The sequence below is a fragment of the Sphaeramia orbicularis genome, chromosome 18 (genome assembly GCF_902148855.1).
Source record: "Sphaeramia orbicularis chromosome 18, fSphaOr1.1, whole genome shotgun sequence".
Taxonomy (NCBI): domain Eukaryota; kingdom Metazoa; phylum Chordata; class Actinopteri; order Kurtiformes; family Apogonidae; genus Sphaeramia; species Sphaeramia orbicularis.
This window is the reverse complement of record NC_043974.1, coordinates 21428753-21569720: the sequence shown is the minus strand read 5'-3', so window position 1 is coordinate 21569720 and position 140968 is coordinate 21428753. Positions and strand designations below refer to the sequence as shown.

At 37.7% G+C, this 140968-nt stretch overlaps 6 protein-coding genes across 14 annotated transcripts; 3 read left to right on the top strand and 3 right to left on the bottom strand.

Annotated features, from left to right (window-relative positions):
• Positions 1-8931: 8931 nt before the first annotated feature.
• On the bottom strand, positions 8932-12993 carry LOC115438568 (RNA-binding protein 4B-like). Of its 2 annotated transcripts, none has more exons than XM_030162257.1 (3): positions 11951-12359; positions 11195-11846; positions 8932-10842 (listed from the first exon to the last, which is right to left on the bottom strand). In XM_030162257.1, the coding sequence occupies exons 1-2, from the start codon at positions 12357-12359 to the stop codon at positions 11221-11223; spliced, it is 1035 nt and encodes a 344-aa protein (XP_030018117.1). In that variant the 3' UTR covers positions 8932-10842; positions 11195-11220. The 2 variants fall into 2 exon arrangements, with proteins under 2 accessions (XP_030018117.1, XP_030018116.1); XM_030162256.1 differs by lacking the exon at positions 8932-10842 and adding an exon at positions 12869-12993 and having other exon boundaries at positions 11221-11846; positions 11951-12369.
• A 969-nt stretch (positions 12994-13962) lies between these two features.
• tifa (TRAF interacting protein with forkhead associated domain) lies at positions 13963-15094 on the top strand. 2 transcript variants are annotated; one of them, XM_030161668.1, is made up of 2 exons: positions 13963-14111; positions 14231-15094. In XM_030161668.1, the coding sequence occupies exon 2, from the start codon at positions 14245-14247 to the stop codon at positions 14833-14835; it is 591 nt and encodes a 196-aa protein (XP_030017528.1). In that variant the 5' UTR covers positions 13963-14111; positions 14231-14244; the 3' UTR covers positions 14836-15094. The 2 variants fall into 2 exon arrangements, with proteins under 2 accessions (XP_030017528.1, XP_030017526.1); XM_030161666.1 differs by having other exon boundaries at positions 14212-15094.
• A 1575-nt stretch (positions 15095-16669) lies between these two features.
• Positions 16670-20859, bottom strand: LOC115438706 (RNA-binding protein 4B-like). 2 transcript variants are annotated; one of them, XM_030162484.1, is made up of 6 exons: positions 20795-20859; positions 19878-20304; positions 19165-19780; positions 17463-18865; positions 17171-17251; positions 16670-17060 (listed from the first exon to the last, which is right to left on the bottom strand). In XM_030162484.1, exons 2-3 carry the CDS (start codon positions 20284-20286, stop codon positions 19176-19178), a joined length of 1014 nt encoding a protein of 337 aa, XP_030018344.1. In that variant the 5' UTR covers positions 20287-20304; positions 20795-20859; the 3' UTR covers positions 16670-17060; positions 17171-17251; positions 17463-18865; positions 19165-19175. The 2 variants fall into 2 exon arrangements, with proteins under 2 accessions (XP_030018344.1, XP_030018345.1); XM_030162485.1 differs by having other exon boundaries at positions 17463-17544.
• Positions 20860-23824: 2965 nt separating this feature from the next.
• fxr2 (FMR1 autosomal homolog 2) lies at positions 23825-39524 on the bottom strand. 4 transcript variants are annotated; one of them, XM_030161635.1, is made up of 17 exons: positions 38804-39524; positions 36100-36152; positions 35046-35139; positions 34132-34203; positions 32206-32354; positions 31848-31941; positions 31300-31416; positions 30992-31162; positions 30815-30893; positions 30523-30680; positions 29984-30070; positions 27831-28050; positions 27545-27724; positions 27230-27424; positions 26970-27077; positions 26674-26762; positions 23825-26334 (listed from the first exon to the last, which is right to left on the bottom strand). In XM_030161635.1, exons 1-17 carry the CDS (start codon positions 38852-38854, stop codon positions 26224-26226), a joined length of 2028 nt encoding a protein of 675 aa, XP_030017495.1. In that variant the 5' UTR covers positions 38855-39524; the 3' UTR covers positions 23825-26223. The 4 variants fall into 4 exon arrangements, with proteins under 4 accessions (XP_030017495.1, XP_030017496.1, XP_030017497.1 ...); XM_030161636.1 differs by having other exon boundaries at positions 26979-27077; XM_030161637.1 differs by having other exon boundaries at positions 30571-30680.
• A 2262-nt stretch (positions 39525-41786) lies between these two features.
• haus4 (HAUS augmin-like complex, subunit 4) lies at positions 41787-45590 on the top strand. Its single transcript, XM_030161639.1, is given in 10 exon segments — positions 41787-42011; positions 42248-42387; positions 43147-43278; positions 43432-43572; positions 43813-43873; positions 43876-43908; positions 44024-44169; positions 44387-44517; positions 44691-44759; positions 44995-45590. Coding segments are annotated over 10 exon segments (1107 nt in total). The 5' UTR covers positions 41787-41944; the 3' UTR covers positions 45182-45590.
• Positions 45591-47539: 1949 nt separating this feature from the next.
• Positions 47540-139392, top strand: dock11 (dedicator of cytokinesis 11). 3 transcript variants are annotated; one of them, XM_030161634.1, is made up of 55 exons: positions 47540-47787; positions 56159-56275; positions 57147-57236; positions 59507-59589; positions 60211-60277; positions 62715-62810; positions 63063-63197; positions 64155-64338; positions 65303-65382; positions 68046-68129; positions 68291-68431; positions 72470-72739; positions 78299-78421; positions 78541-78623; positions 79818-79940; positions 80095-80171; positions 81898-82082; positions 82249-82314; positions 87088-87180; positions 89455-89578; positions 89748-89860; positions 91673-91756; positions 91843-91932; positions 93961-94082; positions 94166-94235; positions 94329-94454; positions 94810-94881; positions 95659-95805; positions 95995-96078; positions 96471-96582; positions 96985-97023; positions 97986-98167; positions 100413-100526; positions 101154-101229; positions 102859-102941; positions 106483-106603; positions 106904-106970; positions 108266-108313; positions 108509-108654; positions 111850-111965; positions 112922-113059; positions 115600-115782; positions 116116-116229; positions 116798-117013; positions 120077-120134; positions 121418-121524; positions 121615-121737; positions 124918-125031; positions 126690-126836; positions 127213-127423; positions 128974-129164; positions 129349-129449; positions 131299-131437; positions 132960-132976; positions 138056-138167. In XM_030161634.1, exons 1-54 carry the CDS (start codon positions 47683-47685, stop codon positions 132963-132965), a joined length of 6186 nt encoding a protein of 2061 aa, XP_030017494.1. In that variant the 5' UTR covers positions 47540-47682; the 3' UTR covers positions 132966-132976; positions 138056-138167. The 3 variants fall into 3 exon arrangements, with proteins under 3 accessions (XP_030017494.1, XP_030017492.1, XP_030017493.1); XM_030161632.1 differs by lacking the exon at positions 132960-132976 and having other exon boundaries at positions 47541-47787; positions 138056-139392; XM_030161633.1 differs by lacking the exons at positions 96985-97023; positions 132960-132976 and having other exon boundaries at positions 47541-47787; positions 138056-139392.
• Positions 139393-140968: the final 1576 nt, after the last annotated feature.

Genomic DNA, 140968 nt, shown 5'->3' with positions numbered 1-140968 from the left:
TTATGGTCTGGAAACATTTACGTCATCTGACAACCCACCACAAGATAAGCACCACAGGCAGCAGCTATTTTAAAAGTGTCATTGATGATGTGAAACTCACATAGTAAGGATGATCCTCACTTTAATGGTAGCTTCATTTCTTCACAGTCACAGTAAGTATTATCATTGAATTTGACATTTACTGTTAGTGTTGAAGTATTCTGTCGCTTTTTTGCTTATCAGAGGTACTAAAAAAAGGCACATACTAGTTTGAAACCTTCATTTTTCATCCCGTACTCCTCCAAAATCATCTATTTAAACTACTTCATATTCATACTTTGCTGAACTTCGACAGATATTTCATTAAATTTGCCTTATTGATCCTCTTTTTCTTTCTGAGAATTCATTTTTGTGTATATTTCTGTCAAGGTATTCTATTTTTTGTGTATTTTTTCCATTTGTTCCACTCAGATGATCTGGTTCAAAGCAGTTAAAGTATCGCTGTACTTCCTCCATGTACAATACATTTACTCACGGTCCGTTCTGTAGCAGAAATGAAAAAGGAAAGTCTAAAATGAGATCCAACACCTTCACTGTTTTTCTCAAAATTAAACATCTGACATTAGATGGTGTTTCTTTGGAGATTTACTTATGTGGATTCTCTATAACTGTCAATGCAACATAATAAATTTTGGCGGTAAGGTGTGTCTAATTAACCCATAAAGACCCAGCGTTTCTTTTTTGACTGTTCCAAAATGTATTTTCCTGTTGATTTAACCATTCTTAAGTGATTTATCACCATTTATTACAATTTTATCCTCTGTTGGTTGCATTCTTGTCAGTGAAAATCATATATTTTCCAATATTTAACCCTTTCGTGTATGAATTATGAGAGCCTTAATCAAGATTCTTTTTTTCCTGAGTGTTTTTCTTCCTCTAGGCATTAAAAAACAATACGATTAAAACATTTTGTGAACCTATTTTTCATGGAGTTGTAAAAATGTCCGCTCAGCTGGAAACCATACGTTTAATTTTTGAAGTAAAGAAACATATTTACTGATATACTGTTTGAAAAATATGAAAGAAAAACATTTTTAATGCAGCTAATCTGATGTTTTCTCACATTTTAACAGATAATATGCAAAAAAAAAAAAAAATTGTATTAAAAAAAAAAAAAAAACAAATTGTTAACCCTTTCATGCATAGTGGTCACTACAGTGGACAGTTACTCTACAGCTTTAATCTTCTATATTCATGGGTTTTGTTGTTTTAGTTCCATATCAACCAACACAGTGGACACTTATGCATCATCTCATAAACTGCAATTCATGCCATTATTGTAACTTTGCTGTTCTTGATTGGTTCTTGAGTGGAAATCAATTGTTAATATTTATTTTTTGCATATTATCTCCATGAAGTGAGTAATAACTAGTATTAGAATATGTTAAAATGTGAGAAAACATCAGATTAGCTGCATTAAACATGGTTTCATTTCACTGTTTTTATATCACTTTATGATATTGGGTTTTAAATACATGTTTCTTTGCTTCAAGAATAAAATTCATGGTGTAGCTGAATGGACATTTTTGTAACTCCATGAAAAGCAGGTTGATTTAAAAAAAAATTCAATCACATTGTTTTTTTTTCATGCCTAAAGTGGAATAAAAACACATAAAAAATCTTGATTAAGGTTCTCATAATTCATGCATGAAAGGGTTAATTACAGTCTAATAATAATAATAATAATAAAAAGCAACTGATTTCCACTCAAACATGTTACTGCAGATCAGGTTTATGAAGAACAGCAAAGTTACAGAAACGGTATGAACTACAGTGTATGGGATGATGCATGAGCATCCACTGTATCAGCTGATATGGAATTAAAACAACAAAACCCCTGAATATACAAGAGAACAGTTGTAGAATAACTGTCCACAGGAGTGACCACTATGCATGAAAGGGTTAATTTACTAATTGTGTAGATGTTCATAAAAGCTCCGAGTAAATTTAAAGGTTCTTAAATCAGAAACAGAGAAAACTGAAGAAAAAGGGATTTTTTTCAGCAAAATCTATCATTAACTGAACATAAACCATCCACTGTTATTGATCCGACTGCATGGGTTTTATTGGTGAATCAATGTTGTAGATGATGATGGTGTTTCCACGGTAACTACAGAGCCTCCGAATGTCCAAATGGATCATATCTGATGACCATGAAAAGATGACAAACTGGATTTTATTCCAGTCATTTACATGTATTGATAGGATTAGTGGATCAAAAGTTATTAAACATTTTAAATCAGTAGATGATTTGAGGTCTTTATGGGTTACGATTAAACATATTACTGTATTTTGATAATTTTCGGTGAAGATCGAGCAACTTCAGGTCATGACATACAGGACGGGGAAGCAAAATTTACAATGAACATTTAGTTGTTTTTTCTCAGCAGGCACTACGTCAATTGTTTTGAAACCAAACATATATTGATGTCATAATCATACCTAACACTATTATCCATACCTTTTCAGAAACTTTTGCCCATATGAGTAATCAGGAAAGTAAACGTCAAAGAGTGTGTGATTTGCTGAATGCACTCGTCACACCAAAGGAGATTTCAAAAATAGTTGGAGTGTCCATAAAGACTGTTTATAATGGAAAGAAGAGAATGACTATGAGCAAAACTATTAGGAGAAAGTCTGGAAGATACTATTAAAGAAGAATGGGAGAAGTTGTCACCCGAATATTTGAGGAACACTTGCGCAAGTTTCAGGAAGCGTGTGAAGGCAGTTATTGAGAAAGAAGGAGGACACATAGAATAAAAACATTTTCTATTATGTCAATTTTCTTGTGGCAAATAAATTCTCATGACTTTCAATAAACTAATTGGTCATACACTGTCTTTCAATCCCTGCCTCAAAATATTGTAAATTTTACTTCCCCACCCTGTAGGTTTAAATGAATGTAATTAAATAGACAAATTTTTATTTTTGGTGGAGGATGAAACAGGCAATTCACAAATTCCATAGTTTTATACTCAACAGATCTCAATTGTACATGAAATCTAATTTTTTTTTTGTTTTTTCATTATTCACTGTAGGTGAGTCTGATTCTAAAACAAAGGTAACAGCCACTGTGACTGTTTACCTTGCTATACTCACCATTTGTCTGGTTGTCAGAACCCTTATCAGAACCCCTCGGAAAGGTGAGTTCTTTTTCACATCTGTCAAGAAAATGTAATATTTCACTGTACAGTCCACATCATTTCTAATTAACAAACGACATTAAAAGGACCGTTTCCGGACACTGATGTGGTTTTATGTTTCAGCTCACACAGAAGAGAATCCACCACAGACTGAGGTAAATTCAGTTTCACAAGTGAAAAAATAGCCACGGAAAAAATGATTAGAGCACCCCTTGGTTTCTTCAATTTCTTGTTCATTTTAACACCTGGTACAACAAAAATAGCTCATAAGAGTTTAATTTAAGAGCTGATATCTAGCCATTTTCCATGTTCTCTTGTTCTTATATCAATATCTATGACATAGTACTGATAAAAACAGTTCTTTTAGGCATTCCATGTTTTCTTTTCTGTTTGTTTTAGTCACATGATACACACAGGAGTTAGTACTTGATTGCATAACTATTGTTTTTGATGACTTTTGATGGTCTAATCATTTTTTCCACGACTATATGCCTTTACTTCCACTTATCAGTTATTTGTTTGGTTTTTTTTCTGAGTAATTTCTTTAACACCAATCCTTATTCCTGTTGCTTTCAGAGTCTGGACACAGCTGATGACCTGAACTACGCTGCCGTTACTTTCCGTCCGAGAAACATCACGAGGGGGTCCCGATCACAGAGAAAAGTGGAGTTAAATGCTGTCTATTCTGCCGTCAGATAGATTCAGGACGGAACAGGAACTGCAGCTCTGACGGGGACTGTCGCTGTAATAGTCTACAGATGTGTTTCTGTGAGGAGATGACACTTTAATTTTTTGCTTTTTCTTATTTTGTCTTAATATTATTGTTGTTAGTGTTTGATAGAGGAGCCGATACAACTGCCTCTTATTCTTGGTGCATCTGAATTATTGAAGCAGAAATGGAACAGAAATAAATGATAGCTGATTCCATTTTGCTTTGAACAGAACTGATAACAGAACTTGGTATCATCCTCCATTACACACAGTCTGATGTCCAAAACAATTATTCAGGTGAACATAGATGTGACTAATATTAATGTACAGAGTAGATATTCTACTATAGTGTTGGCTTAAATGCATGTAAGGTGCTTGGATTTTTTTATATTTTACACCATTTTACTTTATATTTCCACTCCATTATATGTATCAGAAGCAAATACTGTACTCAGTGGCCACCCCACATAAAATTAGAGGTTTTTAAACATTATTTTTCAGCAAAAATGTACCCTGAAAATTAAAAAAAGTGACACCAAAACCTTTTGCCATACAGATTTGGAGGATTAATATTAAAATTCTGAATGCTGAAGCCAATCAGTTTTGCTTTTATTTTCTTATCCTAACATGATTGGATAATTTTTCCTGGGTTGCCAAGTGGCTTTTACGGAAATACAGACGTTCTCAGGACTTATAATGAACACGAAGCAGACGATTAACCATCTCCAGATAATAGTTTAGTTCTGTTACACTTCCATTTGGTCTCCATCATTTTATTTTACACAAAGACTCTAGTTTACACCATTTTTTCAGCCGTACAGCTACATGGTAAAGGCTTCTTTTGTTCTGCACATTTGTGGTCAGGAGGTTGGGTTCCTGTGAGGTACATTAAGGTTTCACTCTTGTGCACGTGTATCTCAATAGTAACTGATTTTTAGTGTTTGTGATAAACTGAAGGATTAAGTGTTCTTTTAAAGCAGTGGTTCCCAACCTTTTTTGGCTCATGACCCCATTTTAATATCACAAATTTTTCTGGTGACCCCACAAATTCAAAACAGACTTTTTTTTTTTTTTTTTGCTAAAATTAATTTGTTTTTGATCATGTAATAGTTTGCTATACTATGTTGCAAATAAATGTTAATTTTACATGACATTTAGTCTATAAAATGTATATTATTATGGGCGGAGGCAGAAAAGCCAGGTGTAGATTACTGCACAAACTGAGAATATTATTTTCCTTGGTCAGGATATGTACAGTCAGTCCGGCTTGGATTTACAAGGCTGACAATTAATACTGAACAAACAATAACTCAAACTATGAATTATGAAAGAGCTGCAGCATCTGAAACCGACCACAATGAACATTTGAAAAATAAACAGAACCACAGTGCTTCAGTTTCATCAGTTTCTTCAGTTTGTCATGTCTTTTATGGATTGGGATTGTCTCTGTCAACTCACTATAGATTTTTTATTTGTAAGTTTTTTTTGTTTTTTTTTTTAAATAAAAAAAATTATCAAAAAAAAAAAAAAAAAAAAAAAAACAGTGGATGAAAGAATTAAATAGGTCAGCACAACCTGTAAGCTCCCAAAAAATATATTTATTCACTACAGTAGTGACGTTTCCAGCCACAGCCCTTCATCAGATATGGGACAGACCATGACACACAGCTGTTTGTATAGAGGAATAATTTTAATAGGTGATGCAAATGATCTCATATTATCAGTAACTTTAAAGTAAGGATAAGTGTCTTTAAATACGTAATAATTCATACCAGTGCAGTAATCAAATTTCTTTAAACTGAATGATTGGTGTCAGAGAAATGTTTAATACCGGTTGATCCACTAATCCTATTAATACATGTAAATAATTGGTGTAAAATACAGTTTGTCATCTTTTCATGGTCATCAGATATGACCCATTTGGACGTTCAGAGGCTCCGTAGTGGAACATGGAAACACTATCATCTTCTACAACATAGGTGTCAAACACGCAGCCCAGGGGCCACATCTGGCCTGATAAAGGATCCAATCTGGCCTGTAGGATGAATTTGTGAAATACAAAAATTACACTGAAGTTATTAACAATTGAGGATGTCAAAATCATTTTAATTCAGATTCCACATACAGATCAGTTATATCTCAAGTGGGTCAGACCAGTAAAATACAATCATATTAAACCTATAAATAATGAAAACAGCAAATTTTCTCTTTGTTTTAGTGTAAAAAAGTAAAATTACTTGAAAATGTTTATATTAAACAGCTGTTATTTTACAAAAAATGTGAAAAACCTGAAATGTCTTAAGATCAGTAAATGCAATTTTACCAATACTCTGCCTGTTATTAAATGTTTTGTGCATTTGTAATTGTAATGTAAGTTGTAATGCACATGTGTAAAGGATAAACTAATAATCTGAGGCATAATATTGTTAAAATTACACTTGTTTTTCTTAAGACGTTTCCAGTTGTTCATGTTATTCAGATTTTTGTAGATGTAAACATTATCATAATTTAATTTGACTTTTTTCACTGTTATTATTTTACTGATCCAGCCCACTTGAGATCATATCGGGCTGAGTGTGGCCCCTGAACTAAAATGAGTTTGACACCCCTGTTCTACAACATTGATTCACCAGTAAAACCCATGGAGTTGGATCAATGACAGTGGATGGAGACACTGGGTTTATGTTTAGTTATTGATATATTTTGCTGAGTGAGGTTACTTTTCCCTTCAGTTTTCTCTCTTCTTGACATAACCCTCAATTTTAATCTGAGTTTTAATGAACATATTTACAATCTGCAAATTAAATACAGGAAAATGCTGGATTTTCACTGAAAAATACAAAATACACAGGATCATATCATAATAAATGATGATCAATCACTAAAGAAAATTTAAATAAAGAGGAAAAAGTGTTTTGGAACGACAAAAGTAACACCCTGGGTCTTTAAGGGTTAACTGTGGGCATGTAAAAATCTTGATTGCCTCTACTTGTTTTCCACCAAAGGGAGGCCTTTAGCACAGTATATTTAAAACCACATAAAACAAACGCCTTCAAGTGTTTTTTCATAAGTAGTTGTATGTAGTTTTAAATATCCAGCTAATTTTTCCATTTTGTATTCAACCAAGATCCAAAGAGTTCATAACAAGACAGAAGAAACCAGCAAGTCAGCCTTTTGTTTACACTCTTGTCACTTTTCTTTTTTTCACTTGTTCAGTAAACTTCACAACACAGAGCATTTTGAAGACTTTGATGTTCAAGTTCTGTAAGATCCCACTTCTTCTTCTGTCTATAGATTGGTTTGAGTGATGATATCCTGCATTGGACTGTAGTTCTGAAAAAGAACTGACTTTCCCATGGAACACTACAGAACTTGAGGATTACAAGGGAATGCCAGAAGTTGCTTTCCTACTATCAACCTAGTCACATGGCAGTGTTGTGCTCCCTCTTGTGGCCTTCATTGGTATCTGTATTTAAGCTGAACTGATTACAAATAGGACCAAGGATCCTTTAGTCCAGAGGTGTCAAACTCATTTTCTTCCGGGGGCCACATTCAGCCCAATTTAATCTGAAGTGGGCCGGACCAGTAAAATAATAGCATGATAGTCAATAAATAATGACAACCTCAAATTGTTTTAGTGCAAAAAAATGACATTCAATTATGCCAATATTTACATTTATAAACTACCCAAACAAAAAGGATGTGAATAAGCTGAAAAAAATGAAATTTGTTAAGAAATATAAGTACAATTTGATCAGTATTATGCCTCGACTTACCATTTATACATATGCATTACAAAGCCACAAAACATTTAGTACCAGGCAAAATATTGTTAAAATTGCACTTAATTCCAGGTTGTTCATATTTGTTCAGGTTATTCACATTTGATTGTTAAAGGATAGTTTGTTAATGTAAACATTTTCATAATTTAATGTTTTTTGCACTAAATCAAAGAGAAAAAAATGGTGTTGTCATTATTTATAGGTTATTATGATATTTTTTGAGTTTGATGCCCTAACTTGCACTTGGCAAATCATCCCGTGGGCTGGATTTGGACCCATTGGTGGGCCGGATTTGGCCCCCGGGCCGCATGTTTGACATCTGTGCTTTAGTCCAACAGCATATTTAAAGACATTAATTGACATTCATTTGAGGTCAAAGGCCATGGCACCAAATGAAGGCCCTTATGTGACCTCCTATCTGTTGCCAATAGTAATTATATAAATATCTTCAACTGTTTGGAAGTTATAGCACTTTGAAATGTGTGAAAATTTGAAAATTAAAAATCAGTATTTGTCCATTCTTTGATCAAACTTGGTAGACCTTGCCCCAAAGATGTTATACAACAAATATCAAGGAATTCTGACAGTTTTGGAGAACATTTTTGAAAAATTGTTTCCGGACAAGGGACAGACAGACGCCAACTGATAAAAATAGTCCATCGGACCTCTCGGGCCACTGGACTAAAAACTACTAGATTTGGTTGAGGTCATATGAAGGCATCTGTATGAAAAATGTTTTATTTTAAATTGTATTCATAGGGTATAGTTAGGTCAAACACTACATTTATATTAGATAGTACAGATCTCAACTCTCCGTACTATTTCACTATTGCAAAATGGTTAACAGGTGGGAGAAGGTTTAAAAAAAAAAAAAGTAAAAAAAAAAAAAATCAAACATAGTCCAGAATATTTAATAACATTTTATTCATGCGACTCAGGCTCAAAGTGGGAAATACAAATTCATGTCCATCAAAATTCATTTAAATTATATAGCATAGCAATTTCAAAATATTGTAACCTATTGAAACATACTATAATAGCTAATAAGACGACTCATAATTGCAAGACTAATATATATATATTTTTTCCTATGTTTGCAAAAGGTCCAATCAGTAAAATTAACCATAAAATGTAGCTGTCCTGTGTATTACTAACACACAAATCAATACCCGGAGAGCAAAATACGATCTTCAATCCAGCTTGGACTTAAGACCAGAGCTTCGCATTGTTTGTTCAGTAACTTTAAATTTTTTTAGCCATGTGCAGTAGAGTGCATCATTTCTATTTAACTTCTGCATCATGAATTATTACATCAGAAATCAACAGGCTCAGATAATTTGTGCACAAATCTCTCTTCACGGCAGAGGTTTTCACTTTGAAACTAGGTTAGTCTTTATTGTCTACATAAGGAACAGGGCCCTACATTTTACCCATCCCATAACAAGCAGGAGCAAGGGCGGAGAATTAACCTAGAAGCAAACAATAATTACACAGTCCATTACAGCATGTTTATGCTGACATTAACTGTGACTGTATTCTATTTAGTTGCCTCGGGAAGACGTTTCAATGAACTGGGATGCATCTTATTAACAGCAGAAAACCCACAGGTATGGGGAACACCATTAAAATGGCCACATCCCACTCAAGTGCATCAGGTTCAGGCCTTGTAATTGTTTTTGTTGGTTCAGTGGAACGGCCTCCCATGGTAAATAAATGGAACTAATACATAGTAGTAGCTGTTTCACCTGCTTTTATGAAGCAAAAGGTCTATTCCAAGGCCTTTAACCAATAAACTTCAGCAGACTGTATCCATTCATATCAATTAGATCAATTTCCTGCATCATGACCAGACATCATGGCATCATTCTTCAAAATACACTACATTAGGTAAATACTCATGCTTGAGGTAGACCCCTAAAACCCTACAGACCATGTAGCCATTTACTTTTATCATTGGCACAAAATACCTCTAAAACCTCAAGGAAAATGATGCACCCTAATGTACAGGTATCGTCTGTTTTTCCAAAAATACTGCTGGCTACTAAGTTACAAACTTGCAGCTGATTAGATACTTGTGTGTGCCAGCAATCGCAGCACTTTAGGACAATCCTATCTGTGAATTGTTGTAATGTTTAGTTTCAATCAAGTATACAAGTTACTATAAATTAAAACCTTAAATAACAGTTCAAAATGAGCAATAGGTTTTTATTATACATCATTTTTGCCCATTGACTTACCTGCTGATTCTGAAAGGGCTCCAGCAGCCATGGAAGTGACACCCCCCTCCCCCCCGATTCAGGGTAACAATGTGCTATGAGATCTCATCTGGTTGAGTACGGATGGATTTAATATACGAAAGTTTCCGTTTTGGCACTGGAGGAAGTCCCCTTAAGGATGAAACAAGGCTGAACGACATATTTCTTCCATTTTTGTGTCCAAGTCTTGTACACGTCATTTTATTAATATTAGCGAATAATTATAAATGATACAAGTTGTCAACCTGGAGATACTGACAGGGAAGTCGAATTAATACGGTTACATGGAGAAGGAATTTAAACGCTGGGTATGACTGTCAGAACAACATTACTGTAGTCTTTTTATTGAAAACAGCTACGACATTAAACAAGTACATGTCAACGCCTTGCGGTAACTGTCTTGAGTGAAGACCATTTCTACGTTTGTTTTAAGTCTTACGCATTAGCAGTTTCACAGCAACGCCACATGGAAGTTTGGTTTTCGAAAGAAACGTTTTACATGAATCTTGGAATCAAACGTGCAGATTAGATTTAATATCAAACATGACTCTGCTCTGTTTAACTTACAAGTATCGCCTAAAAACTGTGGGGTGAAATTATTTATATTTCTCATTACACAACACCAGACACTAGTTTTTCAAACCTAAAGGTACAAATTAAAAAAAACGCCTAAATTAGACGTTAAGTATTAAAAATACTACAGCACAAAGACAAACTAAAACATTCAGGGAAAAAAAATACGAGTGAAAAAACTGTCCAAATGATAAAAAAACAAAAACAGACGTAGGCGTCTGCAATTCAGTTCCTCCTGTGAGCATTGCAGGGGAACATAACGCGCTCCGCCGCAGACAGGAAGAGGATAGCGTCACGTGCATCAAGGGTGGCGAGTGGCGACGCAGTCGGACGACGATCCTGAAAAAAGAGCAAATGACACAAATGAACTGGCTGTGTCAATACAAAGTTCGATGTTCCATCTTTATTATCTGCATAGTGGTTTTTCCGAGTTCCGTAGTCCTGTGGTTCACCCACAGACCGAACAGCTTTTCCACACATTTTAAGCTAAGCTGTTTATTTCAGAGCACAAACGTGTTTGACCAGCGAAAGGAAAATTCGTCAATGAGCACCTCAAACGCATGCTTTGTCAAACTTTGATTTTCCAACAAGATCTAAAGCGTGCTTGCCACACAGGCTGCCTCTGCCTTGTCAGTGACGGAGGGCAATTTTAGACAAGATATGAACATCACTACCTCAGACCTACTCTCACCTTGACTTCACATGCCGGGGCTTTGCTTAATAAGCATATCGTGCAGGCGGTGGCGGAGGCAGCCGCTCTGTGTAGGGGTCCCTGGCGCGAGGAACTCCGTATGCAGGGACCCTGGAAACCGGAGAGAGACGGGAGCGCTCGTAGGAGTAGCCATTACTTGCAGGGGGCATTGGCGCGCTAGGTGCTCTTCTGAGAGGGCTACGATCTCGGGCGTAGTACGAAGACGGAGGAGGAGGAAGGGGGCGACGCTCATACGGGTCGAGCGACGAGGTCATGAGACGGTCTCGGACAACGGCTGAAGGAGGGGGAGGAGGGGCGCCAGGACGCTGGTCCTCATAGGAGGCCATGCCATACGGACGGGCCCTGTACTTCTCATAGTAATCTACGACGCCATACCTGTCCCTTTCACCATCATAGGGACGGTCTGGGTAAACAGCTCGTCTGGGGGGAGGGGGAGGCAGAGGGGGGGCAGGGTAACCTGGGGGTAAATGACTCAGGCGCCCTCTCAGGTAGCTGGGAGGGGGAGGCTCAGGCCTCTCTCCTGGATATCGTGGGGGCCAGTAGCCACCTCTGTCTGGGGGAGGAGGGGGGTAGTCATCCCGTTCCTCATGTCTAGGCCGACTCTTGGAAATCTGGACATGGATGCGTTTGCCTAGGTACAGAAGAAAGCACAGATTAAAAACAGGTTCAAGTTGGAGGTTATCTTACCTATATCCTTTTTTTTTTTTTTTTTTACATGCACTAGGCAGTGCTTACCTTGGAACTCAGTGTTGTCCAGTCCCTTGATCGCATCCATGGCCTCATCAGAATTAGACATATGTACAAAAGCAAAATTTTTGACAACAGCGCATTCTGAGACAGTTCCATACTCTTCAAAAAGGGCACGGAGCTCATCATCAGCTCCCTTTTCTACATTGGCCACATGTAGTTTCACTGATCCCTGGTTCTTCCCATGGCTGGCCTCTACGTTGATCGGTGTGCCGTGAAGCTTGTAGAGGTGCAGACTCTTGATGGCTTTGGTGGCCGCCTTACGGTCATCCATGTGCACAAAAGCGTAGTTTTTGATGATGGCACATTCAGTGACAGTACCATGCTCAGTGAAGAGCGCCTTGATTTCTTCCTGATCTGCCTCCCGAGGCAGATTCCCCACAAAAATCTTCACCATTGTTGGAAACCTGTTTGAAAGTTATTAAATCGGTTAAATTATACCAACGGAAGTAAACCAGCTTGCATAAAATTAATTAGCTATAGTAATATGGTATGTTTGCCGAGGTATTGCGTTCCGGTTTATAACAGTAGAACGGTTACCCGGCCCTTTGTCCTTGCAAAATGGCGGACTTACGCTTAAATAAGGCTAGGGAGCAAAATTAATAAATTTAATCAGCTACTACAGACGTGATGGTTTTAAACTAAGCATCGCATCGTTGTAACGTTGATGCATTCGTTGTAGGTATTAACACAAGCGTTATTTCGAGGTTTAGCTCCGGTTATCCCTCGGTAAGAAGCCGAGCTCAGGGTGAACAAAGCTAAGGCATGCGTCGTCAGCGTTAGCACTAACTCGCTGCGTAACGACTAAGGACACAAAACCTACAAACATAAACACGATATGATTCACAAATGTACATTAAGTCATTCGACGTATATCTAGGAAATCTACTGTACAATTATCGTTACCTTTATTTATCCGGCAGCCTCTGCAATAAATATATACGTTTTCTAGACCTTTCCTCCGGTCGACTTCCGGACTTTACTTTGAGATTCACTTCTTCGTGTGTTTTTTTTTTTTCATCTGCGTGAGAAGCACGACCGCCACCTAGTGTTCAGGGTGATACAGCAGATCTTAGACAAGTGTGTTTATATTGATTAAGATAAAACTGTATCTTAAACCATGTATGTATATAAACTAAATGTAAACCAATTTAGACAGTTTAACATCTGTTTGGAAACTGCAAATGAAAATAGATAATAAATAAATAAATAAATAAATAAATAAATAAATAAATAAATAAATAAATAAAACATTTTATTTATAGGCGCCTTTCAGGACACTCAAGGTCACCGCACAAAGTTGTTAAAAATAAATAAAACACAATTAAAATTATACATATACATACATAAAACACATAGGTTCATAAAGTGGCAGAAGTCTACTGGATCGAATATATTTTTTTGCTGCGTATTTGTTTATATATATATATTTTGTATGCCCTGAATCACCGTCCTACATGCTCCCAACGCACCTAATTTAACACATTTAATCACTAACATGATCATTTATGGCTGATTAACAGGTTTTATGGCAGTACATGTGCAGTTATAGTTAAGGGAAAGTGTCGACTTCACAGGTTAATGTGTATCAGTTTTATTTGAATTGTACTTAATTTATTATGGAGGAAGAAACATTGTTAGGGTAATAAATGTGAAACTACGTGCCGGGTTTTCATTTTCGCTTTTGTGTGGTGGCATAATGTGGGGATTTTCTGTAATGTGCTGCATTCACGTACTCATCGTTCCTTAGACTATGAGAGCTGTTTTTTATTTTGTTTTGTTTTTCTCCTTTCTTTCTTATTTTCTTTTTTATATATATATATCTTCTGGTCATAACTTGTTTTTTTTTTTTAACACAAACATTTTCAAACTTTTAAAATTCTTCCTCTTGGTTTCTCACCTAAAAAATGTAAAGTTTACATTTCCAAGTTTCCCTTGAATGCATCACTTTCAGTACTATATCCTGTGAGGATGACGAAATGATAGAGAAGAGAAAACAACAGTCTGCTGGACACCTCCCATGAGTCAGTTTGTCTTGTGTTTCAAAAGCAGCACCGTTAGTTTGCTTCCTCGTTTCCTGTGAGAAGGCTTCATTTGTCTTGGACAGAACATCTGCACTTCTTTAATTAGACATTAGATTAAATTCCAGGTAAGACACACACACCTCTAAAAGCAGGAGTTGACATGTATTTGTGAAATGACTTTACTATGAGTTGAATAATGACTGTTTTTTATTTGTCTTCTAACAGTCCAATCATCTCTGAACAGGAAAAGTTTCCAATATGAGTGAGCCTCAGACAATGGAGACAGAGGAGGACCTTCTGACTTGTCTCCAGGTTAAATTTTTCCACCCTCAGCAGCATGTCAAAGGTCTTTACAGCCTCCTCCGCCTGGGCCAGAGGACCAAACATTCAGCCGATGACCCTCTGAAGTTGGGTCGTGATGCCCAGTCCTGCACCTTCGCCCTGGTGGACCCAAGGGTGTCCCGTAAACAGTTGTCCCTTCAGGCTTTCCGTACACCCCAAAGCCCTGAAATGCTGTTCACCATCCAGAACCTGAGCCAGAAAGGACGCCTGACTGTGAACGGCTGTGGGCTGGGCTACCTGGAGAGGAAGGATCTCCCTGACAAAGCATTGATCCTGTTTGGAGAGTATGAGATTCTGATCATCCGGGAGTCTGGTGAGGCCAAAGGGAGCTTCGAGGTGGAGTTGGAGGTGCTGGCAGTGTCTCCGTCCAGGGAAATGTGCTTGTGTGTGCCTAGTATGACACCCATCATGGACACAGGCTTCTCTCCTATGAACACCTTTTCAAACGAAGCGAGTTCATGTGGCCCTTTGGAAACTGATGAGACTGTAATGTGTCAATCAGGATGAACAAGGACTGCTCCTCTGCTTTTTTTTTTACTTTCTAGCTGTTACATTTGCAAAGTTAAAAACATGATAGAATTTCCTATTTGTAATGTGAAATCAAACCATGCACTTATGTATCTGTACACAATGAAAAACTGCGATCTGCATGCTTTTGATCACCCTATTTTTACTGTAAATGCTGTTTGTTTCTACATATTTAAGTTTCATTTGTAATATCTTTATAGAAAAGTTGTTAAATAAAGTCCATCCATGTGAAAACCTCTTACATTTCACATGCTGCTTTCTTTGAGTCAGAGCCTTGGATCTCGTAACCATGCTAGGAACAGGTTTTTCTAGATTTAAAAGCAGTTCTCTATCTCGCTGAGCTCAGATGTCAGTGACAAAGAGGCTTTAAGTGTGTCAACATGCAATACTTCTCCTTTAGGTATGAAATTATGATTAAAACAAATGTGTAACAGCCAATAAAACAAACTAAAACGGAACATTTAAAAACTCGGGCACAAAAGCGGGGCACAGAATGTATAATAGGTAAGTTAAATTCACCATAAAACAACATGACTGTTACTGGATAAAAGCAAGACAAATACAATGGATATATAGTAAATAGTAAATAGGAGAAGTGCAAAGGTGTTTTATTTCTTGGACATAGATAAACAGATGTGATATTATCCCTGGTTCAGGTCCAGACCCAGAAGTTAAGGGCTGTTTTTCTATAGGAGACAAAGTCCAGTCTGGTTAAATTCCTTAACTTCTTACTATCAGTCTATGAGCAGGAAATCAATGATCTTTATCTACTTCACAAAGATGTGCACACAGTGTGAATAGACCAACAGATAAAGGTGTTCTTTGGGAATCAACAAGTAGGACACCAATAAAAATTTGAAACGTTTTATAGATCTAGGAAACTGACTTATGACTTCTCGAAAGTCAGGCTAAGGGGGGGGGTTACTTAAAGGAACAGAGAAAAATTTACTTTGGGTGTTTCATCTTACATTACTCATTTTTTCTGTTATTAGCAGGTTATTTATGTCTGTGCACTCATCTATAAACCTCCAGGATACTGCAAATACTGGGATGTAACATAACTTAAAGCTGTGATTATTGTGGTTTTTTTCGATAATAAGTTCAATAAGCTCAGTAATAATTTATGATATCAGCTTTTATACCACAAAAATCACATCCAAAAAAAATAAATCAACAGGTGCTACAGAGCTTACATACACCTGGAAAACAGATTAAGTTTACATAAATATAAAGTAAGTTCTGCAGCGTTTTGTCATCCAGCGCGACAAAACCAAACATTCAGCTGTCATGCTGTGGTATAAACAAGGTGGTTTTCAACTGCTGTCATGAACACAGTGATATAAAAAAATGTAGCGTTAGCACCTCGTGCCTAATTGCTAACATGGGTGGGTCATGATCAGCTGCATTTTCTACACAAACTACAACTTTATACAGGAGGAACTGAAAATGTAAGACAGGCTAAAATAAACAACTGCTGAAGCTGAAATCCAAGAAGGAAATGGATAACACCGTCACTGTGAATGTTTGATTTAATGATTTGATGAGTAGAATATTAAGTACATCTGACTGTGATTACATTTATTCTGTTAGGCTGTGTTCGTGACATGTAGGATAATTTGAGCCTTATGTCACTTTATAGCATTATTTAGTCATTTTTTCCTTCCACCCAAGTTTTTACTTTTACTTTCCTTTTAAATCCACTGCTGGCGATAATGTGCTGTGGAACTGGTTACGCTTGCAAGCGAAGTGGAGATTCAACCAGATAAGATGTATCTGACATTTTGGATCATAAAAAACATGTGCTGAAGCAGTACAGAACTTGGCATCTGTTTATTTTACTTAGTGATACAGCGCCCAGGTCAGGGCAAAAAGTGAACCAAAGCAAACATACTGTATTTAAAAGTTATGTGTTAAGGGCTGCATGGTAGTGTCAAACACTCATTGCAGGTTCCAGAAACAAAAATTCCTTTGTCTAGGCGGAGGCCTTGGAGATGAAGAGGAGTCTCTTTCAAATGTATGGTCCTTTGTCAGTTTTTGATTCAGTAACTAAAATGTGACCTTGAGGATTGATCCAAATTCCTCTTCCTGTTCCACTCCTCCTACACTGGTGGCATCACGTACATGATAAAAAAGCCACATGTAGCTTTCCTGATGACTGAGCATTTACTGCAGATGACCGGACACTGAAGGAACAGATTCACTTCCTGTTAAAAAAAAACAAAAAAACAACAGTGACAGAAATATCAAAGATCACACAGAATAATTATGCATTTCACAAAAGAAAAAAATACTTCACACAATAGACTCGTCTCACCTTTAAACAGAAACAGTCCATCTGATCCCAACTTTCCACAATTTTTCCAGACCAGTAACAGCTACTGGTGCAGCAACAGGCCTGTAGACAAAGAATGAACAGCCCCTTTAGGTCAGCTACAGCTTTAAGCTTTTTAAGTGAGCAACATAAAATGATTTTTCATTTTCAAAACCTAAGTATGTTAGAAAAAGAATTTGCCTCTGAATGTTTTGGCAAGATTTAGCTCATTTAGTTCAGAAAATTCCAAGCATACAGCTTACAGTATATTGTGTGAAATGCCAACAGAACCTACCTCACCACTACAGGATGTTGGGCTTCTTCCAGGCATCACTTACTATGCATGAACTGGCATCGCCTGAATAGAGACTAAATACCTACAAAAAGCACAAATTCTAAGAATACCAATACTACATGCAATTTGTAGCAGAAATATGAAGGACATAATGAGCATTATGACAATGGAGGGTGAATTAATGTAGTGTGATCTCAACAGCACAGAAGGTAAGATTAGTCGCAAACGTCAGAAGCGAGTCATCGCAAAGTTTGGTTAATTATTAATGCTCTATGTGTTCTGGACTGAGTGCAAATCTGACAAGATCAACCCAACGTTAGTAAAGAGATGTCACTAAGGACAGATGCAGCTTCCTGTAAAGCGGGGGGAATGAACAGCTGTTAAACTTGCCTTTAAAAACACTACAGCTCCAGAATCAGATGTGGTCAATTTTTTTTCCTCTTCTCCTTCACATCTACTGAGTTCATTAGCTAGTCCAATCCTTTCTTAAACAGGAAAGCAACTATTCACACTAGGGAACTGAGGCTCAGAGATTATTTCTACTTTATAATAAAAGTTGGCAGTTTAGGTCAAGAAAGACGACAACGCGTCAATTTGCTTTGGAGTTTTTACTGGAAATAGACGTATTTCAGAGAACATCAGCCATCATGTATAAAGCCGCTAACCCAAGAATGTGGGGAAAAAAAAGCTTGTTCAGACTTGAGCGCTTGAATATTAAATACTTCTAGACGGGGAAAAAGTTATCTACCACATCATTATACTAAAAAGGCTCACTCAAACGAGGAAGAATTTGACAGTTAAAACGTCATTTTTGGTTTCACTCATTTATTTAAAAAAGCCCTCAAATGAAAAGCAACCTGTAAATAAAAATCATACATAATTCTGCTATGAACTCTATTCTCGCAAGAAAAGATAACACAAAGGAAAAAATGAAAAACCCATATTGGACATCTGATTTGTCATGCTTACATGTGTCGCAAAGAGATAACTGCAAACCCTGCCACACCAAGTATGATACTGAAGAACTTCCACACTTTATAACTTGCTTTGGTGGGCATTTTTGTGACTAACTAGCAGGTAAGTGTTTACAAAGACTGCATGTATTTGTATATAAATGACGTCCCTTATAAAATTATGTCACATTTTCCCAGATGTCATATCCATTTAGAAAGATTGCAATGAAAGAGTATAACTTTTTGGCCAACAGTATAACCACCTCGGCACCTAAGCCAACAAAACATTTTTAGAATTTAAACAGTAAGAGAAGCAGAGGACGGGGCTGTCCGCAATTCAGTATCTTCCAGTAAGTCTCAGGTGAACGCAACGCAATCCGCCATAGACAAGGGGCCGATGTATAGCGCCACGTGCATCAGCAGACGACGACGATCTTGTCATATTCTAACCTGAAAAGAGAGCACACCAAACATGTCAAGGAGCGTGTTGTATTCAAGAATCGCGCAAGGCTGATGTTTTTATGTTCAAGCAGCAAAATCTTAGGATTCCATTTGTAAAGTTTAAAGGCTGAATTAGATCTGAAAGAAATAAGAGCTTTGAATGATGATAATTTAATGCCTCATCCTATCTTTATTCATGGATTAGGCTCAAGTTTATTTTGGTTCTTCTTTATTTGAATATTTTGTATATGTTGCCTAATTTTTTATGTGATTCATTTAGTTATGGCATATCCAAACTCTGATCTCACCTTGAATGTGTCTAGTAGCCTGCATAGCGAGGTGGCGGTGGTGGAGGTGGCAACCTTTCTGAGAACGCATCCCTGTGCCGCGGAATAGCATATGCTGGAGTCTTGGACAGTGGGGAGAGCCGAGACCGCTCGTAGGAGTACCCATTACCCGCGGATGGAGGGGGTGGAGGTGGAGCCCGTCTGATGGGGCTTCGATCCCTGCCCATGTAAGATGGAGGAGGGGGAAGCGGGCGGCGCTCATATGGGTCAAGGGACCCCATTCCAAGACGTTGTGCCAGTGCAGAGGAGGGAGGCGGAGGAGGGGGGATCGCACTGGTCCGCCTGTCATCATAGCCTGCAGAGCTGTAAGGACGAGCTCTATATTTCTCATAGTAATCGACCATACCATAGCTGTCTCGCTCGCCATAGCCACGGTCAGGATACACTGCTCGTCTCGGGGGAGGGGGTGGCGGAGGTGGAGGTGGGTAAGCGGACATGCGGGCTCTGTAAGGAGGCTCAGGCCTTTCCCCTGGGTAACGTGGAGGGTAATAGCCTCTGCCTGGCGGAGGCGGATAGTCCCCCTCTTCAGGTCCCCCTCTCGGTCTGCTTTTTGATATCTGAACATGTATGCGCTTTCCTGAGAAAGAAAAAACATTGTCCCTCAAATCCCCAAAAAATGTGCAATTCCCCACAACCTCTAAACTTTCAATTCTTACAATATCACATTTACTTACCCTGAAATTCTGTGTTGTCCAGGCCCTCCAAAGCATCCATGGCCTCATCAGAATTGGGCATATGCACAAAGGCAAAGTTTTTCACAATGGCACACTCTGTGACAGTGCCATATTCTTCAAATAACTCCTGGAGCTCTTTGTCAAAGCCCTTTTCAACATTGGCTATATGAAGCTTTACAGGCCCTTGGTTTTTCCCTCTGCTGGGCTCCACATTGATGGGCCGTCCATTCAGCTCATACTGATGTAATTCTCGGATGGCTTTGGTGGCACTCTTGCGGTCATCCATGTGGACAAACGCATAGTTTTTGAACTTGGCACATTCTGTCACAGTGCCATAAGGGGTAAAGAGAGCTTCAATTTCCTCCTTCTCAGTCTCCTGAGAGAGATTTCCAATGAAAATCTTGACCATTGTAGGTGTAGTCTGCTTCTGTATGAGAGATGAAGAGATCAACAATGAGCAGATGCCTATAATAGGGATTAAACTGTAAAATGAAACTATAGCGCCATTATCTGGAAACCGAAAGCTAGTAATCGATGCGAATGTTAGCTTTGGGCTAAGAGGAGTAATCATTACCTCAACTGACTGTACATGGCATGCAAAACCGTCTTTAAAATGAACATTCTATGATCAGTCTGAAACGTCTAACAAAGATATAATTCGCAAATACGTAGCTTAAATCACTGAAAGAAGTTTCCGTGTTTCCACTTCCTGGACAAAGGCAGTCTCATTTAGTTTGAGGTATCGCTAGCAAGCTAACACTAGCTTACAGGTTTTAGCCATATTGCCTCGTGACGGCACCTAACAAAATTCCGCTCATTTTGTCGAAATAACATGGGGTTGCGTTTCAACACAAGTGGTAACTAAAATCAACGAAGACAAATGAAGGAGAAATTAAAACAAAAACAGAAATACTTACAGCGTATGAGTAGCGTCACACCGAAGTCAAAACTTAAAAGATAAGGTTCCCTGCAAATACCGGCTGACGACAGCAAACATATTTGAATGTGATTGGTAGACAGGCATGTCTGTTACAAGATTCTAGCTGTGATTGGTGAACGAGTGCGTTCGTCAAAAGTGAGGCTTATGATTGGATATTATTATGATGGAGGAATTCCCCCGTTTATACATTTTACAACAAAAACTTCTTTAGGTGTTTCTACAAACTCACAACACGTACATTTCTCACTCTTAAAATAGCTTGAGAGAAAATAAAATGTATATACTCACAAAAAAAAAAAAAAAAATCTTGTGTGGACGTGATCCAAATAACTTTTAATGAGGGATCAGTTACATTTTAGTGTCCTAGAAGGTGATTCTATACTGCTGACTTATATGGAGGGGGAAAGAACCACTACTGCTGATAAAAATGTTTATGACACAAAGTAAATGAAGAAAGAAGTAACATACATTGATTTTTCTATTCATAGAAAATACTTTGCATTTTGAGGAATTGTGGTTAAGTGTGTAAAATGTCTTCATTCATCATAGGCCTCTTCTGATTCATTTAAACCACTGATTCATACATTATTTAGGAAAAGTAATTGTTGTTTGTAGGCATGTATGGGTGAAAAAAGCTTTTGTTTTTAAATGCAACATGCAATTCCAGATCTGTGGATGGAATAAGAGTCGGTGCAAGTAGTTCTTAAAACAAACTATTTTGCCTGTGTACTCAGATTTTGTTGTTTGTTTATTTAAAGGATATACTAAGATGTGTTTGGATAAAAAAAAAAGACCATTATTTTACTATAAATACTTCTTCAGAGACTATTTTTAAAAAGCGTATATTGCATGATTAACCCATAAAGACCCAAACAGCCCCCGACAACCAAAATCATCTACTGGTCTAAAATGTTTTATAACTCTGATCCACTAATCCTATCAATCCATGTAAATAATTGCTGTAAAATACAGTTTGTCATCTTTTCATGGTCATCAGATATGACCCATTTGGATGTTCAGAGGCTCTGTAGTGAACATGGAAACACCGTTATCTCCTACAACACTGATTCACCAGTAAAACCTATGGAGTTGGATCAATGGCAGTGGATAGAGACGCTTGTTTTATGTTCAGTTAATATCTTCACTGAAAAAGTCACTTTTTCATCAGTTTTCTCTATTTCTGATGTAATAACCCTCAACTTTAATCTGAACTTTTATGAACATCCACATGATCAGTGAATTACATATAGGAAAATACCTGATTTTCACTGAAAAAATACAAAATTCAGAGGACCATACTGTAATAAATGGAGAGAAATCACTTAAGAAGGGTTAAATAGAGAGAAAAATTAATTTGGGAACTGACACAAACGTAGCACTGGGTCTTTGTGGGTTAAGATAACATACCCAAGTGTAAAATACTGCCTGCATTTCTATGAGAATTCACACATAAATTATGCACACGCAGCTTAGAAATGCTTCCAGTTTGATCTTTGCATCTTCCCCAAACACACCATGACAAACATTTGACACAAGAACTTGACAAATGGACTAAACCTTAAAAAAAATACATGCCCAATTCATGTAATATTCCTTTGTAAATAATCAGAGGTGAAGTGCGTTGAAATTATATGACTATATGATAAAAATATGAAAGTAAACATGACCATATATGAGTACATATCCTTTGCAGTTTTCATAGATTTACACCTTTTAAAAGACATTATAAGAGATAAGACTTTTCTACAGGAAGACATCAGCTCCAACAAATGTTATTGTGGTATATCTCCAGCAGAGGGAGCTACAGGTTAACAGAAATAGTCACAGAAGCCACAGGGACACTGCATTTTTTTTCACCACAGCATCAGCATCCTCCTAGTCCTGTTAATTATTTAAGGCATCAACAAGTTTTATCCAGTTGTACAATAACGCCAATGCATAATTGGAAACAAAGCGCTTAACAGGCAAATGGGATTCATGTGGAACTAAAAACACATCATTTGGAAATATTTGGTCCTCTTGAGAATAGGGCAGACTGAAAGCTTAAAATAAGCAAGTGAGCCACATAAAACTCACAACAGCAGATGTTCCCTTAGTTTAATTATTTAGTAGATGTACCTTTAAAAACAGCCTCAGACGAATCTGTTTGAGCTGGTGCTTTGCAAATAACAGGCTGAACATCTGAGAGTAACACGGTGAAGCCCAGCATAATTTATAGTTTAAGATCTGGCTTTGAAAGAAAATAAACAATCTGCAATAACCCTTTCTTTCTATGCTTTCAATGACAAAATTGCCCATTTGCCATTTCCGCCATACTTATATATTGTTAGGTGCAATTTTATAGTTGATACAAGCCTTGTATAGTTTGATTCATTTGCTCATTTTATCATTTATGTAAATGCCTAAAAAACATGTTTTCTACAAGGTTAAGGTCTCAGACTTCAGAGGCTGAAACCAGCAAATTACATTTTCTGAGAAATCACTGAAATAAATGATTTGACTGCTTCCCCCCCCTCCCAGATTACCATTGTTTTTGATCAGGTTGGTTTTGTAGCTACAAACAAATCACACTGCATCCTGCATCTGTGGCTCAACAAAGAAAAATAGCAACAACAGAAAGACAAAAATTAGGGAAGGCAGCAAACTGTGCCGATTCTTTTTGTTTGGTACGCTTGAATCTAGCATCGTATCACAAGGCCAGTGAGGAGAAGGAACACAAAATGCTTAAAATGACAATAATAGCTGCCCTTCACTGATGCTTCTATAAATTTAAAATTAGGATGACTTAAAATAACTTGAGACAAATCTAACACCACAGTGCCTGTTATATCACCCAATCGTTTCTGTTTCTCAAACACTAATTGCTGCAGTATATAGTGTCTTTATTATACTAATCCTACAAAAGCGTTATGATAATTTAATGATGAAAATATGTTTATTTTAAATGTAGCCTTTACCAATTTTTGTGGGGCGCAGATTAAAAAAAAAGACGTTTTTGGAAAAAATGTATACCAAACAATGAAAAGTCCTTTATTGCCATCAGAACATGGGTGAGAAAACCAGAGACAAAATCTGACAGTGAGGAGTCGACTGTACAACCAGCACCCACACAGACACACACACACAAACACACACACACTCGTAGTCTTTCAACAGGACATGAGGGATACAGATAGATAAGGGAATACAGTACTCACACAATGAGGTATAAAGGTAAACACAAACATACTAGGCAGGGCTTCATCCTCCATTCACACACATGCAACTGAACCAAGGTACAAATACTCAAGTGCTCTTTCATACTTTAAAAACACAACATACAGGTGAGCAGAAATGTAGAACAGCAGCATCTGGGTCATCTTCATTCAACCACACTCCCAGTCATCTGTCTCTCAAAACCTTTGGTCATGTGGACGCTTGTTTGTCATGCACTATGTTGCCCGTAGTTTAATACTTTGAGTGAAGGAATGGGCCCGTTCCTGACTTGTGTCCGATAGAAACTGGGATGTTCTGGGCAGATGAGCGAAGGGAGGGAAATTTTAGTCAAATAAAGTTTTTCTCTCGTCAAGGTTCTAAGTTAGTTGGACATTCAGTGTGTACATTAGCAGCAGTTCTAGTGAATGGAACAATGGCTTTGTAAGTCAGATTAATAACACCCTTTCCTCATGCACAGGACAGGCACCACCTACTACTCATTAACTAATGCCATGCAAGTTAGAAAAATAGACTGCAAACTCACAAGACAGAAAAATCAAAGTTCATCTCCAGAGAAGAGGTTGATTTCACTTCAATTTTTTATTTAATATTTTCTAAGATGTGGAAATAGCAACAAAAAAAACTTGAGAGCGGTAACCAAGACAACAGTAACAACATGAGCAGAGAGCCACTGAGGTTTCGAGTCCCTCTCTTACTCCATTTGTCGACCCAAACTGCCAGGTACAAGACAGCCACCTCGCTTGTTTAAAGTTGCAGTCCTCTACTTTGTGCCACACGGGCGACCACGCGTTTTCACACCTGGTGTGTATGCCTTGTGTGTGTACCTGTAAGTGTGGGCCTGTGTGTCATGTGCGTATGGCTCTCGTCTCATTTTAAGCTGTCCCATTCTCACAGTCCGCAGTCTCCAGGCCCTCCCCACCTAGCAGCACCTGTCCCAGAAAGGTGGTCGCCCTCGTGTGCATCCGGAGCTGCGCGCTGCAGTGGTTTATCAAGACACTCGTGTGGCTGGAAGCTAGCACCGCTGCCTCCTCCGACACAGAAAGAGGCACGGTATAGTTCTCTTTAACTCTAAATCTATAGTCCAAGTCTGCCTTCTGTCTGGTTTCAGCCTGTCCTGTTTACAAGGCTGTGCGGGTGCCACGGGTACCCTGGACCCTCCAAAACCCTATAACAGGCGAGAGGAGGAAGTGACGCATCAGCCACCTCTCAGGCCTGTTGATAAATAGAGATGCCTCACCATGTGACAGTCTCAGCGCTTCGTTATGCGTTGTCACCTCACCCCTCCCATTTTAGTTTTGTGGTTGCCAAATCTCACACACAAACACACACATACGCGCGCACGCACATACACGCACTGACCCCAAAGCGCCTTGAATTTCATGTTTGGCACCAGACCTCTTTTTCCTCACCTTGGCCAGCCACTCCCTCCTTTCCTGTATCCTCTCTGTTTAATCATCACTCCTTTACAGATCTGTTCTCTCCATAAAACGAAACCAAAAACCTGGAAGAACACCTCTCCCTCTTTTCTTCCTCTCGGGAAACAAAAGCAAACTTAATGGAGAAATTTGTGTTTTTTAATCTTTTTTTTTTTTTTTTTTTCAAATTCAAGGCACAATGTCTATCAATATTCCAATCCGACTCCACTCCCAGGTTCAGTGTGCGAACATCGCGTCACATAAGCTATTGGACTGTCTGCTCGTACGCCACTCCCTACAGTTTACATCTCTCTTGTCTGTAATTTAACACTGTTAAGAGACGTGTCTGTTTTGGTTGAGAGAGCGACCGCCAAGTCCAAACCAGTGATAAACAATGAACAAAATAAACATAACAAAAAAAGACACAAATAAAGACAACCGTTTCAAAAACAAAAAAAAGTCTTGTCCTGTTTCTCGTGTTTCAGTATTTCTTTTAAAAATCAAGTCATATCCACCAGCTCTTTTTTGGCAAGCTAGTTGTTTTTTTAAATAAGCACTAAGTACTGATAGATAGGATAGCATACACCGTTAACGTGTGGTTTTAAGTAGATGCGTTTGTCGTTTTTTTGTACTTTTTCACTCATAGTATGAATTCAGGTATTTTGTCAGGTACTTTTCACTCATCTGTTTAAGGTTTAAGTTAATGCAAGCAGGGACAGAGTTTGCCATGGAGTCTTGCTCTAGACTTGGGTTCGCGAGGGGCGGGGCCGTATCTTTACGAAACCCCGTTGACCAAGGTCAGGGTGTCGCTGGCCGAGCTCATGCCTTTGCTGGGGGAACGCTTGGAGGGCGTTCGCTCATCCTTCTTGGAGCTTGTCCCGTTTTCCTGAATCAAAGCAACAAAAATGAAAAGAGGTTTAACTAAGAGCTGAGCCATACGATTTTATAAGATATTTTATCTCATCTTTTCCATTGCTTTCATTTTGACATTTTGCTTTCTTATCATCTTGTTTTGAAATCTTACTTTGCATTTTTCTGTTTTCAATTCTTATCAAGTTTATTTTAACTATACCTTAATTTTGGCTTATTTTTTTAACACTTTCTGTTGTTACATTACTTACAGTCTCTCAAAACATTCTGTAAACTGTTGTTTTTAAAAGGTTAGATTAATATGTACTGTATAAAGATGTACATGTGAATATTTTATGACCCATTTTAGCCATACCTTGGGTTCCAGGCCAGCGTGGTTTTCCTTCTGAGGCAGATTCTGTCTGCTCTGGGACTCAGCACGGGATATGTAGTCAGCAACAGTCACTAGAAACATTGACATCTTGTTAGCTAAGACAACTGCTGGGAAGTACACTGTTGATATAAAATGTTATAGTATTACCCTTAGGCTATAAAAACAAAACTGTTTGACAGATTTCAGGTCTGAAGCAAACACCCGAGAGTCATCTTGATGAATAATACATTGTCCTGTTTAATGAGAAAAATGTTGACACGTAAAACACAACAACTCACCACTCTCACCTGGCTGTCTGTCACGGCTGGCTGAACCACCCTCTGGGCGGTTGCCACGGTTGCGGCGGCGGCGGCTTCGGTTGCGACGTTGAGGTCTAGCTTCTTCATCTAACAGTCAAATGAAAAACGTGGGTCAGTATCTCTGATAATACCAGAACACAGTCTCCTCCATCAACGAGTATTTTATTTTTTATTTTCGTTTCATACTTTAATCTATTTCCGGACTAGAAAAAACACAGACTACACTGTGAGATTCTCACCCAGTCCATTCTCGCTGGGGCCAGCCTGGCTGTCCGACTCAGCAGCGGCGTCCATCACACTTGGCTCCTGGTCATTGCGGCGGCGTCTAGAGCGTCTGCGGCGGTCTCCACCCATGCCTTCATTCATATCTGTGTCAGCAAGCTCTCCCTCACCTTCCAGCAGGGAGTACGGATTACTGTCTGGGTCCCTCAGCACTGAAAATGTCACAGAAAAAACAATTTAGCTATTAGCTTTAAGACATCCATTTGTACAAATACTTTAAAATTGGGAATCATTCCATGCATGTTGGAAAAGTGAACATGGGCTTTCATTACCTGAGCTGATTGAGTTGGAGGGCTTGGACCCTGGGCCTCCACGGCCTCGTCCGGAGTTGGAGCCCCGGCCCCTGCCGCCCCGCCTGGAGCCTCTGTCTTCTCCACCTATGCCACGTGGCCGCTGGTCTCGTTCATTAACATCTTCCGACTCAGAAGCATTAGACAGTTCAGAGTTTGTGCCTAAACCAAGCAGACAAGATAAACATATTTATGACAGATTTATCCTTGTCTGTATTACTCATGAACAGACAAGTACAGCTCAGCCATGGAAATTAGTTGTTTTTACCATATCCAGAGTACTGGCTGTTGGAGGCCCTGCGTCCTCTGCCTCGGCCTCCATAGGTGCGAGAGGTGTGGAGTGAGTTGCTGCTTTCGTCTGTCAAATAGCCTTTCTCCCGGTCACCACCTGGGCCTCCACTTCGGTTAGTAGGTGCACGGTATCCCACTCCAATCTGGCGAAGCTGTTCGTCAATCTGGAGACGCTCTAGGCGCAGCTGCTCCACTTCCTGAAGTCATGACAAGAGTAAAAGTAATGCATTTAAAAATAACCCCCTACTCACAACATGATGCCTTGGATGCAATACTTTGCCTAATGAGCTTTTAAAACACAATGAAGTGAAAATCCCCCTTACAAAAAAAGATTCATCTGCTATCATGTGAATTGTGTACATGTGTAGGGAATAAAACCACAATTCAATTGTAAGTACAGGTCCAGGCATGTTATCCTGCACTTCAGCTGGTGCAATAAAACACACTAATGCTGATGTATTGAGCTGGGAACAAGATGTGGTCTTAAAAGTCACACTTTCCCATCATTCTACCACTACGTGGCAGTAATGTGTAAAGTTGAGTGCTCAAGCTAATAGGAATGCGCTTTGGCAAGCCCACAGAACTGGCAAGACTGCATGTGGGTTGGTAAATATAAGCTGTTAGTGGACAAGTAAACAGTTGGCCAATAGCATCATTAATTCACTGTAGTCTTTCGTAAAGCACCGCTGCATTTAAAGTAAGAAAACCGCTTTGTGATTCAATAGGTTTAACAATTTCTCAATGTGCTTTGAGTAGATGTGAAACTACAGTGTATGTTATAAACACAGATACGTTCCCTTTCTGTTTAATCTCGTCAAACAGAGCCAGAGTTCCCAGATGGAACAGACACATCAGACCCATTTAGAGTGTATTCAGTGACCCTATTCTGGCAAGGCTAGTTGTTGAAAAGGGGAAGTAATGATGATGTCAAAGTGAGTCTTATAATTCCATTTCTGGGATAGTATGTTGTTTTTTTGAAGATCAAGGCTTCCCGTTCACATGACAAGCAGGCTGAACAACACTGACTACACACAGCGGCGCACTCCCTGAACTGCTCTTCAGTTCTTCTGAACTTCTATTATGGGACAATATAGAGCAAAACGGTCATAACTGCAAAATAAAACCCAACAGGGGAAAAAGAGGGTGGTTCTGCATCCAGCCTGTTGGGATTTATTTTGCATAATAATAAAGTTACAGAATATTATCTTGCTTATTACATGGTCATTCACTAAAGAATTTAAAAAATCTAAAAATCATTTCATGAATGTGAAAATAATTTTATTGCTTCTGTTAAAAATAGTTAGATTCCAAGAGTGGAAATGGATATAGAAGAGCAACAGACTTTTAATCAAAGGCCCATTCTATTGTACTTGTTACATGTGACAGTGAGTAACCTTGAATCTATAAGGCCTACAGCCAGAAAAAGAAAATAGTCACACATCAGTTTCTAATGTTTAATGACACCTAAGATCTTAACAGCTTTTAGGAGTGCCACAGCTTTCCTTCTGAACCATGTGGACAGATGAAGGTGGCGGTGCCTAATGGCAGCATCGCACTGAGAGCAGTTTCTTTGGTGGTTCAGTGGAGGGTTCTCACTTCACAGTGCGACAGCTGCCTCCACCAACGACAGCTGAACCTCAAGGGAGGCGGCAAATGGCGATGTGAAGGAAGTGAAGCAGTGCGGGGGTCTGATGTTATTTATGGAAGTCGAGGGTCCAGATAGCTGGTAATCTAAACTCCAGCATACCCTTCACCCCATCCCACAGAGAGGGGCTATTTATAAAAGCACATGAGGTAAGGGCAAAATGAGGTGCACTCAGCAGCTTTCCTCATGAGGAGGGAGACAGGTGACCAATATGAAATGACCCTACACACAGCCCCTCTAGCCCTACCCATTTCACACAAATTAACTGGGCTTCTAAGAAATGCATTTTCACATCATAAGAGTTTTAAAAGTAATTCTGAGAAAGAGGGAAAATGGAAACTCATAGATTAAATTTCAGACTGAAGAAAGCACCAAAATAAAGACAATTTCAACTGGCTACAAAACATGCAGGAACACATTTTAAAAGCACAGAAGTGGCAATGTTGGTGTGGCCCTCTAGCGGTCAACATGGAAGATGAACTAACCTGGAGATAGGACACGTGGTACTCCAGCAGAGCCTGAGCATTGCTAATGTTCTCTTTGGTTCCCACAAACACGAAGGGAACCATGCCCTGATGAAACAGACAGGGGAAGATCCAGAGTTACATGTCAGAGTTAACAGGTGATCATCACTGTACAGTTTACGCCCCTTGTGGGGGAGATATAACTTATCATGAAAAACTGCAGTCTCCAGAAGAAGTGAATTATAGCTTATAAGTCACACAAGGCTCAAACCACAAAAACAAGTCAATCCATCAGAAGCAATGGACAACATGAGTGCCCACACACAGCAATCTTAACTGACATAGGCTGTACAGTATGTACTGAAAGCAGTGAAAACATAACCACTAGTGACAGAGCAGGAGAGACAAAGCAGCACAATGGAACAGTGTCAAAGCAGACAGCACATGGGACATCACTGTGCTGCAGGTAAGAAGCTTTGCTTTTTGGAGGGCAGGGTGGGAAAACAAGGGGGTGGGGGGGTTTGTAGGCGACTGGGAGACCAGCCGAACGGACCATTCACCTCTTTGCTGCTGGCAGTGTCGTCTCTGCCAGCCCCCTGCCTGCCTACCTCCTCCCGGGGAAGTTTTTTGTCGTTGTCTCCCTCAATCCTGACACGAACCACACCCGACTTGTCCACAATCTCTTGGATGACTTTGCCGTTCTTGCCGATGACTTTGCCTGTGACAGGAAAAAACAATGTGTTACACAATGTCATAATAAGCCAGATGTGTGCTAACAAGGAGAAGATAATGGGGAAGAGAGATGCTGCTACCAACACTATAAGGCATAATAAGGTTATAATGACCACTCACCTACAAGGTTCCTGGGTACCTGAAAGTAGTCTTCTTTGAACTCAAGGTACTCTCTCGCCTGTTTCACTGCCTCTGGGGTCTAGAAGGCAACAGAAACATCAGGACAAATTGCACCACTATAAATGTATCCATATGGCATAAAACAAGCCGAAATGTAGGTGCATAATATCAGCATACCTCTCCGTAGATCCTGAAAGTGCAACTTTCCTCCTCTAGTTCAATAGCTGTGACACCAGGCACCTTCCTTGCCTGTTGAATGTTGGCACCATGGGAGCCGATGGCGAGGCCCATCAAGTCCTCCCTGACCCTCACCTCCTCCTGGTATGCTGACGCTAACTGCTTACTTGTCTAGAGATAGTAGCAGACCAGTGTTAATTTGTGTGTATTGTGCAAACTAAAATGTGAAGCTGATTCCAATTAGCACTTTCTTGGCAGCAAGAGCAGGCAAATGATGTTCATGTTGATGCGAGTGTGTGGATATGTACCTCCAAGTGTTTAGTGGCTTCTTCATTTCGGGACATTAACATAAGCTTGGTACGGATGCTGCGGAAATGCATGTCGCTCAGAAGAGCAGCACGCTTTACTGTGGTTTCGTTTGTTGACTGTGGAGATAATATAAAAGGGATGAAATTTAATGTCAAAGTTACAAAATGACACACCAGTTACTAGTGATAAAGAATTAAAGATAGGAAACTCTTTATTAATCCAACTGGAAACTTTTGTGCTGTGAGAACATGTTAATTCATAGTTTTGTCATGGCATTTGTTTTGTTTACAAAGAAGAATAAATCACATCCCAGATAAATAGGAACAAAAGCAATATGTAGGAGAAGGGGAAGGAAGGGACGGCAGCTGTATATTGTTGAAGTACTCAGTAAGGAGGAGATTCACACAAAACCACTGGCATAAGGATCATTTGAAAAGATCTGATATTATTGTAATTCTTTTCATTTACTCATCTATGGACATGTAACAAGAGCACCCAATATTCCAACAAACAAAATCCAGCTGAAGTCAGTATTTGGGCTACTAACCAGTACAATGAGTTCTTGTGTTTGGGCACTATAGAAGATGCAGTTGGCTCCGATAGCTTTCCTGAAGTCTTTGTGAATATTGTCATTTGCACAGCTGTCAATAAAAAAGAAAAACAAAAAAAAACAATCCACAGGAGAGTTAGTGTCGTTATTCATTTGGCAGCAATAAGCAACAAGAACAACACTGCTCATGGGGACAAGTTGTGCGGTAAGAAAGCAACTCACAAGGAAATGGGCCAAGATGTAGCCATTTATCTCAATTCACATCATCTGGAACATCACAAGGCTTGTATTTTAAGCTTAAGTGTTGACATAAATCCATCTACTGCATGCAACCTGACATTGTAAAGACACTCACATATCCCTCAGGTCTTCTGGTACAGGGATTGGGACCTTGTGGAAGGAGTTTCGAGAGGAAGGGCTGTTGGGATTGAGTGGCCTGATGCGCTCTGATGTGACAATCTCGTTGTATGTAGCGTCACACGCTGCGTATTCAATCACATAGAACTGAAACCAGCACAAAGAATAACAGAGATAGGTTAATATGCAAAGACATGTCCAGACCAATTAAACTAACCCATACAAAATAAAAACCTGCTGTCAAACTAAAAAACAACTGATGTCACTGATTGGAAGTAATACTAAACTAAAAGATCTTATCCATATGAATAAAGTTACATGCCTGTTCTAGTTCTTTTTGTATAATAGCAAACATGAACAGCTGACAGTGAAAAATTAGAAAAATACGAGTCAAAGAAACAGGCAAACTGTGAGAGAGTGAGGCATTGAGATGAACACTGCACACTCCATGCTCAAAGGACAGAATTAAAGCCATCAGTCAATGCTAGACATTCCTGCAGGCTCTTATCAGACTGTTCCAAATAACAGCACTACACCAGAAGCAACTCCCCTGGCACAGTAGCGCTGCAAAGCTGCCCTTTCCATATCCCACTGACCCACTATTCAACCTGCAGCTCATGCTGGTGAATGAGCGCCAGCACTGGTTCAAATGATGAAAAATTTTGAAAAATACCTCTAAATACGCCAGCTGTTCTTGTTAGATTAAGGCTCGTGCAAATCCATTTTGACACATCAAGTCAGTGTAGGGAAGAAGCAAAGGGTTGATGGGAAATATAATTTAAAGGTACAATGTCAGTTCACATCAGGATGTTCTGCCTCTTTGAGCTCATTTAACAGCAGTAGATCACCGTAGTTAGCTCAGTACTACTGTATATTCCCTTTACATGCAGCACACTGCAACACTCAGAACTCAATAACCAATCCTTAGCTATTACTGAGTATTAATCACTAAGGAACAGAGGATGCAAAGTAGGCCTGGAAATATGTAACAGCAACAGTCACTTCATCAATAGCACTAAGAAAATAGATGGATGAAATAGATGAAATGTTTCATAGTTACACGTAAATGCATTAAATAAAAGTGTCCTTTGAGTGACGTCCAAGCAACAAATCCTTTAACAGGTGCGTTGTTTGGTAACACCATCACTATACTGGTGAAAATAATATCTGACAGTGAAACATGAGTGACAAACCATTAATAAGAAACACACAGCTGTGGCATATATAACTTTACTGGAAGATATCAACAAGACTTGTAAGTTATAGCTAAGGCAGCTAGCTGTGGTAGCCTACATGACAGCTATGTGAATTATTGTTTGTCATGTAAGCATGTAAAATGGCAAAGACTATGAAGAACCAACTTTAACACCACCCAGAAAAAAAAAAAAAAAAGAGTAGCATGCCATCAGCCACTTTCCAGACCGAATGCCACTATAACCAATGATTAGACGCACACATCAACTCTGCACATACCGTGTTGCCTTCACGGTTCTGTGTGAGAGTGGAAAATGTCAGACTGAATCAACTTGACTTTTAAGTGGAACAATAACATAATTGATTGGTCTTCTGATATTTGCTCTACTTTATTTACTTGTGTCTGTATAAGTAAGATGGTTAACTTCAAAGACTAATGCGAACATAGCTAGATGTGTTAATTAGCATAATTTGTCTGTGCAAACTCCCTTTGAGCCCAATAATTGCAGAATATTTATACCCCAACAACTACTCTCAGAAACAAATGATCCCTTACACACACTTATGGTTCTATGTGATGCAAAAGGCTGTTGAGGTCAGGCAAATATAGATAATATGAATTATTTCTGGAATATCTTCTGCTTTAGAATGCACCCATGTAAAACAGTTACAGTTTAACCACTTGCCAACTTTTCAAGACAACGTTCTTGAGTTCCTAAAAACCACTCACCTCTCCCTTCATCATTCTGACCCGGGCCAGCCACCAGCCACATGGCTCCTGTTCATTGGCCCTAGAGTAAACCTGTGTGAGGGCACAAAGTGGCGGAATGTTTAGGAAGCAAATTAATGTCAAGCATTCAGAAAAGCAAAAGAAATACATGGTGTGTTATGAACTAATGCTGTACAATTAATCAAACTGCAATCCCATCTCATTATATGATCACAAAAAGCTACCATTTGAAGTTCCAGTGTCAGTATTGTGATAGTTGGTTTCATACTGTGTAAAATATGCATAAAAACAAAGTTGCACTTTTTTTTTTCCTTTTAGCTTTTGTATTTTATGCTAATTTAAGTTAATATGTTTTGACTGGTAAATTCACATTTGAAAATCAGTAACCTGTGTATTTTCCTTGGAAAAACAAACAAATCAACTCCAAGTGAAATATCTAAAATACCTTTTTCACAAAACAATGCAGTCTATTAGGTCTTATAGCTTTATGAACAAAATGCATGAGGTAAATTCAATGGGTTTGACAATAACTTTGCATGATGTTGAACAGCAAAGACTGATCTTTTTGTTGTAATCTGAGGTACAGTATACAAATATACCAAATGCCAGTTTCAGAGTAAACAATACTGTAATATCATGGCAATTAACGTGTTTATAAAATAATATTCCAATCAGTGAGTCCAAATCCCACTAGATATACTCATAAACTTAAACAATTTTTAGTGCAGTCAGTAGGTCAAATACTTATTCAAGTTTTAATGCATATATTTCAATGTAAGGTTTTTTTCATACTTAAGGCCACACTGAATTCATGAGAAATGAGTCAAAGACAATTCGAGCCACTACTGAACTATTGTTTTTAAAATCTAATACGTCTGAGCTGAGTCAGACGAGCAAAGATGCAAAGCTCTTACCTCCACCTCCTCCCCTTCACCAATTTCCTTGTGGTAGTCAGCTGGAGGAGGCAACCGTACATCGCTGAAGGGCAACTGTCTCTCTGGCTGCCAGCTTTAGTGAAACAAAACACAAACACTTATCAACTATCTCAGACAGCAATATTTAATATTGAAACGCATTTCAAATTGTCTAGACCATGGTTTTCATAGTAGGACTGAAATGACCATTATTACCCACACACTGTTGCGCAAGACATTAACAGAGATAATGAAAATAAAAACTAAAATGGTTCATTAGGCTTAATGAGGAAATCTAAAGAACTGTGTCTAGACAGTGACTGCTCATTATATCATTCTCTTTTACATTAAATGAAAAATTCTAAATAGTTTAACACAGTGCTGTAACGTTATGCCACACTTCCTGTCAAAGGTGACATTTATTGACTTACATTGCACACAAAAAAAAATGTAATTTACACGTGTTCTTTTTGCATTGATAATTAATTAAATGAGCCAAAATGAACTGCGATCTTGAAGTTCTTTATTTAAGAGTGTGATTACACATCAAAGAAGGGGTTTCGTTCATTCACTGTCTTTCACAACCGTCTATTCCAACACCTTCATGTGCTCAGGGAAAGTGAAGGGGAGGAGGGGTAGGAACCAACCCAAAAATGACACAGGCCACTAAACTGCCATCCCTCCCACCACGCATACCTCAGGCCACTATTTTTAGGGGCACCCTGCTCTACACGTTGAGCCAAGAAGATAAAGAGAGACCCATGGGATGGGTGGTGGGGGTATTGGAAAGCGACAGAAGGTGGGGCTAGGAGCAGAGGAAAGCATGCTATCAGAATGGCAGAGGGGGTCAGATCAGGAGGTAAAAAAACTGTTAGAGACATGTATGGACAGCTGTGTGCCAAACACAGGTGCTGAGGAGGACAATTTTGAATGCCTGAGTAAATCAGCAGCCTGGGGTAGTCACCTTTACTCTTACTACTGGCATTCAGGCTTTATTTCCCAATGTAAAGACTAAGCAGATATACACGAGAGGTTAACAGCAGAGCAAACTTACTTGTTTTCAAATACAATTGTGAGTGAGTCATCGTGGACATCTTTGATGTAACCCTAAAATAAAAGCAGACAAAGAATTTTAGTCCCATGAATCCACAAGGCAGCGTGACAGTGATGAGGTGAAGTTGGGTGTGTTTGATTTTGCATGTAAACAAAACAGCCAGCTTGTAAGTCATGCTAGATCAATACTGTGAGTGTTGCTGAAAAAAAGAGCATCTAGGACTATTTGGAAGCCAACACATCACATCACTGACACAATTGTCTGGCAGTGAATTTGGTGCTGGATGAAGTGACGAGGAACACTGACTCCTCTTGACAGCACCGACAGCCTGGAAATCTCTCTCACTCTCTTACACACACACAAACAGAATTAAAATGTGTGAGCTTTCTCTTTGTCAGTAGGTTAGAAGCCTATAATTTTACACTAAGCAAGTTTACAAAGTTGTATGTAGGAGAACCTGGTGTGAACATAGCTCAGCCTATATGGTTGAACTATGTGAACTATTAGAATTGAGATGACGCTTTAACGTGCTGCATGCCCATCATGACCATCCACAAATCAGAAGGTCCCATAAATTTTAACCAACCCCCCAGTCCTGTGCAATAACAAGACAGAAGGGAAGTAGTAGGCGTGACCTGCCTCTATGTGACACTACCATATATGGGACAGAGAGATGGGGCAGTTTCTCCTCTTATAAGCCTGGGGGGTGGAAACACCTGCTGGGAAGATGCTGCCTTTGAGAAGGAAGAAGATGATCAGAGGTTTATGGGAAGTGTGTGGAAATTTTGTACACGTTAGGGTCCTGGGCTGTTCCAAATGTTCAATCAATCACTGCTGTTGTTGGAAAGCTCTTACTGATGGTCATTTTTTTTTTATTCCTGTGCCAGCTGTTACCGTGTGCCATTCTACACAATGGCAGTGGCATTAGACCCAGCCGATGGAAACAGGTTTGACCAAGAAGTGTTCATCCTCCCATTTGCAAGGTGACATTGGGAGACAGGTGTATGTGCTTGTTTGTCAGGTTAAGTACTGCTTCCACTGAACACTACAAGGTCAAAGGGCAGGTTAGCCCACTCTCTGGCATGACTAGCAAAAAAACTTAGGCGCAGACAGGTGTCAGAAGCAGCTTTGTAATGATGTTACTTCATCCTGAGGCCAGCGGCCATATCCAAGCTCATGTGGTGAGCCAGCTCTTCCAGACAAGACGACTAAGTTTACAACCTCCCTTTAAGTGAAAATGTATTTTTATCTGTCAAGTTCTGTTCATTTCTTGCCCATATGAGAAGATATTGATCTGAAATGTTTTTCTTGTAAATACTCAACCACAAATAAATTTTCAGTTAGGCTTTTATTGGTTTGCCTGGTATGTGCTTGATGCTGAAAAAGTACCGTTTTCCTCACAAGTTTAATACATTTGATCCAAATTAAGTTAGATTAAAAAGTGAATAAGCATATTCAAAGGACTGTCCACAACTTCACCCCCACCTCCCGTCATGAAAATCATATCTCAGTTGGGTTATAACATTTACAATGTCACCAACACACGGCCACCTCATCCTCAAAATGAGAGGTGTGAGATAACGGCCGTACCAGAGATGAGTGGAAAGTGTTCATTCATGCCAGAGCCAAACTGTCACCCTGTAAAACAGAACGACAGGTGAGGCAGCATAAGGAGAGTAAATATAGGCTCATCTCTAAACCACCATGTGCTTTGAGCCTGGAGTCATTTGGCCTGCTAACGGCGGCAGCACAGAGAAGAACACATGTAAAGCGAATTTGTTTTAATTGTGAGAAATCAAAAGTAAGGCAAGTCATAAGGTTTACATCTCTAGACGGCCACATACATTTATCTCAGTAATACTCATGTCATCTCAGGTTAGGAGTGCTGCATTTCTATCAGTGTTATAGATCAAATTTGATGTCAAACCTAAAAGATTTTGAGCCTAAAACAATTTGGGATTAAACAACGCCCAAATCTCTATGAGTGACTGCCAATAACACTATGTTGTACTAGTGAAATGAGCAGTATTTAAAGAAACTAACTCACCCAGTCTCTAAAATGTTTGAAAACACGCTGTGAAACAGTAACAACAAAGTCTGAAGCCATGTATGTGGATGTGAAACTAAATAATTGAATTGAGGGAGAATTGAAACAGAAACTGTCACTCTTGCTCTTCCCTCTCAGGGCAATTAACAGATGCTACATTCAGTAGAGCTAAAACGTGGTCCAAACAGTCATGGAATACGTGAGCTTTGACATAGCATCTCCTCATACTTGTATGCATAAACAGCATAACAGCTGTCTGATTAGCAGATCGCTTCTGTGTAAAATGCTTTCAGTCCACACTCCAAGACAAAGCACTGTGTTAGGAGATATCATGTGCAGGGTGCAAGCTTTAGATATTTGTCTCCAATGGCATAAGCACTAATCACATGGGCATCTACGAAAAATGACCAAATATACGCCATAAACGATGATGACAAGTGTACCTAGCTTAAGAGCTAGCTGGAGCTAGCTACCCACCCCACAATGGCCATCCCTAATGGAACGCCAAACCATCCCTGTTTGTCAGCAATGGATCCAAGTTAGCATTAAAGAAGTAAGGGCTAGCTATCCGAGCTCAGAAGAACGAAGCCACATTGTTTTACCTGAAACAAAACTTTTAACTGGGACAACTAGAAACTACGACTGTTACCAGGTTACCTTGTAGAAGGCCCCATTCGAGCCGCGAACTTCCACGGCCAGTCCGTCCATACTTGTCGGTAGATCCCCACGGCTGAGCTTGTCTGTAGCCGCTACGACTCCCTGTGAGTCCGGTAACGTTACCACCCCCAGCTTCGCCGGCCCGTCGCCGCTATCCGGCCGCTTGTGGATTTCCAGTGTTTCGGGTGGAGGGAGAGGGGCAGAGGTGAAGGGGTTGGGGAGATGGGTGTGATGGTGTCAACTAATGCAACGCAGACGCTGTCTCCAGCAGCCGCCAGTTGGGTAGATCCGTTGTCTGTTTTTGTCTCAACGTGGGGTTTGGTGCTCACCAACAGAAAGGCACCGCCACTGGTAATGGTGAAGTCTCGACGTGCGCGAGGAGGTAAAGCGAGCTAATGATGCTACGACAGAGAGATGCTAGCTGATGGATAATTAGCTGGGAGGCTAGCTTTCAACACCTTGATCCCGTCAGTTTTCAGGGATGCTAACTGGCTAGCAGATTGATAGCTTGGCTGCGTTTGTTGGTTATGCCAGTGGCGCAGTCGTTACGTTGAATAATTTCACAGAAGTCGTCACCGGGGGTCGTTTCTTCAGTCTGTGGTGCAATTTTCAGTGGCGTTTCTCTCCAAAAAAAAGCGTTAGTGATGCACTACCGCCCGGCGACTCCTTACTCCAACTACCCGTCCCCTCAAACACGCCGATAGAGTGAATCAGTGAGCGACTGAATGACCTCGAACACCCCACCCCTTCGTGACAAAAACCCGCCTACTACAAGATTTTGGCTTTTAATTGGTCGAAGTTATCGGCAATCAACACTAGCTTTCGTTAATTGGTAAATCAAATAAGGGTTGGTCTATTGGCATGACCAATAAAACAAGAGACTCCTATCCTAACACAACCCATTGGTGTGATTCCGCGTCAATTATAATGTTACTCAAATTGACTGGCTACCATATCCAATTTTGCCCACTCATTGATGAGTGAGGACCACCGGCCATTGTGTAAACACCTCTCTGCTGAAGTTACTATGTTATGTACAAGCACAAGTTATGACACATTTTGGGAGCATCCATCTTTAGATTGTTAAGCTGAGAAATCAAAACAAAAACATGGATCAAGGTTTTCCTTTACTCTTGTTTTTTCTAGTTTTTCCTTTCAAAGTGGCACCTGCACACCATTCTGTAGTATAATAATACATAATAATACATAAGATGAGTGTATGATGGACAGCAGCACTAAGATGCCCACATATGGGCAAGATCTATTGCAAGGAAACAGCTGAGAGAGGCGCAGGAGGTCAGAGGTGATGGGGGAATGCCACACTGCAGAAATACCCACAGATTCAGTGTGAACAGGGTGGAACATGAGGGACACAGCCTTCTAATTTAATTGTCTCATACTGAATTAATGTAGTCAATGAGGCAAATAAAAGGTTACCTAAAATTAGAGGATATGTTGAATGTCTGTGTTAGATTGTTAGTGTATTTCTGAAGTCTTGGCTTGAGCAGATGGACTGAGTTGACACAGTTTGGATCCGTTGTCAACAAGATTTTTTTCCTTCTAGACTTCAGCCTACAGCCGCAAAAAATAAAGCATGGGTTCTATCTCCAACTGAGACAAGACATCAGATAACAGTCTTGAATAGACACATGACATGACAGTAGTAGTGTGAGATGTCACCACAGGAACCAGCATCACCTGTCGGAAAGATGTCCAGTGGCAACATAACCCATCCTGTTATTCAGGGATCATAGCTGGAAGATTATGATTAAAACAGTAATACAGAAATTATGGTTTATCATGTACAGTGAAAAGGAAACAACTTAGATTCCAAGATCATTCAAGACTTGTTAAGAAGCATCTGTCATGTTCAAATGCCCCTCCTCAACTTCATATGAAGTCTAGGTCTGACTGAGAACTCTGTTTTTTGCAGAGAAGTAACACAAAGAAGTGCAATCCATAATGTGGAGATATTAGAACCTCTCTTTTAATTTCAACTATGGATTTGATTATGTATGAGACCCCAAGCAGAAGAGGGTTTTAGAAAAGGAGCAAAAAAGTAGATGACATTTACATGTGATCATACCCACTCTGGAGTTACTCTGCACGCTGGATTATTTATTTTTCACAAAGGTTCTAATACCACAAAAATAGTCTACTGAAATTGAAAAATGTGCATTCAGAGCCTTAAGTAAAAGTATTTAAGTATTATTAGCAAAATGTACTTAAATTATGAAAACTTAAAGTAGTCCTTAAGCAGTAAAATTTTCTCTTTCAGTACTTTAATATTATATAAGATGTAACATATTGATATGACTTCTATATGTTAAATTTTAAAGCTGGGGATGTTTAAAGTGCTCATGAGCTCAGAAAAGCAGCCATGTTTTCACCTTTGAGACAATGTATATTCCAACTAAACTAAGCATGTTTTCAAGAGTTAACTTGGCTCAAAAGGGAGGAGAATTTTTTAAACCCATGAAGAAACACTTGAAGTTTCAATTTATCTCAATATATGGCTTTCAATGGACAGGAAGGGGATGTACTTGTAATTAGTGCAGCAAAAAGTATAGTAGCCTATATCGGTTTCTACAATGTAGTTGATTTTTTTTTTTTTTTTTTTTTTTTTAGCACACTTAAGTACGGAACTTGAGTGAAACTGTAACAGTGGTGAAATATAAAGTTCTAGGTGTGAGACAGAGGAGTCAGTGACTACAACAAATTATTTGATCCAACACAATTACATTTACATATCAAACTACAGTCTGAAAGATTACTCTTTTAATAATTTCCCAAAAAGGAAGTGTAGCTAATTCTAACTGATAGCCTTCCTTAGAATTACATCGTATTAAAATTGTGTTTACATGCAAAATAACCATAATTAAGAAACCTTGGACATCCCATGAACATTTTTGGACATTTCATAAACAGCAATATCGCTGTATCTTATTCTGACGTCATTAAAAAATCGTCACAGATCACATGGATCTTTTAGCCAATTGGAACGCTTTCTGCAGACGCGCGCAACTTAAATCAGGAAGTGCAGTGTTTACTTCTTACGGCTTATCCGTCGAGTGACTGGAATCCTAAAAGCCTCAAAAGTATATAACAGATTTATTGTTAGGAAAGTAATTTCAGAGGAAAATGTCCAATGGTCCTGAATCAACAAATGTTTCGTCGCTCGGGAAGGGTGACAGTTTACATCACCAAGGTAAGATAATGAGTTTAAACGATACAAGTCTGACACCGCTCAGGTTAGTCCATTACATATCACTAATAAAAATAACCAAAATAAGAACCATGACCATAATCAGGATAACAATTTTTTTGCTTTTACATAAAAATACGCTGTGAAAGTAATTATGTGATAGCGCGATGTATTTCCGTTTTGTAGATTTTAGTTTGACTACTTGTCATTCACTGTACATATACTGGTTTCACACCCAGTTCTCGCCTCTTTCCCGCTGTGTGACATGACGGAGGAGGATCTGACCCAGAGCCCCCAGTTCTGTAAACTTCTGGCCACTCTAGCACAACATGTGGACCGAACTGGACTCACTGCTACGCTCAAAACCGAGCTGGACAAGGTATTGGCACACGCTGTCTTCACAGTGGTAGAACATAGCTTTTTTTATTTGCAAACACAAGCCTGATATAAGGTCACTGTATCCACAGATCAGAAAATTTAGGATCAACCAATATTCTGTGCAGGATATTTCCTACATGTTGATGGTTTAGTGAGCTTTTTGTTAATTTGTTTTTGTACTTTTTTAAATTGCCTTTCCTCTTACCAATTATTATAATGATAAACTACTTTCTGCAGTTTATTGTTGCCCAAATGATGTTTCATTCCTAATTGTTTGTCTGTTCTAATACTGTTTTCATGCCAAGAGAGGATTGAAATGTAGGATTTGTTTACTTTAACTTGCAATTTACTTACAGTCCTGCAGAAAAGCTGTAAGTTTATAGTGAGTAAGTTATGCAAGTGTGTATTGTTCTCTCAAAAAGTCCTTTTTAAAAATCTGATGTTTGCTAGTTAAGTTTTTGGTAACTTTACCTTCTGTTTAACTTCTGGAAGTTTGCTGCACATCTCTGTATTTCAATTCAGGTCATTTACAAGACTTCAGCTGAACAATATGGGTGTTCGAAACCTCTGACCAGTTGTGTATTTGCTACATTTTATTAAGTTATTAATATTAAAGTGTGCACTGGGAGTCTGTGTGACTTCTCGACCTCTAGTGGTAAGCAACAAGAATTATGGTAACCTGCAAATGACTTTTTTCCTCCTGCATAGGTCTTTGTTGAAGTTTGTGTACCTGTGAGCACATACAAATGCATTTTTCTAGGCTGAGCAGAAGCTGCAGAGTCAGAGGCGGCACTGGCTGCGTTCTGAAAGCCTCCACAGGGGACTGCAAGAGATGATCCAGGACCACTGTGTCAGGAAACACCATACCACTGTACCCCCTGAGCAGAATATGGTACAATTCACATGCTTGTGTATCTACAATTGCATAAACTGTATCATGTCACCAAAAAAAAAGCATTGAATGGAAGGTGTATTTTATTTTAGGTTGAACTGAAGCTTATAATGCAGCACTAATCCATTATTTGTTTTGTTTGTACGTGTGTAGTTTTATGAGACAATGGAGAAGTGTCTGCTGGTAGTTAAGTGCACCAGACTGCTGGATCCTAGCAGCACAACCAACCAAGACCAGCCATTTATCCTGGGTTTGAACCCTCAACAAGTGATGGAGCTAATGCCTTCTGAGAAAGTAAATCATAAGAATACACATTTTTTCCTTGGCATATATATATATATATATATATATATATATATATATATATATATATATATATATATATATATATATATATATATATATATATATATATATATATATAAAAAATACATAATTTATGCTCTGCAGCAAACCTGGCTCTATTTGCTATTTTGATTATTAATACAGGTTGTCTTTTTCTCACTATGCACATGCTGTAAATATTTTTGTCAGAATGTTCTTCGAATGAAGCAGAGTCTACCCAGAGAGCTGGAGAAACATCTGAAGAAAAGTGTTGGAGTCTCCTCTCCTACTACCAGCCTGAATGGGGTACAGTATTCAATATCTGCTGTGGGAACAAATAGCATTTTACATTCACCATCAGAACTTTAACATTACTTTACTGTGCATACTGACCAGGTTGTTGATTTGTAATCTCACCTAGAAAATGAGAGTGAGGGTCTAAAAAACACCAAGTTGTCTCACCTGTCTGCTCAGCTGGACAAAGAGAGGAAAAGGGCAGAAATTTTAAAAGAGACCTGCCAGGAAAACACAGTTCTCTTGCAAAGACAGACTCAACTCTACCTATCTGTAAGTCCATATTACAATGCCATGTAGTTTAAAGCAATCATCGTACTCCTCTGCTGCTTTTGAAATTACTGAATTTCTCTAGTAATTTAACTTCTTCAAATTTGCAAACACTTGCATTTTAACTTTCCAAAAGCAGTAGAGGAATACAAATATTGCTTTATCTAGAGAGTAGGTTTTCTTTTTTTTGTTCTGATGGGCTTGCTTTCACATTGTGCAGGAGCTGACAAAATGTATTCAGCTTCTCCAGTCTCTCATACTGGACCACAGACTGAAGATTCAGACCGATTTGGACAGGAAGAAGTTAGACTACTTTGAAGGCAAATGTGAATTGGTGTTGCAGAAAATCAAGTAAGTGAATTTTAATCCCATAAATATATTGAAGAATGATGGCAACTGCAGGCTGCTGCCATCATAAAAGCTTACAAAAAAAAATCTGAGCAACCAAAATCCTTACTTCACTTTCAGGGAAATTAAGAAGAAATGTAAATTGTAGTTTACTGATTGTTTTTCTTTTTTCAAAGGACTGAGATGGTGGGTATTCAGTTGGAAATGTACACACCGGATTCAATAGCTGCTCATAGAAAAATAAGGCAAGTGGCAAACGTTAAAGCTCTGGTTTATTTCAGAGTATTCTAATACTGTAAGTTTGCTTAGTCCAAGGGCAACACAGAGACAGTATCTGTTTTTAAGAGTTAGCTATGGATTGTAAATATCAAATATGACCTCTACTTCCTGGTTTTCATAAGTAACAGAAGCTGTACAAAACAATATTTTCTAAAAACTTAACATAAAAATTAACATAATGTTCTTAATGATCTATTGTAGAGAGATACTGGAGTCTGAGCTGAAAGCCTGTCAAGAGGAGAAACAGTCTGTGGAGTCAAAGCTGGCTTCTTTCGAGATCTTAGGAAAGGAGTTTGTGACCCTGGCGGAGGAGTACAGCAGACTACGGCGGGAGATAGAAACGAAAAACTGGGCCCTGAAGGAATTCACCCAGTACAAAACCAAGTGAAGATCATCTTTGGTGCTGGGACAATACGCAGCTGCTCCTTTCTCATTGTTTCATATTTCTCATCAAATATTTTTTAATTCCACAAATTCTGCTTTCTTAAAGAGTCAAGCCTCCTCTCTTTATCACCATGATAATTTGCACTGCATTTGTGTATGTTGCAACTGAAGACACACAAAAACTAAATAAATAGTGCATTTACTGACAGAGCTTGTCTGAATAGTTACATGTTATATATATTCTATACTAAGATGTGATCATAATGTACAGTATTCCAAGACAAGGCCAGATGCATGTATGAAATAAGAAGGGTACTATGTACTCAATACAGTGGTGTTTTGTTTTTGTTTGTTTTTTTACACAGGGTTGATCTATGGTTAATAGCAGCACTAATTTGGGAACATATAAAATAAGTCAGTGGAGAATCATAACATACACTAATGCAGTGGTTCCCAACCTTTTTTTGGCTCGAGACCCCATTTTAACATCCCAAATTTCGGATGACCCCAGACATTCAAAACAGAGACTTTTTTTTTGTTGTTGCTAAAACTAATTTGTTTTTGATCATGTAATAGTTTGCTATACTATGTTGCAAATAAACTTACATTTTAGATGACATTTAGTCTATATAATGTATATTATTATGACAGAGACAGAAAAGCCAGGTGTAGATTACTGCACAAAGTGAGAATTTGATTTTCCTTGGACAGGATATGTACAGTCAGTCCAGCTTGGATTTACAAGGCTGACAATTAATCCTGAACAAACAATAACTCAAACTATGAATTATGAAAGAGCTGCAGCATCTGAAACTGACTACAATGAACATTTGAAAGATAAACAGTACGACAGTGCTTCAGTTTCCGCTTCAGAGTTTGTCATGTCTTTTATGGATTGCGATGGTCTCTGTCAACTCACCATATATTTTTTATTTGTACGTTGTTTTTTTGTATCAATTACTAGAATTTCAGGTGACCCCACGTGGGGTCCCGACCCTGGGGTTGAAAAATACTGAACTAATGACAGAACTTAAGGGTGTAAAATATGTAGTAAGAGCTTTAGCTATGATGTTCAACATGTTCTATATGTTTTGTAAATGTTAATATGTGTCGGTCAGATGCATGGGAATAGTGAATTTGATCAAATCTAAGATATAATAAGATATACTTTATTGATGAAGACAATGTGCATCATCTGTTACAAAACAAATACATTAATCTATTACATTAAATGAGGATTAATGGATGAAGAGTAAAACTGCTTTTTATACAGGTCAGGTTTGGAAATAATTACTGGACCACTGTGACAGACTAGGAAATCTGACTTGAAATAGGGATAAAAAGTCTGGCAAAAACACACATGGCGTTTTGCATTTACAAAACGAAGAAATAAACTACCTAGATTAATGGTTGCACAAAATAAATGATCTTGAGAACAATTAACAGCATGTACGATTTTGAAAAATATAAAAGCAGTTAATTTGAAAGCAAAATGAAACTAGAAATTTTAGAAATAGCTCTGCTGATTCTTTTTGAGTAGGGCAATTTGGAAATAAATATTATATGGTAATATTCTTTTTTATGTACTTTTAGATTATTGGAGCATCCATCTTAATAGACTAGTTGGTCATAAATAAGCAGAATAATTATTTAATGTCAAATGAATGCAATATGACATTGTCATTTGAAGGAATGTTACAAGATTTCTATAGAAAATCACCGACGGTCAAACTTTGCAGTTTACAATTTATACCACAAGATGACAGTATAACGTAAAATTTGATATTCAGATATTCTATAAAATATTTAGAAGTAAATACTGCTCTTTAACACATCACATGATACATTTGAAGTTTAACACAGGTAGGTTTATGGCACAGGGTGTCTGAGAGTGATGAGGTTAAAAACTGAAGTGCAAATGTGATGGGACTGATTTTAGAAATAGCTCTGTTGATTCTTTTTGAGTAGGGCAATTTGGAAATAATATTATATGGTAATATTCTTTTTTATGTACTTTCAGATTATTCAGCCATCCATCTTGATAGACCAGTTGGTCATAAATAAGCAGAAAAAATATTTAATGTCAAGTGAATGCAATTTAGGACAAAGATTGTTTGTAAGAGGTGCCTCTCTGTACACTCTAAACTAGTCTGAAACACAAATCCGTCGCTCCTAATTTTATAACGACGTTTTCAAGTGAGAATAAATGACAAATGATAATAATGACTGAAATGAGGGTTAAATTACAGTGCGCAGTCCGTTATCACCCTCATCGTTGATCTTTGATTCACCAAATGTACTAGTTGCGGAAGTGCGTAGGAGTGAAGCATCTCACCACACTCTCCCCTCTCTGCTAGCCTCTCATCAGCAGCAGCAGCAGCACCGGCCCCGCCTCGCGACTCGAACCGCTGGCTGGTTCACCTCCCGCACAGCCCACATCTGGAGCCGCGGCATGCTCAGTCACACACCGGGACGCAGGACGTGGATGTTAACCCTAGGGGAACGATGTCTGAGGTGCGGAAATTCACCAAGAGGTTGAGCAAACCCGGGACGGCCGCGGAAGTCCGGCAGAGCGTGTCTGAGGCAGTGAGAACCACCGTGGACCTAGTGGTGAGGAGAGCTCCAGAATGCTGCTGAAGCTAACTAGCATAACCTAACTGCTAATTACCAGAAAAAGTACACCCAGTTTCCTGTCTAATGTCTTTATGTTGGAGTTTTTCTTCTTTTTTTCCACTGTGTCCCATTGAGTTCCATTGGTATGTCTGTGAATGTAAACAATTTTACAGTATTACATCCTGCTTTAATGTTAAAACACAGGTCATTATGAGGTGATTTCATGCTATGGATTTAAGCTCCATGTACCGAAAATTACCGGCATGATAAAATAGTGTGACATTGTGCAGAGGAACACATGGTTTTCCAGTCTCCTGCGGCTCCTTTTGTGTGCTGGCGGATGAGGAGCAGTGCCAGTAGGACAGCTGCAGCATGGCTTCCCTGTCCTTGCCTTGGAGCAGACTGTGCCTCTTTATTTTACTGCAAATGGCCACTTTGTGCAATGAAAAGCACTTCATGCATGTCTTCATAATTAATGGATAATAATAATGACGACTGTGAACACCAGGAGACTTGGATTATTGTGTTTTTTTTCTCTGCTGGTTTGATGGTGGTTTGGACCAGATTGCAGTTATAAGGGATTAGTAGGTGCAGTGGCTGGAGATGAATAGCATTTAACATGGTGCTGATATAGCATTTGTGTGTGTGTGTGTGTGTGTGTGTGTGTGTGTGGAATAACTTCCATGTCAGGATGTCAAAAGCTAGGTAATTGACTTACAATGTCATGTCAGCACAGTCTAACTCAATCCCTCTATGTTGTAACTAAAGCCATTTGTACCTCTGATAAGCTATTTCTCATTATAACAAAGTGCAGTTTCAGTTTAAAACATAGCACTCTCATGTTTGGCTGATGAACAGTATGAGAGGAACTTATTGACTTCAGTCTTATGATGATCATCTTCAGGACTGTGACGCACTAGGAGTTACTAGCGTAACAATCTTGTGATAAGGTTCAATTCTTGTGCAACAGAGGTGTAAGTGTTTGTCTTTGTAGCCACGTGGAGTATGTTTTGGACATCTTTTGGTGGAGTGTTTTTTTTTTTTCTTTTTTTTGGTGGCTCTTTCTATGGAGTAAAATGTTGGTGTGGAAACTGAGAACAAATGCTGTTTTGTGGAGGTTGTGTGGCCTGCGTTCCACTCTCATGGGGATTCCCTCAGGCATGTGGTGACCATGCTTCCTCTGGGACTGCGTTTGTCGTTTGTGTGCTCGATCTTGTCCTCTTCATCTGTGTGAAGTCAGTCTTATTTCCACTTCTTCCTTCCCTGTGCTGTTAGATAATGTGGTGAACAAATAGTGCCTTCATATTTCCAAGAAGAAATTGTCAAATCAATAATTTCTTACATAAATAAAACAGCGCAAAGCAGAAGATGCCCCTCCCTTCATCAGCAGCCCATGGGTCAAGTGGTCTTACATGCTTAATGAAAATTCATGTCAGCTGACGTGTCTTTAAAAAAAATAAAGGTTTTGTCTGCATATGATATGTGTGGTTGTTTTCACATAAAGACTGTGGGAGAGGCAGCAGACAATAAGCGAGCGCATGGACTTTTTCCTAAAGGGATATTTATTCGACTCTAAATAGGTCAAATGTGAGAAATCCAGTGGTTTCAGCACATCATGTAGCCAAGACCTATTTCCTTTGTTAATACAGGTTGGCAAGTATTTTTGTCAGGCTTTAAGTTTATCTCTGTGCTAAAGCCTTAATAAACTACAGCATATCCTGAAAAAACTGCCACACCAAATTCGTCATTATCTTTTCCCCTGAAATCAATTCTTTACCTCAGGGGTTTCCAAATTGTTCTTGTCCAGAGGTCAAAATGTAGAACAGAACCTGACCTGACATAGATTTATATAGTTATAACAACACTCATTTGTCATAGTCAGTAATTCATTGCTTTATCATTATTTAAATAGCTGTTCATTATTTTAAAAAGCTGTATGTAAACACACCAAAAAGCTTCACAGTTTAATTTGAGTGAATCACTTATGTCATAAGAAGGACTGAATGATATGTAAGATGTTGTGATTGTGATATGAATCTTTTTTTTTGGAAATGGTAATTCTGCTAGAGATATGCTGGTTAACCAATTTGGATGATTTATCAGCCCTGATGAAAGGGAAATGCAGCGATTGAGGGAAATCATAGCTCAAAAATTGCTCTGACCTTGAGTTCTTTTGGTTAGTTTTCTGTTCAGTTTTAAATTGACAGCTGATGTTCGCTGGACCAGATTTGTTTTATTTAGAGATTTGATGTTATTGTTTCTAAGAAATTGAAAAAAAGTTAGTTTCAGTGTTTTTAGTGTTTTGGGGAATGACATCTTTCCTTGCTTGTTATTTTGTCAGCCTTTAGTGAATTGCATTTCACGGAAAAAAATTTTTAATGAAGTGCCTTTTTTTTTTTTTTACTGGGGTCTGATCAAACAAGCATGTTCTCTTATACAGGGTTTTCTATATTTTTCCATGGGCTTGGGTGCTTTTCTTGTGGGGTCTTGTGGTTATGGGATTTGGTATTATTTGGTCAAAATACATTCAATAATAGAACACTGTCAGCCCTTATTATTATCTGTGTGCAAGTATTTGGATTAGATTGACAGTAACCAGGAAGCTTAAGAACTAAAGCTGCTGGATAAGTCCACAGGGGACAAACTGAGACCATCAGATTTTGGAAAAGTCCATTAGTTTTGGTGCTTTTCACAGTAAATTTAATTGAATTTGGTTTAGGTGGTGCCCTAAATGGTTTGGATTTTGTACTAAAGTAGCCTGGCCAGCCATCCATCTTTCTCAATGAGAAATCCGTCTGAAACTGCGGGGCTTGAATCCAAACATGAAGGCGGGACAAACAGGCACTGAGTAAACCAATCACAGATAAGACGGACGTGACACTTAAGAATACAGGGTGTAATCTGTAATTCAATCCTTATTTTTGAATCAAGTAAACAACCGACAACAGTTGTAAAGAGATTTGTGGACTTGGAATTGACTTTGACTCGCGACCAAAAGAAGTTGCATTGCAAAACACCCGCCCCCCCCAGACTTCTGATTGGTCGGTATAGAATAGACTGTGCATATTTCACAGCGACTGGCCCAATTCCAGACTGTTTTCTCAGTGCTGAATACGCTGAGAAAACCAGGCCAGGCTAGTATTAAAGCCTGTGGTTTGCATGTTTTGTTTGCCACTTCGATCTTACTCTGATTACTCTGATTTCAATTCATTTTCAGCCCTAGATGCACAACCAGCCAGGCTCCTCCTCTCTGAAGACATGTGTATCTGTGCTGCTCATATACACACAGAGTGAAGCACTTAGTGGGGTCAGCTGTAGGACAGTGAAGCTATAATAGACTGTATGTGATTCCATGTTAGCATATGCATACTCAGCTCATCTATTGTGTGGAAAGTGTGAGCTTCATAGCCAGCATGATGAAATCCACCTGGTCCTTGTTGGAGTCCTGAGTGTCTTACGTACATCTGCTGAAATGTAATGGGACACACATCTGGAAATGCACCCACACTGCCATCATCATCATCATCATCATCATCAGCATGTTTCCTCCAGAGACACATTGAGAGTTTTGCTTTGTTCTGAGTTTTTGATGTTTGAGTATGCTTTAGCCAGGTTGAGAGTAAGGGTATGTATTGGCAAGAATCTAGTGATATGATACAAATCACCATACTATGATCACGACACAATATATCACAATATACCATGATACTGTCAAAAAGGCAATTTTTTGTTTCTTTCTTTTTTAAAATGATTATTTCCTTGATGAATTACACCAGAAATATGCACAAACACTAAACACATCTTTATTTGATCAGAACAGGATCTAATGTTATATCACAAAATTTTCCTCTGTTAAAACTTAAATTATGTTTTACAGACATTACATTTTAAGATCCTGTTCAAATATTCATATTCTATTAGTTCATAACTAACATCATAACATAATTTTGGTGCAATCCCAACAAAAGAACTAACATTATTTAATAAAAGAATCCTACTACATAATGCATGTTCTGTGTCCGATCGATCGATGTTGCAGCACAGGAGGGCGTTTGTACGGATTTTCCTCAGCCTTCAAAGGCCTGATCGCTGCCAAACTCACCAAATGAACAGAAACATTACCTGACTATCTACTAGGCACAATTTTATGTCTGTATTCAAATGTTGTGAGGTATGCTGGGTGATTTTAGCCTCTCTCTACTTTGAATTCTTCATCCCTGCCGCCATTTTCCATTTTTGGAAGTGGTTATGCTGCCGTTCATGAAATTTCTACTGTTAGCAGATGATGCTACAATGTGAAGGCTGCAGTTCACTACCGCTGTGTGAATTTAATCATGCTTGACAGGTCAAACAAATACATGCTCTTCCCTTCATGCCTCACATGTTGGCTCAAATTATTACCTGCACAATGCATGATTAAATGGTAGTTTACAAATGGATAGTGGTGGCGGACAAGTTCTACTTATCATGCTAGCGTACAATGGCACCATGGGTACAATGCCGCTAGTGTTAAATAATAATAAATAAAATCTAAAAAAAAAACCAAAAATGAACCTCCACAATATCTGCATTTTAATAAATACCTAAAAATATCGATAAAGTACTTTTCACTATTGATACAGTATTGTGAAATGAAATATCGCAATATATTGCAGAACCGATATTTTCTAACACCCGTAGCTGAGAGCTATGTGGAGACTATGTGGAGCTAAGCTGAGATGCTTGGGGACATTTCAACACAAGTAAAGTGGGAATGTCTGTTGATAGTTTGCCTCATACAGTTCCACAATTGTGCTAGGTTACATCCTTAGAGTCTGTCTTTCTTTTGCTCACTGCTTCTGTTTCTCAATCTCTGAAGCTGTGGCTTGACAGCTGCCTGCCTGTGATTCTTCAGCTTCTTCCCTCTCCTCTAAAAGCAGAACTCTTGTTTCCGTCTGTCTTCGCTGTCTTCGCCCTCCCTCTCCGTGTAACATGATCAGCGTTGCAGTGAAGCCTCTGTGCGCCGCAGAACGGTTGCCTCTAACTTGTAGCGTTGCGGTTCAGCTTGTTGCCCATGACAGGAAGCAGAGCGGCTGCACAGCTTAGCGTAATGCCTTCAGCAGACTTATAGGTGTTGTGTTTTTCTGCTGCTTAGTACTGACGCTAGACAACACAAAAGGAGCTGCCGTCTGCTCATTCGCCACATTTCACTTCAGTCAGAGCATCATCTATGACTATGGGCTCAGTGGTTTTTATTGGAGTCAGTGGTTAAAAAGTAAGATGTCGGATTCATGTGGACAGCCAAACACGTCGGCGGAAAAATTTGCAGAGAACATGTGTGTGTGTGCTAACTTATTTTCAGTCCACAATCAGTGGTTAGAGAACATGGAAAGGAAGAACTGTCTTTGCTTTAATGGTTTGTGTTACCATTCAAAGCCACATAACAGTATTTTACATTCTACAGGTCCCAAAAATATCAAAGTGCAAGAAAATATGTAAGGGGATATTTTTTTCCATTTGATGCAACAGTGCGGCAACAGAATATTTCATTCAAAAAGAGCTTGAACAAGTTGGCATCTAATATGAGTCAAGGTTGGAACTTTGAAATAAACTTACTGGTAATTTCCAGTGTGGTTGGTTGATTCTGAAATCTACTGCCGCCCCCCCCCGTTTTTTTTTTTTTTTTTTTTTTTTAACCAGTTACCATTTAACACTACCTCTAGGCTATGATTTCTTCATTTCCTGAATTTATAAGGTAGTGAGTAACAAGGATCTGTTGCCTGACCTTCTTCACATGATGTAGTTTTTTAAAACAAATCACAACTTAGACCGTCTACAATAATTCTACATGGATACGTTGTTCTTTGTCAATCTTTTTTTTGAGGAATTAATCACAAAAACATCCATTATTACAATTTGTCCACATTTTGAAAATGAAATGCAGAGTAAACCAATGAAAAGTAGCTACATCAGGAGAATGCAAACATAACAAACACACATTTTTACAACCCCCATCCCAGGACATATGACTTATCACACCAAGGGATGCCACATAAATTCTAACTATATTCAGGCTGAGTTATCAGCACAGTTTGTACAGGTGCTTGAAATTCTTGAAAATGCTTGAATTTTAGTTTAAGGGCTTGAAAGTGCTTGCAATTTTAACCAAAGCTTCTTACATAGAGGTGATACATTTCGAAAAATAAAACTTTATGCCAAAAAAGAAAATTAATGGGTGGTTTCAGATAGAATCCAGGTACATTTTTATCTTAATCTTTGTCTCAGTGCAAGTGTGTCAGAAGGACACCAAGTAGCTTACCTTTTTTTAGATAAAGCTTTGTGTTCTCCTTTAATATCTAAACTTTTTGCTATTATGAAACAAAATTTGATGTTTATAGCATAATACAATGTACATCATTGTGATGAACAGTGAAAAAAAATCATGAGTATGTATTCCTGTAGATATGTACATTTAATGTGCTGTGCTGGAAAAAATAAAAAATGACCCTTAAAAGTGCTTGAATTTGACCTTGAAAAATGTGTATGAACCCTGTATCAGTATATTGTAGAAGGGGATGCTAAGTCTGATTAAACTGGTGCAATTTATTTAACAATAAGAACCAGCTTCTCTCCAGATGAGAGTTTAACTATTTCCTCCAGCCATAATTTAACTGAAGGAACTTCAGATTTTTTCCAGAACAACAAAATAAGTCTTTTTGCTACGATAAGTGCATAAGACAGCAGTTGACGGTGGTGTTTGTTAAGTTGCGAAAACTGATTAGAGACTCAGAGTGCAACCAAAAGTGGATCATGTTTCACCTCGATATGCAACATATCTGGTAAAGTTTTCAATATGTTAGTCCAGAATGGAATTAATTTAGGACACAGAACGTACTATGGAGACGGTGAATGCGTGATTCTTTGGAAAGTATGGTCATAGATTGGAGGAGATACCAGAGAGCTGAAGGAAATAAGAAGCAGTCGAACTCCTGTGTGGGTGTATTGCTGGCTTTCCCACTCTGCCCACTTCAACAGCACTTCAGCTGGAAAATAGCGCCACACTGAGTGGAAATATGACAAGGTGGAACAACACTCGCACATTCAAATTCTTCCAGCTGTCAGAGTGTTCAGCTCTTCCTGCTTGCTGTCCATGTTCAACAGCCCCTCAGTGGCGGTGACTCACCGATGTGGCACAGAAGCTGATCAAATCCATACAGTCTGATTTCCTTTTGCCAAATGGCTTGGTGTCGCTCAGCCAAGGCTTATTGGCTAAGCTATTCACCACCATCTTCACTGCTTAGCTTGAGCTTAAAATGGCACTTTCTTGGAATTAATTCTGAATCTTTCCAAGTGGTTTAGGTTTATACTTGTGATCACATCCTGACCTAGATGTGAAAGGCTGGGTTTAGCCTCTAGGCCTCTTTGAGACATTGTGGGGAGGCTCACGTATTTCATATCATGCACTTCTCTATGAAACTCAAAACAGGAAGTTAGGATGTTTAGCTCAAAATATCTAGGGGCGCGTGATTTTTTTTGTTCATTATGACATATTTCTCTGTAATGTACAGCACATTTCGTTCAAGTTAAAGTTATCTTTTATCTGTTTTGCTGCTGCTTTGTTACACAATCTCTGCCCAACTAGTATGGCCTCAGATCCTCAAAAGATCTTAAAAAGGTTATAAATGTCTCATAAAGTCTTATTTTTTATATGTGAGAGGTCTTAAACTATGACAGTTTGAGATTAAGACATGTTCAAATACATTTTCAAATCTACCTGTATTATGATGAGGAAAATTGGATCCCAGGTGAAATATAATAGGAATTGTTTTCTGTTGCACGTAATAGTTTTAGGCAACTTTCTAGATGTGCTGAATATTTAAGAATGTTTTGAGAAAGTGGGAATAAAAGCAGTGGCACGTGATCATTTGGGTAAAAACTGGTTGTAAATGCGACATCTGTTAATGTGTGTGTTCCACTCTGAATATGGTGTTAACTCTTTGTTTAGGTCTTAAAAGGTCTTACATTTGTTTTTAAATACCATTGCCTACCCTCATACATATTTTCATTTCCTTTGCTTTTGTTTCTTGTTGTCATGTTTGCTTTTATTCCACCACCCTCAACTCTCTTACCAACTGTTTCCCAGTGCAGTGACGCAGTGACATTCTTGTGAACTTTGTGGTGGCCTCTCTGATCTCTTGCGGCTCTGCATTTTGCATGGGCGGTGACTGTTGTGGCGTGAGCCCTTGTCAACTGACTTCGAACAGCGGGGGTTCTATACATGGAGTTCACCACGAAAAGGATAAAATAATCAGAATATGGCATGAAACACTTGCAGATTGTTTATATAAAACAGTATATTTTAGTGACATGTCCTTTGTCCCCGTTTCAGGAGCAGCCAAAGATCATCGAGCCACTGGACTACGAAGCTGTGGTGTTTCAGAGAAAAGCCCAGATCCACAGCGACCCCCACCGAGACCTGCTGCTCTGCCCTGCTGACGATGTCTCGGTGAGTCCCTCTACGAGCCCCTCTGAGGTCATAGGCCTGGCATTGAGGCGGTGAACACATAGTTCTAGTTCCCAAGCTCCTGTTTATTCATTAGTTCCAAAGTTTCCAACTGAAGTTATAATTGGAACGAAATGCAAGACTGAAAAATATTTGCATCCGCACATCTATCATAGCTCTCATAAAGCTACAAGTTGTTCAGTCTGACATTCCTAAAAGCATGAGATCAAACTCTTCTGATGTTACTTGTATGCAAAGGAGTGTTTTCTATATGTAGAACAGCTTTGTTTGTTTTCACTTGTTATATTTTTCAGCACAAACTCTCCTTATTTTGACAGCAATCTTTGCAAGATCCAAATTCTTTTCTTTCAGTTACAGTTTGTGTTTTGTCGACTCAATTCAAAACCTCATACCCAGGACACCAAAGTGTAAGGAGAAAGCAACATCAGCAAAGTTTTGTCTTGCCAAGAGTCAAATGGGAACAAAAAGGTGTAAAATATCACTGTAAAGAACGATTTCCCATCGTTAATCACTGTTCGTGTCCAACACAGCAGGCTTAATTATTCACGGGTCAGTCAAACTGTCAAATGCAATCGTGCCAGGTACCTCAGCTCTGTATTTATTAGAGCTGCTTCAGACACATGTGGTTTTGTTTAGAGGTATGTCTCGCTAGATTTTTCTCTTTCCCATCGTGAGAGAATCTGTTGACACTCATCTGTTTCTTGTATCTCTTCTCTCTGAGTCCCTGCCTGTCTGCCTCTCTTTTTCACTTTCTCTTTTCTTGTTGTTTGTGGCTTCCTGCTAAGTAACTGTCACCCACAATATTTCATCTGTGCTGTTTTATTGTTTGTTTTTTGTGTTTATGCTCATGCAGGAGTCACAGATATCCAGGCAGAGGAGGACTGTTGTTCCCTCGGTTCCCCAGAATGCCGAGCGAGAGGCCAGGAGTCTGTTTGCCAAAGAGGTACTATAGTTTAACACTCAACACTTAACTTAAATAAATCATTATCTTAGAATACATGTTAAAGCATGTTATGGTATGAAGCTTATTTTTTAGTAATTAAAGCTGTATTGGAGCCCACACCTTAAAAAAAGATTTAAAATTATCAAATAAAAATGCCTCCTTGATTTTTCTATCAGAACAGGGTTATTACAGAACCAAAAGTAAAATCACTGTGGAAAAAATAATGTATAAATTGACATAAAGAACATGAAAAGAAGTACGGCAACATGTATGTTAAAGAAGTTATGTATCTCATGTATTTCCTATTAAAAAATCAGATCGTTTGGTCACTTTGGTGCAGAAGGGGGTGTCAAATTGTGAACCACTCTTCATTTCTCAACACCACATGGATAATAAAACATCCAGTTTCTCTTAAACATGTTTGTTGATCACACTGTTGATTTGTCATTTCCTGAACTACAGTCACTGATTATGAGGCACAGAAATGAAGACCATTCAACTGGAACATTTCCGTTTTATTGGGCGGTCAATTGATTCAGTACCACATTTCAACACAAATTTTTTTGTCTTTTGCTTGAATAGTCCTTTGCTTGGTACCCCTCCCTGCACTTACACACCTAGGAAACTGCTGAATGTTGTTTATGTATGCTGAACTTACGAATGGCAAATTTTATTTCCAGTCAAATGTGACAAAAGTGTGAAAGGTGATGTTATGGTTCAACGAGTTACCAATGTTTGCCTGTTAAACACAAACCGGTTATACCCATCATTAACATAGAAGTCAATATTCAAGCGAAACTGGAAATAGAAATTGGTGCACTACTTGTGTGCAGCTGCAAAATGGAGGGAGGTTCACAAGCCTGAAAGACACATCTATGATCCATACCTTCTGAATCATGCATGTTACGTCATTTCCTGCTTTGCAGTTTTCTTGATATTTGGAAAAAACTGGAGTGTTCCTCTTTTTGGAATGCCCCAGGAATACAATGAACAATATACCAGATACAATGTGTACAAGGATGTAAAAGAATAAAATAAATTTAGGCAATATATAGGACCTTTAATGAATAATTTCTTTGTGAATTATATTTGACGAGTATGTGACTCAGGGGTTGTAGATGTGGGGGGGGGGGGGTAGCAGTCCGTGATTGTCAGAGCGTTGGAAAGTAATAGTGAACTCTCCGGGCCCACTCCACTGCTGTATGGGTCCCATGAATTTGTCATGTCCACCCCCCCTTCCATTTAACGACGAAGCCGCAGGCACCATTGTTCATACCGATATGTTGGGACTGTGGGAGTAAATGTGGCATTCCAATTTTTAACTTAATTTCCCGTCATGCAGCGTGGTACTGCATTTCTATGATTGTAAGGCAATTGTATTCAAAAACGATTAATATCTCCAAAAATATTAGTTCTATCAAGTTGCTGAGATATTTAATGTGTAGACGGGACTATTCCTCAACTGTCTGTACCAAATTGGCCAGTTAAAAATGTCTCAATTTGTCAGAATCATGCCGATACACACACACAGCCGCTCTGAGCCCTTCCAGTATTATGATATAGATATTATGATGTTTTTGTCTTTGTCAGCCAAAATAAAAAGGCTCTTCACAATACCTGATAAATTAAAACATAAGGAAATATATAGAAAACTAAAACTAGCCAATGGCTCAAAATAAAATGTAACTATGCATACACTGAAGTCAAAAACAAATGAAAGGTCTTGAACTACTAACTCAGACTTCATGACATTCACTGTGAAGCGTTCCCTTGAATCTCATAAAATGCACAGAACACACTGGCAGGTAGTAAACACATACTGCACTGGTGATATATTACCAATGAAAAAAATATTTTTTTTGTCCGGTTATGGATGTGCTCTGCAGCTCAGCCAGGCTTTTAACGTGTGTTGCTCAGCCAGCTCTTATGACTGTGGTGAAATAGCGTGGAAGTAGTTGTCATCAGAATTGCTAAGTCAGATCCTGGCTTACTCAGCATCTACTGAACAAAGATCCTTTCTGTGAATTAAACAAGAATTTCTGTTTGCAGTTTAACACTAAATAAAACTCTAACATGTACAATCAAAACCATCTTGAGTAGAAGTCCCATGAGGTGTAAGGGCATGTGTTTTTGTGCCGCTTCAGAACCAAGCACTGTGGGGGAAAAGGAGAAAAAAACCAGTTCATTCAGTCACTTTCTTGGCATTACTGACTTGTTATATTTCAGTGCATTTTCTGCTCCTAATCTGACTGTATTGACCTGTTTGGCAGTGCATCAAGATGTACAACACTGACTGGCATGTGATCAACTTTAAATATGAAGCTTACTCTGGGGACTTCCGTATGTTACCAAGGTAAGGAGGATCATAAAAAAACCAACTGTGGAAAAAAATTGGGTTTAAATATGTGGAACATTCAGAGCTCAGAGCAAATCAGCGTCATTGCTGCCAAATATGTAACACGTATAAGGAGTTTAATTCTGGTCACATGGGTGTAGTACAGCACGCCATACAACCAATCTGTGCCGCTGTGTATTAAAGCAGCTCATATGCTATTGGTGTAATAGAGGGAATGTCACTTGTAACCATATAGATTTGACTCTAAACAAAAACAGGTGCAACCCAGATGTCTTGAATTCATGCTCCTTATGATGAAACTTTCTGAGAAAATAATTTATATCACTATAACCTGGACTTGAACCATAAATCGGAGTGAAGAAGACACGCAACATTCTCCTCTGATTATCAAAGCACCCCTCAAACATAAATTTACAGGAAGGAAAATGTTGTAAATCACACCGACTAATGGGCCAAACGTGCCACAGCGTCATGTCAAGACATGTATAGATAAAGTTGTAATTTGCTGCAGAGACATACTTTACAGATACAACACACCCCACCACACGGAGAGTACAGTAACCGAGGGGGGCTGATTTATTGACAATCGTTGACCATCTCTCGCTTTTCTTTTCAAAGCAAAGGCCTGAAGACGGACAAGCTGCCAGCTCACGTGTTTGAGATCGATGAAGACGCCAAAGACGAGGTGAGTGGAGGGGCCGGAGCGCCGTTAGATCCCAGACATTGATCACTACGGGGGGGGATGAGTGCTCTGCTATTGACTCATGATGCCCTTTCTGTACAGATTGCATCATGCATGGCTTTTAGTGAATTGCAGCAAACCCTGTGTGCATATTGAAATGATCTCTGTAATCCTTTTAATTCACAGAGATATGACATATATAGCTCATTTGTCATGCCTTTTTATCTAGAGAATTAGACAAAGAGGACAGTCATGGTGATTGAGAAGTGGCTTGAGCTGGGAATTTTGCAGGAGAACTCTCTATCTGACTTATGACCCTGCAGAGACTGAGTGTGGGGCAGTGAAGCCAGAAGTCTTATAGGTCCTATAAATAGCCATCATCGATCCTCCTCCCCCTACCCTCGGGCCGGATGCGGATAAAGTTAGACAGAGAAAGGGTTTAATTGAAGGCAAATAAATGCTGCTGTGCTGCTGTGACAGAGCGGGCAGGGAGCAGATGGCTCTATTACATCCCCAAACAGCCCATGCTCCTGTTACATTACCTCTGCTTGAGATGGCTGGTTTGGCAGCAAAGTGTATGTTAACAAATGATTTAGCTTGGTTTCAAATCCTTTACATTAATGCTCATTTTTTTCCTACTGGGTTATAATGAGAAATCAATAATAATACAGACCAGGATATTACGCAATTCACTAGAAATCTAAGAGCAGTGCTATTTTTGATATGAGGTGGAGTGTGTATCCATAGTGGCCGGGGAGGAGAGGATACATGGAGGACAGTGCAAGATGAGAGAGGAGAGCATCTAGCCAATTAGATTACAGGACAGGGCTGAAGAGAAAAGGGAGTAGACGTGATGTAGTGCACACCCATAAACACACACACACACACACACACACCATATCCTTTCCTCTCAATGTCATGAAATGTTTCAGTACAGCGCGTTATGTTCCGAGCCTACATTAAGCTAATCATGCCTCCTTATGCTTTGAATTCCTCTGAGTGGCCAGATGCTGTTCTCTGAAGGATCTGTGTATCTGTAACAGAGGGATTACTAAGAAGCTGCTCCCTGGTGATGACTGTTTATGTTTTCGGCAGTGCTAATGAACTGTCCCATGATACTTATGAGAAGGAAACACCACACAGACAGGGTTAAGGTCAAATTATGGAGACTGTGATTATGAGAGACCAAGACTTTTTCTAAAATAAATGAATTAGTATGGAAAGTAATGGAAAGTATGGGACAATAATTGATGGGCAGCTTATGTTACTGTAATTTCATAACTAGTAAAGTTAATGTTTTTAGACTAATACAGCACTATAAACTGTTCAGTGTTGATTTAAAGGTACACTATGTAGGATTTCAGAGGATTTATTGCTGAAACATAAAATAATAGTTAATATGTTTTCAGTAATGTATAATCATAGGAACTGTTGTGTTTTCAGTACCTTAAAATGAGCCTCTCATATCCGGAGAGGCAGTGATTCACCAACACACAGTCTGCCATGTTTCTACAGTAGTTCACAGAATGGATTTCCTTTTCATTTTTGCCATTTTATTTCTGGTGACATCCATGCTAAGGTGCATTATTGTCACCTTCTATGTCTGAGCTTGGACTGAAGTAAATATCACTGTAACCCCAAAAGCCTAGAACAGAGTAACCATACACTAGCTTTAATGAGGAACTATTTTGTGGGAGGGGGAGCAGTTTATTCATTAGCCTGCAACATGCAACTTCACCTCAAGATGTAATTAAAGGACCCTTTAATATCATGTTCTGTCTTAACCCATAAAGACCCAGTGCTACTTTTGTGGCAGTTCTCACATAAATTTTTCTCTATATTTAACCTTTCTTAAGTAATTTATCAGCAATGACTGTAATATTATCCTCCTTATTTTGCATTTTGTCAGTGTAAATCGTGTTTCCTTATATTTAATTCACTGATCATATAGATGTTCATAAAAGCTCAGATTAAAGTCGAGGGTTATTATATCAGAAACAGAGAAAAACTGAAGAAAAAGTGACTTTTTCAACAAAGATATCAATAAATGAACATAAAAACAAGTGTCTCCATCCACTGTGATTTATCAAACTTTATGGGTTTTACTGGTGAATCAATGTTGTAGAAGATGACGGTGTTTCCACGTTCACTATGGAGCCTCTGAATGTCCAAATGGGTCATATCTGATGACCATGAAAAGATGACAAACTGCATTTTACACCAATTATTTACATGGATTGATAGGATTAGTGAAACAGGTACTAAACCGTTTAGATCAGTCGATGATATTTGTCGCCAGTGGCTGTTTGGGTCTTTATGGGTTAAAGCTCACTGCCTATCAAGAAGTTTATTATGTAAGAAGTATTAACCTGAATGAACTTGCATACAGTGTTAAAGCCTGCCTGGATCGATATTGAGTATTTGTGCTTGCGGATTTCAGGACACCTCATCACTGTGCTCCCAGAGGGGAGGCATCATGAAGCAGGGTTGGTTACAGAAAGCCAACATCAACAGCAGCCTGTCTGTCTCCATGAGGGTGAGTCACCACCAGACCTCCTGTTATTCACACAATAGAACAACAGCAACACATGTGCATCAGGACACACTCAGGAGAGCATTGTAGCTTGTGTTAAAATGATACAAGTCTTTTTCACCTACTGAGTTATTCTCTGTCACTATATAACACAATCACCACAACACTAGCTTTGTTTTCCTCTAATTCACTAATATGCTTTATTGTGTCAGATATGAATCTTCCTAACTTACTTGGTATTCCTGTGAAATGCAGGTGTTCAAAAGGAGGTACTTCTACCTGTCCCAGCTTCCTGATGGTTCCTATATCCTCAACTCCTACAAGGATGAGAAGAACTGCAAAGACACAAAAGGATCAATCTACTTGGACTCCTGCATAGACGTGGTTCAGGTATAGTTTTGTATTGCCAGAGCTCCAGACATTATTATTCTGAAATAAATTAAAACTCTTTTTTTTTTTTTTTTTTTTTTCTTGTTTTGTGTTTTTTGTAAGCAATCATAATGGTCTTAGGTGGTGATAAGATGAGGGTTCAACAACAGTGCATGTGCAGATAGTGTCATGGGGAAGTTGTTTTTGTGCAACATTTTGCTGAGTTCCAGATGAAGACATCAAACAAAAGCAAAAATAAAAATATTTCTTGGATAGATCTGTCTTTAAGCAACATATTCTTCATATCGGTGTATGATTTCCTCTGAGTCCTTCGAGTCCCGCGTTTGGCACAAGCTTTTGCCTTTGTTAAAGTCTGTGTGTTTCCTCCTGCTGCCACCCTCCTGCGGCTTTGGTAGATACACTGCATTCCACAGACTTGAGCAGCAAAGTCCATTTCTAACAGATTTGAGAGGACTGCTGCTGCTGCTGCTGCTGCTGCTGCTGGCTCATGGCACTGGCTGGTACCTCATTTGGGTTTGCACTGACGACGAGGCTGCCAGGAAGCGTTCAGTTTGATGAACAAAAACTCTGGTGATGAAGGGAAGGATCTGTTGGTTTAAAGGGAAAGCTTGCACAAATATGTTTGTCTGAATGATGTGCAGAACACATTGTGCACCTGAAAGACAGTATTTCTTACTTATATATCCTATATTAAGCATCCGTCTGTAGAAAGGTAATTATAGAGGTGTTTTTCCTCAAGTCTTTACATTTTTGGGGTCAGGAAAATTATATATGCACTTGAGAAGCCTGTGATTTAATCTAAAAGAGATTCTGTTGTGCTGCTCCACATGTGATGTTAATATTATACAGTCACACACTAATCCTTTGTTTGGGGAGATGATAAATGAAAAATAGCACAAAAAAAAAACAACAAAAAAAACTCTAAAAACTAAAATGTAATGATTCTTCCTTCCTTAGAGCCCTAAGATGCGACGTAATGGCTTTGAGCTGAAGATGCAAGACCGCTACAGCCACTTTCTGGCTGCAGATAGTGAAGCAGAGATGGAGGATTGGGTGGCCACGCTGAAACAGGCTCTGCAGAGCAGCACTGAGGCTGGACAGGACAGGAGGAATGGCACAGAATCTCTGGACGGGTCCCTGGGTAAGTTCATGTAAAACTGAAAACATACTCAGACGTACACACTGATTCTGTTTTACTCAGTTGTACAGCAAAATAAGCCATACAGTCATGGCTCATGTAGTGATAATAATAATAATAATAATAATAATAGCATGTTTGATTAATAATAACATGTTTAGACTTTAACTTAAAGCCTGCAGGAATAGTAGCTGTGGTTACAGTAATCTCTGTCAATGGCAGAGCAGTGTGTCCAAAGCTGAATTCTGGTCTGAGCCCTGTGTTATGACATTTTAATGGTTTCCATATTCCATTGATACATGGGCAATAAATAGGTTTAACACTATATCTATGTTTGCTGCCAGAACAGAGTTAGAAATGACAGGCTCTCATATCAGATATAAAGTCTTTTAAAAGATGTTCAGCAGGTTCAAGTAAATCAAAGCTCAAGAATTTGTAGAAAGATTTCAGCTGTTATAACATTTCCATTCTCCCAAATTCTCTAAGGTGGAGGCAGTCGTAGTGAGTTTTTATTCTCTTTCCATGCAAAACACAGCAAGAATGCCAGCAGTTTTAAGCAGTTTGCCAGCATCTTGAAACAAGTGAGGCTTTTTAATGGTACAGTATGTAATAATACGCTGTGCAGAATATTTTGCTGAAACTGAATAGGACCAGATTGGAGAGATTGGAAGGCTGTCCAGAAAGGCAAGGGCAGCTCGAGTTTACTCAGTCCATCACCCACCACCTGGGAGTCAGCAGAATAACGAAAGGCCTCTTTTTAATTTGGCCAGTAGACTGTAAGATATTAGCTTGTCCAAGTGGGGAAAAAAACCCCACAGACGGCCAAACAGGGAACAATTAGGTAACCATGAAATGAGCAGAGCTTTATTGGGCCTGATTTGAGATTGCATGATTTGTTTCCAGACAGGCTCTCATGTGCATCTCTAATACCTTTTATTCACATGTGATCGCTGGCTTGTTCAATCAGATGACGACACAACCAGTCAGGGTAAAGGTGAGAGCCTGTTGGAGAGCCTGGGGAGGAGCCTACACCCGGAACTGATGAAGGTACTGAAGGAATGAATGAACCGATTTTCTGAATTCAGTTTTAAACACACTAGACCTGCATAGTTTGAGGAAAACCTGTAACATGTAATTACATTGTCTTGTGTTGCAATGCAATGTAAGATTTTTATATTGAAGTCTATTTTAGCTACAGGTTTTACAATGTGAAAGATGACTGCTGTCATCTAATCGGATTCCAAAATAATTTCAGAGAACTTTGTTTGCTTTTTGCATTGTCCTCATTCTCTTCTCTGTCTGTAGACATTGCCCAAGATAACTTAGCCAAAACAGTTATATTCAGAACAATAAAATGTGAAATTAACATGTAAAATCAAGTAAAACAGCAATTAAGCATTAATATATAATATACAACAGAATATAAAACAGAAAACAAAAGGAAACCATTCATCATGATAATAATCATTGTTGGGAAAATTATATCAAGACCATTATCCTATCTCTAGCTGAATACATTTAAAGACATTCATGTCCAACTGAAGTATTTCGCAATCATAGTGAAAAAGTAAATCTTGATTAAGCCTATTAAACACCATTTATTTGCTCATACGGTCATAAAATTTGTAAACCATCTGCTACGATGATAAACTAAGTGTATGGATTTAAATCCTTGAAAAAGATGATGGTGTTTAAATTACAGTACATATATTTTGTCTTCATTCATAAGATATAGTTTACAAATGTCTACAGTAGAGGAAACATCTGAAAAAACAGCCCTTTTGTTTGACTGTGTATTTGAGTGAGTTTCCTAAGGCTGATACTGAACAACAGTGTCTATTCCTTCTACTCCTCAGAGACTACACTGCTTTAATATGTCTATAAACATGGAGCTGCACACAGACAACAAAGCCCTCTGTGCTCTTCTGCTGCTGTTTCACTCTGTTTGCTCTGGGCCACTCCAGCACAGTTTCTCCCTCTCTGTGAAAAAGATCACTTGAGTCTGTCTGCAGGCTGGACACAGTCAGAGCAGAAACAAAAGGGGAGGAGACGTAGGAAAGGAGATGGATTAGGGCTCTTACCGTGACCTGGGGGTTTCATTTATTTGTCTCCATTACATGCCCCTCTTTCTCCCTCTGTTGCGAGGCTTGTCTCTCCATCTCTTTCTTCTCTGTCTCTGTTTGCATTGGTTTAAAAGCAGAGAATACAGTAAAAGGGAATTGAGTCATCAGCTTATTTGAGCGTTGTTTTTTTTTTACTGGTTTTGCAATTTTTTTTTCACATTTTTTTTAGAAGTAGCCACAGTGTTATCATGCGGATCACATCAGATGAAAAAACAATAAAATAAGATATGTATTTGTATCAGGCTTCGTACAGGTGCTTGAAATCCTTGAAAATGCTTGAATATCAGTATGTTTTCAACGTCTGAAAAGTTCTTGAATTTTAGTTGAAGTGCTTGAAATAATTACTGTGTAGTACATTTTTAATATTAACTCTGCCAGGTTAGATGCCAAGCCAAAGCTACTCACAGAGAGGTGATACACTTTAAAAAATAAAACTTTATGTCAAAATAGAAAATTAGCGGGTGCTCTCAGGTCGACTCTAGATAAATTTTGATCTTAATCTTTGGCTCTGTGTGAGTGTGCCTGAAGAACACCAAGTGGCTTCCCTTTTTTTGGATAAACTTTATGTAATCCTTTAATTTCTAAACTTTTTGCTATTATGAAACAGAATTTTAGATGTTTATAGCATAATACAATGTAAAAAATAATCATGAGTATATCTACTTCTGTAGATATATATTTTACCACAGCAATAAGGTGCTGTAGTGGAAGCACCCTTAACCCATAAAGACCCAAACAGCCACGAATGACCAAAACCATCTACTGATCTAAAATGTTTATTAACTGTTGATCCACTAATCCGATCAGCACATGCAAATAATTGGTGTAAAATGCAGTTTGTCATCTTTTCATGGTCATCAGGTATGACCCATTTGGATGTTCAGAGGCTCCATAATGATTGTGGAAACACCGTTATCTTCTCCAACATTGATTCACCAGTAAAACCCATGGAGTTGGATCAATGACAGTGGATGGATAAACATGGTTTATGTTCAGTTAATGATATATTTTGCTGAGAAAGTTACTTTTTCTTCAGGTGTCTTTGTCTTTAATATAATATCCCTTAACTTAAATCAGAGCTTTTATGAATATCTACGTGGTCTGTACATTAAATATAATAATATAATAATAATAATAATAATAATAATAATAATAATAATACATTTTATTTGTATAGTGCTTTTCACAGAATTCAAAGACATTTTAAATATAGCAGATAAAAACAGAAACCAAACACATTAAAAACAGATACAAAGCAGGTGCAAAAGGCAGGTATATGAATATAAAACAATTAAATATTAAAATATAGGAAAATACCTGATGTTCACTGAAAAAACACAAAATACAGAGGATTATGTCCTAATAAATTGAGATAATTCATCCAAGAAAAGTTAAATATGGAGAACAAAATATTTTGGAACTGACACAAAAGTAACACTGGGTCTTCATGGGTTAAAAGTGCTTGAAAAGTACTTGAATTTTACCCTGAATAATGTGTGCAAACCCTGTTGTATATTTTAAGTGAACTCAGATATTTTAGAGTGATCAGGTTTCGATAACATTCTAATGACCTCTGTGTTCCTGCAGTATGCCAGAGAGACAGACCAGCTCAATAAGATCAACAGAAATGATGGCAGACAAAAGCTGTTCTCGCTGGATCCCGAGACACAGGTACAGAAGATGCATCTTTTAAAGCTTAGGTTTCTTATGATTTATTTATTTCAGTATCGATTGTGACTGTTGGAGTTCTCTTCCACTTTCTAACTGTTCCCTTGCCCTCTTTGCATTTATCCTCGCTCTTGCTGCCTCCTCCTTTCCTGTCTGATTTCCAGCGGCTGGACTTCTCAGGCATCGAGCCCGATGTGAAGCCATTCGAGGAACGTTTTGGTCGTCGAATAGTGGTCAGCTGCCACGATCTGACCTTCAGTCTGCAGGGCTGCGTTAGCGAGAAGGGTGACGGCGTCCTCACCAACGTATGTTTGTTCAAGCTCACTTAATTTTTTCATCAAATGAAAACAACAACAAGGATGTAAAAGAACATTTGAATACAGTAATGTGATGGACATAATCACTACCAACAACAACTTTTCTACTACACACAACAGGTACAATCTCAACCAAAAAAGTAGGTACTCAAGTATATAAGTACATAAAGTAAAGGTCTTGGGGAAAAAATTGCAGTTTTGGAAAAAGTCTGGAATTTTTATTTGGATAAAGAGCAAGCACAATGTAATATTTTGTAAGTCCTGCTTTTAGAGCCAAAACAGCTCTGACCTGAAGCATGGAGTCCATTAGACCTTTGAAGGTATGCTGTGGTATTTAGCACCAACACGTCAGCAGCAAATCCTTTAAATCTCCTAAGTTGTGACATTTGGTCTCTGCGGATCAGATTTATTTGTTCAACACATCCCCATGTTTAGACTGATATCAGGTTGTCCTTCCTTGGACTACCCCACAAGATGGTCTGACCTAATCATTTGGCCATCAACATTTGGCGCCTATTTTGCTGCTTCTAATGAATCAACTTTAAGGATTAATTGTTCACTTATTACCTCATACATACCACCGACTAAAAGGTGGCATTGCAGTCAACATTACAACCACCTCATCTGTTAATGGTGATATTAATATGGCTGATCAGTGTAACAACAGTGATTTCAATCAATATAAGAAAAACTTTCAATGTTTTCTAAGATAGTTTTCTTGAAATATTCAGACTAATTGAAAATCTTAATACTGTCAGTCATTGTAGCGATGAACAGCAAGTGCATTTTTTTTGCACATTTGGGGCAACATGGTGGTTAGAGAGTAGTGGTTGGATTCCTGGTGGAGTTTGCGTGTCTTCCACATGTCGTGCAGGTTTCCTCATGGTCCTCCAGTCCCCCCCCCCCCATCAGAAGCATGTATGCTAGGTTAATTCCCGTCCAGTGCCCTTGGCCATGATACTGGCTTAGATCTGGAGCTAGTCCCGAGACATTGTATAGTGGTGGTCCACTGCTAAAAGTCAAAGTCAGCTGTATTGTCAATTTTGCCATATTGCATATAGAAAACTGAAATTATAAAGCTATAAGGCCCCACAGTGCAAAATGAACAATAGAAAAAAATGCTAAAAAATAGCATAGAATATAACTATAAACAGAATATAACTTTAAACAGCAGGGGGTTGAGGAAACAATAAAGATGCAGCAGTGAAGTTACACAGATGAGGTATTGGTAATAGATGAGTTAATGCACTAGAATGGGTAGAACTCAGAGAATGAATTTCTGAACAGGGACAATAAGGGTGAATTTACTTTTCATGATACACAGCTTTTATTTTTACACCACAGAGCTTCCAACAGCTTCACTCTCTTTAGTTCTGCCCCAGATAATATACCTCCATAATTCATGTCGGCCCGTCTAGTAGGCCGAGAGGTGAAGAGGACAACACAACTAGATCATGTCGTGTGCTGTTTCATGTGAAATCAGTTTATAAGAGCTAAGCAATGCACAATTTCAACTACGGTCCTACATTGTACAGTGAGTTTAATAAATTCGGAAAGTTATGCAAGAAGTCAGTCTCACTGGTGAAATTATCTCAATGCAAGATAAATGAAATGCTCTTGGAAGCATGAGACAGCAGTTTAGAGTGTGTATGTGTGTGTGTGTCTTGCCTTTGTCAGAGTGCATCGTTTTAGCCATAAAACATTAAGTTAGACCTCCTCCTCCTGCTGCTGCTTGGTAGTGCATTAGAGGCACTGGTAGGAGATTTGAACATATTTGTGGCTTGGAAACAGCGTGCACTATTTTCCCTCCCCTTCTTCCACAGTCTCAGATTGGTTTTAATGTTTACTGCATAGACTAAGTCCCGGTGTGCAAACATTAAACATCTTGGCATAAAAGTGTGGGTTGTGCTCCTGTAATGCCGACATATTCTTCCAGGTGTAATTTGTTTTAGTAGACTGATGGTGCTGCTAGTGTTTATTACTTTGTGTTCTTGTTACAAATACAGAACTTACTAAAATATACAAGTGTACAAATGTAATTATTGCAGAAGTAAAAAGGCAAGCAGGTGTAAGTCCAATAGAACAAGGACTCAGTGTATTTGATGTGAGCAGTAACACTCAATAGATCAGATACAAAGGCAGAAAATATTAAAATATATTATACTCAAAAATGTAGAAATGCACCATGTGTACTCTGCAGGTACAAACAATCCTAGATGAAATATACTGAAATTGAGGATCAGGCCTATTGCCCTGGATAAAAATCACCTGGAATTTCAAACTCACCATCTGACCTGTCAATCCTTTCTGATTATCTTTGAGTCGCGTCTAGTTCCTTTGTCTAAGACAGGAGTTTTAAACTCATTTTAGTTCAGGGGCCACATTCAGCCCAATAGGATCTGACGAGGGCCGGACCGGTAAAATAATAATACTGAAATAAATACAATTATATTACATCTACAAAGTTTCCTTAAAAATGTGAATAATATGAAGATCCTGAAATGTCTTAAGAAAAATAATTGCAATTTTAACAATATTTAAGCTCAGTTTATCATTTACACATGTGCATTACAACTTACAGATCACAGTGGATCTACAAATACACAAAACATTTAGTAACAGGCAAAATATTGTTAAAATTCCACTTCTGTTAAGACAATTCAGGTTATTCATATTTTTGGGTCATTTGTAAATGTAAGTATTTTCATGTAATTTTACTTAAAGAGAAAAATTTGGAGTTGTCATTATTTATATGTTATTATGCTATTATTTTACTGGTCTGACCCACTTTAGACCACATTGGTCTGTCTGTGGAACCTGAGCTAAAAGGATTTTAACATCCTTGACTGTTAATATCTTCAGTCTAATTTTTGCATTTCACAAATCCATCCCTCGGGCCAGATTGGACCTTTTGGCAGGCTGTATGTTTGACACCTGTGGTCTAAAATATGACAAAATTATATCTGCATCACTGTTAGGAAAGAGCATGGCCATCAGTCTGCTTCAGTCTGGTTCTAAGGATCCACCAGAGCTGAATCCAAGACTCTCCACCAGCTCCACCAATGGTTTTAAGTACAAACCAGTACTAGACTTGCATGAGAACTTGCACTGATAAATCAAGACTGGGTCAGATCACCTGTTGACTACCTGTCTATGAGGTGATAGATTCTGGCAGATATTGCTGCTGTCAGGGGCCAGCTCAGATGTTTGCCACTAATATGTTATAGAATTTGAGAAAATGGAAATGTAACACTTGTTTATGTGATTAGTGGAATAAACCATGATACTGAGACTGTCTTTTCTGACACTGTTTTTATAAATTATTGCACCAAGTATTGCTCCTGAGTATCATAATACTCACACTCACTCCACCCTTTATTTGGTAGGTTTTCTGTTGTTTCCAGTTTCAACTGTATTATCATCACTATTTTCTTGTTTTATTTCTTTTATTTCAAATAAGCCCCTCACTTAAGTATATTCCAAAACGAAATCAACAAGTCAGGTGTGGTGTTTATAAGTTTCATTGAGCATGTATGTATTTAGCCTTTTTATTATATGTAACTTAAAGCTCAGTGATTTTCCGTATATGTGCTGTCATATATTTTCATTCAATTTATTTGTTTCGAACAGAAGAAAAAACAAAACATTTATGTGTACAAGGAACTAATAGCAGAGCAAATACATACATAAATAGAGGTGATCAAGACAATATAGCAATTAGCATGTACACTAGTAATAACAACATAAATTCAATACGTATTGCTTGAAAAGCAGTGGGAAGAAGAAAACTTATTAAATCCCACTCCCAGCTCTCATTTATAAAACAAAACATTACTTTTGCTTCCTTGATATAATTATATAATGGCATGAAGTCCAACAAATATGTATCCCAGTCCAACATACTGAAAGTAAAGGTCAGGGTTCAGTTCTCAACCAGTGAATGAAATAAAGCTACTTTAAAATGTCACTATTCTAACAGTATGGAACGTACAAAAAGCCCTTTATCATTTCTCTGTTGAACTCCAGGTGGAACCATTCTTCATCAGCCTCGCTCTCTTCGACGTATCCAAGAGCTGTAAGATCTCAGCGGACTTCCACGTGGACCTGAACCCGGCCTGTGTGAGAGAGATGCTCACCGACGCCTCGGGCCAGCTCTCTCCTTCATCCGACTCAGAGGGCGGAGGGGGAGCGAGGGAGGGAGGAGGAGGAGTCATGGTGAACGGAGACTCAGTGAAAGGAAACGGTTTGCCTGTTCTTCAGAGAGTGGCCGAGGCTCTGCTGCGCTTCCCTACACAGGTAGAAACATGTTTCACCTCAGATGGTTATCTGACAGAGGAAATGACTTACCCTGAATCAGAGACAATGAACAACAGCTAAATCACTCATGTTTCATTGGTGTGGTTTTAGATGTGAGTGTCACAGTATTACTTTATTATGTGCAGTACATGTTAGGAAATAGATATCATGTAACACTCAAAAACCTTAACAACCAGCAACCTAAAGTCGAAAATAATGTACTGCTCTACTTATCCTATTAGTACATTTAACCCATAAAGACCCAGTGCTACTTTTGTGGCTCTTCCCAAATGAATTAGTCTCTCTATTTAACCTTTCTTAAGTGATTTATCACTATTTATTGTAATATTTCCCTCTATGTTTTGCATTTTTCACTGTAAATAATGTATTTTCCTATATTAAATTTCCTATATTCAATTTAGATGTTCATGAAAACTCAGTAAATTCAAAGATTTTTATATCAAAACAGAGAAAACTGAAAAAAAAGTGATTTTTTACAATAAAATATATCATTAACCGAACCTAAAAACAAGTGTCTCCATCCACTGTCATTGATCCAACTCCATGGGTTTTACTGGTGAATCAAAGTTGTAGAAGATGACGGTGTTTCCACGTTCATTACGGAGCCTCTGAATGTCCAAATGGGTCATATCTGATTACCATGAAGAGATGACAAACTGTATTTTACATCAATTATTTGCATGCATCGATATTGATATTGTATTGAAAAAATTCTAGTAATATGCACTTTTTCAGCTTCTCTGCTGCGTCAGATATGACTCATTTGGATTCATTTGTGAATATGGAAAGAGTGTCATCTTCTGTAGCATTCACCAATAAAACCCATGTAGTTTGATACATGACAGTGGTTGTAGACACTTGTTTTAACGTTCAGTAAATAATATATTTTGCTGAATAAGTCACTTTTTCTTCAGTTTTTGTATAATATTCCTTGAATTTTGTCTGAGTTTTAATGAACATCTACATCAGGGGTGGCTAATGCTGGTCCTCCAGAGCCACTATCCTGCATGTTTTAGATGTCTCCCTCTTCCAGCACACCTGACAGAAGTTATCAGGCTTCTACAGAACCTGATGATAGGCTTATCATTTGAATCAGGTGTGTTGGAAGAGGGATACATCTAAAACATGCAGTAGAGTATTTCTCCAGGACCAGGGTTGGCCACCCCTAATCTACATTGTCAGTAAATTAAATATTAAAAAATACCCTAAAAAATAAAATACTAAATAATGAATTGAGGTAAATATCCTAGGAAAGGTTAAATGTAGAGAATAAATAGTTCCAGGTCTTTAAGGGTTAATAAATCCAAGCCTGTCTTCATTCATTCATTGTTTGTTTATATATAATCTGTGAAAATCCAGATGAATCTAAATTCTGTTTAAACTCTAGTGGATTTTAAAGTGGAAAAATTACCTTTGTTTAATTTTTTTTGATTGGTTTAATGTTGTTTAATTACAAAGAAAAAGTCACACCGTCTGTAGTTTGTTTGTCAGGCAGAGTGTTTGGAAAGCCTCTCATCCTGTCGGTTTTGGAGGTTTTGCTAGCGTGGGTTTGTTGATGTGAAACTGGTTCCATTCCTCTTCATTTTGTTGAGCTGCTCTGGTGATCATACTAATTAAGCCGCATGGAGAAGTAGCTCGAAATGAACATTAGTGGCTGCGGGTAGCTCTTCCTTTATTTCATTTTGGGCTTTCTAAGCATAAGGAACTGCTGGGTGCCTCCTGTCAATAACGTTCTCTTTGTAGCTGTTAGTTTTCAAGGGTTTAGAGTTATGTATATAGCTGCTTTAGACAGTGCTTTCTCTTCTAATGCATTTCAAGGTTAAGAAGTACTCCTGTCACATTCTTTTGATATATTTGACATTCATCAGCGAAAACATTTAACCATATTTTTTCATCTCCGAGAATCTAAAAGTGCTTGAGATTAACCCATAAAAGAAGGACAGTGAGTAGCAGACTACATCAATCCCAGCAGTTACACAAAATACTTATTTTAACCCATAAAGACCCAGTGCAACTTTTGTGGCAGTTCCCAAAGGACTTTTTCTCTATATTTAACCTTTATTAAGTGACTTATCACCATTTCTTCTAATATTATCCTCTGTATTTTGTGTTTTTTCAGTGAAAATCAAGTATTTTCCCATATTTAATTTACAGATCACGTAGATGTTCCTCAAAGCTCAGATTAAAGTTGATGGTTATAACATCAGAAACAGAGAAAACTGAAGAAAAAGTGACTTTTTCAGTAAAATATATCATTAACCGAACCTAAAAACAAGTGTCTCTATCCACTGTCATTGATCCAACTCCACGGATTTTACCAATGAATCAACGTTGTAGAAGATGACGGTGTTTCCACGTTCACAATGGAGCCTCTGAATGTCCAAAGGGGTCATATCTGATGACCATGAAGAGATGATAAATTACATTTTACACCAATTATTTACATGGATTGATAGGATTAGTGGATCAACAGGTATTTAACAGTTTACATCAGTAGATGCTTTTGGTCGTTGGTGGATGTTTGGGTCTTTATGGGTTAAAACATCAGCTTCAAACCCACTAAAAAACTTCAATGGGTTTACTTTATGAAGAGGCCATTCAGGCTGATCCTAAACAAAGATTTCCAAGTGATAAAAATGTGCAGTATGATAATTTGATGCTTCAAAGAAATGGAAAATGACAGCATTTCAGACTGAATCCAATACTCCTCAGTCATACGCTTTCTTAGCTTATGAAGCATGATTGGATGCAAACGTTTGTGCTGCCTTTCTAAAAAAATGTCCTTACACAGCTCGGTGAAGTGACACACTGCTGAATTGTCATTTCTATCTAGAACAAACCTATTTACTCCCTGACTACAGCTGGCTAGAATGGGAAAATGGATAAGTAATGCTCTGATATCCTCTGGATGACTAAATGACTAAATGGTGAATATGAGAAGACTAAATGGTAGGTAATTAGGGTGGCTAAATGTTAGAGTTCTTTACCAAAATACTTGCTAACAGTACATCCATTTCTTTCTTTTAATCAAAGTGCTGTGCTGTTCAATTTCATGCCATTGTAGTATTTCCAGATGGTGACTTTGTTTGCAGACAATCCTCGATCTACATCCAGATTTCTAAACTTTAAAAGGATCCACATGAAGGGATTTAAGAATCTGTGGTTTGCCAGATTAGTGATGTTTGATCTGTTCTTGGTGGTGTAAGTTTTGTGTTTTGTCACTTCTTTTTGCCTTGTTTAAGTCTAAAGTTTATTTAGGAAAGAATAATGCCCATGTTTGAGTGTTATTCTTGGCTCACCGTCTCAAGTCTTGTGTGTTCCCACTGGTGGTGTGTGATCAGCATACACAGTCTATTCCTCACCTCTGGGTTCTTGGCCCATTAATCTGATTAAGTCACTTAGCTAGACTGGTGCCTGCTCTAAATTGGAGGCTGCTAGGATATAAAATTCAAAAACACACAAACATGCATGCACACACACACACACGCACCAGGGATGGATAGAGGAGAATTAGCCTCAGTCGCTAGTGCAGAAATCATTGACTATGTTCCCAAAACTTTCCTCTTTTTGCTCTTTTTCAGTGTTCCCAACTAAGCAGTTGATATGGATATGAAGGATGAATATTGCACTAATGTTGTCATTTGCATATAGTAGTGCTCACATTAACATAAACTGACCCCAGGACATGCTTGAAATACTCATTTATATTTCATTCCTTCAGCCACATAGTTGAGAATGTTGTTGCAATATTTGCACACGTCTGCAAACCTACCAATATCTAAGTCTTTCATAATTTTTAAGACTAGCTGTACAGTCGCGGAAAAATTATTAGACCATTAAAAGTCATCAAAAACAATGGTTATGTAATCAAGTACTAACTCCTGTGTGTATCATGTGACTAAAACGGACAGAAAAGAAAACATGGAATGCCTAAAAGCACTGTTTTTGTCAGTACAATGCCATAGATATTGATGTGAGAACTTAAGTGATTTTAGTTATAATCAAGAAAACATGGTAGATGGCTAGATATCAGCTCTGAAATTAAACTCTTATGAGACATTTTTATTATCATTATATTTGTCCAAACAAATGTACCTTTAGTTGTACCAGGCATTAAAATGAACAAGAAACTGAAGAAAACAAGGAGTGATCTAATAATTTTTTCCGTGACTGCATTTCTCCTCTGACCATATGTGTGAGTGTTTTGTTTTGCACGTGCATCTCTGCTACACACTTTCAGACAGTTGACTATTAGATGTGTGTACAACACACAGAGCTGACCAACAAAAGTGAAGCGAAATTGCTAATGAGATGCATATTCTGTCCAACAAATGCTCCTAAAATTGGAATAGTATCTGCATATCCCACATGTCTTACTTGGAAACTGCTCCATTCAGAAAAAGGCCTATTTCTAGATATCCAAAATGAAACATGCTTTTTACGTGACAAGTATATTAGTGTGGTTATAAACCTAATGAAATTGAAGGTTGAAACCTGTAACACAATCTGGAAGCTGCAGACTTTAAGATGGAACTGAAGGTTTGTGTGTCTAATTTATAGACTCAACATTGTGTTCAAGCAGCCGACATCTGTGAAAGTACTACACACATATGCACACACTTACAAACACATGCATACAAGCAGCAGGCTTTACATCTATGATTAGTGCGCTATTATGGGTCTGTAGACCTACAGTTTAATTTAAGTGCATTGGGTGTGGTCCAAGGACAGAACCTCCACCTCTTCTTCTATCTCTTTACTACATCAGCAGCTTTTTCAAAAAGCCACAGTCTCTGGTCCAGGTTATTACATAATTCACTAATCTAATCTATTTGTCTGGAGTCAAATATTAATACTTTACTTTGTTTTCCAGCTACATGCTAGCAGAAGTGGTTTATGTTTTCGGAAAAAGAGCTCTGACACTGTTTACGCGTAATTGTTGAAAATAACAAATGTGCAAAATGTTGGAGGATGGAAATGGGTAGCAAATCATAATGTGAGTGATCCAAACCAAATGCTGCTGTTCGTGCCCGGGTTAGTAATATGAACATGAGTGAATGAAGACAGATGGGGAAGAATTGACAGCAGCTTGGTTTGCAGTGTTACCACGGGGTGAGTCTGTCTGACTGGCACATGGTTAGTCTCTTTTTGAGAGGGTGTGAAATTGAAGTCTGCAATTTAAAGCTGTATCAGCCTCGACAGTGTCCCTCAGGTTGTCAGTTTGTAGCATTAGCGTGGTTTTATATGAATCTTATTTTGTCCCTTAGAAATTGCTTGTGTTAACTGACACTACACGTTTAAGACAGACCCATCTCACCAGGTCAAAAATAGACGTTAGCCCCATGTGGTTTTCCTGTATAACTTTGACAGCAGCCACTTCCCCTGCCACTTGCCTTGTAGAGAAGCAGTGGAGAAAAATGAACTACTGGTACTAAATGATTTCCCATCTAGTAGTAGTTTTTATTTTTGTAATGAAAAGTGAATTGGTTGTACACTGTACACAACACTAAATGGCCTCCTCACTCTTGTTTCTTTCAGGGTATCTTCTCAGTAACTAACCCCCATGCTGATATTTTCCTTGTGGCGCGTGTGGAGAAAGTGTTACAGAACGGCATCACCCACTGTGCCGAGCCATACATCAAGACCTCAGACATCAGCAAGGTCCACTGCGCTTTTCTCTGTTACACAAACACATGGCCCAAACTAGCGTAGCGTTCCAGTTTAACCTTCTGTCTCTGCTTTTTGTCCATATTGATTTTGTCTTTTCTGTTTTTTCCCAGACTGCTCAGAAGGTGCTCAAAGCTGCCAAACAGACATGCCAGCGCCTGGGCCAATACAGGATGCCATTTGCCTGGGCTGCCAAGTAAGACAGGAATAATCTATGATTCAAACTATTACTCAGAATAAATCTGTTTGGATTTGTTTGTTGGAAAAATACTACACACAAAGGCACACTCATTATCAGATAATGGATTTGATTAGATTAATTTCAAATGATATATACAGGCGCATTAGAAATCAGGATAGTTTATTGGCATGAAAGTTTCAGGAGATAATGCCAAAGCATCACTATATAATGCTCTATATTAATAATAATAGATGCAATATGGATGAAAACTGTATACGTAATTATAAGCTCTGAAATTAACGAAAGGTTTCCAAAATGCAGAAATTGTTACCCGCTGCCTCTTTTTCCAGGTGAAAACTTTTCTTTTTCATTCAACAAGCTTTTCTATTTAGCCTTGACAAGTATTGTACAACTGTACAAAAATATGCCGTATGAATATTAGACTACAAATGCAATAAATAGTGATTTAAACAATATAAGAAAGACAGGGAAGGTAGAAGAAAGTAAAAAAAAAAAGCAGTCATCAAATCTGTCATTTATATTCTTGATATCCAGTAAAAAGTAGATTTTTCTTATGCAAATATTCAACATTAAATACAGGAAAGGGCAAAAGAGAACATTGCTTAATTTTTGATTGACATATTATCTGTGTTATTTAGTGATTGAGATGCACATACAGTGTAAGTGTCATTGATGTCATGTCCATACACTGCCCACCCAAAATAATTTAAAAAAACTCCACATGCAATAATTTATTGGACCGCCTTTAGCTTTGATTACAGGACACTTTCACCACGGCATAAAGGATGCCACACAGTATTTATGCAATGTCACAATAAAATGTCTCTACATTTTTTATGTCCATAGTGGATTAATGATTTGCCAAGATCTTGTATTGATTATTGGAGTCAGACCACTGTGTAAAGTCTCCAGCTGATGCCAAAGATTCTCATTAGGGTTCAGGTCTGGACTCTGTGGTGGCCAATTTATGTGTGAAAATGATGTCTCACAAGGCCGATGAGGCTGATAGATCCTTGCAGTGTCCAGTTTTTATGTTCTATAGCACATGAAAGAACTCATGTTAATCTTTGTAGCAATTATAAAAGGGATGGCTCACAATTATTTGCTTCATTAAATCCAATAAGTCAGTCTTGCGTATTCTAATCAGTGTAATATTAACTTATACAAACCCCTGTTGTGTCCTTTTAGGCAGGTGTTCAAAGACGCTCAGGGCAGCCTGGACATGGATGGGAAGTTCTCTCCTCTCTACCGTCAGGACAGCAGCAAAATCTCCACCGATGACATCCTCAAGCTGTTGGCCGACATCAGGAAGTGAGTCATCGCCACTCAAATGCGTTTCCATATTTATATCTCATAAAACTTTACATTGTCATACAACTTTCCAACTTGGAATTTACTTCTTAACATATCGTGTATAAAAAGGATGTGTTGAGATTAGACTGTAACTTCTGTTTGTCTATTGCAGGCCTGAGAAGAGCAAACTTCAGACCATCCCTGGACAGTTGAATGTCACTATTGAGTGTGTTCCACCTGACTTCTCAAGTAAGTCATGACAGAAACTCTCCTGTTATCTAAACATTTGTCCTTATGTAACAGGATGAAGTTAGGTGCCTACCTTAAAAGTAAAACACAGCTCAGTATATATACTGTACCAAAGACCTTTCATATATAAATACAGTACTTTAGACTGAGATGAGATATAATATTTACATTAAATGCCAGCTGTACTTAACATTGTCAGCATGCTGTAGTTAAATTCAGAATGTTTATATTATTATTATTATTATTATTATTTCAATGTGTAGTTTTTGAGTCATACTCTACTGTATTATGTATTGTGCATAAAGGGCTTCACCATGTTTACATTCAGCCCCTGTTCAACTCATCTCAAATGCAATACATCAAACACACCAGGATCAAACAGTAGAATAAATGCAAAGGCCAAAGGTGGCGTTCTTCCACAATGTATACGACAAAGTAATAAATGTATGCTGTGTTTTGGAGGCTTGCCTTGAACAAAGGCAGGCTAGTGACAAATGAAGTCTCAAAGGAAATGTACTGATAGGGAGTGAAAAGAGAAAACATTTTAAGTGTAATTGAATTTTACTGTGATCTGGAAGGAGGACAGTGAGTAGTAGACTGCATCAATCCCAGCAGCTACACAAAATGCTTATATTAACCCATAAAGACCCAGTGTTACTTTTGTGGCAGTTCCCAAATGATTTTTTCTCTGTATTTAACCTTTCATAAGTCATTTATCATCATTTATTATAGTACTGTTCTCTGTGTTTTGCATTGTTTCAGTTAAGATCATGTATTTTTCCATATCTAATTCACTGATCATGTACATGTTCATAAAAAGCGTACATTAAAGTTGAGTGTTATTATATCAGAAACAGAGAAAACTGAAGAAAAAGTGACTTTTTCAGTCAAACCTATCATTAACTGAACATATGCTAAGTGTCTCCATCCACTGTCATTGATCCAATTTCATGGGTTTTACTGGTGAATCAGTGAGCAGTTTATTCATTAGCCTGCAACATGCAACTTCACTTCAAGATGCAATTAAAGGACCCTTTAATATCATGTTCTTTCTTTACCCATAAAGACCCAGTGCTATTTCTGTAACAGTTCTCACATAAATTTTTCTCTATATTTTAACCTTTCTTAAGTAATTCATCACCAATGATTGTAATATTATCCTCCTTATTTTGCGTTTTGTCAGTGTAAATCATGCGTTTCCCTATATTTAATTCACTAATCACGTAGATGTTCATAAAAGCACAGATTAAAGTCGAGGGTTATTATATCAGAAACAGAGAAAACTGAAGAAAAAGTGACTTTTTCAGTCAAACCTATCATTAACTGAATATAAAAGCAAGTGTCTCCATCCACTATAATTTATCAAACTCCATGGGTTTTACTGGTGAATCAATGTTGTAGAATATGACTTTGTTTCCATGTTCACTATGGAGCTTCTGAACGTCAAAATGGGTCATATCTGATGACCTTGAAAAGATGACAAACTGCATTTTACACCAGTTGTTTACATGTATTGATAGGATTCGTGGATCAACAGGTACTAAACAGTTTATATCAGTCGAAGGTTTTGGTCATTGGTGGAGGTTTGGGCCTTTATGGGTTAAGATTAAAAGTGGGAATTTTTTAATGGTAATATTTATATATATTCAGTAATTTGACTACGTGGTGAAAAATTAAAACTCAGTACAAATGGATGTCTTCATTAGTTACGTTCTCTGTCCAACAGATACAGTCACGTCCTCTTACATTCCTGTCAAGCCCTTCGAGGACGCCTGTGAACGGGTTTCGGTGGAAATCGAAGAGTTTTTGCCAGAGGAGGCCAAGTACAACTACCCCTTCACCACATACAAGAACCAACTCTACATCTACCCCCTTCAGCTTAAATACGACAACCAGAAGACCTTCACTAAGGTGTGTGACTCTGACTGATGAATATGAAAACCCGCCAGCAAGAGTATGTGTGTGAGTGTGTAAGAGAGAATGACACACATTTGACTGATTGGACAAACTCACTCTCTCTGATTATTTTCTTGGCTGTGTGCACTGATTTACTGATGCAGTGTTTTCTCCATGCCAGGCTAGAAACATTGCAGTCTGTATCCAGTTCCGAGACTCAGATGAAGAAGGGACAATCCCTCTGAAGGTGAGTTATATTGTATATAGTTGTTAGTAACAGAATTATATCAATTGTATGTGATGTAGGAGCACTTTGTATCAGTCTGTGTTGTCTTTGTGTTTGACTTGAAGTTACATCAACAAACTATAAACCATGCAACATCTAATCCAATTTTATTTATAAAGCACTTTAAAGATAACCACAGTGGCCTCCAAAAAGGCCATTACAAGGAACTGGCTCAAAACTGATGCATCCCGTGAGGATCAGCGGCTATAGCTATCATAGAGGAAATCTACTCTATGGAAAGATTGACTTATTACCAACAGCTCAAGGAACATATTTTCATAAAATGCTGGAGAAAATGGCTGGACTATAAACAAAACACTGCATAATTACTGCTGTCTGTCATTTAAATATTTTGTGTTCAACCAGTGACCCCTAGTTTCTGTGTTATATTGTCTGTTGATAAAACAAATAAAAATAAAGTATAAAAAAAAACAAAGAACCACAGTGGACCAAAGTGCTGTACAGAAGCCTGAAAGCACAGTGAATAAAATTAATCAAACATTAAGAAACAATAAAATCAAATAAATAAAACAAGATCAAATATAACAACTTAAGCAAAATGTCAACATTGCAAGTGTGTCAAAAAGCCAAAGAGAACAGGTGGGTTTTAAGAAGAGACTTAAAACAGGCAATGAGGAGGCCTGCCTGATATGCAAAGGCAGATCGTTCCACAATCTGGGACCAGCAACAGCAAAGGTCTGATCTCCTCAGAGCTCACACTTTGTTCTCGGCACCACTGAGAGCAGCTGATCAACTGATCTCAGAGAGCGAGTCGGTGTGTAAGTGTGAAGGAGCTCAGAGAGGAACTATAGAGGAGGAACATAATCATTCATATCATACAGCATTTGTTTTAAATGAATCATGCTCACAAAACAACAAAAATAAGCACTGTATACTTTGAGTGCTGCAGAAACATTGTATTTGAAGGTAATTTGATTATCTAATTCAATGATACCACAGCTTTATTTATTTAGATTTTATCAAATCACACCAAAGAACCATGAGCCCATGCTTCAGTCAAATGACTTATTAAACAAATGTGATTACAACTGGAAAAAAGTAAAAGATATGTCAGTGTTTTCTATTATCTGAGGATTAAAACTGAGGACCCACCTCTAACTTCCAAACATAAAAAGGCAAAAGATGATTAACCCATAAAGACCTGAACATCCACCAATGACCAAAACCATCTGATATAAACTATTTAATACCTGTTGATCCACTAATCCTATCAATACATGTAAATAATTGGTGTAAAATGGAGTTTGTCATCTTCTCATGATCATCAGATATGACCCATTTAGATGTTCAGAGGCTCTATAGTGAACGTGGAAACACCGTCACCTTCTATAACATTGATTCAGTAGTAAAATCCATGGAGTTGGATCAATGACAGTGGATGGAGACACTTGGATTATGTTCAGTTAATGATATATTTTACTGAAAAAGTCACTTTTTCTCAAGTTGTTTCTGTTTTTGGTATGATAACCATCAAATGTAATCTCAACATGAAGATTAAAGTACATCATCACTGAAGTAAATATAGGAAAATACACAATTTTTACTGAGAAATTGCTAAACAGAGAGGATAATATTATGATAAATGGTGATGAATCATTTAAGAAGGATTAAATAGAGAGAAAAAATTATTTGGGAACTGCCACAAAAGTAGCAGTGGGTCTTTATGGGTTAAAACAGAGTTAAAGATGTAAACTGAGGCTGGCATAAGTCAAAAAGGACCGATAGTAGGGGAATGGAGCAGGAACTGATGCACATTTCTGAGAAAAATGATGATGCTCCTAGTTCATACCTTAAAGATGTCCTCAGAGAAATATGTCCACAGCAGCACATTCAAACATGATGAACTTCCCTATTTATTGCTTTTCACAAAGTGCAGTTGAGGGGCCAGAAAAGGAGAAAGGAAACGCTTTCAGAAGCTGGTTATTATAGCTGGCAGGAGGAGATAATGAATGGTCACTCTTTCTCTCCCTCCTCTCCTCTCTCTTTCTCTCTGGCCACACATGTTAAATATTTGTGGGTGGAAACAGTCATCAAAGCCTGGTGGATTGTTTTTCTTTTCACTTTTCCAGAGGAGAGGAAGGAGGAAGAGAGAAATTCTTTAACTTTGCCCGCCAAAATATTTACACTTGATGCTCTTGATTAAGATGGTCCAGACAGAGATAGGCATGCATTCATGAGTATTATAAGATAATCTCAAATGACGCTTGATGTACAGCCAGGCAGAAAGCTGTTTACAAGCGAAGAGCAGGAGGCAGAAGCCCACCTCTCAGGAGAGTTTATCAGAGCTAAGGAGGAAGCTTCGGGAGGTTCTGGGTTTTAAATTTTGCACCGAGGGGAAATTCTTTCCAAACTTTTGGGAACAGGAACGTGAAATTTCCCAGTGTCTGAACATACACTAATTACTCATCTGCCTAAACTGCTGTCTTTATTTTAATTTACTGCTTGCTCACCAGTCAAACCTCATCATTCATCAGCTCAGTTTTGGTTTATTAAAGAGCTAACCTGAAAAAAGTGTAGGAACCTGAAGCAAGTAGTACACTACAAACAAAAAGTTAAGGATATTTTAAATTTTGGGGCTGTTTTTTTTCATTTGGGATTCTTGCACAGCACGTCTTACTTTTTTGTGTGTGAATTTAATTGAAACACATTTTTTTAATGACCAGACATAGTTTTATTTACAAATGGCAAAAATGACAAAAAAAAGACCAAAAAAAAAAGAAATATCCTTAACTTTTTGTTTGTAGTGTAGCTCTACCTGTTGACACTAAAGCTGAAGTACATGCATGAACAGAACAGTCTCTCTGACTGATAAGATCCCAGTCAGTTCCTCCAGCAATGGTTTGGCCCCCATTGTGAGTTAGGTAATCGGGATTCCCATCAGACCTCCGTTTACTGCTGCTCAGAAGAATGAATGAGTTTTCTTTCTATGGTGGTACTCAAATCATACACCACCCTGCATCACCTTCCGTCTTACCGTACCTTGTGATCTGCAACAGCGAATCTTTGTTGAAATCTGTGTAATCTCCCCCGTTTCTCCGCCCCCATCCCCTGCTTTTTCCAAGCCTTAGCTGAGAATTTGAACCATGTCCTCTCTTTGAGCCTCTGTCGTCTCATCCTCCTGCAGAGGCACCAGCTGTTTTTCTGATTTTTGCTCCTATCAGTCTCAATTTCAGTCATATGGCTCCAGAACTCTGTCCTGCTTTTGGCCAGAGCTGCTCATTATTGTTCATTAGAGATGACTACAGTTGTTAGCATCCTAATTAGAGTCAACCCGGGATTCAGAACAGGTCAAAATCTTCTTCTTCTTCCCTTTTTTTGTCACCCCTCGTTAGAAATATCCTGATCTGGCCATGCCTGACCACTTTACACTTATTTTTTCCCACAGATCTTAATATAATTGTGCTGTTTTTTTTATATAGCAGCCTTGTATCTAGCCATAGAATATCATAGCGTTCATAAACAGGGGTTAAATGCCCTAGGAAGTCTCAAAACCAGACCTTGAGACATCATAAATATTTGACAGATCTTGAAAATGCGTTTCATTTTGTGTTGGGATATGCAATCCCAAACTCTTGTCTTGTTCTTTACCTTCGACAGTTGAAAGAAATGGTGCATAAAGGAGACAGGTATCTTGTCAAGATCCTCCTGGAGGCTAGGAAGAATTCCATAACAAAGAACTGGCTTGAGACTGATGCTCTGTCTTACAAACAATGTCTTTCAATCATAGATGATATACTTGTCATAGAACATCTTACATATAAACTGAAGTTGAAAGAAAAACTCTTTATAAAAAAACTTGGGAAAATGGCTGACATTCAGGGGAAAATATTTACATTTACATTTATGCATTTGGCAGATGCTTTTTTCCAAAGCGACTTACAGGGTAAAACCAAAAATTAAAAAAAAATAAATAAAACAATTAAATAAGTCAAAATATGTCTATTTAGGGACCTAAACACATTCTGACACAAACACAGGCTGTTCTTTTCATTTGTGTTTTTTCTGTTCTTTTGTGTCTTTTCTTGCTCCTCAACCCAAGGAGATTAGATTGTATTATCCTGATAAAAATGAGAAATAAATAAAAGTTGTTAAAAAAAAAAAAAGCATTTCATTTTAGTGTCTGGTTGAAGCGTGCTGCAGCTTGTGTAAGAAAACACTTAAATTAGTAATTTTTGGGAATTTGCAAACTGTAAAAAGCCACTACCAAATGCATAACACAGAATGTGAAGTACATTTTAAGTAGGATTCCTGCAGAAACACCAATAAACAATCCAGCCTTTAATCTACACTAAGTCAAGTTGTTGAAAAAGAAAATTAGCTGTTAGCTCATCACATGTGCAGTCAAAGTTCATTTCTCTGAATTTATTGTTTTTCTGCCAACATCATCCAACACAAGATGGTGCTGTAATTAAAATAACATAAACAGCACTGTGTAAAGCCTGAAAATGTGTATAATTTTTTATGATGAGGCCCCTCACGTCAAGACAGAGCTCATGCGTTTTGATAAAATTTTAGGTTCTGCATTGTACTTTCTCCATTCCTTGTTTAATTTGAGTGTCAAAGATACAAACTTTGAGATGAAAGGTTGCAAACTCACCCCATCTTTTCTCCAAATATTGCCCATAACCACAGATTGCTAAGATCTTACTCATTGTGGTGCCCCGTCATCAAAGGGACAGCGGTTCATGACTGATGTGCTTGTTATCCTTTCAGTGCATCTATGGCAAACCGGGGGATTCGCTCTTCACCGGCAGCACCTATGCAGCCGTCCTGCACCACAATCAGAGTCCAGAGTTCTACGATGAGGTGAGATGACATCCTCTTCATCTCATTTGTCTATTATTCAGTTCAGTTCAGTTTATTTTGAATATACAACAACAAAAAAACAGAAGTAATCCTACTTAGGCCTTAGACTGCAGGGAAAAACATGAAAAACCGTATACATATACATGAAAACAAAGTATGACTTAATTCGCACATTCAAAAAGGAGTGGGAGGAAGTATATAACTTATTTAATCCCACCCCTTCTCCACACAACAGTCTATCCTTTAGCTTCCTATCAGCATAATAAATGAAAAATCTAAATAGTTAACCTCACTTATCATCTTCACATACACATACATACACAAAAGTAAATAAATACATTCATATATCCTTAAAGGCAACACAAAATGAATACACAAAGTAAACAATAAGACAAAGTGAACAACAGCAATCAAAGAAAACATAACTACAAATCAACAAAAAAACAAAAAAAAACAGTAACCATCTGGTAAAACTCAAACACATTCTCCAGTTTTATACTGTGTATAAACCATCTCTTTAAACCTCTTTATATTGACTAATGTTTGGACATACTTTGAGTTCCACCTTCAATCTGTTCCATAATTCAGTTAAAAAATATAGTCATCAGCATATGTATATTTGTTTCTCTTGAATAATACACACTCATTGGCTTATTGTTGCTACATTATATGGACATGAAATTAAACAGTTAAACCAGAGCAACACTGAAGGAGCTCTGTTTACTATGTTATTTTTTTTTTCAGAGGCAGTCTCTGTGTTCAGTGCTTAAATTCCTCAGCCAGTACTGAGATAATCCCATAAATCTGTCTCCGCATAGAGCTGTGAACTCACACTAGTCTGGTAAAACAGTCACATACCCCAATGCACATACACTACATTCAATTAAAGAGTCACAGTCAGGATACAAGTGGAGATATATAGAGCAGAGGGTCCATATGGCCCTGATATCAAAGGGATTAGGATCTTAAGAGTCCCCCTGTGTACCCGAATGTACACACACACACACACACACACACACACACACACACACACACACACACACACACACACAGGCATGCTCACTGAGATTTACCTCACATGCTTCAGCTTCCAATCACCAAAGACACACCACTGTGATAATTAGCAACAGTATTAGTCTGTTTGTTTTGTTTATTATAGAGTGCCACGTCACTCAGCCTAGAGAGCAAAAACTGAATGACACACTGTTTTGTCATAAACCCTTGAGTTGTGATATATAGTCATGACATTCTTCAGCAGTTTGTACAATTTTTGGAATTCAGCTGTTATGTATGTGTCATTTCCTGAGACAGAATGAGCTTGTGCAAGTCACAGGAAAATGCATTTCTGTGCTCATGCCGCCCCCTTGTGGACAAAATGTTTTCAGCCGTGGCTTAGATGGCTGGAAAGTCGGTTGGGGAGTCGGCTTGTGACCAGTAGGTCGCCAGTTCAATTCCCTGGACTGGTGGAGAGTTGTTGGCTGATGTGCCCTTGAGCAAGGCACTTAACCTCCCCATTTGCTCCCCGGACGCCTGATATGGCAAGCCCACTGCTCCTAGTAGGCAGTGTGTGATGCACGTGTGCATGATCTAGTGATGGGTTAAAGGCAGAAGTCAAATTTCGGTGTGTTGCATGTTTGTGTGTGAACCTACTGACAAAAATAAAGGTTCTTCCTCTTCTTCTTCTTCTTCTTCTTCTTCTTCTTCTTCTTCAAAATGTTTCAGTAGAATGTGCAAACACAGCACAACTCCCCTCCCTAAACTCATGGGTGGGAATAAAATGGAATAAATGTTTTATTAGGACAGCAACCGACAGAGTAAAATAAATAAAAGTGGTCATGTAACTAAAACTATTTCCCTAAATTATGTGAATTCACACACAATTTATGAAACACAGAAGGAATCAGGCTGAGGTACAGAGTCCACTGATATCGCCAAGGTGGTAGTATGACCACAGCAGCAACAAACACAGAAACAGTTTCATTGCTTCTTGCTGCTGCGACTGTGTGGAATTCCAAAAAGGCCTGAGTGATGGTTTGGTTTTGGTTTGGTATGTAAACAAACAGACGGCTTGTGATAGAGTACACTTCGAAGTTGTTCACTGTGAGAAAAGTGATTTAGATGCGTTAGCATGGAAGGACTTATGGATTAAATCTGAAGAATAATTAGTGATGAAAGTCATACGCTGCTTTAATGAATTTAATGACCTAACTGTTCAGCATGAGTAGTGACATGATGCTGATAATTTAAGCCAATGATTTATTTCATTTGATGCAGGTAAAAATTGAACTGCCTGTTCACGTGCATGAGAAGCACCACATCCTCTTCACCTTTTATCATATTAGCTGCGAGTCCAGCACCAAGGCCAGCAGCAAGAAAAGGGAGGGAGTGGAGTCACTGGGTAAGTCTGCATTTAGAATTAATGAAACAAAACATAATTTTTATTAAAAAATAGTGTGATTCAAAGTAGTTGCTGATACTGTTTGCACTTTTCACACCTTTGTGTATTTGTGTTTGTTGAGGCTGTCCATAGTCAGACTGTACCATTGTTGTACTTTCTTGTGTTCTAGTTGGCTATTCCTGGATGCCGTTGCTGAAGGATGGGAGGATGCAGTCTGTAGATGTCCATCTGCCTGTCGCTGCCACCCTTCCTCCTGGATACCTCTGTCAGGACACCAGGAAGGTTTGTATACTCTCAACCTCCAAACGCGTAGAACCTAGAATTTTTGTCCTAGTTCCCAAAATGAATTTTTCTCTCCATTTAACCTTTTCTACGTGATTTATCACCATTTATTATAATATTATGTTCCACATTTTGCATTTTAAGTGAAAATCTCGGTGAATTTTCCTCAATTTAATTCATGATCATGTAGATGTTAATAAAAGCTCAGAGTAAATTCAAAGCTTATTATATCAAAACAGAAAAAAATGAGGTAAAGTGACTTATTCAGCAAAAACAAGGATCTTAAAAAATTCTCATTTGTCAAACTACATGGGTTTTATTGGGGATTTCATGTTGTAGAACAGTGTTTCTCAAATGGGGGTACATGTACCCTCAAGGGTACTTGGAAGAAGCCCAGGGAGTACTTAAAATTTTTTGGAAAAATACATTAAATAACTCATCATGTACCAAATGCAAAATAAATAATGATAATTAATATTGAATTATAAAACACAATAAATACATTCATATAATAAAATTGATGCTCCTCACCATATTTCATTTCAATATTTTTATTTCTCATACTATTATCGTCTGTCATCTTGTTTAAGCTTTGGTAACATTTTTAGAATATTTTCATTTTATATTATTCAAGGTGAGTTTATTTGAGTAATAAAGTAAATATTTTTGTTGATGAAAGGTTCATTTATTCATTTATGACAATTTAATTTATTTTTCTTATCAATGAAAGAGGGCACTTTTCAGTTTATATTTTGCACATAACATTTGCTTATAAAGATTTGTTATTTTTAGTATATTAAAGTTGTTTGTTTACAAAGTTTTAAAAATTAAAAGACACCTTTGGCACAGGAATACATTTTTCCTAATTTTTTTCAATCAAAAATGCTGAAGTGACAGTGTGGGGTACTGAGCTAAAAATATATTCCAGGGGATATTCCACTGTAAAAACTTTAAGAGCAACTGTTGTAGAAGATGACTGTTTCCACGTTCTCTACAGAGCCTCTGAACGCCCAAATGGGTCATATGTAATGACCATGAAAATCTGAGAAACAATATTTTATTTACCTGAATTATTTCAATGAATGGATACAAATAGTGGTTCTAAAAGTATTACACATTTTAGATTAGTAGATGCTGTTTAGGAATTACAGTTGACCCATGAAGACCCAAACATTCACTATTAACCAGAAGCATCTACTGATCTAAACTGTATAATACCTATTGATCCACTACTCCTATCAGTCCATGTAAATAACTGGTGAAAATGCAGTTTGTGATCTTTTCATGGTCATCAGATAAGACCCATTTGGACATTCAGAGGCTCTGTAGTTACCATGGAAACACTGTCATCTTCTACGACATTAATTTACCAGTAAAACCCATTGAGTTTGATAAATGACAGTGGATGGAGACACTGGGTTTATGTTCAGTTAATGAGAGACTGAACTGAAAAAGTCAGCTTTTCTGCAGTTTTCTCTTTTTTTATATAATAACCCTCAACTGTAATCGGAGCTTTTATGAACATTTACACAATCAGTGAATTGAAAACAGTACAATACCTGATTTATACTGATAAAATGCAAAATACAGAGGATAATAGAATAAATGGTAATAAATCACTGAAGAAAGGTTAGATATGACAAAATTTCATTTGGGAACTGACACAAAAATAATGTGGGACTTTATGGGTTAAACCAAGAAACAGGTCTTCTAAACCTTCTTAGACGCTAATATGCAGTTCTTTTAAAGTCTCTCTGCTGTTATTGATGTGAATCCAGATCATGTTATAAAATCCTGTTTGTCTGATTTCAGTCCCAACCAGATATCAAATGGGTGGAAAATGCAAAAACACTGTTCAAAGTGAGGACTCATGTAGCATCAACAATATATGCTCAGGTACAACACATTCTACTTCTACATACTTCTTGCTTGTTTGTATAAATAGCGTGAATGACATTAACGTTGCATTATTTCCTATGAAGGACCTGCATCTACACAAGTTTTTCCAGCACTGCCAGCTGATGAGGACAACATCAGAGGGCAACCCAGCAGAACTTATCAAATACCTGAAGGTGAGATGGCACACACAGCGGTTTGAAACCAGAGATCAGCTTACAGATATATATATGATTAACAGTAACACACTCTAAAAAACAACTCAGGATCTTGTAATGGTTGTGGCTGTGGTTTCATATCAGAGCTGAGAGGTTTAGAATTGCACTATCAGCCTTCATCGACTGTAAAGCCTGCAGTTCTCAAAGACATTTAGGATTTTAGATTGTATAAAGTTCTCGGAGGTGCTGTTTTAAACTTAAATGATGTGTTCAGACCAGTAGTTTGTGTTGAATATTTCGCCTATTTCTAATGCGCTGGTCTACAGTATTTCCACAGTGTAAGGGTTTGTTGTTACTGTTGCATTTTTAATGTTGATAAAACAATGACAACAAAGGGTTTAGAATTTGGAGCCATCTGTTATTGCTGCAACTGGGGGCATGTGCCATTTGTTTTATAAATTTGAGACTCTTTTGTGCCGAAACCCAAAGCAGTTCTGTCATTTAAAGGAGCTGATTTCACCTTTAATCAGCAGAAGTTTCAGTTAAATGTCCGGTATGTAATCTTAAATAGTGAGGTTGTGGATTGTACTTCTTTGCCCTCAGTTTAACATTTCCTATCGTAGCTGCTAAAAAGCAAAATTCCCTCTTGAGATAGTAGTTGATAGCAATCCTAACCATGTTAAAATGAAACAGCAGAAGAAGGGGTCATCGGTTTTAGCTGCTATAGAACCATGACAGTGCAACATTCATGACATGAGGTATGACAGCTCTTTCTAAGCTAATGAAAACACAGTGTTTCTTATTTTTGGCTTTTATACTTTAGTGAAAATATAATTATGCATATTGTATTCTGATAAGAGTAATTAGAGCCACCTAAATTTTAAGCACTGGACTGATCTATCAAGACAGCATTGACTATGGGAATGGTTAATATTGATCTAAAGCTACAGATACACTATTCTGTTTCTCTACTCTTGATTTTATTTTTATTCTTATTGCTTCTATCATGCATTTTGATCTTAAAACTATCAATTTTTTTTTATCCTTTGCACTGGAAATGAAGGAATGTTGTTAAGGAATGGAATTACATCTTTTTAACTTAATTTGTTGTATTAATTAATTGTATTTATTCTATTTATTTTACCTTAGAGAGGAAGGTGCATAGATTAGGTGTATTACATAACTGTGATTATGCTGACTCCAAAATCTTGTGACTGTGTTTTGTTTACTATATGTGTCCAAATGTGAGCGTGGCAATGTGTAGCACTTTTGTCCAAAACAAATTTCTGACACTATCAGCTGGCTTGAGTCAAGTTGAATAAGGCTGGTTTACGTAATTACATTAGTTTTTTTCCTGCTGTTCTATAAGGGTTTGTGAATCGTGGATCTGAACTATGTTTAGAAGTTTAGAACAATCCATGACCATTTGGGATGCAACAGTCTATAAAATTTTAGTAAAGCTGAATTCACTTTGTTTTACATTCATCACATGTGGCAAGCCTCAAGGTTCCATTTTAGTACCCTTTTTTTTTTTTTTACATTTCCCTCTGGGATTCCTAACTATCCTAAGCTGACATCATGTTATTTTACTTGACTCATTTTAAGATGTACAGTCTCAGAAAAAATTATTAAACCATCAAAAGTCATCAAAGACAATCAAGTATTAACTCCTGTGTGTATCATGTGACTAAAACAGACAAAAGAAAACATGGAATGCCTAAAAGCACTGTGTTTGTCAGTACAATGCCATAGATATTGATGTAAGAACATAAGCGATTTTGGTTATTATCAAGCAAACATGGAAAATGGCTAGATATCAGCTCTGAAATTAAACTCTTATGAGCTATTTTTGTTGTTATCATTATATGTGCCTTTAATGGTACAAGACATTAAAATGACCAAGCAACTGAAGAAAGCAATAATTTTTTTTCGTGACTGTACAATCATATTTTCCATCTTACTGTTGAAGATAAAAATATGTCACAGCTGTGTTGATCCGTATTGCACTTTCTTTATTTATATTTTGCTCCCTCTGTCCTCTCTCAGTGCCTGCACGCTATGGAGACACATATCATCGTGAACTTCCTGCCTACTATACTGATGCAGCTGTTTGAGGTGCTCACAGCAGCCACCAAAGAAGCCCATGATATTGCTGTTAACTCGCTGCGGTCAGTTGGTCACTTGTGTGAAATGATGTGTTTTATTACTGATGAAATGCTTATAGAGTATCTCTCCTGTCCTCCACTCGTAGTGTGATCATACATATAGTCTCCAGATGTCACGAGGAGGGGCTGGAACACTACCTGCGCTCTTTTGTTAAGGTATTAAACCGGCACAAATTATTTGATGAGACATGCGATTAATTTGTCACTTTCTGTTTAATTTGAATCTTCTGTTTGTATTTTTGTACTCAGTATGTGTTCGTTACCAACCATCCTGCATCAGGAAACTCAGCGACCACCCATGAGGTGTTGGCTACTGCAGTCACCGCCATCCTGAAGCAAACTGCTGATTTCAACACCAGCAATAAACTACTCAAAGTGTGTACTTGGCCTTTTTATCTACTCTATGTAGACAGACAAATCGATCAAGTAGTAGTACTGATAATGACCAGCAGGTAGCATACTCAGCTATTGGATGACTGTGTAGCCCATAAAGCATGCACATAGGCAGTTGAATAATTGAAGTTTATTGTGACTTTTATAGGTTAACAGGTTCAGAACTTGACCTAAAAAAAACTGAAAGCAGTTACTGTATTTTCCACTTCCTTGTACCTCGTACATGACACATTCTGTCTGCAAATTTTGTTCTTTTATTTTCCTTCCTTTTTTGTTACCTTGTGGAAAATACCATTGACAGTGTTATCCTCATCCTCCTTTTTTCTCTCTGCTCTAGTATTCATGGTTCTTCTTTGAAACTATGGCCAAATCAATGGCTCAGTACCTGCAAGAGGGCAACCGGATAAAGGTTGGTTTTATTATCTAGCACCATATAAAGAGTGTGCAGATTTAACCCTTTCATGCACAGTGGTCACTACAGTGGACAGTTATTCTACAGCTGTTCTCTTGTATATTCATGGATTTTGTTGTTTTACTTGCATATCAACCAACACAGTGGATACTTACGCACCATCCGATAATACACTGCAATTCATACCGTTACTGTAACTTTCCTGTTCTTGATAAACCTGATCCGCAGAAACATATTTCAGAGTAAATCAATTGTTAGTTGTCATTAGACTGTAATTAACAGTTTGTTTGTTTTTTTAAGTTGTTGCGTTTTGTTGTTTTTTGCATATTATTTGAGTGAGTAATAACTACTATTATAGTATGTTAAAATGTGAGAAAACATCAGATTAGCAACATTAAAAAAACATTTATTTCAGAGTTTTCACACAGTATGACAGTAAATGCATGTTTCTTTGCTTCAGAAATGAAACGCATGGTGTCCAGCTGAGTAGACATTTTTGTAACTCCATGAGAAATAGGTTCATAAAAAAAAAAAAAAAAATCAATCACATTGTTTTTTCATGCCTAAAGAGGAATAAAAACACTCAGGAAAAAAAATCTTGATTAAGGTTCTCATAATTCGTACATGAAAGGGTTAATTTGTTGTATTACTAAACAAAGGTCAAAATGGCTATTACTGCCATGTATCTCAAGCAAATTTCTACCACACTTTGACTTTAATGCCACTCAGTTTTTTGTATTTGTCATCATACATTTATCTGAAACGTATCTTCAGATGCCGCGGGCCCAGCGTTTCCCTGACAGTTTCCACCAGGCACTCCAGTCTTTGGTGTTGTCCATCATGCCCCACATCACTATCCGCCACATGGAGATCCCAGAGGAGGCTCGTTGTATCAACATAAGCCTGGCCAATTTCATCAAGGTCTGATTTTAGATACTTAATATAAAAGCAGCTCCATTTAACTAATACCTGTTTAATTAAGTCAAATCATACAATACTGAGAATCAATTTATTTGCTCTACACTGGTATAAACTAGGCAAAACAGTCTTTGGGTTTTGTTTATTTAACAGCATGTATCCTAATTTCTCTCCTCTCCTTTGTCATCTCAGCGGTGCTTGACCTTCATGAACCGGGGTTTTGGCTTTGGTCTGGTCAATCACTATATGTGTCATTTCAGTCTCAAGGATCCCAAGGTATATGCAGTGACTCAACAAGTGCACATTAATACTCAGGACAAAAGCTACACATTGTAATTTTGCTAAAATACATGGGAATTACTGAAACACTTCATGTGGGCACATAATATACAGTAAAAACATGCATATTTTAACTGACAAACAATTACTTAGGCACGGCTTGCTGCGATTCCTCAAGTTTATGTTGTGTAATGCATTTAATCTGAGTGTATCAGGTACCTCTCATGCTATCTCTGCTTGTGTTGGCACTACATTTGACTAGCAAATTAAACCAGCACAGCCACCCAACAGACAAACCCATTACCTGCTACTAAATAAATGTACTTAAGCAAGAAACAGTTGTCATAAAGTTGCCCATGTGTGACCCTGATGTATGTGTTTTGCTTCAGGTACTGACGGAAATGAAGTTTGATTTCCTGATGACTGTGTGTAACCATGAACACTTCATTCCTCTTAACTTGCCCATGGCTTTTGGGCGCACCAAGCTGCAGAGGGTACAAGGTGAGTGTCACGTAATATTCAAATGCCACATTCTGCTTTCCATTAAATGCATTATGCTTCCTACCACACAAGTAACCACTGACTAGCTTTCACATGACCTCAACCCCTTTCTCACCTGCATCCACCATAGTGATCCCCTCGATTAACCTGTTGTTTTTCACATCCATAACCATACTCAGGACTGTAAATAAGCACCAGGCCAATCAAGCCTATATCTAACCTGGACTGGCACATGTTTATCCAGCACTTGTTGACATTACTTATATTACACAGCCAAAATGTGAGAAGCAAACAACAATATGCTCTGGAAATGCCGCATGGATTGTTTTAAAGTTTTACTCCCAATTTCTTTATTTTTACTCCCGCCTTCCCTTCTGTTTTTTGTGTTTTGCTTGTGGTCAGATTTTATTCCGTATGCGACGGAGCTTTTTGGCCCTGTAGGTAGGTGACGCTCACCGCACCATACTGTGCATCAACGCCACCGTGTTTGCTGCCGTGTGCAAACACCTGCATATGACCTACTTGCACTGTCCTGCACTAACCCGCTTTCCTGTCAGCACCGTTTCTCATTGGATACCCGATCACTCTGACTCACACTCAGCCCACTGCAACTTCTAGTCTAATGCCATCATTAGTCTGCTGGGTGATACTGTACATCTGTATGCTGTAGGGGAGAGGAGCTTGGCTTTGTTGGAATCAACTGGCCCTCTTAATGCATAATTGAGTGATGCACCAGACAGAAACATCTTTCATAATGCTGGTTTTCTCTCTTGCGATATGTTTGTCTGTCGTCACTGCCTCTCTTACTCCTATCTCTTTTTTTGCTGTGGGTCTGCCTGTCTGTCTCTGATATTAGATAGGATAATTGCACATGGTTTCTCAATTCAAAGCTGCATTGAATGTCTTTATATTAACACAGCCTTACAACAAAATCTTGCGTCATTGTTTCTTGTGAAACAAACTTCTCATTGGCAACATTGTCATGAGCACGTATCTGATCCTGTTGATGAATTATTTATTGAAAAGTCCCTTTTGTTTCCTTTGAAGTGACAGTGTAATTGTCTGACTGTTATGTCATGTGATGTTGCTGAGTTTTTGCAACCTGTATGATCATCCAACTATCATTTAATAACTTTACCATAGGTTGCTTGTGTTTGTGGGAGCAAAATTCATCAAAATGTACATTGGTGATTTATATTTTTTTCGTTTTAAAGATCTTGTCTAAGAATTTCATGCTACTAGATGATGAAATTACAGCTTTCATAAGATCTGTTATCAAATTTAGTATTAGCAATTTTCTGGTCAGTACCTTTAGTCTAGCCTTGTCCCAATACCCATAGTGATGTCAGCATCAGTTTAAGTTACGCTAATGCATTGTCAATTCCTTTCTGGCCCAACCATAGAACAAAGCCTGGAGTTCAGTCTGACGGAGGAATATTGCCGCAACCATTTCCTTGTTGGTCTGTTGCTGAGAGAAGTGGCTGAGGCGTTGCAGCAAGGGCCTGAGGTCAGACAGCTGGCCGTGAGCGTTCTCAAAAATCTTCTTATAAAGCACGCCTTGGATGATCGCTACACAGCATTCAAGGTGAGGGATGGTGGGACTCCCCTGGATGATGGGAAAGAAAAGAGACAAGCTGAAATAAGAAAAACACACAGAAAAACAAATGATAGTGGTATGTGGACATTGAGTAACTATGGCAGACGAGTCAGAAATATAAAAAGAAACTCCATGGAAATTTGGTCAAAGATCAACAAGACATTTAATCTATTATTAGAACATCTTAATTCATTTGTTTTCAACACATTCCAGGTCTAATAATTGTTTTAATCTTAATGCAGCAGTTTACACAGTTTTATCTTGTTTCCCGACTTTCTGAAAGTTCTGTAGTATGAGACAATGAGTATGTCTGAGGTCTAATTTATTATCAGACGTGGTTCCATTTAGACCACATTAACTGAAAATGTGTACAGGAAGAAATGCGTGCTATGGCACAGACTGCCCATATCAATTCCAAGTTGTTCACTTTATATTTTTACCCAGTACAAAACTTGTCTGAATGTGCAAGAAACTTTTTTGCACATGCCATGTGTGGCTTACCATATGAGAATAATATTTACATAATTCTGCCTGTTGTGTCTGTGCTTCGGATGCATTTCCTAGGAAATAGAAAGTGTAGCAGTGTAGATATAACACACGCAAACAATATCTTCACTGACTGAATAGCATGAATAGGAGCATGAACATGCTCTTCAACTACAACTTCAGTGTTTCCACATTAAAAGTTAAATGTGTATTTTGCAGATTTTAGAGGCATGTATTTGCTGAAACTGATTATAATATTTATATATGTATATATGAACATGATATGTCAATAGATTCAGTAGAGATCAGAAAGTAAGTGAGTGTTTTAGACCTTGAAGTTGATGTGTTGAATGCAGCAAACTGTGCATCCTTAAGGATGTGAGCAGTCTTGACAACAGCCAGATTGATGATGGTGACAGCTGGGTCAGAGAAATGGGTAGACCAGTAGTTCCCAACCTTTTTTGGCTTGTGACCCCATTTTGACATCACAAATTTCTGGCGACCCCAGACATTCAAAACTTTGACATTTTTTTGCTAAAATTAATTTGTTTTTCATCATGTAACAGTTTGCTATGCTATGTTGCAAATAAACGTTAATTTTACATGACATTTAGTCTATATAATATATACTATTATGGACGGAGGTAGAAAAGCCAGGTGTAGATTACTGCACAAAGTGAGAATTTGATTTTCCTTGGTCAGGATATGTACAGTCAGCCCAGCTTGGATTTACAAGGCTACAAATTAATACTGAACAAACAATAACTCAAACTATGAATTATGAAAGAGCTGCAGCATCTTAAACCGACCACAATAAACATTTGAAAGATAAACAGTACCACAGTGCTTCAGTTTCAGCTTCAGACTTTGTCATGTCTTTTATGGATTGTGATTGTATTTTTTAGCAGCAATTGTTTTTTTTTTTTAATCAATTACTAGAAATATCAGACGACCCCGTTTGAATTCCAGGCAACCCCACGTGGGGTCGCAACCCCAAGGTTGAGAAACACTGGGGTTGACCATTTTGCAGCCTCCAAAGCATCAGTTTCAAAGACTAAATGTTCACTACGAATATATTCCACCCTCTGAAAGGTACCTTTGTAATGAAATAATCAACATTCTTACCACTTCACCAGTCAGTAGTCAGAATGTTATAGCTGATCAGTGTTTTCATTAAAGAATTGAAAATAACTGAGGGAGACAGTCCTCTTCTCCAGAGAGTATTATACATTTTACAGCCATGTTTCTACCGTCGCCTGGAATGTTGCCTTTCCATGTCCTTTTTATTGTTTTGTGGCCTCTGTAGATTCTCCTTACTCAGTTTGTCATTCTCTACAGCTTCATCTGTAGATGCCAATAAATCCTAAATGCTGCACCTTTACTCTTTAATGTGGCACTAGATACAAATTTGACAGATGTCACCCTCCTTAATTTAACGTTTGCTTTTACCCACAGCTAGATATCAGCGTCTGTTATGCAAATTAGCCAGTAATGCATTTCGAATGCAGGCGCCACTGATAACGTCTGCGGACAGATGGCTTTTGAGTCGCGTGTTTAGGGCAGAAAACCAGTATGTATCATTTTCATCTGTCCTCTGTTGTTACAGTAATGTTAGATTAGGGTGTGTTACATTATTGTCTGCCTCCTTAAAGTGACACGCATCATGTCACAGCATTGTTGACATCTGTTTCTGCTTGTCATCTGTTACGTTTTAATAAAAATCTTAAACAATCCTGTTATGTTCTAGAACCAGCAGGCCAGGATCTGTTTGCTCTACCTGCCACTGTTTGAGCTGCTCTACCAGAACTTAAAGCAGCTCTCTGCCCAGCCATATACCTCCAGCCCTGGACTCGGCCTTAATGTAAGTCCTTTTGCAACCCAGTACAGTCCTTTTGCCCTGAGTACAGATGGATCTTAAAGCATAGAAGTACACAGGTGTAGGTATAATCAAACCCATAGACTGGAAGATTTTATTTGATTTTTAAAGTATATTTAGCTTTTAGTTTACCTTGAAGTTACCCTTTCCTGTTTTTAATTGCTGTTGCTTGCGAGTGTACCATCAGGATTCTTACCTAATCTTGTTGTACTCTGTGAAAGGCTAATAAAGGAATCTAGGGGAACTCAGATCCCCGGCAAGACTAACCCCTCTTCTCCTTTCTCAGTTTGAACATCCTTTTTTACATCTTTGTGAAGGACATATGAAATGAGAGGAGTTGAAGCAACAGGAATTTCTCAAAATACAACATTCTCACTCTCAGTGCCATCATAATATGAGCTAAATGTAGTTTTTATTTAACATATAGATGTTTGATTGCTTATTTGTCCATCTTAAATAGCTACAACAACTTATTAACAAGGAAACATTTGTTGAGTCATGTCGCTGTTAGCCTTCAGTATGCTTAACTAAACCCTAAAACTGAACATACTTACAAAGTTTGCATATTTAAACCAGCCCACTTCCCCTTTTCTCCATCATGTGGTTTTCTAGGGCTCCAGAGATGACCTGATATCAACCGGTTCCACAGACAGCAGGAGAATCAGCACTGCAGTCGATAGAGACCATGGTGAGCTACAAAATGCAGACACTGTGCAGTACATATGGCATCTGACCGCTTCCTGTTTACAGATATCCATTATCATCACCTCAGGGGCCCCAGCTAGATAGCAATGTTTATTTTATACACAACATGGTCCATTAGAACCACTCTCTCTGAAAGGTGCAGCTGTGTGCCAGACGTGTGTCACTCACTGTTTATTTCCTCTTGGGATTCAGCACCACATACATTAAGCACTTCCCTTTGTTATTTTCTGATGCTGAAAGAAATATATGGATAAAATTCACTGTAGAATGTGATGAGATAGTTTAACTATAATTCTTTGATGAAAACATGAAAAATGATTTGATTCAAGTTAAGATACTTAAGTATTAATTGTCAAATTAACTTGGTTAATTAAAACTGAGAGTATCAATTGTATTCAGTTAATTTAACTTAATGTAACATATCTGAAGTAAGACTAACTTAAATTTCTGTTGCTAGTAATTCTTTAGACTCTAGTCAGCATTATTAAAACTATTTGGTTAGTTCACTTTAACCTGCAGGAGTTTGTGTAATGTGGGTTCTGCCTCCTCATGTATGATATTTGCATGTACGTATTAGGGTAACACAGGGATGATTGTCAACCCTAAAATCTACTTTACGCATGGTGTTAGAACTTCACAAAGCAAAAAGGGTATTAAATAAAACACAGCATGTAAATTTGTGCAACAAACATAATTGGGCAGAACCACTGTGTTACTGTATGATAGAACATGGTTTTTAAAGTATCCATCTGTCCGTCTATCTATCATCCATCCATGCATGCATCCATCCATCCATACATAACATATATAGATACTATGTGTGTTACCAGTATACTATTTGTACTTCATGTCTTACATTTGTTCCTGTAGACTGTCTTGTGTGTGTGGATGGGTTATTAACCCATAAAAACCCAGTGCTACTTATTTGGCAGTTATCAAATTAATTTTTCTTTCTGTTTAACCTTTCTTAAGGGATTTATCACAATATTGTCTTCACTATTTTTCTTTTTTTTTTCAGTGAAAATCAGGTATTATCCTATATTTAATTTTCTGATCATATACTTTAATCATCATGCTGAAATTACATTTGAGGGTTATCATACCAAAAACAGAGAGAACTTGAAGAAAAAATGACTTTTTCAATCAAATTTATCATTAACTGAACATAACCCAAGTGTGTCCATCCACTGTTTTTGATCCACCTCCATGGGTTTTACTGGTGAATCAATGTTATAAAAGATGACAGTGTTTCCACGTTTGCTATAGAGCCAAATTAGCCATATCTGATGACCATGAAAAGATGATAAACTGCATTCACATGTATTAATAGGATTGGTGGATCAGCAGGTATTAAACATTTTAGATCAGTAGATCCTTTTGACCACTAGTGGATATTTGGGTCTTTATGGGTTAATTTCCATTTACTGTTTTTGAGGAATTAATGATTTTAAGATTTGTCAGGTTCAAATTTGGGCCTAATTAAAATAATGTTTACATTGCATTTCCGGTTTTGTTTTATGTTTTACTGAAATGGTGATGACAATACTAATTCATGTGTCAGCACTAGCGCATCCGGTAGACATAAATAGTTTGCATCCTCTGTTTGCTACAGGTTTGCTACAGAACGGCCATGTGAGGAGAGAGGACTCCAGGGGCTCTCTGTTTTTGGATCCAGGAACCCCAGACAGCATTGAGGTGAGAACATGTCACATCAGCAGACCCACGATATTAACATGAATAATGTACATTAGTCTGAGCTCAGCCTCCTATATAGTTCCTTTGCAGCAGTTTGTCTATTTAGAGTATCCTCCTCTATGTGTGATTTTATCAAGTATTACAGATTTCTACAGTATATTGTAAATTTGTCCAAAAAAGCCAGAAAACTTAATTATAGTTTATCTAAGTCCTTGCTGTTTTAATTGTATCTTGCCTTGGTCCTTAGTGCTCTATTGTCAAATCAGATTTATTTATTTTATTACCTCTACCAAAGAGGTTATGTTTTGGCCGGCGTTGGTTTGTCTGTCTGTCTGTCTGTCTGTCCATCCGTGTGTAAGATAACTCAAAAAGTTATGGATGGATTTGGAGGAAAATTTCAGGAAATGTTGATACTGGCACAAGGAACAAATGATTAAATTTTGGTGGTGATGGAGGTGACACTGATCTGCCTGAGGTCTGCGCTCTCCGAGTGCTTTTCTAGTTATTATTTGTTTTTTTGTTTTTTTTCTTTCTGTATCTCTATTTTCATTACACTTCAAATGTCTTAATCTTTTTGTTTATTTTGTTTCAGATATTTGCAATAGTTCTGTTTCACCATTCCACCACGTCTTCTAATGTATTTCTGTATTGCTCTTCTGTAATATTTTCCCATTCTTGATATGTAAATTTGCTTTGTACCAAAAAAAAAAAAAGTATTCTCTTCTTGGATGTAGAAAGTACAGATCTTTGTGTTAAGTTTAGGAGTGAAAGGAAAAAGTTGTCAAAAATAAATACTCAAGTAAAGTACAGATTAGTGCTGTCAAACGATTAAAATGTTTAATCATTTTGCATGAGGACACCAACTCAAGAACGAAGGGAATATAAATGCACTTAGTGTTTTTGTCACAAGCTGGACACCGCGTTAGCCAAAGTGCTAGCAGAATTCCCAACTAAAGTATGCTTCACGTTAATGTGGTATTTTAAGCCAGAAGTGCTTTGGTGAAAAGAAAACTCCTTCCTGCAGAGTATGTCGGTCGGCTGTTCTGTCTTTTTGTACTCATATTTCCATCCAGAGGACCAACATGTTGTTTACTCTCTTCTGTCTTTATGGGTTGATTCTGTTGCCTGTCACTACTGGATCAACTGCCCATTTGAGCATGTGCGACCCTAACTCTACTTGGACAAACTGCCCGAAGTGCATTGTCAGAGACGTTCAGAGTCATTCTGTGCTGCAGATAGGTTAATTGCATTAAAATTTTTAATCAGATTAATCATGATGATGGATTAATCTGCGTAAACGCATTCATTTTGACAGCCCTAGTACAGATGCAAATTTTTTGTTCTTTTTACTTCCCATGTCTGGATCTATTTACATTGTTGGAACCTGCAACAGTTTCATTCACAGTCAGTGATTACATGCCATATGGACATTCACTGTACATTTTCTTTGAAGCAAGTTCTCACAAATTGTTGCTTTGCACAATCATCGTGTTCATCTTGAACAGATTCCCAGTGTTCTCAGTGTGACATGTCTGCTGCTTTTGAACACAGCATCAAGATAACAAACAGTGTACTGTTCCCACTGTGCGACTATGGCTCATTTATTCCACAGTATCTCAATTAATCATCATCAAACATATGCCAAAAACCACCACAGTGTCAATGTTGTCCTGTAGCATTTTGATCGGGCCCACCCACACTGATAGAAACCATATGTCATGTTCATAGGGGAATATGTTCATAGGTTTTCATTGGAACACATGCGACTTTGAACACAAGCATATTACTGACCCTTGGACTAAATCAGCTGTCTGGGTGCTGTGAAGGCAGACGGAAGCAGATTGTGTATCATCCGTATAAATACAGCCTGAACACTCCCAACACATTAGTCAAGGTTTATCTCAGGTTGGTCAACAGTCTCATAGTAAAACTTTATTACAGGTTCCTTGGCAGTGTGAAAAAGTAATTTAATTTTAGATTAATTTGTAGATAAGTGTAAGGACAAGAACGTGTTTTTAGACTCTTGGCCTCACTCTGTTTTGTAAAATTTGAAAGATGAATACATTATAATGTAAATATATTGACCCTACAAGCAAAGTGCTGTTTTGCAATAGAGCAGTGGTTCCCAACCTTTTTTGGCTCATGACCCCATTTTAACATCACACATTTCTGGTGACCCCAGACATTCAAAACAGAGTTTTTTTTTCGCTAAATTTAATTTGTTTTTAATCATGTAATAGTTTGCTGTACTATGTTGCAAATAAACATTAATTTTAGTTAAAATTTAGTCTATATAATGTATATTATTATGGACGGAGGCAGAAAAGCCAGGTGTAGATTACTGCACAAAGTGAGAATTTTATTTTCCTTGGTCAAATATGTACAGTCAGTCTAGTTTGGATTTACAAGGCTGACAATTAATACTGAACAAACAATAACTCAAACTATGAATTATGAAAGAGCTGCAGCATCTGAAACTGACCACAATGGACATTTGAAAGATAAACAGTACCACAGTGCTTCAGTTTCACACTCACAGTTTAACATGCCTTTAATGTATTGGGATTGTCCCTCTGAATTGCCATATATTTTTTGTTAGTAATTAAATTTTTATTTTTATCAATTACTAGAAATTTCAGGCGATCCCATTTGAATTCCAGGCGACCCCATGTGGGGTCCCGACCCCAAGGTTGAAAAACACTGCAATAGAGAATCATAGCTGCATAAGATTAAAAAAGTGAGAAGAAGAAGTTTTTATTATTATTATTGTGTTATTATTATTTTATTTTATATTTTGGGAAAAAGTAATAATAGTAGTGTTGACCTAATTCCTGTTTTCTCATGGAGCTGAAAGGAGCTCCATCCGGCAAGAAGTCAATTGTCATGTGTTTTCTTATTCTCAGTGTCCAAAATTCTCTTAATAGGAGTAATGATAAATAAAAGCTAAAGTCAGTGCTCCGTAAATGTAAATGTATGTGTTGTTCCTGACTATGAAAAGTCACAATCATTTTCAAATTGTATTACATTTTGATGTTAATTTGCAGCATTACACTGCATTCTCTCAACATTTTGACTTTATGCTCAACGTTTCATCTTCATTCTTAAAACGCTACAAAAAATACGGAAAAAAATCTTCCCCATTTTGTTGTTTTCCCTTAATGCGGTCCTAATTCATTCGACAACAACACATGTAATTAGGATGTCACTTACTGTAACAGTCGCATTAGCATGAGTGAATCTCAAGCTCCAGTGTTATGTTTTCTTCATGTTTTCTTGATTTCCTTGTACATTTTGTATAATGATAATAAAGTATCTTATCTTATCTTACATGATATTATATTATCTTATAGGATGTTTTTTGTGATGGGTAAATTAAGAGCTACATTTTCCCCTACATTGTTTTTTATCATTTTCTCACATCTACTTTAGAGTAAATATGACGTCAAGATTTAGACTAAAAAATGTGTTTGTTAAAAAGCCTAGTTCTTTTGTGTACAACTTTTTCTTTCTATCCAACATGTGTGATTTTGTGTGTTTTCAGCTGCAGAGACGTGGTTCAACCATGAGCAGCAGCCCCATGCCTCCCATCGGCAGACTGGGACATTACGAGATCAAGGGTCTTCTGCTTTCCTTCCTGCATGTTGTCAAGACCTTGTCAGAGGGTCAGTCATGATCCATACTCACACTGCACAGTCATGCTTCGATTCTCCGTTAGACAGGATGTTAGAGATAAGTATCCGTTTCATTATTTTGACAAGGAGTTGGTGCTGACACTTGGCTCGACTTTTAAACCTGAGAAATGGGACCATGAGACATGTACTGTGAATAATGTTTGGTTAATTTCACAATATGACTCCCTAAGAACAACATGAACTATTTGTTTTAAGTGCACCTTGATAATTATTGAAAAAGAGCAAATACGTGCACTGTGAATCATTGTACCTTTACTTGTTTGTCCACAGATACTTTGATGGCCTACTGGAACAAAGTCAACCCCCAAGACATCATGAACTTCCTAAATTTGCTAGAGTGAGTATGAATGAAAGACTATTATTCACCACTTTAAATGACAGTGTAAACCAGGGGTGTCAAACTCATTTTAGTTCAGGGGCCACATGAAGCCAAATTTGATCTGAAGTGGGCCGGGCCAGTGAAATACTAACAATAATATAAAAATAATGTCAACTCCAAATTTTCCTCTGTGTTTTAGAGCGAAAAAAGTAAAATTATGAGATGAAAATGTTTACATCTACCAATTATCCTTTAAAACAATGGAAATAACATGAACAAACTAAAATTCTTAAGAAAGTTAAGTGAAATTTTAACAATATTATGTCTGAGTTTATCATTTACACATGCAAATTACAACTTACAGATCACAGTGGATCTACAAATACTCAAAACATTGAATAACAGGCAGAATATTGGTAAACTTGCACTTCAGACATTTCAAAATGTTCATATTCGTTCAGGTTATTTGTGTTTTTGTGAAATGATAGTTTGTTTTAGTGTAAATTCAGTAAAATGACATAAAAATGTTTACATTTAGAAAGAGAAAAATTTGGATTTGTGAGTATTTATAGGTTATTATGATAGTATTTTACAGATCCGACCCACTTGAGATTAAATTGGTGTGGAACCTGAACTAAAATGATTAATATCTTCAGTGTAATTTTTGCGTTTGATAAATTCATCCCAGGGGCCGGACTGGACCCTTTGGCGGGCCGGATTTGGCCCCCGGGCCACATGTTTGAGACCTCTGGCGTAAACACAGTGTCAAAATATTAACTGTTATGTTTGGTTGAGCAATATGAAAATCAGCAATATTATATTACAGCCATAGTGCATTCTGCTAGCGGTCCATGCGATGATGACAAGGATGAGACATACGAAGTTTCAATTTCATGTCGGACACCGTGATAAAAGCACTCCCATCCCAAACTCCAACTCAGGATCCGTACCTGAACTTTAAGACGGTCTTTGCAGCTACATTACCAGCTCCTCTGCACTTATGATACTGCTATATACAAAGTGGAGGAGAAATGTTTCATGTCAGAAAAAGTAGAATGTAATGATTATGAAGAAGAGACTTTTAGGAATTGGTTTGATTCCGTTTTGTTATGATTTGTTCAACAGATGGACTGGAAGGTATCAAGACATAGTAAGGAATAGATGCAACCAGCAATTTCATGAAAATAGTGCATTTATAGTAACTAGGAGATATTTCTCAATCATCACACTGTGGCTGCAATATTTACTAACTTGAAACTAAAACAAAATGCACAACAGGCTCATGTTACAGTTTTTTCCACTTGTCTTTGCAGGACCTGCCTGGTCCAGTTTCGGTACGCAGGAAAGAGGAACATTAGCCGGTAAGTGTGGGATATCTACTGTGTGATCTAATCTGTCCTCTCTGACATATCAGAACATCTAAAATATGGAACCTGCTCAGCACTGCGGTTTTGATGAAGTTGGATTATTACTGAGATTGAATAACTTTGCCTCTTTTTCTCTCTTTCTGTCATCCAAACTTTTGTTTTTTGTGTGAATCTGTATGTATTATGTAGGAGTCATGAAGGGTGTGTGTCAAAGTTGTTCTCGTCGGACAGGAAGTCTCAGACTATGCCAGCAATGCGCTGCAACCGAGCCAGTCTAATGCAGACAAAGATTCATCAGTTCAGCACCATGGAAGCCTCCCTCACTCTAAATATAGGTAACTAAATGTCGCTCATAGATAAAATACATATACATGACAGTGACATATATTTTTGTCTTAGTTGTGGTCATGTCTAAGTGGTAAATGTTTTTTAATTTGGTTTAATATGATATCTCCTACAGATGCTCATAGAATTTACAAATATACAAGTAACTTTGTAGTAAATTAATTGAAATACAGATATGGTTCTAATGGTATATACTCAAAACACTGTGTTAATGATGTTTTGTTGCAGAGGATGATAGAATACATTCAGTATTAAATTAATAATCATGTGCTTTAAAACAGACTTAATTTCTTCAGGTCATTAAGGTTTTCATGGAAATTTCTGTGAATCAACTAATAAAAGTTAAACCTCTATGGCGCCACTAAATAATATGCTGTTTCCCATAAATTAGATTAGATTCTTAAGCACTAGCTCTTGAAATATTTAGTTTTTAATTAGTGTTATTCGGAAACATGCAAGAATATTTAGAAAATAAAGCCTTACTGGAAAAGACAAACAATAATTAACTGCCGCCATATTAACCCATAAAGAGCCAGTGCTACTTTTGTGGTAGCTCCCAAATGAATTTTTCTCTCTGTCTAAGTGATTTATCACCATTTATTATAAAATTATCCTCTATATTTTGCATGTTTCACTGTAAATCATGTATTTTCCTGTTTTTAATTTCTTATATTTAATTTAGATGTTCATGAAAACTCAAATTAAATTCAAAGGTTATTATATTTATAAAACAGATAAAACTGAAGAAAAAGTGACTTTTTCAGCAAAATATCTCAATAACAAAACATAAACCAAGGGTGTTCATCCACTGTCGTTGATCCAACTCCATGCATTTTATTGGTGAATCAGTGTTGTAGAAGATGACGATGTTTCCACGGTAACCACAGAGCCTCTGAACCTCCAAATGGGTCAAATCTGATGACCATGAAACGATAACAAACTGCATTTTACACCAGTTATTATTTGCATGTATTGATAGGATTACTGGATCATAAGATATTAAACCTTTTGTATCAGTAGATGCTATTGGTCACCAGTGCATGTTTGGGTCTTTATGGGTTAACTGGATGTTTTATGATGGAGTCTAAGAAGAAACTGAGAAAACGGTACCACCTCTGAACCAATTCTTCTGCAAGTAAACAGGTGTAATACTTATGTCTCAAACAAACTGTATTTCTGTGCTGCATTGGGTACCATTGACCATGACGGTTATATGAGCTGTTGAAGCAAACTTGATCTACGTAACTAGAAAAGTGTGTGACAAGGGTGTGGAGAAAGTCAAGGACAGATTGTTCAACATATATGAGCTGTACTGCTTAAAACAAACTTTAGAAGAGTCCTTTGACTTGGAAGACACGTTATCTCTGTAAATAAGAACAAAGTAGAAATAATGACGAGTGACAGTTACAGTTAAAAAGAGGGAGAATCATAGGAATCTTTACAGTGGAAAAAATGAAATATAAACTAAAACTGCAAGAAGCACAACTGGACAAAACAATGGGAAAAAATGACAATAACCAGAAGTCAAAATGGAAAATATTATGGACTTTAAAATTAAAATCAAAGTACAGGATTCCCCAAGCACTGTTTGATAAGTGAGACAGTGTTTTTTGATGATTTTTCATTAGTAAGGATCGATGTGAAAAAAAAAAAAAACACACAAACCTACTTTGCCTTATAATACTGAGTTTGTACATGATTTGGAAATTAACTAAAATGACACAACGCCAACACAATATGCTCATCTCAGAACCATTTGTGAGCGCAATTTAATGAAAATTCCAACATACCAAGATGATTTAACCATGCATGAAAGCCACACTGAAAACTAATAAAGTCTTGGTCTGAAATGAGCAGCTTTAAGTCTAAACACAGCAGCACTGACCGATTCAACAGCTCTGCACAAACAGGATTAAAGCCACTGCACCACTACATGCCTAAAGACTACATCCATTTGTTTTTTAAACCATAAAGACCCAAACATCCATGATCGTCCAGAACTATGTATGGATCTAAAATGTTTAATACCTTTTAATCCACTAATCTCATCAATCCTTGTTAAATAATTGGTTTAAAAAGCAGATCTTTTCATGGTCATCAGATATGATCCATTTGGACATTCAGAGGCTCCGTAGTTACCATGGAAATACCATTATCTTCTACAACATTGATTCACTAGTATAATCCATGGAGTTTGATAAATGACAGTAGATGGAAGCACTTTGTTTATGTTCAGTTAATGATAGAATTTGCAGAAGAAATCACTCAATCTTTTGTTTTCTCTGTTTCTGATATAATAACCTTTGAATTTACTCTGAGATTTCATAAACATCTACATGATCAGTAAATTAAATACAGAAAAATACCTGATTTTTACTGAAGAAATGTAAAATAAAGGGGATAATATTGCAATAAACTGATAAATCACCCCTTCTCATTCCGTTCCTTTGTATGTACTGTTACATTGCTGAAAAAATGATAAAAAAAATTAAAAAAAGATGTAGCAGGCTAAATGGATGATTTAACCTGCAACTGTAATTAAAAACGACAGGTTGAAGCGCCACTAACCTGTCTCTTCATGTCATCCCCCTCAGGGTGTTCAGGTAAATATGTCCCCAGGGTCTGAGCACCTTTTAAAGATTCCTGGTGGATCCATGGGATGAGATAGTGTCAGGGGTTCCAGTTTATAGGTTTAGGTCTACATATGGTTTTAGGATTTACGTTGCAAACATGTAAATTAATGACCATTTGCATTATATCATTTGTTTGCTTAAAAATGTTATTGAATATAATTGTGAAATGCTAAAATAGAACTTAAAAAAAAAACAAACGTGATAAATCACTTAAGAAAGGACAAATATAGAGAAAAATTCATTTGCGAACTGCCACAAAAGTAGCACTGGGTCATTGTGGGTTGAAGGGAAACATGTACATAATAAAGCTACAATAAGCTATAAATGTACCCAACAAGAAGCATGCTAATGATGGAAACGTTCATTATGGACAGTCATTTAACCTTAATCCACCCAATAACACTCAGTACACAATATTTTTTGATGGAACTTGGTAATCATCATCTTTTCCTACATTTGTAATGTTTTAATTATTTTGATGTGATTCCCCATTTCCAGCCTTTTATGATGTGTCTTATGTATATGTGTGGTCCTTGTCTTTGTGGGTTTCAGGGACTGGACCTACAGAAGCAGAAGTCCACCATCAGGCTCTGCTGGAGGGTAACATTTCCACTGAAGTCTGCCTGAGTGTACTGGATGTGCTCGCTCTCTTCACTCAGTGTTTTAAGGTCAGAATATAGATATCTTCAGATATATTTTAAGCACTAAAAAGTACTTGAACTTTTGTGTGGCAAAATTCTCTTATACATCTTTATTGTATTTTAAATTTGTATTAATGTGTAAATAGGAAATTCAAGGGACAATATGATGCTTATTTATGCTCAACATGACTACATTTACATGCATAACATATTGTGTTTACGCGCTTATTACAAAAAAAGACAAAACTCCTACTAAGCTAATTTCTTGACAAATGAAAATCAACTAATATTTCTGTTTGCATGTTGTCATGTCTAACCTGATTAAAAGTGAAAGTTTTTCACTGGGTGCAGATGTTCCACTGCAGCACAGCCTCTCTCATTGATTCTATCCAGCACTTTGAGATGAAAAATGCTTTTTGATATCAGTGCATGTCCAAAAACCTGCTGATATCCTCTTTCATGTTTGGAAGCAGATGTATTTTTTTTGCCAACCACAAATGTGGAGCATATATATCTATTAAAGAGACTCTTTGTCTCTTCTCCAGTTGATATACACCCCATGGATATGGTGGCAGATTATAGTGAAATTTTTTGCCAGGAAAATACAGCCTATTGAGGCTTTAACTGGGGAAGCATGGATGAAAGGCTGTTACTAATACAGCCTACAGGCGAAAACACTTCTTTATTGTTACTTCAAGTTACCACTCCCTGCTTTTGCAGCAGTTGCCAAATGTTGCACAAGCTTGTGGATCTTTGAATACCTGTCCTTTATGGTTACTTTCACAGGTAAATGAGGGCAAAAACAACAGAAACTAACTTTTTTTCCCCTTTTACGAGAAGAAATATTTGCAGCTCTATCATGCCATAACATTACACAGACTCCCCTCTCGCACTGAAAGTTTAGGGTCCTCCATGCAGTGAGTGAGGTGAAATACTACAGGTTAGTGTCTCACCTCCTAAAAAAAGTTTGTTTTTGTGGTCAGACCCAGCTGCTGGACAGTGACGGTCACAACCCTCTGATGAAAAAGGTGTTCGAAGTCTACCTGACGTTCCTTAAAGTCAGCCAGTCAGAAACTGCCATCAGACACGTGTTCGCTGCCCTCAGGGCTTTCATTAACAAGGTATTCCCACACACTCACACACATACGACAAGTTTTTCTCCAGAAGTTGAATCACTATGAATAAGTGACTGACAGATGAGATGTTTCATTACCTCCACCAAGGAGGTTATGTTTTTGCCAGGGTTTGTTTGTTTGTTTGTTTGTTTGTTTGTTTGTTTGTTTGTCTGTCCGTTAGTGTGCAACATAACTCAAAAAGTTATGGACAGATTTTGATGAAATTTTCAGGGTTTGTTGGAAATGGGATAAGGAAGAAATGATTAAATTTTGGTGGTGATCGGGGGTGGGGGGGCCCACGGGGGGGCCCATTTCCAACAAACCCTGAAAATTTCATCAAAATCTGTCCATAACTTTTTGAGTTATGTTGCACACTAACGGACAGACAAACAGACAGACAAACAAACAAACAAACCCTGGCAAAAACATAACCTCCTTGGCGTGGGGGGGGCCCACAGGGGGGGCCACTGATCAGCCTTGGCGGAGGTCTGCGCTCTCCGAGTGCTTCTAGTTAAATCAGTGTTTTTCAACCTTGGGGTTGGGATCCCATGTGGGGTTGCCTGGAATTCAAATGGGGTTGCCTGAAATTTCTAGTAGTTGATAAAAAAAAACGAACAAAAAGAAAACCTTACTAATAAAAATATATGGTGAGTTGAGAGAGGTAATCCCAATACATAAAAGACATGACAAACTGTAAAGCTGAAATTGAAGCACTGTGGTACTGTTTATCTTTCAAATGTTCATTGTGGTCGGTTTCAGATGCTGCAGCTCTTTCATAATTCATAGTTTGAGTTATTGTTTGTTCAGTATTAATTGTCAGCCTTGTAAATCCAAGCTGGACTGACTGTACATATCCTGACCAAGGAAAATAAAATTCTCACTTTGTGCAGTAATCGACACCTGGCTTTTCTGCGTCCGTCCATAATAATATACATTATATAGACTAAATGTCGTCTAAAATTTACGTTTATTTGAAACATAGTATGGCAAACTATGACATGATCAAAAACAAATTAATTTTAGCAAAAAAAAAAGTCTCCATTTTGATTGTCTGGGGTCGCCAGAAATTTGTGATGTTAAAGTGGGGTCATGAGACAAAAAAGGTTGGGAACCACTGCACTATAATTTGTTTTTTTGTGTGTTTTTCTTATTTCAAGTTCGACTGAAAATTATGTACTTAAATATTCATTCCCTGTTTCCTGCGTTTCTTGGTGTTGGCCTGGTTTCCATGTCAATACTTTGACTCTCGCAGGATTTCATACTTACACAGTATGTTTTACAAGTCAAAGCAAGTTCTGACAAGTCACAGTGGGGGTTTGCAGTGTAGTTCCCAGGTCCGGGCCCAGTGTCTGTTTACGTGACACATCAAACAACAGCAATGCCAGGGGAGTTTGTTCTGGCTTGATATTTTCAGTTATTGTAAGAGATTGGGTGACTGTCTTCTGCAAAGTCACAGAAAGTAAACAGTCTATCCAGTTGTTTTGATTGACAAGTGCAAAAAAAAATCACTCCTGATTGACTTTTTTGTCTACAAGTACTGATATTTATGGTAATAGTGCAATCGTGTTAGGGAAAAGTGTCCTTCCAGTCCCAGCTCTTGTTCTTCTGATTCAAATCATTCTTCACTGGAGTAATCTGACACCAAATACTACTTTAATGCTACTTGATTATTTATTTATTTATTTATTTATTTATTTATTTACTGTGGATGAATAAAGCTTGTTCAGGATTCCTGCTGGGTCTTAAAAAGTCTTAAAAGTCTTGAATTTAGAAATCTGCATTTAATACCTTAAAGAAGTCTTTAAAAGGTATTAAATTTGATTTGGTAGGTCTTAAGTTATGTTGCCATGAACTTGTTCACTGGATTGTGTTAAAATGTGTCAGGGAAAGTAACAGTCTATCCAGTTCCACCCTCCAATCTGACAATTTATATTGAAATTAAGATTCAATTATCGCTAACTTTGCAGCCCCCCATGAGAAATGATCACAGAAGCACAGAAGTGAAAAGTAGGCATGGAGAAGTGCAAATTAAATGATGCCTGGTTGGGGAAAAGATCATTCTCGACCTGGTTGACACGAGTTTTCCTAAATTCTAGCTGTTATGAATTTTTGCCAGTATGGTTGTGAAATAGGTTGTGAAATGGGCATTAAATTCTGTTCTAAGTAGTCTTAAAAAGACTTAAATTTAACTTGTAGAAACCTGTTGGAACCCTGTTGTTAGTCTCCTGCACTAAAGAAGACACTTAACAGCATGTGTTAGTCATGACAAATAAAAAATGTATTAACATAGCTAATTTTTTAATGTAATAATTCTTTTATATATTTAATAATGTGCTAGAATAGGGGGTTCCTTGTACAATTTACAGCATTAGTCCTCTGATAATCTCTTTCATATCCTAAGTAAAAAAATGTTACAACTCACATACTGTATGTTCAGCTAAATTGATACTGAATAGCATTAAGAACTGGAGGTGAATTGATTTTGGTGGTTCTGATGTTTAGCTTTTATATTTTCTAATCTCATCTGTGCACATTTGCCCCGTCAGTTCCCGTCGGTGCTGTTTAAGGGCCGTGTGACCTTGTGTGAGGCTCTGTGCTGCGAGGTGCTCAAATGCTGCGTTTCCAAGCTGGGATCTCTGAGGGCAGAGGCATCAGCCCTACTCTACCTACTGATGAGAAACAACTACGAGTACACCAAGAGGAAGACCTTCCTACGCACACACCTGCAGGTACGTGGGCGAGAATGTTAGTACAATAACAAAGAAACACATCAGCCTTTTTTAACAATGCAGTACTGTCTAACATGTTTGGTGGTCTGTAATGATGTTGTAGATCTCAGAATGTAGAGCTTTAGTCTTTTCCACATGTTCCTTTGGGTCCTTGAGTTGCTTTCATAAGTATGTGAAGAGGTTGTTTGCACAGTTGAAATAAAGAAACCCTGCTGAGTGTCTGGCCTTTCTGTTTATACAGCAGTAGAAGGCCATCCAGCTTCCCAATAGCTCCTACTGGACCCTTTCATCTTTGCCCTAATCTTTTCAGTTTTTTCTTTATTTTCCAACCAGATCATCATTGCGGTCAGCCAGCTCATCTCTGACGTGGCCCTGACTGGCAGTTCACGCTTCCAGGAGTCTCTGTCCATCATCAACAACTTTGCAAATAGTGATAAAGCCATGAAGGTACAGTAGAAATCGCCTGTCTGGTTATGTAAAAGCTTTCAAGTGTTGCTAATACAGGCAATATTCAGTGAAAATGAACAATCAATGATCAGGCAAGACAAGAAAAAAACTGTTTTTTTTTTTTTGTTTTGTTTATTTTACTACAATTTCCCAGTTTGGGATCAATAAAGTCTATCTATCTATCTATCTATCTATCTATCTATCTATCTATCTATCTATCTATCTGTCTATCTGTCTATCTGTCTGTCTGTCACTCACTCTCACTCTCTCTCTCTCTCTGATGTGCAAATGAAAACTGTTTAACCGTCATAATATAACAGAGTAAATCCGTCTATATAAGTCACTGCTGCAACATCCAAGACTCCCAACTCTAAAACTGCAGATACTTGTCTGTGATCCAGATATTTAACAGTGTTTATCCTCCATTGGGAACAACCAACAGCTCACATATCTAACCCTCGGCTCTCATCTGTGAGATGAAAGATGCAATGTCACAGCTGTTTGGACTTTGAATACGTGTCAGGTGAAGATGACAGAGTGTACCGCGTTTCTTGTTTATACTACGCAGTCCACAGCTTTCCCATCAGAAGTAAAAGGACTCACCAAGAGGATACGCACAGTGCTGATGGCCACGGCCCAGATGAGGGAACATGAGAAAGACCCAGAGATGCTGCTGGACCTCCAGTACAGTTTGGCCCGTTCCTATGCCAGCACTCCTGAACTGAGACGGACCTGGCTGGACAGCATGGCTCGAGCTCACCTCAAGAATGGAGACCTCTCAGAGGTATCATTAGATACGTTTACGTCATCATTGTACATCTCAGTTATTTTCCTCCCACATGTACAGATAGTCACAGGGGGCCGCCAAGGATTTGAGCCCAGTGAAAAAACATCTCACTTTGGGCCCCACCACTTAAAATATAACACTGTGCAGGTATGGATCAATATTCTGGTTTCAGTAGATATAATGGTTTAGTACAAGACTGATGAGAAAAGTGGAAGCCATCTTTGACATTTTAATAATATCTTTAATAGTAATGGTATTAGAATTGTTTTTAAATAGATATGCATATACAAATAAAATATAGTTTTACTTCTTTGATGGAAGTACATTTCACTTTGCCTTTTTCTCTTCTCCCATATTTTTCTTCCTCATCATCTGTATTGCTTTTAGTGGGGCTGTCCTTCAGTTCCTCCTCCACTTCCATATAAAAGTGTCACCCACACATGGTTCTTTCCCTGCAGAACAATGATAGACTGTATATCCCTAATAGTGCTCAAAATAGCATTATTACTAAAACTGTCCAGTATCCAATGAGTCATGTGGGTTGTTTTTTTTTTTTATCTATGGACCATCATGTGGAATCCAATAATAATGTGTTATTGTAAAATGAATAGTGTCGAATAGCCCATTTTCCTTGTGCAATTAGACACATTTTTCACATAAGAATCTTAGCTCCTCCTTCAGATATCAATGGGGCTGGTTCGATGTCAGGGGTCAGGGTATGAGGAGATAGTAGTGGGACAGTGAAGTCTGAGTTGATTTAGTTAGTACATATATGAGGGGCGGGGGGGGGCTGAAAAGTTCATAGCCTGACTAAGAAGGAGTTAATGCACAGCAATGAAACTTGGCATACATTAAATTCAACTTTTCCTGATACTAACTGCATGGTTTCCTTCCAGATAAACCCTCAATGGATAAATAATTTAGGACTTTGAAAAGTAGTACTACAGACATTTCTTGAAAATGCTTGCTTTTCACCCCTCCCTTGTTCTCCCTACCCCTCTTGAATCCAGCTTCCCAGTTTTGCACAGTTGATAAAAGCTGGAGCATCATCCCCTATAGCGACCATGTCAGCATGAATGTCCTTGGGGGCTAACCCCTTTTTCTGCAGACATTTGATAAGACCACAGTGCCACGGATGGTCCACGAAATGTCTCTGGTACTACTTTTCAAAGTCCTAAATTATTTATCCAGTGTGGGTTTATCTGGAAGGAAACCATGCAGTTAGTATCAGGAGAGGTTGAATTTAATGTATGCTAAGTTTCATTGCTGTGGAGCAACTCCTTCTTAGTCATTCTATGAACTTTTCAGCCCCCGCCTTGTACAAAGGTTCTGCCTACACTGATCAAATGTTGGATAAAATAACACAAAATTACACAATTTTTTGTTAGGAATGAAGTAAGCTTGATGAAATGGACAGAGTTTACTTTAATGTGAAATGCTGCTGCAAAATGGACTGTCTATCCTTGATATATATAGCAATTTTGTGTTTTGTGCAGTCAGAATTTAGTCTGATATGTGTAGGATTTTCCAGTTACTTATGGGATCTGACTTAAGAATTTAAGGTAGGTTGAAGGATGGGATAAGGAGGCGGGAGATTATAAATTAAACTTCATCCCACTCCTTTTTGAGTGTTGGACTTTCTTTTATATAATCCATTTGTAGTTTAGTTTTATTGCTAATTTGAAATAGATAAACAAACAAACAAAAAAAGTAAGCTAACCAGCACTAGAGCAGCCAAGCAGTTTCATTTGGACATAGTTCATGTGGACTTGGCCCAGTTTTGTTTACAACACCCACGGGCCACACCCCCCTGGTAAAAACTGTCACGTATTGAAGCCTGACTTTCCTTTTACCCGAGATCCTCTGGGATATCCACCTTGGAAATCTGGCACCTGGACCAAACCATATCTGAAATAAGGACGGGGGGAGAGGCTAACTGGATTTTATTCTTTTTTGCCAAAAACAAAACAAAACTAATCCAAAGAAACATGTTTAGTAGTACATAGTAAAGCAAACATTTCTTAATGATTATAGGTTAATAGTGTTTGTTAAAAAAATTGACTAATGCTTTATTTTCTAGGGCCCCTGTCAGTCATGGGCCCTTAGAATCATCACCACTTTTCTCTCCTTTACGGTGCTCAAGGATAGTCATGCTTTGTTTTGCACACTACTTCAGGAAATCTTTGCATTTCTTTTATATGGCTACATGAACTGTATCAAGTCATTTTTTTCATTTGGACATACAGGCGAGAGCTGCAGCTTTAACGCATGTACCACATAGTAAAAAAGGAGATCAGCTCTATGAAGCAACTGTAGAAAAAAGGCAGTAACAGCAGTAGAATAAAAAACAAATATCAGGTCAAGGTCAGCATTTTATTTTCCTGTTGCAGCAGCAAAAACCTCTTTTACTGGCTGCCATAAGATTATATACATTACATGAAAGCATTTATTTGTACTTTCTTTAATTACAGTGCGTGGTTAAAAATAAATGCTGGCTAATATAAGCTGATGCACCACTCTGAGTGTTCCTTCCTTTAACTGGACATTTTGTTTATTGTAAAGTGTCCTGTTCCTTTTCTCAATGAGGTCAAAGGTCACTGCTGACGTAGAGTTTGAGTCTGGGTGGTCCACTTGATAATCTGGATTTTTTTATCACTCTGCTTTGAATGGTTAAGGGAACTTGAATACAACTTGTAATAAAGAAATGACAGCACATATAAAAAGAGGTGAGTAACCTCCCTGGCAGCCGGGAGGCTTTATCACATGTTGTTTTTTTATCACACAGTTTTGATGAAGCTGCAAGTGTAGATAGAAAATGTGGCAAATGGATGTCAGCCACAGTGTTTACACTTGGATAGTTGCACATAATAAAATCCCCCTGTATAATCTCCTCCATGGTAATGCTTTGTAATGATGTATTTTTTAAATACATGGCTGGGTTGAGGTTTTTCTGCTTCAATTCATAATTACTCACACATTTTTCTTCATTTCACGTCTTGTATCAACATGTTCCATAGAAATCTTCAATGCATCTGCTAATGTCTGTTATTTCCTTCACAGGCGGCCATGTGTTATGTTCATGTAGCGGCACTGGTTGCAGAATACCTCCACAGAAAAAGTAAGCCCGTGCATAAACTCATACATACACTAACTGCTTTAAAAGTATGCAAATATGCCAATTTTTTGATAAAATAATTAAACTTTAGCCACTGAAAGATGAAAGTGAACCTTACAACTAGAAAAACAAGGACCAGAAGTTAAGCAAGTTCAGTTTCTTACAAGTAACAAATATACAGGTATTTAAGATGGACAGTAATATTCTTAAATTGAGAAAGTGGAGTTTTTCAATAAGGAAAACTGTCAGTAAATAAACACTGTTTTCATTCAACTGAAAGGAAGTATGCAGTATTTTTTTTACAATTTATACTGAGAAAGATCCAAAACACTTCCGTGTAGATATATAGACTTAATATTTCTGTTATACATGATGTATCAAAGTGTAAATAAAGCATACCCTTCCAACTCCCAGGAAAACACAGTAAGGTTAATAAAGATGCTAGTACAAACATATAGATATAACTAAAATACAAAAGAACACATCATATGTTTACACTCACAAAAAACAAACGGCAAGGTGTGTGCAGTATTAACACAAGCGTTTACTGGTCGCACAATTAAGCAGCATAACAACTGCAGGAGCTTGAATAAAAATATTTGTGCACATCAGACAGTCATCACATTCGTTATGTTGCAACCTAACTGACTACTGTGAGGGTGTAACTACAGAGGATGCACATAACCGTATGATGTGCGTGTGTATTTTGCAGAGTATTCCGTTCTCCCAGACATATTTGCCTGCATGAGAGATAACAGGCTTGACAGTTTGTTCACGCTGTCATTAGATACAACATGCAAACACTCTACAGACTCCTAATGCCAAAGGTGCAGAGTGACATGTAACAAAAACAAAGCCCTTCAGCGTTTTTATGGTCTTTTTTTATCTAATGCAAAACTTTTATTTATATCATTGTCTGAGGAAATGTGAGCTGGTGTTTGTCTCAAAGGAATGTCAACGGACAAAGGTAATGTGTGAGGTGTGGCAGTTGGCTGTATGCTTATGTTTATCTGAAAAAAAAAAAAAAAACGCTTTGTGTGGCATTTCAACCAGAAGCTGTAGGGCACGTACTGTCTCTGCTATGATTTATTATTGAACAGTCACCAGCCACCACCACAGAAAAAAATCTGTTTCCTTCTAATACATTGTTTTATGAGCATTTTGTTCTAAATGAGTATAACGTTAGAAAAAACATTATTTTTTTTGAGAACCAGCTGCTCAGACATCACACCTTTTTTCTCCATGTAAACCACTTATTGACCTCTTCTCTTCTGTTTGTTCATCAGAGTTATTCCCTAGTGGTCTTGCAGCGTTTAAGAGGATCACCTTGAATATTGAGGAGGAAGCAGCCATGAAGGAAGACACTGGAATGCAGGATGTTTATTACACAGAGGTGCGGTCGCTTGCACCCTGCACGGTAGCTGCTAATTAAAAATGTCCTCCAAGTGACAAAGTAATAGTCTTTTCCTGTCCTTGTTTTTAGGAGGTCTTGGTTGAACACCTTGAGGTCTGCGTCGATGCACTTTGGAAAGCAGAACGTTACGAGCTCATCACACACATCGCCAAACTAATCATTCCCATCTATGAAAAACGTCATGAGTACGAGGTACAGCAAGGGTAACACACCTACACTCACAGCTGACAGTGAAAGCAGCTGTTCGTCATAGAGTACTTTCATCTCATAATCCACTGACGCTCACAAAATAAACTTTTGTTAGTTGAATCAGGTTCAGCTATTTATTGTTTTTGTAATTTTTTTTTATACCAGATAATGAGAAAATACATTGATGTTATTTTTAAGTGATGATTTCAGTGACACTAAATCCAACAGATTTGTAGAATTATATGAAAAAAAAACAATAAAGTACAAACAAAAGTTGCCATTTACCAGCCATTTAACTGCAATTAACCACAATCTGCAGGTGGTGATAGGTATATATGCATGAGGAAATACAGTAAAAGTTCTAATCATAACAGAAGAGTTGGAATTTGTTTGTTCTTCACGCACACATTAGAACACAGGTGTCAAACATGCGACCCAGGGGCTAAAACTGGCCCGCCAAAGGTTCCAATCCGGCCCGTGGGATGAATTTGCAAAGTGTAAGTTAGGGCATCAAACTCAAAAAGAATATCATAATAATATATAAATAAAGACAACACCATTTTTTTCTCTTTGATTTAGTTCAAAAAACATTAATTATGAAAATGTGTACATTAACAAACTATCCTTTAACAATAAAATGTGAATAACCTGAAATGTCTGAAGTAATTTAAGTGCAATTTTAACAATATTCTGCCTGTTACTGAATAGTTTGTGCCTTTGTAGATCGGATCTGTAATGCATATGTATAAATGATAAAGTCGAGGCAGATTTTAATTACATTTCTTAACAAATTCCATTTTTTTCAAGTTATTCACATCCTTTTTGTTTGGATAGTTTGTAAATGTAAATATTGGCATAATTGAATGTTACTTTTTGCGCTAAAACAATTTGGAGTTATCATTATTTATTGGTTATCATGCTATTATTTTACTGGTCCAGCCCACTTCAGATTAAATTGGGCTGAATGTGGCCCCCAGAAGAAAATGAGTTTAACACCCCTGCATTAGAGGATCATAGATTGTTCATATTATTGTATTTCAATGACAGAAACGAAAGAAACTTAATAATCCAGTTTTGCATGCTGCGTTCAGGTACTCATGGTAAACCACTGTTCTTTATCAAGTAAGATAGGACTAAAGGGTGATGTACAGGGATTAAACACAAAACACAAATACTAGACTTGGCACATCTCAATTAAACAAAGTTTGTCACAATACATGATATGAATCATTATCTTTCAGCAGCAGTGGGAGCTTCATTTTTCATTCAGTGCAGTTCAGATTTTACAAGCTTGTTATGTTAACCATCATAGATTTATTATTGTTTTAGTCTTAATTAATTAAAGGAGGTTAAACCACATCACTTTGTCATACAGTAACATAATGTAAGGCTAATTCGTGTTCGTTGACTGGAAGCTCCAAAGACGAGTTCAGGATGCACTTGGTCTTAGTTTAAGAGTTTATTCTGATCACATGTGAAATATAAAAGCCAGCACTGGTCTTTCTGGACAAGGGCTCACGCAGGAACTCAAGTCGCAAAAAGCCCCGAATTCCGTGTGTGTTTTGACAGTTATCTTCTTGGGTGACTCCACCCTGAATAATGGGTTGGACTTCGCAATGTCATCTGACTCCATCTTCTGAGTGGACCTCACCTGTTGACATGACTTGCCAACCGTCAGTTCACGTCTTGTTGCTGGGGTGTGCTACACAAAGTGTCATGACTGTTGTTTTGGACATGTATCTATTGGAATGCGAGGTCCTACCTTCTGTAGCCACAACATCTTCAGTGAGCAGAACCAACCCTGAATCTTATCAGTACTGACGCCCATGAGTTTACTGGGAGACAAGCTTCATCAGCAGAGAAATATGTGATATTTTAGAGCAGTTCAGAGCAATACTGTAATTATTCTATAATTATTCTTCAATAACATGGTTCAATACTAAATATGTAAACCAGTGTGTCAGAGGCAGATCAGTGTCTCTTCATCACAAAATCATACAGTTATTTCACACCATGAAACCACGGCCAAGTAATTTTTCAACCACTCTGACTATTTCGACTGCATGCTTTCAGTTTCACCTTCTCACCTTCTGAGAATGTAGTTTGTCTTGTCATTAAAATCTCAATACTCTTTCTGTCTTTTTATTCATCAAAATATGAGAGTAGGTCGAGTGAAGAATGTATTTTATTCAGCTGATTATTTTCAGGTAATTGGGGCCTGTATCATGACAGTGAACTTAGACTCAGATACAGACTGTTGCCTCTCCATTTTAAGCATATGCTTTAAACGGCTACAGAAATCTTTCATTTAGCATCAAATATTGATTCCAGATCATAAAGTAGCAGCTGACTAATATATCAATTGTGAATATTTGTGTGATTGTATGAACAGAAGTGCTCTATATTGTCAGGTTGTCTTTTGCTCTTGTTTGTTTTTGTTTGTAGGTTCATGGATCAGCTAGCTAAAACATTTTCATTTTGCTCCATGTCAACTTGCTGTTTGTGTGTGTGTTGTACAGGGTGTCCCATAAGTCTCCATACATAGGAAAAATAAACGTTTCTTGACATAAACCATTTTTATTTATATAATATGCTCTATATGACTGCCATTTTGTCGGGAACACATTTCAATGTGTGTCCTCCACTGCTGAAGAACAGTTCTAAGAACATCTGGATTTATGTTTGTAATGGCATGTGATACTCGTCCCATGTTTTCTGTTAAATGCACTTGCAACCATACGACTGCTTGCTGAACCGGCCATCAGGATGATTTCAATTCGTTGCTCTTTATTCAAATGCATTCTTTGGGTTATCTGAAATATAAAGAAATACATGTTAGAACCATATATGTATGGAATGTATTATGTCTCCTATGTATGGAGACTTATGGGACACCCTGTATATTTACCTGTGATTAATGAAATACACACCATAAGACACCATTACTTTACTATTTATAGCTGTTTTTGGAGTAAAATGAATATCATTGTTTATTCTAGAGACTATCAAATATTGTAATTTGAAGCATGTTCTTGCCAAAAATGACAACTGCTTTCACAACTCATATAAATGCAAAGAAAACGGGTTCATGTTCCTTGTTTTAACCAGGGAACAATTCAGAAGTTGATAGACAAACTCACAAAAGTGCAAGTGAAACTCTGATTCTGTCTCTTATTTTTTCAGAAACTCAGCCGTCTGTACGACACTCTACACAGAGCCTACAATAAGATAATGGAGGTGATCCAGTCAGGTCGCAGGCTGCTTGGGACGTACTTCAGAGTGGCCTTCTATGGACAGGTGAGGTCAACAAGCAGCTTTTTGTTGTGTCTTATTATTGCTACAGCTGTTGTGTTGGATAGGACCAACTCCTGACCCACATAGTGATGTGCGACATACCAAAGCGCAGGGTGTGTTAAGAATTCAGGTTTGTGCATTAATGAATCATCATCCTATGAGACATTCAAGACATTTCTACAGATGAATGGACCCTATAATTAGAAATCTCCATTATGAGATCACATTGCAAAAAGGTAAAAGTGAAAAAGTATAAGTGAAATGCCACTTTTGCCCAAAGGCTTTTTGCAAAGGTGAGAAGAAAAGGAAGTGGTGAAGATAATGAAGAGTGAGGATCCCTGAGGTTTCAGCGGCACAAGGCTGGCTAAATATACGAGGTTAATTTGCAACAGCCTGTAGTCATTAGCATGTGATTTAATCAAGGTAACCAGAGTGGGTTATCAAGCTTAATGGCCCTGCACCACACACACATGCCCTCCTGACCTAAAGCTGGAGAAAGCTTTCACATGAGGCTGACCAATAGCTATTGTTGAGGTGTTACTATATTATTGTTATTACTCCAGGGCTGCATATAAGATTCAGCACATAACTTCAACAGCTCCTCATTGTACACTGTTACCTATAAAGTTGGAATCATTTTGTTTTCATATGCATTCCTCTTTTTTTTTCCTTTTTATACACATCAGTAATCATCTTAGACCTTTTGCAAAGATTATAGTCCCAGTTTATCCCACTTTATCTAACAAGAATATATTACACTGTTGTGATCATTTCATGTGCAGAGGTAAAATTGACTACTTCCATTCTATGTGTGCAGGTGTTGCTAACTGATGAAGCACTTTTTTTTTAATTCCAATTTTTATTCAGAAGTCTCATAAGACATTATACAAGACATCAATAGAACAAAGTACACTGTTCTTTTTTTTTGTAAAGATAAAAAGGGTATCAATAATGCTCACTGAAAGGAAGAAAAAGAAAGCAACAGAAAAAAAAATAAATAAAGTAAATAAGTAAAAAAAAAAAAATGGATAGTAATAATGATATTAACAAGTTTGTACACATAGCCAATCACACTTTTAGGGCATAAGACAAATAAAATGATACATAAATAGATATATATGTCTACACACTAAGTACTGTTTATAGTCATAGTACAAAGAGAAAAAAAAAAGTAAATAAGTAAGTAAAAAATGGATAATAACAATGACATTATCAAGTTTGTACACATAGCCAATCACACTTTTAGGACATAAGACAAAGAAAATTTTGCATAAATAGATATATGTGTATACACACAAAGTAGTATTTATAATCATAGTACAAATGGGAAAAAAAGGAAGGAGCCTAACAGTGCACATTTACATTTAGTATTTGGATGTTCAAGTATAAAGGGTAACTGTGAACATAAGAGTTGATGAAGCACTTTTGACACAGTTTTAAAAGAAAGTATAATATATGTAAGGGGGGGGGGGGCTTATGTTTTACTAATAATAAAAGACTCCAAGAGAAATACATACTGTTGTGCAAATAAGAAACTATTTAAGAAATCGAAGAGGTGCAGAATTCCTAGATAGCTGCTAAATAATCTCAAAAATAGCATCATAGTTTTACTTTAATTGTTTGTTTTTTTTGTGTGTTTCCCCTTCTTCTATTTTGCACAGGGTTTCTTTGAGGAGGAGGATGGCAAAGAATACATCTACAAAGAACCCAAACTCACCGGCCTGTCGGAAATCTCTCAGAGGCTGCTCACACTCTACGGGGAGAAGTTTGGGCCGGAAAATGTGAAGATAATTCAGGACTCAAACAAGGTGCAACTGATAAATCTTAGAAACATTGGAAGACATTTGGAATAAACAGGTTGTTGGATTAGTTGAAGTGCAGACGTGAACATAAGTATGTTGAGATGGGTGCGTCACCTTTGTGTTTATTTAGAAAAAGTTCAAGGTAATGTGAGAAGTGTTTGTTTTCCATGGAGCCACTAACATGTTGATTGATGCCCTTTTACTGTCTTGGTTTACTTTGTGATCTGTGAGTCTATTGTGTACTGTTTAAAGAGCAATTTTTTTTTTTACAACAGTTAAGATACTAGGGAGATACTAGACTCGTGTCCTTTTATTTTTATCATCTCACTGGAATCTGCTGCTTCACATCCATGTTTAATCCAAGATGACTCTTCTCTCACAGGTTAACCCCAAAGAACTGGATCCAAAGTTCGCCTACGTCCAGGTGACATTCGTGAAGCCGTACTTCGAGGAGAAAGAGGCGCCGGAGAAGAAGACCGACTTTGAAAAGTGCCATAACATCAACCGCTTTGTGTTTGAAACACCGTACACGCTGTCAGGCAAAAAACACGGCGGGGTGGAGGAACAGTGCAAGAGGAGGATTGTGCTGACAAGTACTGAGAATGCACTCATACAATACAAACACTTTCATGCCTTATATAAAAGTCTGAAAAGATCTGTATAAAAAGCCAACCATAATTTCATATCAGGGTTTTCTCTTGTTTTACACCTTCTCTTGTTAATAACAAGGTCTAATGTGCTATAAAAAGGTCCTTAATCACTCACTAAATGAAAGTAAGCTACAAAAACAGCAGGTCACAGCTGGATTGTAGGATCTGTCTAGCACAGGGATCTGCAAGCTTTACAATCAAAAGAGCCTTTTTTGACTAGAAAAATGCGGAAAAAATATGACCGGAGCCATAAAAAAATATTTATTCTCATCCACATTTTACCATGAGGGGGCTGTTCTTCTGTAGCTTATTTGTGATTAGTTTGTTATTTATACATTTTATATAATACATTTTTATTTGTATAGCGCTTTTCATGGAACTCAAAGACACTTTACATACAGCAGATAAAAACAGAAATCAAACACATTAAAAACAGATAAAAGCAGGTGCAGAAAGCAGATATATAAATATAAAACAGTTAAACATTATTTTGCTATTTAACTTTGTATTTCCACTACAATAATGCAATGTTTGGTGCATTTATAAAATTATGCAACTACAATAAAGAAAACCTTAAAGATTTGTACATTTTAGATAAAAAGCTCAACTTTTATGTATATGGGCTGAGTTTTAAACAACCAAACTCCTAACAAATGCAAACTGAGTATCTTGTATTAAATTTGGCAAGAAAATAATGTAGTGTGACATACATTTTGGTTTATATGCTGTCAAAAAATTGTTTAATTCTGTGTATAGCATGCACATTTTTGCAGGTGGACAATGTTAGAATTGATTTAGGCCTGTAACAATAGTAAAAAGTAATGGTTCATTCATTTAATTTCAAAATGCTCCTTATGTTTTTTGATAAGGGGAGACATAGAGAGAGGTGAAAGAGCCACATTTGGCCCAGGAGCCATAGGTTGTAGACCCCTGATCTAGTATCTCCTGCTCATCTCTTATGATTCACCCTCAAGCATCATGTCTCTTCACGTCCTAAGACCCAGCTGTGGGTTTTCTGTCCACATTTGTAGGAAAGAGTTTCGCAACTTTATACAAAAAAAAAAAAAAAAGAAAAGAAAACTGTCCACCACAAAGGGCATTCCATAAAATTTTAAAACTGCATCTGAAAAAACTGTTGCATCATGATGTTTCCAATATAGGCACTTATGTAATAAAAAACAAAAAAAGCTTGTACTTCGCTGACATTTCCCGGGTCTCAGGAGGTTAACTTAATTCCATCTAGTTTTCAGTGTGTAGTTGCTGCTGATACACACTATACTGGGGTATGTGTGAGGTGAGCTTTTCATACTCTACAGCAGAATAAACAACACATTTTCCTCCTTCCTGCTTTTTGACTGTTTTCATAGCATTCATCTGCCACCACATTTGATTTATTGCAAAAGATTGATGTGCTGAAAATGGCCTCTTAGAAAGTATGTCACATGAAGTTTGCTTGTAAGGTCTAAACAGTGAATCTGTCCTCTTATTTCCAGCTGCCAACACTTTCCCTTATGTGAAGAAGAGGGTAGAAGTGGTCGGTGAGAAACAGGTGGATCTTAAACCAGTAGATGTGGCCATAGATGAGATGAAGGCTCGAACAGCTGAGTTGACCAAGCTCTGTTCCAGCCAGGAGGTCGACATGATCCAACTGCAGCTAAAACTACAAGGCTGTGTCTCTGTACAGGTAAAGGTTTCCAGAACAAACAATGTACAAATGAATAACCACCTTTTGCAAAATAACTGCAAAAGCACTTATTGTGCAAAGGTCGGGTTGGATAACCCTTTCCTTAAGAAAGATTGTGTGGTATGTGCATATTGTTACCAGTAGATAAAAGAATGCCTAAGCCTTCAGTCACATTTTGCTGCAGGTGAATGCAGGTCCAATGGCCTATGCCAGAGCATTCCTGGATGACAGCAAATCCAGCCAGTCTGGCAACAAGAAAGTAAAAGATTTAAAGGACATTTTCAGGTAAGCTTTTTTTTTTATTCTATAGAAACACTTAAGTTAATTGTCATTTAAATTTTTGCAATTTCCTACTGTATGTACAGACAGTTTCCACATCCATAGGCCATGAAGGCTCACTGAATGGATGGAAGCAGTGCATGTCAGATATGAATAACTTGTCCTAACCTGTCCAGGCAGCCATGGGCAGCCATGGAGGTAGAGCAGGTTGTCCAATAATTGAAGAGTTGGCGCTTCAAATCCCACTCTGCGGGAGACACTTCACTGTCACTGGAGGCATGGTGGTGGTCAGAGGGGCCATTTGGTGCAAACTGGCAGCCACGCATCCGTCAGTCTGCCCCAGGGCAGCTGTGGCTACAAGCATAGTTTACCACCACCACAGTGAGAATGAGTGAGCGAATGAATAATGGATCAATAATGGAAAGCACTTTGGGTGCCTTGAAAAGCACTGTAGACATCTAATCCATTATTATTATTACTAGCAGCTGTGCTAAAACCTGGCACCTGTGCCTGCATTTGAAGTTAATGTTATCGTCCACTGTCTCTGAATAAAACATATGAATTATAAAATGAGTGTGAATATGGTCAGTCATATGCTGTCATTTACAGTTGCCAGATTTTAACCCAGTTGAACATCTGTGCAGATCAAATTTTGCACCAGGGGTCAAGAACTTCACCTCCAAAATGAAGCCAATGCGTTAGTTTCTTAAAGTTGTAATACCACTGAGAACTACTGGGGTTTGACCTGGTTCACACTGACTTACACTGAATTCTAAAATACATTAGTAAAATGAAATACAAAGTCAGTAATTTTTTTCCTCATTCCATTCGTTTCATCTGGAGCTTATAATTAGTCATGTGGTGGTCTATTTTTAATTGTTTCATTAATAAGATCTCTGGTCAAACAGAAGCTGTCAACATAACAGCTTGTTCATGTTGGGCTATGATTAACAGGTGTGTATGACAGGTTACTAACCTGCCCAGTTGGACTGTAAGTCTCTTTTCATTTAATAAAATGCTTTTTTCCTGACAGACAGCTCCACTGCAGTTGCTGTTAATAGACCCTACTTAGCAGACAGCAAAATGACTTTGTTAGTCTAGTCTTAATCAGTGCTTGATGAATACTAGAGTCAGTAAGCTAGCGTTTACCACTAGCTCACTTATTATCCCACATGCTCCTGCTGCCCCTACCTTGTGTCCAAATATGGTCACTTCTGGCTCCAAAAAAGGAAGCATGGTTATAGCCAAATCGTAAACTACGGACTTCAAAACAGCATTTCAGAACCCATTGGGTGGTGTTATTATGGTTCCTTTGTCTGTAGCGATTCGACTCTCTCTACCTCCAACTTCAAAACACCAAATGATGGAATATACTTCGATGGATTGAACAACAATGTTGCCGCTATTTGGAACTAGTCGAGACTGACATAAACGCATACTAGTAAACAGATCAACTACATTTTTTTTGGATACCAGCACATTTTGTTCCTCATTTCTTTGAATATTTTAGTGGTTGGTGATCTGTGCAGTGTAACAAAGAGATTTGGGTTTTGACCCACCCAGAAGATTAATGTTAAGATAAAAACATGCCATTGATTAGAATGATAAATGTAAGTTATAGTGCTTTGTAGGCAGAAAAAAAGCACTAAAATGCAAATAAGACTAAAGTGGCATCTACGTACAACTGTGTTCCATCCTTTTGATTGGGTTGAGAGTCTTGTAGAATAAAGCAAAGGTTCTTTTCATTTGTCACCTGTCTACATTTTCTTGCCATTTTGCCTTTAACCGTATTTTCAAAATGTCATATATGATGTGAAGTCTGACAGAATTCAACATTTCATTGTATAAATTTCAGGCGTTTCGTCCAGGCTTGCAGCATGGCTTTGGACATAAATGAGCGTCTGATTAAAGAGGACCAGTTCGAGTACCACGAGGGCCTCAAGTCCAACTTCAAAGAGATGGTGAAGGAGCTATCTGATATCATCCATGAACAGGTAATGTTATTTTTCTTATCAGCGTAGACATGAATAAAATATTCTAAGCCTGCATGTGTGCGTCATTCCCCTTCATACCATACCCAGACCCACGCCCTTTAATTCATTTAATTGATGGTATGTCAGCTAAAGGAATGGATATGAGTGAGAAAACAGATTGTTGTGTGTTGTGTCTGTAAAGTCCTATTAAGTTGATGGATGACGTTATTGTAATGACAGTCAGCTCACATGAATCCTGTTGCCGCTACGTTGCAGGGAGCCCCATTTTAATCAAAAGGTAGTTTATAGCTACAGTTGCGGAAAAAATTATTAGACCACCCTTGTTTTCTTCAATTTCTTGTTCATTTTTTATGCCTGGTACAACTAAAGGTACATTTGTTTGGACAAATATAATGATGACAACAAAAATAGCTCATAAGAGTTTAATTTAAGAGCTGACATCTAGACATTTTCCGTGTTTTCTTGATAATAACCAAAATCACTTCAGTTCTTACATCAATATCTGTGGCATTGTACTGACAAAAGCAGTACTTTTAGGCATTCCATGTTTTCTTTTCTGTCTGTTTTAGTCACATGATACACACAGGAGTTAGTACTTGATTGCATAACTATTGTTTTTAATGACTTTTGAGGTGTAATAATTTTTTCCACGACTGTATGTATGTCACCAGGAATGTAAAAAATAGAGAAAAACTAAGAAAAATGATCCAAAAATACTGTACATAGAGAACATATAAGCAGTTAGTATTACTAGAGGCACTTCCTCTTTGATAGTAGTATTTTATTGTACATGTAATTAATTTGAGATGTATTTATCATACTGTAGTTTACTTTTATGAAGAGCTTAACGCTGTTAGTGGATTATAGAAGCGGCGATGGGGAAATAAAAGCAAAAGCAGTAAACCCAAGTGTTGCAGTTTTATGGGGAAACATTACAAACCAGACATTGTAACATCAGCCCATCTGGTCAAGTTTCAAAGGTTTGAGCCTGATGGTATAGGACTTGTTTACATTCTACTTCAGTCAGAACACAGCAGTCACTGTTGTTTTGTCATGACTGTACAACATTGCAAAACCCTCTAATGCGCGCTGATGCGTAATCATAGGCATTATTTGAGCTGAGTCATTATGAGCGGAGACTGGAAGCTGTGGTAAATTATCAACCAAGAAGCATGAGCAAAAAGTGGAGTTCCTTGTGAACATTTCCTAGAAGAACCATCACCCCTATAAGAAAAGATGCTCACCCTTTCTTTTCCCTTATCTGCAAAGACTCTAATAACAGAAATAAGATGATTTTAAAGACCAAAGTGTCTGTTACGTTCTAAGTGTATGGTTTGCAGATGCAGTGTGTCTCATCAAGCATGAGTGGTTCAGTCTTTTCCTGTTGGAATTCTTTATTTTCATCGCTAAATCATAACACATGTGGTGGCAAATGTTGGATGTCAGTGTTCGTGGTGTGCTCAGGAATTCAACTCCTAAACTAACTGGTTGTACTCTTTCTTTCTAATGTGCTGGCCTTTAGCTTTAAGGAAAAAACAGGTAATGTGATCATTGTTTGTCTGTTTCTTGTTTCTTTTAAATATTTTAATTATGCATTTATCTTTTTTGTTACTCACAGATAATTATATTCATTCATTCAAATGTAAAAAGCACCAAGTACTATGAAAACAATTGAGCAACGGCTGTTGAATTAACCCTGATAGAGGACGTGACAAAGTGCTAAATGAAAAGTTGTAAACAAGCATTTAGGAGGAAGAAAGTGGTTCTGGCAGATATTTGACATTTTGCAGTTGCAGAAGTTTCAAAAACACTTGTTCCAAAACATAATCTGGTATTTACTCTGCAGACAACAGACAACAGTAGAATCACTTGTTGTGATAAAAGGAAGTTAATCCTACATAGCAGTCAACAAATATGTTTACAAATACATGAAGTCAGGTTCTGGTCTGGGGTGAAACATTTCAGTGATCACACTTATTTTGCGTCCTGCATTTAACCCATAAAGACCCAAACAGCCACTGATGACCAAGAGCACCTACTGATCTAAACTGTTTAATACCTGTTGATCCACTAATCTTATCAATACATGTAAATAATTGGTGTAAAATGCAGTTTATCATCTTTTCATGGTCATCAAATATGACCCATTTGGATGTTCAGAGGCACCATAGTGAATGTGGAAACACCATCATCTTCTACAACATTGATTCACCAGTAAAACTCATGGAGTTGGATCAATGACAGTGGATGGACACACTTGTTTTTATGTTCAATTAATGATATAATTGCTGAAAAACTCACTTTTTCTTCAGTTTTCTCCCTTTTGATAGAATAACTTTTGAATTAACTCTGAGTTTTCATGAACACCTCAATTAAATAGAGGAAATTAAATAGAGGAAAATACATGATTTACAGTGAAAAATGCAAAACATAGAGGATAAGGTTATAATACATGATGATAAATCACTTAAGAAAACCTAAGCATGGGAAAAAGTGACACAAAAGTAGCACTGGGTCTTTATGGGTTAAGAGAAAAAGTAGAACATACACCTGATCCAGATTTCTGTCATAACTTACTGTCTCTTCTTTCATTAATGTTAGTGGATGTGGTTTTAAACTGTGGTTTTTGTTTTTTAAACTGTTTTTATGTCTTACTTATTTTCTATTTTTATTGTCTGTATTTATTGCCTGTAGCACTTTGAGATTTTTAGATAAAAATGTAAAGTGCATTACAAATAAATTGTATTATTATTATTATTATTATTATTATCATTATTATTATTATTATTATTATTATTATTATTATTATTATTATGTGGTTGCATTTAGCCAGCAGTGCTACCTAGATGAAGAAAGTGATGACAGATATTAGCAGGATTTACAGAAGCTGAGGCTTTACGCGATTCTATTTCTCCATTAGGGCCTAGTACAGAGAGTGTTGTAATAGTCCACAATGTTTAGCTCTTTCCGTTTTTACTGTAAATTTCCTTAGAGATATCGTACTGAGGTCAAGTTACCGCAAGAGAAGAATCATGACTGTCGTCACTCCTTGCACTTTGTTGCATGCTTCGGTCTATGATGTTTGCACGAACATCTGCCATATTTGACATTTATTAAATTGCAGCTGTGGCTCAGTTGGTAGAGCAGGTCGTCCAATGACCGACTGTCCACATGCCAAAGTGTCCTTGGGCAAGACACTGAACCCTAAATTGCTCCCAGTAGAGCAGTATTTTTCAACCTTTGGGTCAGGACCCCACATGGGGTCACCTGGAATTCAAATTGGGTCGCCTGAAATTTGGAGTAATTGATAAAAACAAAACAAAACAAAAAAACTTACTAATAAAAAATATGTGGTGAGTTGATAGAGACAATCCCAATACATAAAACACATGACAAACTATGAAGCTGAAACTGAAGCACTGTGGTACTGTTTATCTTTCAAATGTTTATTGCGGTTGGTTTAAGATGCTGCAGCTCTTTCATAATTCATAGTCTGAGTTATTGTTTGTTCAGTATTAATTGTCAGCCTTGTACACTGAACAAAAATAGAAATGCAACACTTTTGTTTTTGCTCCCATTTTTCATGAGCTGAACTGAACAATATAAAACTTTTTCTATGTACACAAAAGGCCTATTTCTCTCAAATATTGTTCATAAATTTGTCTAAATCTGTGTTAGTGAACACTTCTCCTTTGCTGAGCTAAAAAGGTAGGTCTTGAGTTTGCTTTTAAAAACATCAACATTTGCTGGATTGAAACATGGTTAAGACTGGTTCAACACAACTATGAGGCCAGTTGTAAGGTTATTTTTGTGAATCTAAGGTACTAAATTTGATAAAATGACTTGGAAAAATATCTTAAAAGTCATAAATTCAGCTTTGTGGAACATGCAGATACTCCTGTACATTTGTCAAAAATGTACAGTCACAGGACTGAACCCTTCTGTCAGTTCTGAAGGACTGGACTGAACTGGGAATCAAAGGCCTGTAACTATGCCAGGTCTGCTTCTTTGATTCAGTGGCACAATGACCAAAAACTTAAGATGGTCTATTTAATATGATATCTGGTTACTATTATCTCTGTAACCAGGTTAAATGTGATACTATCTTGGCCTAGATGCTCTTGATGACAGGGTTTTTTATCTCACTGGGTCCTTCCTGGTTAAATCAACCAAAATGAACAGACTCTTTTTTATTATCATGACTTTATTACCTACGCCAAGGCGGTTATGTTTTTGCTGGCGCTGATTTGTCTGTCTGTGTGTAAGATAACTCAAAAAATTATGGATGGATTTGGATGAAAATTTCAGGAAATGTTGATGCTGCCACAAGGAACAAATGATTAAATTTTGGTGGTGATCAGGGGGGCACTGATTTGCCTTGGTGGAGGTCTGTGCTCTCCGAGTGCTTTTCTAGTTTAAGCATGTAATATTAAAGAATGATCCATTTTCCATCTGCTGGAAGCTGGTCATTTGCTGATGTGGGCTAACTCTATTTCTAAGATAACGTCTGTCTCAGTTGCCTACATCCATGATAACACACTGACGTCTAAGCAGAGTTCAGTGTTGAGTTTTTATGTGAAAATCCTTATTAGGGTGGTCCAAACAAAAGTTATTTTTTTTAAGATTCTCTGGATCAGAACCCCGCATTTGGTTCCATATCTGGCCAAATTACTTCGGTCCAAATTTTATGCCAGTTAATTAATATTTAGAGGTTGCACAAGACACATGAAGATTGCACTATATACTATAGCATAACTAGCCAAATGAATAAGGCATATTAGAATCATTTGTAATTTTATTCTCAAAATCAAACTGCAACTCACAGAAAAATGTTACTTAGAAAGTCCTGCAAACACTGTTGCTTTATTGAAATTACAAAAAATGTTCCTGTGTTCTTTGACAACTTGGAGCAAGCACTGTTTCTGCTCTTCATTTTTTGTTCGGCTACAGTTGAAGTCTGGAATAAGCTCCACCCCTCTGTCAGCAACATCATTGACAACTTTTCTGGAATGCGCAGTTTTAGCAACCTTCTGAAAATCTTCATCATCAGCCCAGTCTTCTGGAGGAATTCTGAAGAATGTTTGTGGCAGATCAAAAGTTTCAAACAAACGCATGGTGCTGGTGGTGACAAAATCCCTGATCTGCTTCCCTTCATAATCTGATGGATTAAGGGCATCACAACGCTTTAGTGGAACCCAAAGAACCTTCATTTTCCATCATGTTATGAACCATCAGCTGCTTCTGCTCTTGTGTCACACTGGAGTCACAGAATGCCAGGAAACCCAATTCTTCACTCCAGTACCACAGATGTGGGCGGCCTTACTTCATACATATATTGCTAGATGAATCACTCAAACCTTGGTTTTGATCGTACTGCTGCTTCTCTGAGCAGGTCAGCTCAGCTATGCTGAAAATGCACAATTAGTCAATTTCCAGGAAACTTCCAGCAGCTTGTGCAACCTCTAAAACATCTCCTTTTTCTTCCAAATTTTTTCCTAAATCATCTTTTGAATACCAAAACCTAATACAGGGTTCTAATTGAGCTTATCTGAAACTTTATTTTTTACCAGGATTGTTGGACCACCCTAATCCTTACGCTTAGTTGAGGTCCTTACACAAGCTACTGTTAACTAAAAAGTGAAAATAGCCGATTAGATTAGATTAGATTAGATTAGATTAGATTAGATTAGATTAGATTAGATTGGATTTAATGAACCCACAACAGGGAAATTCAACGGTCAAGGCAGCAACAGAATAAAGTGCAAGAAAAAAGTGTCCATTATGCAAAAAGATAGTGCAAAAAAACAGTCAGTATGAAATAAAAGATGATAATAGTAACTAGAAAAGCACTTGGAGAGCGCAGACCTCCACCATGGCAGATCAGTCCGTCCGTCCCCCCCACACACACACACACACACACACACCACCACCACCTAAATTTAATCACTTGTTCCTTGTGCCAGTATCAATTTTTCCTGAAACTTTCATCTAAATCTGTCCATAACTTTTTGTGTTATCTTGCTAACAGACAAACAAACAAACAAAAAATCCACCCCACCCCCCCATCACCACCAAAATTTAATCATTTGTTTCTCGTGCCAGTATCGACATTTCCTGAGAATTTCATGAAAACCCGTCCACAACTTTTTGAGTTATCTTGCTCACAAACAGACAAACCCAGATGAAAACATAACCTCCGCCTTTTCACTTGGTGGAGTTACTAAAAACTTCATAGACTATATACATGATGATCTGGTCATGAACTCCAATAGCACTTATAATATAAAACCACTTTATTAAAGCAGGACTTTTGGCCTTCATCATGATCCACATCCTGATCTAGATTTATTCAAGTTCCGCCGTGGCTCTTGACCTGCTACAGTTGTTTTTCCTTCTCCAAACATTTCGGAAGTACGTGCAGTTGTGCCACAATCTTCTACTTTGTTTTCCTCAACAAATGATGAGTTCCCAGCACAGATCAAATCAGACCAAATACAGAGTTTATAGCATGAGTATGTGTTGAACATGTTGCGTTTCGGAGTATAGGAGTGTGTGGGTGTGTGACTTAAGTAAGAACAACAAACACTCATCCTGTCTGTATTTCTGTCTTGCTTTCAGATCTATCAGGAGGATATGATGCGCTCGCTGCTTCAGAACTCCCTCCATGTGTTTCGTGCCATCAGTGGGACGTCCACTGACCTCGGCTGATGTCCGAACTGCCACAGGCTCCGTTCTCCAAGCAATAGTGCAACAAAACCTTTATGCATATCCTCATATTTTCCCCCCATAAGGATCTGAGCTGGATGATAACAGCTGATGATGTCCGCACAGCTACGCTTGCCAAACATCCACTAGATGTGCTTTGGAGGACTTGGATGTAATGTTCAATCTGCAGCAGTATTCCTGAAGAATGTATCACAGCAGCACCTGCTAATGTCTGCATGTCAGGTGTAAGATATTTCCCTGAGTCATGCTAGGTTGCACTGCACTTTTTTCTGCCTTGGTGACAATTAAGAAGAGATACTGTAAGAAATCATGTTTTCTGTCTATTCTCTGCAAAGTTGGACTGTTTTCCTTTTAGATCTATGCAGAATATCACCCACTGAAGAGTATGAACGGACATCATACGCACTTGAGAATGAATTGTCGCTACTTGACTACAGTTTTTTTTATTTTTTTATTTTTCACCCCCCGTGTGTTGTTTGGCCAGATATTTGTAATGAGATAGCAGCAGGAGCAATATTCTAACTCAACCGGTTCTTGTGTTTTTTTATAGTCACTCAAACCGAAAGCATTAGAGGCAGTAGATTAAGCTGAGGGTCAGGTTTTATCGGCCAGGCAACATGCGGTAACAAATGAGTCATGTTTAAAGAACAGTGTGAGCTATGTTCGGGCTTGTTTGGGAATGTTCAGTGTACATTAATCTGACTGTAAATGTCAAAGATTATGTGTATGAGAGGTAAAGGATAATGGAAGGAAGTGAACATTTGTTTTGGCGCTTTACAACAGTATTCTGTGTGGGAGGGTTTCTGCACGAAGTAATTACAGCAGTGACAATATTTACTGCAGTAAACAGAGTAGGTGAAGAGTTCCTCTCATCTGGGTTCCATCCAGTGCCTTCGTGCTCTGCCTCAAGTCAGAAGATCCATCACATGCTGGTTATTTACAGTATTTCACAAGTGCTACACTGAAATTAGCAGATAGATTTATAATATTTAAGCAGATGTACATAATTGGTTGTCATGCTGTAAATCTGTATCCATGTATGTTTGTACTTTATGTATGTATGTATTTATATTTGTAACATTCTGCACTCTTACGTGCAAATCTGTCTGGGCAGAGAGATTTTTTTTTTCTTTCATTTTTATTGCATTGTATACTGAGGCGCAGCTGCTTGTTAAAGTTAATTTGTAAAGCCCTTTTTTTCAATAAAACCTAAAAAAAAAAAAAAAAAACAACTTTAAAGTCTAAGGGTCTTTTTTTTGCAAAACTTTATTTACATAATATCATATACAAATAGAACACAGGTGTCAAATATGTGGCCCGGGGGGCGAATCCGGCCTGCCAAAGGGTCTAATCCGGCCCTTGGGATGAATTTGTGAAATGTAAAAATTACACTGAAGATATTAACAATCATTTTAGTTCAGGTTCCACATCCAGATCAATTCAGTCTCAAGTGGGTCAGACCAGTAAAATACTATCATAATAACATAAAAAATAACTCCAAATTTTTCTAGGGGCTAATTTTTTGGGGGTGTTCTCTTTTGTTTTTTCTCATAGCAGACAATTTTTTGGGCCATTCTCTTTTTTTCTTATAGTGGATAATTTTTTTGGGCTAGTGGACAATTTTTTAGGCTGTTGTCTTTTTTTTCTGATAGTGGATAATTTTTTTGGGCTGTTCTCTTTTTTTCTTTAATGGATAATTTTTTGGGTTGTTCTCTTTTTTTTCTTATAGTGGATAATTTTTTGGGTTGTTCTCTTTTTTTTTTCTTATAGTGGATAATTTTTTGGGCCGTTCTCTTTTTTTTCTTATAGTGGATAATTTGGGGGGGCTGTTCTCTTTTTTTCCTGTAGTGGATAATATTTTGGACTGTTCTTTTTTTTTTTTCTTATAGTGGATCATTTTTTTGGACTGTTCTCTTTTTTTTCTTATAGTGGATAATTTTTTGGGTTGTTCTCTTTTTTTTTCTTATAGTGGATAATTTTTTGGGCCGTTCTCTTTTTTTTTCTTATAGTGGATAATTTGGGGGGGCTGTTCTCTTTTTTTCCTGTAGTGGATAATATTTTGGACTGTTCTTTTTTTTTTTTTCTTATAGTGGATCATTTTTTTGGACTGTTCTCTTTTTTTTCTTATAGTGGATAATTTTTTTGGGGGGGCTGTTCTCTTTTTTTCTCAGAGTGGATATCTCTCTAAAGCATTTCTTATTAGTTTTTTTTTTACTCCAAAATGGCTCTAAGTTTCCTGTGTATAATTCTGATTGCGCAGTTTGAGGGGTAGTCAGTCTAAGACTCATTCTTGAACAGTGAGTGTGAAAAGTGACTTTTGCTTTGGCGCATGCGTAACAGCTCCTTCATCTTTCTGTTTCCACTGGCCTTCAGTCGTCAGTTTGTCCACTCTGTTTGTTGTTGCATTAAGCCATTATCAGACGCATAATCAGTTTAATGATTCACAGACTCGTTTGGGGGTTGATGACTTCCTGGAGGAATGGACACACACTCGGTGCTTTGAGATATTTCACTCAAGGCGGCCGCGCATGCGTAATTGTTCCATTTGGAAACGCAGACGCGCAGCTTCCTTGGGCTGTATTTCTGATCTCTGTGAGTTACTGTTAAACTGATCCACAGATGTTATCCGGTGAAGACCTATCTGGTAAAATATTAAAATATATATATATATATTGATACTCTGTTCTTTTTGCAGCATGGCAGAGGAAACAATATGTCATGTATTTTGGGAGTGCACCTACACACATATATTTTGGATTGATTTAAATCATTTTATAAACACAAAAATAGACTCTTCATGTACAT

Coding starts and splice junctions, on each gene's coding strand:
- LOC115438568 (XM_030162256.1), bottom strand. CDS start 12,359: ATGGTGAAGATTTTTGTGGGGAATCTGCCTCGGGAGGCAGATCAGGAA. Junction 11,847..11,950: donor GGACAACACTGAGTTCCAAG/GTAAGCACTGCC, acceptor TTCTGTACCTAG/GCAAACGCATCCATGTCCAG.
- tifa (XM_030161668.1), top strand. CDS start 14,245: ATGAGTGAGCCTCAGACAATGGAGACAGAGGAGGACCTTCTGACTTGT.
- LOC115438706 (XM_030162484.1), bottom strand. CDS start 20,286: ATGGTCAAGATTTTCATTGGAAATCTCTCTCAGGAGACTGAGAAGGAG. Junction 19,781..19,877: donor GGACAACACAGAATTTCAGG/GTAAGTAAATGT, acceptor TTTCTTTCTCAG/GAAAGCGCATACATGTTCAG.
- fxr2 (XM_030161635.1), bottom strand. CDS start 38,854: ATGGACGGACTGGCCGTGGAAGTTCGCGGCTCGAATGGGGCCTTCTAC. Junction 36,153..38,803: donor CGAATGGGGCCTTCTACAAG/GTAACCTGGTAA, acceptor CTTTTATTTTAG/GGTTACATCAAAGATGTCCA. Junction 30,894..30,991: donor CTTTCAGGATCTACGGAGAG/GTATGCTGATAT, acceptor GTTGCCTTCTAG/ACCCCAGAGGCAGTGAAACA.
- dock11 (XM_030161632.1), top strand. CDS start 47,683: ATGTCTGAGGTGCGGAAATTCACCAAGAGGTTGAGCAAACCCGGGACG. Junction 89,861..91,672: donor TCTGTCAGGACACCAGGAAG/GTTTGTATACTC, acceptor GTCTGATTTCAG/TCCCAACCAGATATCAAATG. Junction 127,424..128,973: donor GAGGAGGATTGTGCTGACAA/GTACTGAGAATG, acceptor TCTTATTTCCAG/CTGCCAACACTTTCCCTTAT.